The sequence below is a fragment of the Symsagittifera roscoffensis genome, chromosome 1 (genome assembly GCF_963678635.1).
Source record: "Symsagittifera roscoffensis chromosome 1, txSymRosc1.1, whole genome shotgun sequence".
Lineage (NCBI taxonomy): Eukaryota > Metazoa > Xenacoelomorpha > Acoela > Convolutidae > Symsagittifera > Symsagittifera roscoffensis.
The window spans coordinates 75,839,292-75,983,470 of record NC_087062.1 but is presented as its reverse complement, the minus strand read 5'-3'; the positions used below and the strand labels follow the sequence as shown (position 1 = coordinate 75,983,470).

Genomic DNA, 144,179 nt, shown 5'->3' with positions numbered 1-144,179 from the left:
CTCCGCTTACGCGTTAATAGCGCGAATTATCGCGCGTTAATTGTCCCAAATTGGTCAAAATTGCCAAAATGGCAATCTTTAAACCCTCATAACTTTACGAAAAATGATCACAGGTGAAATATCTTTTCAAATTTAGGCTCAGGATAACAATACCTTTTGAATGATAAAAAAAAATTCCATCAAAAATGGCTAGTTAAAAAGTCGAAATTTGTCTGAAGAAAAAAAAACCCACCCCGAGCACAAATATTCCGTTACTTTCGTATCGAAAGTCGGAACAAAAAACACTGACATTGTTGAAAAAATCTCAACTTTCGAATTTTTAAGCTCTTTGAATTTCTAGAAAGATTTATGATTGGCGCTTTTTTGATTAGATTAACCCAGCTTGTGAAAACTGATACAACAGGTAAAGTTTTATTCCACTGAGAATCTGAAAAATTAAATTCCACTTTCGAAACTAGAAATCGTTCACGAATTTTTGCGCCATTTCTACATTCGTATTTGAAGAGAGCTTTTTACGTCACTTTCACAAGATGAAAATCAATTGAACCCAAAAAGTGCATATACAACTAAGAGCATTCATCAATGCATCAATATGTATGAATGCACATCTGTAGTTATTAGAGACTTCTTAGACTTTTTACTGGAAAAAAAAGCAAAAAAAATCAGCATGACCTATATAAGAGTCTTCACTACGTTCATTACTCTTAGTAATGAGCACAAATATTCAGTTACATTTCTTCGAAATTCGGAATAAGAACAGACAATACGGCAAACTTACCAATTTTCAAAGGCGATTCTTCAGACTCGTTTTCATACAGAAGGTTCTCCGGCTTCAAGTCTCTGTGCACAATTCCTTTGTCATGTATATGCTGAAATTAAACCAAAAATTTAATTCGAGATGAAAACACGTTTAGGATTCAGCAGAGAGTGAAAATTGCATTTACAGAGGGTACATATCATTGATGCGTTTCTTAGAAAACTTGAACGCAATTCTTTTTTAATAGAAGGCACAAAAAACAAGAAGACACTTTTCGTAGATTTGACATTTTACGCTATTGTAGGCATCGCAAAATTTTTTTATTCAATCTTCTAATTCCAAAATGTCATTTCAAACACAGAAGTCAAGCTGCACTAAGCAAACAATTAAGCAATAACCGGAGAAAAGGGTTAAGGAATCAAGAAAAAAATAGATACGCCTTAAATGAAAGCAAAACCAACAGACAGTTGGAAAAGAGTCAATGAACGAAAGGAAACAGAAAGAAAACTGACTTATTTTGTAAAAAAAAATTTAAATTTCAAGGTAAAAAATATATGGCCTTACAGCTTCTTGAATTTCAAGAACAATTTTTGATTGAGAGCTTTTTGATAAAATGACTCAATTTGAGAAAACTGGATCGCTGGGAGGGAAACCTGAAAAATAACAAATAAACATCCACGCACGAAATTGGAATTCGAACACGTCTTTCGTGACTTGTACACTTTTGCTGTTCTATAATGGAGTTTGTCTTCCTTTTAAGAAAGGAAATGAACTTGTTTTAAAAATTCAAATTGGAAACTGCAAAAAAAGAGCGTGAACATAATTTAAGACTTTTCCGGGAAAAAAAAACAAAAATCATCACGACCTATATAAAGGTCTTCATTACGTTCATCGACTTTTAATGAGCCCGGAAAAGTACCTTGTAGCAGTGGGTTTCTATCTAGCTACCAACCGCTTCCCAGTAAATCATTTACACGAGACCACTAAGGTCTAACTATAATTATTTACCAATTTGATAGCAAATGTAAATGTAGTGGAACATTCTGTGCTACTTGCACAGCAACCGATTACCTTTTTAAAAATCAGGTCTGTCTCGAGAAGTGGGATAATATTGAAGATTTTACACCAGCATTTATATCATGCAGGCTTTCAACAGAACTAACCTGAAGACCGAGAAGAACCTCCTTGATGCATTCGGCCGCGTCATGCTCAGAGTAGCACGTCTTCTCCACAATTCTAAAAGATAGCTATAGCTACAAAAATCGGCTTTGCAGAACAATAATAATGAGCCCTTGGCTACTTATTTTTTATTAGTGGTAACAAAAATGTTAGCAAACTTGGGCGATACTGAATGTCTTAATCATAAAATGGTGCTTTTTATGTTGATTAGATTTAATTATATTGATTTTGGTCCGAGAACTCTCGGGGAATGGAAAGAAACTATGGGAAAGTTTTCAAGCTAAAATTGATTACCCTGGATAAATCTCGGAGATATCAAAAGTGGCATCAATTAAAGCACTTTGAGTAGTGATTCATATTTAATAAATTTAGCCAACAGTCAGTTGGAAGACTATCAACAAGTTACTCGCCGATAAAATATCATAATCAAAGCTTTTTGCTTTCAGAATCTTATACACAGAGATGAAGCAGAGATTCGCACCTTTTGCGATGCTCTATAAAAAAAAGAATGGCAGAGGTAATCAAAAGTCACCAGTCAAAACGCAATAAACCACCCAAAATTTTCGTACGTCTCAGAAAACTCAAAATTTCGAAATTTTATGTCATCTCCGAAGCACACAAAAATACTTTGACCGATTTTGTTTCTCAAACAACAGAATAAACGGCAACCAAAACAATATAACAAAATTAAACCGATTAAATCTAAAAATCCTTCTATGTGAAACACACAAAACTATGAAACAGTTACCTGCAATATTATAAATATTGAAATATGGTATTCTTCAATTTTTAAACAAGCTAACATAACACAAAAAGTGCGTGCTGATGAAACTAAGCGGAAAATTTAGGCCGATACACCATAGAGCGAAATTTGATTTTAGAAAGCAAAATTTAAGGAGAAACTTTTGGATTTTTCGAAAATATTTTAGCGATATTTCAAAAAATCCATGTGACTTTACCTTGAACCTAGTAACAACAAAGTTTGTCACATCTTAACACAATTAAGACACTAAGTGGCTAGACACCAAATACAAAGCAAAAGACAAAAAATGAACAAAAAGCCATGCAGATAAAGAAATATATTTTCCCGTTCTTTCGTTACTTATAGAAACGTTTCGTAATTAATAAACAAAAACCAAACAAATTTACACCGCTCAAAATTGAGTTTCGAAAACTGTATAGAACGTAAGAAACACAAAAAATAACAAGAAAAATAGCGATTAACAAGAATCCTTGACATTTTCAAACGTTGAAAAACAAAGCATATAATTAATGTTTATTTCTGAGCGCTTTCGCACATTGTGTGCATCATCAGAGAAACTATCATCTGAATAGGTCGTCATTATTGCGAAAAAGTTAACAAAAAACAAAAAAGCAAAACAACTGCACTAGTATATGATTAAATACAAATCTCGCCGATATAAACCGGAACAAAGACTATTTTCTCTTTTGAAAACAATTAAAGCAAAATTTTAAGGAAAGATTATGAGTTTTCCGTTTAATTTTTTCTGATCTGAAAGCAATTGGAGATTTCTAAACCCGAGCCTATTCCTTAAAAACGTTACCGTTGCCAGTAATATAGGCTACACAGCATTTAATCCGACATAGAAAAACAGTTGACAAAAAAACTGATTATAAGACTATATTAAGTAAATTGTACATACACCATGATTTCGATTGCCTTCACCAAAAAAGATACGATGATTAAACCATTCCACAAAATAAACAGCGAGTAAACTTTTGACAAAAAAACAAATTATTGAAAAAAACTGATACTTTTTAAAGAGCGTTCGGTTAGTTGAACTTAAGCTTTTCCAAAAATATTGTCCAATTTGAATCAGTTTAATTTTGATAAAATTGACTAAAATTAATAGAAAAAAAAACATTAAGTAAACAAGCCGAGAAACGAAAGGTCGACATCCAATTAGATGAAAATGAGCCAAAACTTTTTGGAAGAAAAATCTTATTTTCAAGAAATTGCATGTACCGCATACAGAACAAAAACAAAGCCCTACATATGCCATGACACTTGTAAGATGCATGTTATACACGAGTTAGTTACCATTTCTAATTACTTCCTTTAAATTGGCCATTCTGAAAGCAAAATTAGTAACTGGTTGCAATACCATGACAAGGAATACGATAGACACCAGGGGAGGAGCTAGGATTTTTGCCGAGCGGAAAGAATTTTTAAAAATCGAAAATTTTGTCGACCTTTTTAGGCCGACCAGATTGATTTTCCGAACTCTTCCTTCCAAATCATTCTAAAGACCCCATTTGGACCAAATTTCATATGCTGCTGGCAAATTTTTTCTCATTTGAATTTTTATGAAATTGATGAGCATGTCATTGCAGCCTGCACTTGAACGTAACTGCAGCAGTATTTTGTAAACAATGTTGTTTACGTGGAAAACTCTAGTAAAAATAGCCAAAAAATTTTCAGTTTACAAAATGAACAGGTCATGACTGGAATCCCGTCACGACTGACTCCCGAGCTTTGTCGTCTGCGGCATGGGTATTACAGTAACTTCGAAGAAAGCTGATACTTGACAATCGGGCTGCGAGAACTAATACGACAAAAAAGACCGACGCTAGTCCGAAAAGGAACAAAAACTCTTGTTTGCAGAAAAACGGCCGAGATCGAACAACAAACCTTTGCCGTCTGAAGCAGGTGAGTTCCCTTTGGTGGATATTCAATTGACTGTCATATCTTGAAGCCGAAATTACATCAGAATAAAGTGAATTACACCAGAATCACGTAATAATTGCATAACAACAGTGGCAATGTTTTTATGTTGTATAATAATTTTAATTTTCGGCTTCTTGACATGGTTATCTGATTTCCGACTTGTTGGCCATCCACCGTTCCCTCTAAACCAGATGCTCCAGATGGTTGATTGAATTTGAATTTATATAAAGCAAGTAAAACACGTGTAAAATTTTCACGCGCAAATTCTGCGAACAAAGATTTTTACGGGGAAAAGTCTAGTACCCGGTTGCAACACCCTGGCTAATCGCAAGAGTAGACAAATATTGGAAAAAATTAACAAATCTTTTTTTTTTAAAAAAACATTTTTCGATCGGAAGGTTATTTGCTGTTTGCGCAGCAACCGTCTATCCTTGTCACTTTTTAAACTGAATAGGCATACCTATTTCAGCTGAAAATGATTACAAGCATCATCTCAAAAGTTATACTGATTTCACACACTTCGCAAAAATAACGTACCTATCAAAGAGCTCTCCTCCTGATGCGTACTCTAGTAGCAATGCAGCTGCGTCCTCAAACTCCACTATTTGGTACAGCTTTATCTTAACAAACAACTCAACTATTTACCGCAAAAAATACAGCATCGTGAGATTGAGAAATACTCATGACATTGGGGAACGGAAAAGATTTAAACGTCCACTGTTCCGTTTTTATAGTTAGTATTTTTTTTGAGAAATAAATATTGTCTCGTCCTATCAACCAAAAAATTTATTTCAAAGACTTACGACGTTCTGGTGATTGACAGTTAGCAGAATGTCCTTTTCCCGCTTGAAGTTGTCTTTGGATGCCTGAAATACCCAAGTGCTTAGAAACCATCATGGGCAATTAAAGAGTTCTGTTGTTCAAACACAGACTGTGACAATCTTATTAACATAGCCAACAGACAGTTGGAAAAGAGTGATTAAACGCAATTAGACAGAAAAACAATGACTTGTTTTTTTGAAAGCATCTCAACTTCCAAATTTCAGAGAAACCAATAGATGCCTTTAAAGCTCTATGATTTTCTAGAACAATTGATGATTGACACTTTTTCGATAAAATTAAACCAATTTGATAAAACTGGATCAATAGGTAAATTTTTTATTTCACTGGGAAATCTGAAGACTAAATTCGATTTTCGAAACTAGAAATCTATCACGTTTCTCGTGGCCTTTTAACTTTTGGTGTTCGATAGTGGAGTTTGCCTTCCTTTTAACAAGAATGACCTTAAAAAGAAATCAGAAAACAAACCGCGAAAAAGTAAATTTGAGCCTGAACAAATTAAGACTTCCTGAAAAAACAAAAAATGAAATCATTCGTACCTTTATAAGAGTCTGAACTACTACGTTCATCGACTCTTTATCAGCAAAATGCAAAAAGTAAAAGTTACGATGTCTATGACACCAAAGCATCAAGGGTAAGTAATTTAGCACCCGCAAACTTTATCATTGAGGGAGTTAGAAAAACCGTAATATTTTTAGTTCAAATAATGACAGTATTCGTGTTAGTTGGTAACCGCCTCAGAAATTAGTGACCGCAATCAGAAACGAACCGGAATTAAAGGGTCTTCCTGAAACACAATGAAAAGCTCAATACTTCCTAAACAACCACTAGACGCACCTACATTGATTACAAAGGAAAGAAAAGGCAGCACCTGATTAATGTTTTGAATCACTTTCAAAGCATATGTTCTGTTGAGTGCCGCATCTCTGGCCTTGTAGACAACGGCACTGGCGCCCCTTAAAATAAAAAGGACGAATGTCATCATTGCTTTACATTAATGGAACGGCAATTGAAGCTATCAATTTCATTGCCTTCGATAAACTTAAAATGAACTGATCCAAACAACCAATCCAATCGCCTAAATAAACCCGAAGATAACGTCATCTCCTGATTTACTGCACCAAATAGAGTAGACTTCAAAATTGTTTAAAAAAATTGATGTATGCGTGATTTTGCTGAGTAATGTAACCCGATACCTTTTCTAAAAACAAAACTCTGTTAATTTTGCTATTTGCACGAACGATGCCAAATTTCTTCTGAAGGGGGTATTTGGTACATAAACGGTCATAAATAAGATATTTTTAAAGATGCGTAGAAAAATGGGCTATGGAAAGAGATCTTACTTTCCGAGTTCCTCCACAATAGTGATGCCAGGAAGAATGTTCGGCAGAATGTCTTTGATGAATCGATCGCCCATGCTGTCCCAGTAGTCAACTAACCTACATTAACTCTCTGAAAACCACATCATTCACACAACACATACTTAACGTCATAATCTCGAGCACTAAAGAATGCCAACTAAAACATTCATTTAGAAAAAACTTAGCTTTAAATCGTTTAATATGGGCTTCGTTTTCTTTGTAAACGTTATTCCGTTCTGATACATAGTTCACTTTAACTACAACAAACTCATTTCAACTTTTTTGCAACTCTATACTGCGACACTTAGTCCGGTTTACTCCAGTAAAAAAAAAAAACTTTGCAATATATTAGTCAATTACACAAAAAATTTAATTTAGATCACTTTAAAGAATCCGTTAAGAATATGACGCTTATCGGTTCCAAAATTAAAATATTTTTTGATGAGTAGTACCAGTACCTAAGTTTGTACCAATTAGAGTCGAACGAAATGTGCACAAAAAGTTATTTGGAGATGTCCATGCCAGCGTTTACAGTCATTAAATTCAACTTTCGTTTAATACACCTCCGGGCTAAAGATAGTTGCATAATAAGCACAAAATGTGTATCTCTGAAACAAAATATTCATGGGTTCCTAAAAATCCAACAAATTTTATTAAACTTCAAAATAGATGAGATCCGTTGTTTCTACTTTTTATTTTCCTGCGAGCCAAAAGTCGGCATTGTCTTTTGAGCCGTTTTCGAACCAATCCATTGTATCGTTTCCGGAGGAGAGATAGTTAACAATATTGCTCTTCTTGGAATAGAACGGAGCAAAATTGGCATCTTTGACACTGCAGCCGAGAACTGGGCAGCCTTGCTCGGAACTGTAACAAGCACTCTTGTCGGAGCTGCTCTTAGCAAGCCACAAGCTCAAATCCTCTGTTTCCATTCTTGCCTTAGGGGGCAAGGGTCGCTTAGACGAAGACATGAGCCACTCGTTGTATCTGTTCAAACATCGTGAGTCGTCCGCCAGACACTCGTCAAAGTTGGAACACATCTCGTTCGCCTCACAGAAGTTCGACACTGAGCTGCATCGGCTAGTCGCACAGTCAGATAGTGCACTGTAAGAGTTCGCAGTGGGTATTGTTGATCGTTTAGTACTAGCCGGCACTGCTAGCCATTGTCTCCAGTCCGACGAAGGCGAATTACAGCGCGTGGCTGGTTCCTCTGTCAGAAAGCATTTCTGCAAACACCACAAAATAAGAAACCTTTAAACACAGATGCAAAGAGGAGCTTCCATCGCTTTGCGAACCAGAGAGAAATAGATATCACAGAAACTGTGATCATGAAAAAACTGCATACGTCTTTTATAAGTTCTTAAAAACTTAGAAGTTAGATCGATACAAGCATACCAAAATGAGAACAAACTAAACCCAGTTTGAAGGAACTTAAGAAAAATTACACAATACTATCTATAATATACGCAGTTTGATGCGAAAACAAAAAAGACGAAACAATTTCAAATGAAAGACAGTGTTCAATTTTTCACTATTTAGCCTCAAGTTATCAGCTACTTCGAATTCGCTCTAGAATCTGAAACTGCAGTTTGACCAGATCTTTAACTATTCCACCCTTTTTGCATGTACAACTTTTACATAGGCTTAACAATTGAATTATTTCTTTACAGGGGTGGCAATTCGTTACTAGGTACCCTAGGGGGGGATAGTTAAAGAGATCCGTTTGGCATCCTCATAAACTGAAAGCAAAAGCAAAATGCGCGTGCTTTTAAAATACCAACTGCGCATCTACCGGAAAAAGGCAAACAATTAGACAGATATTTTTTTCTTTAAAATTTCCGTGAGACTATTTTGACAGAGATGAAAGAAAACACCGTCGGATATAAAACAATTAACTGGAAATTCTATATTTTTGCACAATAATATAATTTTTTTAGAAACGTTTTTACCAAATAAGCATTAATTGTGGTACCTGATTTTGCGTGGAAAAAAACTATAAAACACCCGAATACAAAGACCCTCCTCAATTTTTAAATGGTCGGAACATAAAAGATGAGTACTTAGTTCTTTGAATTGTTCCCTAAGAATCAAACGATATCCTAAGCATAGGTAAATTAAACCTTTCGTAATTCCATCATATTCTGAACATTAAAATTCAACTATGTAAATTCAAATTCAACTAACGAGTTGCTCATTCAACAAAGTTGCTTTCATTTAACACCAAAAACGCTGAATTTTTCCAACAGTTTCAGAGCTGCTGGTAAACAAAAAAAAAAACGTTTCAAAATGCCTGCTTTGGTCCTTTTAGCAAGGTTTTGACCAAAATGTCTTTTTTACGACGCATGCTCTCCCTCCCTCAAGGTTGAATTGTTGGCGCTGAAAGTGGTATCGTAATTTACTTCCAATGCGGGACCCTTTGGGGAGTAAAATGATCGAATTCTTGAGCCGAAAGAGGTGAGCATCCCCTTCTGGGCGTTTAGCTGGACAAGTTTTTTTGACAAGGTGCAATGCCGAAATTAGCTTTTATGATGATGATTTTTGGTTCTAACAGTTCGAGCTTCTTAATTTGGGGTTTGAAGCAGGATAAGTTATAGCGCCTTAATTACAGCATATTATACCTGCATTTGTTTCTTTAAATGTGGAGTATATTACCAGTGGTATATTTAAAACTCAAGTCGAACCTTACTGTTGATAGTTTATTTCGTGCTTAAAAACAGCAAGAGCTGTTCACCTTAACATAGCGCATGAATTGATGCCAATTTTTTAAAAATGCCAGCCTGATTTTTTAGCATTGGACAAGTTTTAGGGTGCTAAATAACTAGTTGTTTCATGTAACAAGCCTCCTTAAACAATGCTCTAGAATTGACGTGCTTAAGCATAGGATACTGCATCAACAATTGAATGCAAAATGCAGTACCATATAACTGATAGGCCTTGAGTGCAGACAAGCTAATTTGTCGTGGACTCCAAAACAGTCTTCTAAATTATTCCATAGTGGTAACTGGATTTCTCAAAAAGATATTGAAATTCTCAAACTAAAAAAAAAACAAAGGTATTCTAATTTGAAATCATTGTTATAACAAAGTTGTATAATGAGATCAAACGACAAATTGGAATTAAAAATTAGTTTATGGAGCCAAAAATCAGATCTACTCAAAATGACAAGTTTCAAACACTTATTGTTCCGACTTTCGATACGAAAGTAACGGAATATTTGTGCTCGGGGTGGGTTTTTTCTTCAGACAAATTTCGACTTTTGACAAGATTTTTTTATATCATTCAAAAAGTATTGTTGTCTTGAGCGTAAATTTGGAAAGATATTTTACATGTGATCGTTTTTTGTAAAGTTATGTTGGCTTAAAGATAGCCATTATGGCCAATTTGGGACAGTTAACCCGCGATATATTTCGCGCTATTAACGCGTAAGCGGAGAGTTAATCAGTCTTAGAAATCATTCCAAATTGGTTATAAGAAGCTTATTTGTCGTAATTGATTTGTTAAAAGGAGCGAAATCAATCGTTTTGTACTTTATGTGGCGTGTGGGGGGCATTTTGTTTTATTTCATTTAATTCTCAATGATATCACTGCTCCTTAAACATTAAAAGGCAGACGGAACATTCAGTGCTTTGCCCTGATACAAGCAGTCTTGTTTTAAATTTCAAAATTATTGTTAAGAAATTTTTGTTGAAAAAATAACCTTAACTTAGTTTGAGTTTTTTTTCTTCATTTATTGTTTGCTGTTCTATTTTTTGCAGACAACTGTTGTCGATTATGACTAATTTACTAACTTTTTACGCGTGTGTATAGTTTTATCATTACACCACGTACGAAAAACGACCCTAATTTGAAGAACTTTTATATGTATTTTTTATGAATATAGTCCGAACATGTTGTACTACAGCAACCAGCTATCCTTGTTTTCTTTATGAATTGAGTTGGAATTTAATTGCTTTTATACGGCTCAAATCTTGACGCTTACTCTACTTTTAACAATGCGCCAAGTAATATCAATATTGACTCGTAATTTATTAATATTGACGCGTAATGACTCGTTACCAACAAAACGACTTCCTAACAAAGCAGCTTAAAAAATTTGTATAAACATCGAATTGTTTTCATACGTCATCACTACTAAAACGGTCGTTTGCGAAACGAATACCATAAATTTCCGTTTCCCGAAAATGAAGCAATGTATCGAAGAAAGAAGCAGAGTCATAACAGCAGCCGAATGTGCATCTTGGCAGAACAACGTTATCACGCGTATTTCTCGTTGTTTGAATGAAGAGATAGATTGGGTTGGATGGATTAGAATAATAATGTTTGTTTTGTTTTTATGCTCTGTCACAGTTGCATATTTTTTTCCGACTATAGAAAATGGGAAGGAACGTTGCATTCGGGTGTGTCTGTTTTTTTTTAAATTTTTTTGAGTACCGCAAATAATCATGAGCGAATAAATTGAGGCAACATAGTACTTATTCTGTTTCACGCAAAATCAGTTGCCTCAAATTATCATCGGAATGCTTCATTAAATGCTTCCTCGAAAATAAGTTTTTTTTCTGATGTCTTTAAATTTTAGTTGCTTGTTACTTTTTCAGACAAATTTTGTCGATTACGCTTAATTCATTAACTGCCTAGGCTTTCGATCAGTTATCTCATCACAACACGCACAAAGCAAACAATTTCTATCTGAAAAAAAATATATTTATCTTTTCTTTGGTGAATTCTAACTACTTGGTTTCGTATTTGAAATACAAAAGGTATAGTAATCGTCGCTTACCTTGCTCTCAAGTTCAACTAACGTTAACTTGACCGCCTCGTGCAATGGCTTTTTGACTAATAGAAGATCTCACTTTTTTAAAACGCCATTAGTACTCACCAGCTGAGTCAAGTCCTCTATTTCGACGACAGGCGCTGTAGCAGCTGAGGACACAATACTGGGGCTAGCAGTCGGTCTATGGTTGTTACTGTTGTTGTTTTCCACGGCGGGACAATTGAGACGGCAGGCTTCTCTCTTAATCCAAAGCTAAACAGTACAAACACACAAATAGGATTAGCCTTTCTTACCATTCCACTAGGTGTCTGGCAAAAAAGACGACAGCCTGTTAAGACGACAATGATTTCTACTGGCTGTGACTTTAATAAACCAACTGAATAAGCACTATGAGAAACAGGGCACTAATTTTGGCCGCCTAATTTGAAGGATTAGGGCACCTGTTTTTACAAAAAATTTAATCAGTGATAGATAGGTTTCGCAATTTAGTCTTCTTCTCAACTCTTTCGTCTTAACTTTCTGTCGTCTTATTAACCTAGCACTATTCCTATTCTACAAGATGATACGACATTCAATCACTAAGTTCTTGTTGTTTTCAATGTTGGTGTCTGCACGCTACACCAATAAGATATACTGAAAGCCCCTAAAAATAAAAATGTTCAAAAAAGTAAAAGGACAGAAAAGAAAAGAAAGCTATCGAGAGTCAGGAAACAAAGCAGACAGAGTAGATTCCTGTAAATCTCATCGATTCAAGTATTTTTAACTGCTATTGAGCTCATTCTTGAGACACTTGCATCTTACTACGTAGGACGATTCGGACAGAAAAAATTTCGGATAACAACGCAATCATTCAAGTATTGTTTTCAGCCAGCCAAATTGTATTAGAATGATCTGCATTCCATTGCACGTACTGATCTGTACACCACTATAATCACTTCGTGCAATCAACAGTCAAGTCACACAATCAAATTATCAAACATCTGCTTACCTTGTAATCGTTTGGAGTGGTATTAGGTACACAACTGCTAGTCTTCTCCACTTCTGTCAGCGCAAAACTAGATTGTTGATTCTGTTTCTGAACGCATTCGGAATCGCGCAATGTCCATGCTTTCACCAAATCAGACACTTAAAAACATAAAAGCTTAATTTCACTATAAAACTCCAATAACTATTTCAAAGAGGCAGGTCATTAAATTGAGTTGGATTCTAGATACAATCTAGATCTTCACAGAAGCAATGTGGCGCTTCGCAAAAAAAGCATCATACGGCACAAAAACTCTACAAATTCAACAAAATACAAAAAAACTTTAAAAAAAACAAACATTGTCAAACCGTGTAACCAATCGCATATTAATCTGCTTTGCAGGCCAACATATTAACGTTAGACCGTTGACGCCAAATTAATACTAGTTTTCACACAAGCATCCATTGCTGATAAATCTGAGGCAGCAATGAATACGCGTCATTTAAGCTGAGATAGCTGAAATACACATATTTTAACTTATACGCTGCGTATGCACTGTTATTTTCAACGATGGGCATTACATGAACATAGCCAACAGACAGTTGGAAAAAGTCAATGAACGCAAGAAAACAAAAAATACTGGCATCATATTTTTTCTGAAAAAATCCAACTTTCGAATTTACATGAAAAGAAAGATGGCCGTGAAGCTCTTTGAGTTTCTAGAACAATTTATGATTGAAAAATTTTCAATTAAAATAACCCAATTTGAGAAAACTAGATCAATAGATAAAAATCTTGTTCCTCTTAGAAATCTGCAAATTCCGAGTAATTCGAACAGCATGATGCAAAGTAACTAAACCTTGGGTCCGTTTTTTCAGGCACACTGAATAGAAAGGACGAACTAAGGGTATTATACTTACTTATTTGGTCGGTTTTCTTTGCTTGGACCGACGATAGAAGCCATTCGTCGAGATCTTCTTTGTTCACAAACTAAACGTAAAAATTCTAACATTTATTTTCTCATTTTGATAAATCGTGCGAGAGGCAACGATTCGTCACAGGCAGCAATTTGTAAACAGCCAACAGGCAGTAGGAAAAGAGTCAATGATGGTTTATGAAAAATCTCAACTTTCGAAATAGATTGCCTTGAAGCTCGTTGAATTTCTGGAACAAATTAAGATTGACAACTTTTTGATAAAACTAACCCAATTCGAGAAAAATGTATCAATAGATAAAAATTTCGTTTCGCTGCTACATCCGATAATTAAATTCCATTTTTGAAGCTAGAAGTCGATCACGTTTTTCGTGACATAAAACTTTTGCTGTTCGGTAGTGGAATTTGCCTTCCTTTCAAGAAAGGAAATGAATTGAACTTAAAAATATATCAAAAACCAAACCGCGAAAAAGTAAATTTGAGATTGAACACAATTTAAGAAGTTTCCTTAAAAAAATCATCCCGAAATATATAAGAGTCTGAACTAGGTTATTCGACTCTTAACCACAGACAATTCATAACAGTAGATTAAGCGGGGGAAAATCAAACAGTTAAAAAACGGTAAAATATCAACAATTGACTTTTACGAGGGAGTTCTCGAAAAAAGTCAAGTTCAAAAAAAGCTGAAAAAAAATCAAAATTTTGACTTTTCCGAGGGTCATAGCTTTTTATGTTAAATCCACAAATAATAAATATTCCCGTAGCAGACATTTTCGAAGGCTGTAGACAGTGGGGTAAAAACCAATTATGCAGGCACACAGGGCAATATACAGGCACACAGGGCATTATACAGGCACACAGGCGGTATTTTTTTTATTGATTAGCCTTCTTTTGAAAACCGGCAGAGTAGTTTAAGAAAAAAACTAAAATTTAAGCATTAAGTGGAAAAAATCCCAAATCGTCTAAAAAAAATCCGTTTTAACCGAAAAAAATTCAAATTTATACAAACTGAAAAAAAAGGTCCAATGGCGTTACCATCAGTCATCAGGCCGAGTGGAAAAGGAACCTGTTAAGGTTCAACAATAAAGCAGGTTCAACTTAGTATACGAAAATTTGTTTACGAGAAAAAAAGTCGAGATCCCGATTACTCGCAAGTATAGTTACAAGGAAAACCTCTACAGCACAAAAAATGGCACGTGGCAACTAAGCCGACAAAATATAAGCAGGCAGACAGTGCTGCATTTTTTTGAAAACGTTTCATTTGCCCTTTGAAAAAATAGGTCCTAGCCAGATTTGAACCGAGGACTTTTTCGCCCCATGCGTAGCCTTTACCTTTGCCCAAAAACGCCGAAGAGAAGTAGCAGAAAACAAACTTTTTATATGTAAATCCAAGCTATTAAATGATTCGACTAACTTCGTTAAACAACGTGCTGAAAAAAGTCTATATCCACAATTTGACAAAACCGGCTGATCATAAGCATAAAAAATATTGAGTATTTTTCTCCTTGATTGCTGAAGTCAAAACACAACCCACAGAGAGTTGAAAGAGTAAAAAAAAACGAAAATAAAAACAAAAAAAAACGAATTTTCAAGCACAATTTATGATAGACAATTTTTTCATAAAACCAACAAAAATTGAGAAAACTTGATGAATAGGTAACATTTTTATTTCGCTGAGAGATCTGAAAACTTGAACCCACTTTGTACACTATAAGTCAACCGCGTTTTTCGTTGCCTTTACACTTTTGCTGTTCGATAGTGGAGTTTGACTTTCTTTTAACGAACGAAATGAACTTAAGTCGAATGTCAAATCAAGAAAAAATAAATAAATTCGAGCGTGAAATTTTAGGACTTATTTCTGAAAAACAAGTCATCACCTATACTAGAGTCTGCACTACGTTAATTGACTCTTAAAAACATAGCCAACAGACAGTTGGAAAAGAGTCAATGAAAAGAGTCAATGCAATAACATAGAAAAGAATCAGCGCAATAACATAGGAAAAACTGACATGTTTTTTGAAATAACTCAGCTTTCGAATTTCAAAGAAAAAAAAATAGATGCACTGAATGCTCTTTAAATTTCTAGAATAATTTATGATTAGCAATTTTTCGATGAAATTAACCCAATTTGAGAAAACTGGATCAATAGTTAAAAAAATTTTTTTCGCTGGGAAATCTGCAACTTAAATTCCATTTTCGATAGTGGAGTTTTCCTTATTTTTAACAAAGGAAAAGAACTGAACTTAAAGAAAAATCGAAAGCCAAACCGCGAAAAAGTAAATTTGAGCCTGAACTAATGTTAAAACTTTTCCTGAAAAAAAAAGAAAAAAATCATCGCGACCTATCTAAGAGTCTGAAATACGTTCATCGTGTCGTAAACATACTGAACAAACAAATTGATATGACTAGCATTTTAATTAATTTACAAAAATGATCTTTTGAACAAGCGAGCTTGCGTAACTTTTTTACTCGATTGGAGTGAGGATACTGAGTTAGCAGCACAAACAATAAACCAAACTCCGCTGGTGAATTCAATAAGGATCTTAAGTTCCGTAAAATAAAAACAACAATGATTTTGTATTGCTTTTGTGATGATAGGCACTTACGCTTGATCTTCTGTCTTTCGAAATTGTTGAAGCAGTCTCTTCTTCCCAGTCCAAGTCTGATTTGCACAGCCATTTTTCCGACTCCTGAAAACAATTGACAAAAATTGATTTGTTGTCATTTAGATTACAGAAGCAGTCTTGCGTGAATATGCTCACGATTTCATCCAGGGCTGATTTAGTCTCTGTCTGTGAAAGTTTTCCATCTGAACAAAATATGGCAATAATAAGTCAATGGCTTTTAATGAAGCAAGTCAAAAATTTTAAATGAAGGAGTAGTTATAATGGTATTTGTCATCAAAAAAAAATCATCAGGTATATCTATTGCAAGCAAACCACTTACTTTATAAAATTTACATTATTTTGTGCAAATCAGGGAAATCTGAAGATTTCTACTGACGAATTATAAAAGGATGGATATTATTGGCATCAACTTTGCATCTGACGCTTTTAAATCACATTTCTTCGGATGAATAAAATCCATTTTTGAACTTAGATGTTGATCACGCTTTTCGTGACCTTACATTTTTGCTGTTCGATAGCAGAGCTTGCCTTCCTTTTAACAAAAGAAATGAACTTAACTTAAAAAGAAATCAAAATCCAAACCGCGAAAAAGTAAATTTGAGCTTGTTCATTTTTTTTTTAAATCACTAGCTCTCGGAGGTGAAATGAAACATAGAAAAGTGATTCTTTACTTTCGGTTGTGATATCTCCGAACTGGAGCACTGCGTCCCTGACTCTGTCGTAGTTGCTGATGAAGGACGGCATCTCAGTGTCTGAAAACTTGTAGAGAGGTCTAAACACAAAATGCCGCTTATCAAATGAATTTACAGAGACGTCTGTGAGATCGATAAGAGCCACATATTCGATACTATGCACTCAAATGGATAAAAATTGGGTCATCCTTTTAAAATTAGGGCTCAAAGTGAATTTGCAGTCAAAAATTGTGAAGTTAGCGACAGATTAGAGAAAAAAATTTCAAATATTAGACTTCGATTGCATGAATCTCAAAGTACTTGAAATCTGCATGTAAAAAAACTCGAAGAGAGATGAAGAGAGATTTTTTTATTAGCGAATGAAAATTTATTTCCTTTCTCATTTTTGCTGCTCTAAAATATCTAATTTTGACTGTTATTCGAAAAATTCAAACTTCATGTGAACCTTGCTAATATTTCTTGCTACAAAATTTGTAAGTTAGCCGTGATTAGTTTAGACGTATAAATAAACCTGAATTCATAATATCTAGCAAAAGCCTGATTTTGAACCCTAATTTTTAACACAGAACCGAAACTCACTTCGTAAACACAAGCAAAAATAGTTAAAGAGAGCCTATAAAACAAAATAGAAAAACATAGCCAACAGACAGTTGGAAACGTGTCAATGAATTAACGGAAACTGAAAACATAGCCAACAGATGGAAAATTCTAGAACAAAAAAACGAAGTTGATTGAAAACTTTTGACAACTTTTCAACTTTCGATAGAAAAAAACATCACCCTAAAAGTCTTTCAACTTTAAAACTTACTTCTGATTGCCTTTTCTTCGAGTTTAGAGAAAACTCATGTAAAAAATAAATTTTTTATTCCGCTGGGAGTAGATGGATGTCATTCAGATTTTTCGTGACCGTGACAGTTTGTTGTTCGATAGTGGAATTTGCCTCTTGAAAAAGAACTTAGAAAACAATAAAAAGTCATCAAAAATCATCACGAACTATGTAAGTGGACAATCATTTCAATTTTTTTACACTTTAGAGAACTTTTCCATTTTTAAGTTAGAAAAAATACACATCACTTGAGCAATGTATGAACTTCAAAAATCAGTTTTTCTTTCTGAGGCGAAGCAGAGCTTTGCAATACCAAATTGAAGGCAATGTATCGAAGAAAGAAGCAGAAACATTACAGCAGCCGAACTACGATTGCGTACGAGAGAATTAACAAATCGACAAAAATTTAGCACTGGCGAAACGGAGCTTTGCAATACTGGCTATACCAAAAAAATCATTGGGTTACAAGAAAGTGAATAAAAATAAAAATCAAATCTTTTTCTGAAAACTAGAGTTGAAAGAATAACTTTCAAGAAAATTAGAGTTGAAAGAATAACTTTCAATAACTAAAGAAAAATAAGGTGAAATAAGTCAAAAATTACACCTACAAAAACTTCATGCTTGAATCGGATGGTGATGTTGTTTTCAAACCGAAATATTCATTTTTTTTAGGCCGCACAAAATCTTTGATGATGTTCGTAAACAGCATTAGAAAGCATTGCGAATCCTTTACCTAGCGGCAACTAAGGCGACATGTTTTGTGCTTTGAAATTTTTTGAAGTTTTTACTACTCATCCGTACACCAAAACACAAAATGGCAACAAATATCCCATACCCGAAATTAAGGCATAGAAGTCGACTAAGCCGATATATCATACACCGAAACTGTTCAGCCCACAAAAAACTACTAAAATATTCAAAATCAGACTCGAGAAAATTTAATAATTACTGAACTTTAAATCATAATAAAAACTGATAAAATAAAAAAAAAACTGTGCTTCGAAAATTGAGCCGATAGAGAACCGAACCAGATAACACAAATTGCATTTAAAAACGGCAAATGAAACAATTAGGATGATAACCACAAAAATTTTCAGATTGAAAAATTGAAACATTTGAAAAATTAATTACTATCTGCAACCGACTTCACCAAATTATTAACTGAATGATGGTAGTTTAAATTTAATTTTCCAGAAGCAGAGGATATCAGTTTTAAATCTACCATTCCTACTAATGAAACCACTCTGTGAACAAAGTTACTCATGGGAAAATCTAGCTTGGCCCCGTTAGGATAAATAGATAAATTTGTCATTCTACTGAGAATTTCCAAAATTAATCGAGTTAGGATGGAAAACTATAACACAAGCGTTTGCTGGTGTAAAAATTGATTAAAGCTTTAATATCAGTGATGCTCCTAAAGTCAGGCCCTGCACATGCAATTATGTATTTATTGCAAACTTCAGTTTTACATTGATATTTCATAAAGATTCTCACAGGCAATATGTGTTGTCAAAAGCGTCTTCTTTGCACATGGACGCTTCGTCGTCAATCGTCTTCTGAAAACAAACCAATATTCATCTACGAAAGAGCACTTCTTGGTTTCTTCTTAATTTTTGGCAGAATCGGAGTCAATTTCCATTCAATGGAGCTAATGCAAAACATCAGCATATTCATTGAACATTTATCATTTTGAGTTTTTTCAAGCTGCTTTTGCGTACAGAAAGAGCTGCAGGGGGCAAAACAGTGTTGTCCATCGATAAGCAGGTGGATTGGTTATTTTACCTTCTGAGAACGCATGATGGATAACTGGGAGTTGGTTAGCTGGTCCAATTGTTTGAGGAGCCATTTCTCCCTCACATCAAGCAACTGTCGCAACTCCTTGAAGTTCTTTTTGACCCTTGCCTCCTCCTGCAAATGGGCACAATTTAAATATTTTATGATCAGAAGCTCGTCTTTCTTCAGGAGTGATCAATAAAAAAGCATACTAATTAAAATAGCTAACTATACGTCTTCAAAAATTATAGTTTATCAAATAAAATCACAAATTTATCACTGTTTGATCAAATTCACAAATTTATCTTATGTTGATCAAATCCATCCTCATCGACATTCATTTTTGTTCCTTTTCTGTAGTCAAGATTTATGAAAAGAAATAGGTTGATAACTAGCGAAAGTTCACATAAATACATTTCCGATGTAGAAATTAAAAAGTACTTACGGAGTGTTTGTGTTTTGCCAAGTTGCTCAAATTCATGGAAACGCTTTGCGACAAGTTATCTAAATTGCTCTTTTTGACCGGGGTCATTTTTTTTCAAGTAAGAATCTGAAATTGAAGTAACAAAATGATTGTGTTTTTCGTAAGAGCTGAGCGATCAGCAAATATCAAATATCGGAATATTTTGCCGACAACTGTACAAACAAGGTTAAAGGAAGATTAAAGTTCAAGGATGGCTAAAATAAAGCCCGTTTGATAATAAGCGGACAGGTGTATGCTATTTAGCTTCTTTGTTAATACCATTTGCTATTTGATTGCTAAACAAAGCCTCCAAATATCACCATGAACCGAATCAATAGATTTAATTTTTCAATAACCAGAAAAGAACTCAAATTAAATTTTTTACAGACTATTCGAAAGGTAAACATAGCCAATTCAGCCGATGAAGTGATGGCAAAAAACTTCGTCTGCCATCACTAAACACAATGTGATTTAATAAAAAGAATGATACCATACATAAATGCTAGATTTAAAAAAAAATGAGCATGAAATCAAATGAAAAGAAGCAGACAAAAAATCTTATATTTTCTGATACCACTCATCAGGAATTAAATTCATAAAAAGTACACAAAAAGATTGCAAATTAGAGGCAGCTTGAATTCAGTCTTATGAATGTGTTTAAGAATGGGAAGAAAAATAACCGTAACCGTTGATAGAGCAATTTCTATAGCAACCCAAATGGCAATATAATATAGCTCTAAATACCGTCGTACGATTGCGCTTAACACTTTTAAGGTCATACACACACTGATCACTGGACCAAAAACACAGCTTCGTAAAAAAGCAGCAGTTTGAAAGACGCTACTGATCGTAATTACTATAGGAGCGTAACAAATTAACAGCTGTGCAATTTTTTTTTTCGATCAATTGCGCAATTTAAATACAAGTAGCCAGTTGAAGTGAGGGAATAGTCCAATCCCTTGACCGAAAAGCAAACAAAATAAAATCATCAAGACCTTATGTACGAGTCTTCACTTTGTTCATTGATTCTTTAAAAATCAGATGTCAAACCACCGCAATAAATCAGATTTGACAGTGCACTGAAAAGAAGGTAAAAAATCATCACGACCCATGAGTGACAATCATTTAATTCTTTCACACTTCAACATTTTTTGTCATTAAACGACGCGATATGGGTCATCTAAGGTGACATACTATAAGCGGATAATTTTACAAATAGGTGAAGCTTCGCTTCGCAAACACTAGCAAGATCACTACAAAAATCAGCTCTAGAAAGTCCAATAAGAACAAATAGAAACAGGCCTCAAATTACTAAAAAAATAGGCTAGGTGTAGGATTCGATCTGCGACCTACTGCGACTTAGAGATTTCGAGTCTCGCGCACTAATCACTCAGCCACGCACGCTTTAACACCGGCAACAAAACACTAGCCTGAAATCGCAGAGCATAAACCCACATTAAGTATAAAATATGCATTTCGAAAAATTGCAATATATATTGCTATGTAAAAAAAATTTCTGAAATCGAGTTTTCATGATTGTTATGTGTCTAGAAAAAAACAGTTTTTTTGGGTTCATTTGATGAATTAAAAATGCATCAAGTGTGCTAACTCATTACTATTCGAATGTCAAAAAAATCATATCGAAAATCTGTAAAGCTGCCCCAAAGGTCGCACCAATATTTGCGACTTAGGTTAGAAAAAAAGAAGGTTCTTAATAATACGCTAGTGTAATAACGAAAGAAGCAAAAAAAAACAAAATAAATTGAAAAAGGATAGCGAATTACTGTGCAAGTAGCACAGATAGCCTTTAGAAAACTAAGGTTTAGAAAATTTTTGTCCAAATTAGTGTTTTTTTCTGCTGGGTGTGATAAAAAATTCTGACGTAAAAACAAAATTTAGGCATATTAGACAGTCATAGAAATATACGCAATTTGACAAAAAAATTAGCAGAAAAATGACTAGAAAAACAAAAAAAAACTTTTTTTTTCAAGCATTTATATCGTCATTGAAAGAAAAAATGTTGAAGGGTGAAAGAATTAAATGATTGTCACTCATGGGTCGTGATCCAAAAGAATCGAAAGTATAAAGTTGTTATTGTGAATTTTTCCAAAAACTAAGGTTAAAAAAACTCCAAAAAATTAATTTTGCTTGCTTAAAATAATGTTTCAAGGTCTTAAATTAGGCATAGTTCGCTTGCTTTATTCGCTCGAAATAAGACGAAAAGACAAAAATTTTAAACTGGTTTTTCTCGACACTTCAGAAAATTTTGGGGAATTTTTTATTGTGGTTCGAATCACGACTGAAAGGGCTTTAATATGATATATCACTCAACCCAGTCCAAAGATTATTTGTGGTACCTGATTTTGCGTGGAAAACAAAAAGAAAAAAAACTAAAACACACCGGAACACAAAAATTCCCCATTTTCAATGGTCGGAACAAAAACCTGCAATGAACCAAATCGTTGGGCTAGCTTACAACAAACAAAAATAAAATTTGAAATTTATTTGTGCATATAAAAATCAAATATGCTCAAAATATATCTGTTTTTGACGAAATCACAAACTTCACCAAATGATTTTGTTAAAAATACAAAATTTATATTCCGATTTGATAACGCTTGCTAATCGAAACCATAACAAGGACTCTAATGGAAAAAATTCAGGTGCTGCTGCAACTAGGCTATTCCAGTTTCTTTATCGCTTAAACGAAATTTTTTGACGTAGTGAAAAAAAATGGATAGTAATTGAGGCAGAATTTTCATGAACATGGATCTCAGTAAAACAAAACAGATTTTTATAACAATTTATATTTAGCCCATTAAAGCGTTGGCTGCAAAGCCTTTACAAATTTAATCAAGGAAAGACGGCATAATCGCTAAAAACCAATGTATACACTTCCCATAATGGCGCATAGGACAAAGCCGCCCATCAATTTCCATATCAACAAAAGTTAGTTAGTAATTTAACACCGGGTTCAACCATTTCCACATCCACTCTCACAAGCATCTATATCGTATTTACTCAATTAAGTTCAAGTACAAATTATCACACAACAACCATCTCTCAAATAACCTATTTTCGATCGGAGCAACTTTTGGAATACAAACTAATCAAATAACATGACCCCTTGAATGAACCTTGGAGCTAGATGTTTCAAAATCGATCACATTTGCAGCTGCGAAAAATAAGTATTTGATGCAAAAATAACAACTGGATTTTATAAAAGATGCTACACACTGGAAAACTCACGATCAAATTAAATGTGTTTGATCGCGAACCGAAGAATTTTTCCTCTTGGCAGCAAAAATGATCTGTTATTCAATCCACTAGCGTTATTTTCATTTAACCAAAATCAAACCCCCTTCACTTTAAGAATTACGATTTTCCTAAATTCTCAGCAGTTTCCTCAAAGCCCAAAGCCTCTTAACTTGGATAAGATGTGACTTAAATTAAGTGTGAATATCATGATCATCATCATGAGGAGGAAGATGTTCCCTCAGGTGTCCCAGGGGGAACGTTGAGGAACTCCTCCTCTGCGTTGAGAGATTGGGTGTCTTTGAGGAAGGAGAAGCGACGCATTAGTTCCTTCAGAGCGAATTCCCCGTGCACTTTGTTGTCTCGAGTGCGCACATTGATAGTGTTCGAGTCCACCTCTTTCTGGCCACACACTAAACAAAACATAAAGAGACATTAGAACTAAACAATAACTCACCATTTCAAGGCTTTTAAATCAATATTAGCATTTTAAGGCTTTCAAATAGATATTTGCCGAACTCATGAACGAATACCCAATTGATTTCAGATCAAAGGTGTATCGGTTAAACCTTATGATTTCAAGGATTGTTATTTTTAAAAACAGATTAACAGGCTAAACATAACCACAAAGTTGTGAATTAGCAGACAGGAAATAAGAGGGTAGCAACTATGTCGAATAAAATATTTTTTATAAAACTATTTGAACTATTTGAACAAAAACTATTTCGAGACTTTCTGATTTTAGGATTTTTTCTGAAATAAATTAGAAAGAAAAAAATCACCAGCATCTATTTAAGAGTATTAACTACGTTAATGACTCTTAAACAATAGTTAAGTTTTACACACATTGAAGAAAAATACGATCCGGTTGGTACTCGAAACTATATTTAAAAATTTACGAAATTTAACCAATGGTTTGTTTCTTACCAAGGATAAAGTTGAACTGTGCGATCTGCGCATTTCTGATCTTCTTCTGCACCGTGTCCCCTTCCACGTCCGCCTCACACTCGAAGCCGCCTTGCTCGTACAACGTCTTCCTGATCTACACAAAAAATAACAACATCAGTGTCACGACCAGGAACAAAGTTCGATCGAGGGACCACTGAAAAACATTCCTAAGAAATTATCTATATTACTACTCGAAATTAAGTGATAGGGTAGTGGGTTAAAAATATCAAACAGGGTACAAAAAATCAAGAGTTAATAAAACTCAAACAATTATTGAAAAGAGACAGCAAACCATTTTGGGAGCTCATTTGTAACTTTTCGCGACTCACATTTTCCACATAAGGGGCGGCTGAGCTGACCACTGACACCACCATAATCTGTCTGGGAGATAGCCAGAAAGGCCATTTGCCAGCGAACTGCTCAGTCAGTACTGAGATGCACCGCTCGATCGAGCCCAAAATGGCTCTGTGGATGATGACGGGACGCGACAGTCCACTGTCGTGACTAAACAACACAGCAATGATAATCGGCAATAGCTGAAGCTGCGTTGAAAAATCAAGGTATAATTACCAAGGTTTAACCGAGCTGATCATCGGCAAAGCAATAAGCAAGGCAGACGAATATTAAAAAAGTGTTAGAGCCCAAAGAAACGGAAAAGGATTTGGTTCTTATTTGATATTTTTCAGCTTTTCATTGTCAAGGAAAAATAAGGTACAGTTTTTATAAAGCTGGGAAATCTGAAAATTAAATTCCGCTTCGTAACGTTTTTTGAAACCCTTACACTCTTTCTGTTCGATTGAGCATTTGCCGTTCTTTTAACAAAGGAAATCATCTGAAATAAATCAAAACTCGAACCTCTGAAATTCCTGAAAAAAAAACTAACTAAAAATATAATCACGAGCTATCTAAGGATGTTCGCTGTGTTGATTGACTCTGAATTACATAATTAACTTGTTCGATTGCTTTTTAAGAAAACAATTCGCGAAAGAGAAAGAAACTTCGGATAGATGGAAGTTCAAAACATAGTCAACAGAGTATTGGAAATGAGTCAATGAACGCAAGTAAAAAAAACTGACTGTTTTTTAAAAAAAAAATCCGAACTTTCGAATTTCAAAGACAAAATAGATGGCCTTTGAATTTCAAAATAGATGGCCTTTGAATTTCAAGAACAATTAAATTTTGACACTTTTTTGCTACAACTAACAGAATTTGAAAAAAAAACTGGATTGATAAAAAAGTTTATTTCGCAGCAAAATCTGAAAATCAATTTCTAATTTTGAAAGTAGAAGTTGATCAGGTTTTTCTTTACCTTTACAGTTCTAATGTTCGATAGTGGACTTTGCCTTCCTTTTAACAAAGAAAATGAATTCAACTTGAAAAATATTAAAAGTCAACCTTGACAAATTAAATTTGAGCCAAAACAAATCACGACCTATATAAGAGTCTAAACTTAGTCTATCGACTCTTAAAAACGCAATCGCAGAATTGAAAAATTCGAAACACAGTTTTTTTATTTTCAATTTAGACATTTTTCTTTCGATTTATGCTTATTATTATGAAACAGAGGCGAAGCGGAGCTTCACAACACTTGCAACGCAAAAAACACACTGCGCTACAAGATAGTGAATGGAAGTAAAAATATATCGGGAAAATTTGGAAAAAACATTTGAAAAGTTTCATATATTACAGCTACAGAATCTTCATCTTTGTATCGGATGAAGCTCAAAAAGAGCCTTCAAAAATTAAAAATTATTAACCGAGCGGCAACAAAGGCGACAAACTTTGGGTCGAAACCTGCTGAGCCGAAAAAAACTGTTGCCAAAGAAATACTGTGCCCTCGAATTTACGCAATTTAATTTTACTAAGTTGATAGAGACACTGATTAAGTATTTGAAAAAAAAATCAGACTTGGTAAATTTACAAGTTTTTGAACTTTGAGTTATAGTAAAAACTGTTTAAATTGGAACGAAACCCATGTTTTAAATAGGAACCCTTTTAAAACGCCGTTTCCCAATACTAACCCAACCAGATTTTCAAAATGCCGTTTCAAAAAAAAAAACGGAAAATGAACCGCCGACAACCACGAACCCGAAAAATTGAGAAAATTTATTAAGAAAATAAATACAACCTGTAAGGGGCTTCAAATAATTGCTACTTAAAAGTGGTAGTTTTACTTCAAATTTCAAGATATTGAGCATGTCAGTCAGAAAATGAATGAGTCCGTACATATTCTCTCCAACTAATCAACAATACTAACGCAGCAGGCCTGCTCTGACGCTATTTTTCTACTCCAACTGCTTATAACATGTTCATCTTAACCTGCTTGTAACCTGTCGATAGACGTGCCTATTTGATGTGCCTATGACAGCAGTTGGTCTAATTTTTAAGAACTGAGATGAATTGTTAACATACAGTGCTCTTGCTATAGAGAAAAATTGCTCAAATGTTTAAATTTAACGAGCTAACTGTAAAAAATTGTACAATGTCATAAATTGGTTCGAATAATCTAACTTGTTTCCCATTGATCTTCAGAAAAAGCAGGGCACTGTCCAGCGACAGAATGGTCCTTTTATTCGCCCCTCTGGTTCAACGTTGAATTGCATTTGGATCAAGTGTGTTAAATCTTTTTTCTTTCTTGCTTACTTGACGTATTCCAGCTGGAAGTTCTTAGGGAGTTGGAAGTCTAGCTGGATGGTGGCCAGCTGGTGGTCCCTTTTCATGGCGTCCTGAATGTGGATGTCGATCTTGGGCCCATAGAATGCCCCGTCCTCCGGGTTCAGAGTCCACTTCACCTCCCCACCCTCCGCTCCAGCACAATGCGAGTCCAAGGCTTCTTTTAATTGCTATTTAACACAAATGAGGTATGTGACTGCTCATCATTTGTAGAAGTTCACTTTCCCGAAGTAATCGACGGCGGCTTTCCATGAGTAAGAATAGGCAATAAGGCGGCAGATGATAAATTACAGAAGTAGTGTTTTGAAATGAGTATGGCTGATGTAGACCCCGACTTTTCCGAGCATTTATGAAAAACAAATTTAAGCAAGTTTACCTTGTTTACAATCGACAAAATAATTCAGCTGCTGGACTTTCTGAGTTTAAAAGATGACTTACCGCCTCTGCCTCGTCCCAGTCCTTGATTTCGCCCATGTACTTTTTTGGTCTAGTGGACAGAAAAAGTTTGTAGGTGAAGCCGAATTTGGTGTACACGAAAGACATGAAGTCTAAAGCAGCCTCTATCTCTCCTTTCACCTTTAGCATAGAGCAGAAAGTGCAATCTAATGCAGAGTCCAAATTGTGGTTGCTTAGATATACGGAAAATCAATTGATAGGGTTCGCTATATTCAAACATAGCCAACAGACAGTTGGCAAAGAGTCAATGAACGCAAAAAACGACTTAATTTTTTTTATAACTTCAACTTTTCAATTTCAACGTACAAAATGTATGACATTAACCCTATTAGAATTTCAAGAAAAATTTATGATTGAAATTTTCTTTGATTAAATTAAAAAAACACAATTTGAGACAATTAAACGTTTTTTTTTCAAAAAGTTATAAAAAGAGAACAGTTCCTGGAACAAAATTACCTCCACCAATAGAAACTGTACAAAAAGCTTTCAAATTGCTAGGAAAAAAAACGAACCTTTCAGCGCGAACAAAGCCGAAAAAGTCTTAGCAGACATCAAAGTATAAACTAGTCGAAAAACCACAAAAATACAGCTCCCGACTCGAATCGAACATCCGGGATTTGTCGTATCAGGTATGGTGTTACCACTGCGCCAAATGCACATAAACTAGTTGAAAACAAAAAAAAACTACGAAGGTTTTCAATGAACAAGAAAAAAATCAAAGAATAGCAAAAAAAAATCGGCTCGGTTGAAAAAATCTCAACTTTCTAATTTCTAAGAAAAAAAGCCCTTTAAAGTCTTTGAATTTTTAAAAAACAATTTATGATTGGTGCTTTTCCGATAATATTTAACTCAATTTGAGAAAAATGGATCAACAGGTAAAGCTTTTATTCCATTGGAAATCTGAAAATTAAATTCCACTTTAGAAACTAGAAAGTTCACGGTTTTTCCGCGTCATTTCAACGTTCGTATTTGGAGAGTGCTATTTACGTCACTTTCAGCAGATGAATTTCAATGAACTCAAAAATAGCACATACAGTGCTGATTTAAATTAACCGGACGAAACGCGCTTATTATTGTCATTTTCCACATGAATTTTTTTAGGTGACCTGCTCTGGAGTGCAGAATATGTGTGCATCATCCTGCTGAAATCGTCTCACTCGGGTCAGTCCTGTCAAAGCACCTGATAACTCATTGCGGTGTAGCACTCCGAAGTCGGCCATCCTTAGTGGCAGCTCTCTCCATGACCTTTGCAAACATCATGTTTATTCCTACCCAGGAATCGCGCCAATGATAATCTGTAGACCATGTTTGTAATATTCTGTCACAACTTATGCTGAGTTTCCAGTGAAATGTATCAGTCAGTCTAGCTGGATTTGTTGGGTTAATAAGAACAACTTTTCAAAAAGCCGTTTCTTCGACATGCTTTCGCGTATTTTTTGACGCAATGAACCTTAACTTACTAGCGCAAAAGATCTATAATAACCTGGAGCGCATTCCGAACATGACACAGTGGCCTGGACAGTTCATGGGTTTGAGGGCAAACTTCTGCTCTTCCACGTCTATCTGGAACATATCGTCCGCATAGTGCTTCCAGTGCCCACTCGTCATCCACAGTTTGCTGTTGTACATATTTGGTGATATCACTTCTTGGAAACCTCGCTTTCTGTACTCTTTCTAAAACCAAAACTAAGCTCTAAGAAAAATATTAACATAATATTTTAAGTAATTTGCATCTTAATAAATTAGAAAAGCATAAGCATCCATTATTTTTTTCTGTACTTTCTATAACACCAATTCCACTGTAATACACAAATGAAAATTATAATATCAAAAGCTAATGGACAATATAGACAATTCCTTAATCCTAATTTAGGTTCTTCGAGTCTTCAAAAGCTTCCCTTGAAATGACTTTTAGTTATTAAGTTAACATCTTTTGTTTATTAAACTAAAACATCATGCAAGCGTTTAATTTATCTACGACTAATTTTCAAAATATAGCCAACAGACAAAAGTGTCAATAAACTCGAAAACGGAAAACATAGCCAACAGACAGCTGGAAAAGAGTCAAAGAACGTAAGTAAACAGAAAAAAAAACTTGTCTTTGAAAAAACCGCATTTTTCGAACTTAAAGAAAGAAAAACAGATGCCCTTAAAGTTCTTGAATTTTTGGAAAAACTTGATAAGTTTTTGATTGGGACTTTTTTGACAAAATGAACCCAATTTGAGAAAACCGAATCAATAAGTAAAACTTTTAATTCGCAGGGAAATCTGAAAATTAAATTCCACATTCGATAGTAGATTCGATCACGTTTTTCGTGACCTTTAGACTTTTGCTTTTCGATAGTGCAGTTTGCTTCCTTTTAACAAAGAAATTGAAGTGAACTTACAAAGAAATCAAACCACAAAAAAGTAAATTTGAGCCCGAACAAATTTCAAAACTTGGGTCTGAACTACGTCCATCGACTCTTAAAAAAAGGCTATGGAACCCCTCGCAAGCCTTTGCAAACACTAATACCGAACTAGTGCAACAAATAAAACATCAAAAAGTGGTTCAATTATAGCATAGGTAGTACATTCCAATTAGCTGATTTGACTGCTAAAAGAGGCCCATATTGCTCCTCTGACTTAGTAATGTCTGATCAACCTTTTCGTATTTTATTTTAACAAAATATAGCCAACACGCTGTTGTAAAAGTTAAAATTCGCTCAAAAAAGCCCAAATAAATTAATTTTTTATACAATTTTCAACAGTTATAAAGAAAAAACTTATAACCAAAAAACTCATTGCAATCCAAGAATCTTTTATATTGACGTTTTTTTTTATAAAAAGTCACTTAAATTTAAACACAGAGGCAAAGCTATGCTTCGCAAACACTAGCAAGAACACTAAAAAGCAGCATTTTAAAGTCAAATAAGAAAATGTAGAAATAAGCCTCGAATAAGTAAGACTTTGCCACCTAAGGGCTGCGAACCTGCGACCTCGAGAATTGAAGTCTCACTCCTGACCTCTCGGACACGAACGCTTAATCTGCAACACTATTCACAAACAAAGCAGCTGCATTTGCTAACAAATAGCCAATGCCATGCAGCAAAAGTGACACCAAATATAAACAGACACAATTTTGGACTATAGCAAAGTAAAAGATTGGACTATAACAAACTGAGGGCATCCACAATAATCTTGCATGTAATTAATTGGAAAGCATAAAACCACATTATAAATAACTTATGCATTTCAAAAAATTGCGAGATATTGAGATAGAAAATTTCTGAAATCGAGTTTTTCTTATGTTGTTTCAACTTATCAACTTTGTTAACTTATTAATATTCGAATGTCAAAGCACATGCTTTCAAGAAGCCGTTAAGGTGCCTCAAAAATGGCACCAATATTTGCAACTTAGGTTGGAAAAAAAAGAATAGTCTTAGTAAAACAATAACGCTCAATAAAGTTGGCTAGTGTAATAAAAACAATCGACAGATAAATTTCTTATTCAGCTGGAAAATCTTTTAATAAAAATCACCTTTTGAAGCTTAAGCTCCCCAAAATCTTTTTTCATGCCATTTGCTATTTCGAGTCGAGAGTTTGATTCCTTTTTAGCAAATGAATATAAATTGAGCCAAAAACCAAACCGCAAAAAAAAATCAAATTTAAGCGTAGATAACTTACAAGACTTTTTGAGACACTTCGTACATTGACACTTAAACAACTCTACTAGCCATTCTGCACTAACTCTGAGGAAGTCGGCGAGTGTGTTGTAGATGTGAGCTCCCTTTGGGTGAAAGAAGGCACTGCCAGGAGATAATTCGTGGAAAAAGTAGAGCTCCTGTTCCTAAAAGCATCCCAAACTATCAGATTAATAAAACTTGGACCAACTTAGAATGAGGTTGATTTTCTCTCTCAAGTCCAGCAGGTTTTTTTTCCTAACTTAAACTAAATACCCTCGATCCAGCATTCATGCTTGAATCTGGGGTTATTTTTAAATAGCAAGCTAGAAAAGGGTTGAAATGTAGCAAAATCAAAATGACGAATGAAAAAAAATGTAAATTTGAGCATACCGAAGCAAACTTCATCTGCCTCTTCGTATTACTGATAAAAATAATTTTTCGAGCGACTGATCACAAATTCGCTACAATTTTATCTTATACAGCTCACTCACTCTTCCTATCTTCCTGTGGTCCCTTTTGGCGGCCTCTTCAATCATGAACTCATACTCCTTCAGTTGTTGCTTGTCCGGAAACGAGATCCCATACACCCTTTGAAGCGTTTCCATCTCCGCATTGCCCTCCCAGAACGAGGAAGAACTCTATAAAAAACTACATGAAATTGTTATTTACAAAGTTAAATCGTGCCGTGATATAATTATTAAAACATCGCATCAAGACGGTGGCAGATTGTCAATGAGCTCGGAGATCAAAAAAATTATTTGAAAAATAATTAATTTTGGTGTTTTGAAAAATATATATTTCAACTTCATGCTCTTTTAATTTCATGAATATTTCATGGTCAACTGTTTTGTGATGAAACTAAGGTTAATTTTCTTATTCCGCAATATATATCTAAAAGAATTAAACTCAACTTTTGAAATTGAAATTCAATCATCTTTTTTCGCACCATTTTTTTTCATCGAACTTGAACAAATTCGAGCGTAAACAATTCTTTTTGAATCAAACAAACTTCGTTCATCGACAACTGGATCTCAGGTTACAATTTTATGGACTTACAACACCCAAAACGCTACAGCCAGTACCAATTTCATATGAACAAAGCATATATACGTCTGTCGTTTGCAAAAAGAGCCTTCTCACACAAACATGATAGGACAAGCTAGCAGACAGCAACGAAAAGGAAAACCAATACATCGAAAAAAAATTCTTTCCAAAAAATTTCGAAAACCTAGTCCAGATACACCATCGCCAGCATTAAGTAATTATTTGAAACATTTATCGATCAGCTGGCAAATAATGGGTAAATTCCCGTTGAGCCGAAAACAATTGCTGTCATGAAAAACTTTTGAAACTTGAGAAATTCCATCTTTTACGCTCCCCTCCCCTTCGGAAAGACACAAAGGATGAACATTTTTTGTCTTCAAACAAGCAATATTAGGTCACTTAGCCGATAAAACAAAAACTGAAACAATTAAGGCCATATAAAGCTTTCAAGCAAAAAAAAAATAAAAGAAATCAGAATTAGTAGTTAAAAATTACACAAATAAACCAAAAACGCTTTCAATTACAATGAAAATAGCTTGCCTTAGGTATAGCAAATACATGATCTGACATTTCAGCCGTTAAAACATGAGCAGACACACATTGACCGACAATTTTTTTGAAATCCATTATTTCACGTTTTAAAAAACTGGTCCAGGCCAGATTCGAACCGACAACCTTAGCAGTCCCAGGTGTAGTAATCAAGTGTGCCGAAGAAGCTAAGAAATTTTGAAGCGTATATATTAACTATGTTCGCTTCAATACCAGCAAATTCACAAAACTACTGCAATATATTCGCGTACCTGCAATTCATCTACAGGCCAGACACTCGGCGATGTTAAATAAATCCTTTATGATCAACATGGAAAACGATTGGTAGTCTGACTGACCTTTGTGATCTTGAATGCTTTGATGTTGCCCGTGTGTCTCACGTGGGGTCCCCTGCAGAGGTCGATGAGATCCCCACACTTGTACACTGTTGTCTCGTCTTCTTTTATTTTTTGGTTCAAAATGCGACACTTGAACTCGTTGTACTACACGAAAACAGAGCAAAATTTATATACTTAAAAAAATTGCCGGCAGATGAAATCAATATCGAGAGCATTGAACTATTTCAGGTCGAAATTGAAGATGAAAAAACTTTGAAAAACAAAAAATCAACAATTTTATAGGAGAACTACAAGCGTAGCATAGAAGCAAACCTGAGCTTTGCACCAATTGCGATACAAATAAAACGCCAAATTTCAAAAGATATTGCCTCAAATGAGAAGTAAAAAATAAAAAAAAATCTGTTGAAGAAAACGTAGGTAATAAAATCAAGAAAAATCTTATTTCAATTCTTATAGAAATCAATTACCCAAAACATACACAGAGGCAAAGCTGAGCTTCACAACACTTGCGATACAACAATTATAAGATGATGAGTGCACCAAGCGGCTAAAAAAAATCAGCAAACACAGCTTCGAACAATGTTACTATTGAAGAAGGAATTGGAAAAACAATTAATTTTTTTTTAAATGCATTTCTTTCGTGTTTGAATTTAATTAAGTTTTTTAAAGAGGTCCTAGTGGGATTGAATTATGGCAGTCAAATACTGGTGTCATAATCTTATCGACCTGAAAAGTACTACACTCTAAGAAAAAAATCGGTAAATACGCCGTTAGAATTGAAGCCGACACCCAATAAGCTGAAACTTAAGTAAAAAAAAACATTCCACGATAGATATATCAGTGTGCGTATGCAAAGTAGATTAGAGACCGGCTGAAGCTGAAAGTACTCTTTTGATTTTTTCTAAGAACACGTACTGATGTGAAAACGGGGGATATAAGAAATCGAAGCTAGCAAAAATTGCACAACTCACTAGTTGATGGCTCATTTTCAACTAAAAATGAGCCATCAATTACTTTGAAAATTACTGAAATAACAAACTCTTAAAAGTCAAAAAGCGGGGAAAAGGTCCGGTTAAGCAACGTGCGATTATGATTACATATTTTCGCCGCCTCAGATTTGGGAGGGTAGTTTTCGGGAAATTAGGTCGTTTTTTTTTTTAAAAAGGTCAATATTCGAAACTTTGAGATCTCCGATGGCCAGAACTTCTAATTTACAAAAAATTGGGCGTAGCAGCTAATGCAGGAGAGCTTCTCACGACTCGTTCTTTCTATTGAACCAAAAATCTCAGATTTGAGGGTAGTTTTTGAAATAAGTAAAAAGTTTCAAAAACGGAAAAAATCACTTTCCGTTTTTCCGTCAAAACTTTCAACGTTTTTCAAAGATTAAGGCATCGCCGTTTAAGCAGGCGAGCTTTCCACAACCCGTCCTTTCGAGTGACTGAAGAAAACTCAGATTTAGGAGGGTAGTTTTCAAAAAAAAAATATCGGTCAAAAATTCAAAAATTTGACTTTCCGAGGGCCATAACTTTTTATGTCAACAAATTGGTTAGAGCCGCTTATGCAAGGAGGCTCCACATAACCTGTTCTTTCCATTGATCCCATAAACTCAGATTTGGAAGAGTATTTTTCGATTAAAGTCAGAAAACTTGAAAAGACGGTTCAAAAATCAAAGTTTTGACTTTTCCGAGGGCCATTAAGTTTTTGTATAAAAAACTTTGGGTGTAGCCGCCTATGCAGAGTATTTTAAACAACTTTCTCCATCCATTCAACCCAACCTCTTCAGATTTGGGTTGGTAGTTTTCGAGAAAATCAAAAACTCAAAATCCTTGGTCGAAAATTCACCCCTAACACTTTTTAGAAGACTGTAGAATGTAAGGGAAAAAATTTAAGGAACTATGCAGGCACACAGGTGAGTGAGCGGTTGTTCCATTGGTACCAATGTTTTGAAAATCAGCTGAGTAATGTTTGAGAAAAACTAAATTATTTGAAACGTGACAAAACAGTTAAAAAATCGAAACTCGAGGGCCAAAATATTTGAGCGTAAAAAAACTTGGGCGCAGTCGCTTATGCAGGGAAGCTTCTCGCGACTCGTTCTCTTTGATGCAACCAAAATGTGAGAAAATGTTGTAAAAGTATGGATCAACCCCCCCCCCCCCCCCCCGCACGCATTTTTTCGAAGTTTGTAGAAAGTGAAGTAAAAACAAAAAGAGACAGAGGGATAATGCAGGCATACAGGAGAAGGAGAGGACTTGCCAAAAACAAAAAAAGCTAAATCCATACATTTTCATAATACCTGTTTTTATCAAACAGGAACTTGATAATTTGAAAACTAATCCGACAACCATGTAGCCGAAAAAATCATCAGCAGAAAACCATTAGGCACAGTTCTATAAAAAATACATACAAAAAGAGTAGTACCCGGTAGCTAAATTTGAATTTTCAATAAACTGAGCATGTCAGCATAATTGATTCAACTGATTTTGTTAAACTAGTTGTTAACTAGAAAAAAACAAGTCTATATTCCGATTTGATAAGGCTTGCTAATCGCAAGCGTAAAAGATTCGGGCTACACAATCACTTCTCTCATAACAAGATGGAAACGATCAAAAACTGGACCATACTATCTAAAATTTCCAAAATGAATGCAAAAAGTTTGCTTTAAATCATCACACTAAACAACCTGTATTTTCTAGAAGAAAGTTTATCCGTTGCAGAAAAGACCCTATTAATTGATTGCTCAAAACAAAATAAACTTTTTTTAAAAAAAATTTTCAAAAAATGAATGCAAAAGTTTCAAAGAATTGCCACAGAAAACAACTTGCCAAAAACCTAAGAACATAGCCAACAGACAGCTGGAAGAGAGTCAATAAACGCAAGTAATCAAAAAACACTAGTTGTTTTGAAGAAACCTCAACTTTCGAAAATCTAACAAAAAAATAGATGGAATTAAAACTATTTAAATTTCTATAAAGATTTATGATCAACATTTAATGAAATTAACCCAATTTGAGAAAATTGGATCAATAAGTAAAATTGAAAAAAAAACATCACGACCTGGGTAACAGTCTGAATTACGTTTTCAGACTGGGTAACAGTCTGAAAAATAACCCAATTGTATCAAACTTAGCACATATGAAAAGTTGATTAAAAAATTGCACCAAAAATGACTCCCGTTAAAGAAATAAAAATAATGAAAATGCATTTTTTAAAATTCAATCGGAACAAAAACACATTCTTGACTATCGTTCGATTTTTTTGTGGAAATTGATGAATTTTTTCGAAAAATATGCGGTGAAATTGTTTAAATATCAAACAAACCACAAAATAAAAAAACTAAACCCATGCATTTTCAGTACAAAAAATTAGATACCATGAATCCGAAAAAACTGAGAATTTAATACTGAAAAAACTGAGAATTTAATACTGAAAATTCTGTTTTTATAACAGAATGTTTTGGCGTGTAAAAAAACCGTGAACTCAAGAAAAAAAGGTATTTAAGAACTTCAATAAACAGTTATGAGATCATTGAAAAAAGTGAGCATTAAAGACGACAAATTTGATCAAAAAACCGTTGAATAAACAGTTTACAACTGTACGTTTGATTGAGCTGACGTCCGAGAATTCATTCAGCGTTCTTACCTCATAAAAAAACATCCCAATAAGCGATGCAAGGGCTTGTAAAAAAGCGGAAAACAATAAGACAAAAAAATCGAGAGCGTCGAAGTCAAAAAACAAAAAAATTAGGATATTTCATTTTTTGAGTTTGAACTGCGACTTTATTGGAAAATAACTATCAAGGACGCAGAGTGGCATAATCAACCAATAAGCACAGGTAGGTCGCAATTAATTCTTGCATGTAACTGCTGAAAGCTGTGCACAAAGTTCATAAGGGGAAATGTCTAGTACCCGGTAGCAACACATTTGCTATCGCAAGTGTAATAAGAATAGCCGGTTGTTGTGCAAGAAGCACAATGTTCCGACCACATTCATAAAAAAACTACACGAACAATTTTTTTCTTCTTCAAACTAGTGTTGTTTTTTGTGCGATGAGAGAACTATACAAACGAGTAAAAAGTTAATGAATTAGGCATAATCGGCAACATTTGTCCTCGAAATTGAAAGACGAAATATGAATTAACACTTTAAAAAACGAACTTGGCAACAAACTTTGCAAAATAAATTTTGCAAGTAAAATTGCACATGAGTTTTTTGTGAACACATTTATTGCCAGAAGCGCTCAAAAAATCTTCCAAAACAAAATCAAGTTTTCTTAGCCTAAAAAATCAATTTTTATGAAACGAACTTAACCTTATCGTCTTACTCGCTCTTAATTAGAAACACCCAAAAATAGAAAGATATCTTGTAGGAAAGATAATGAAAAGCCATAGAAAGATGAAAAAATATATATAAAAATTCTTTAAATATTCGGAATCTGTGGTGCTTCGAGCAGTTGCTATATCATTACACTAAGTTATTTGATACTTCACAATAAACAAAGCTCAATTTCGTACAGATTTTCTTAGATCAATTGTTCACTGTAATACGCATAATTATAAGCGAATGAAACTCATTTTCGCATGAAAACACAGCCAAAAGACAATAGGAAAACTGTTAATTAGCTAAAGGAACGAAAAACTAATTCTAATAATTTTTAAAGAAGAAATATATTGCCTTGGATCTCTTTGTTTATCAACGTGAAAAAATATATTACCTTGACACTTTCTAGTCACAGAAGCAAAACAGAGGTTTGCGCCACTTGCCATAAAATAAAAAAAAGAACGGCAGCTAAGGCAAAACAAAATTGGACAAAAGCCAGATTAATAAAAAAAACAATTATTTCTCTCGAAGGCCGTTGAATTTGAAGAAAAATACTGAGAAACACAATTGCCAGTTTGAAATAAGTATTGAAAAACAACATCATCAAATGGTAACTGAGCAGACAACACTTGGGTAGACGACAAATTAAGCAAAAACTTACTAAAAAATCTTTTGAATAATCTGATATGCCAAGTTTTCATCCAAGAGCACAAACGCAATTTTTTAAAAAAATAGCCCTCCAAACTACAAATTATGAGCCATCTAAACAGTATCAACATCAGCCATTGATTTGATAACAATTCGAAAGGAATGATCATTAAAATTCAGAAATACTCAAAAACAATCTTTTGCTGGGAATTTCAATCATCATACAGGCATGCCAACTGATTCAATTTCTTTAATTATGCAAGTTGTTAACATTATTAAAAAGGTCTTTATTCCGATTTGATAACGCTTTTTTTGGAACAAAAATGATCCTTCTTTCTCGCGCCATATGTACTTTTGTTAACGGAAGCGTAATTTGTTATCTATAAATGAAATATGCATTCAAAATTTAATGCACCAAAAGATTATTTTCCAGGTTTATCACAAGCTACAACCAACAGATTTTTTCGCTACAAAAAGACAAAAAAGAGGACAATATACGCCTCAAACTATCAGGCCAAAAAAAAAGAAAAAATCAAAAAAAAAACGAAAAAAATTGTTATCATGAAAAACTCAACTTCAATTCTATTAAGAAATTTAGCATTTTGCGCGATAAGAGGTGAGCATTAAAAGAATGTTTCCTTTCAAACAACTCAAAAAATAGGCAGAAATCATTCGGCAGAATACAGCTTTTAAACGAAAAAATATTTATAACATAGCCAACTGACAGTTAGAAAAGGGTAATGAACGCAAGAAAACTGAAAAAAATAAGTTGTCTTTTCAAAAATCTTCAACTTTTGAATTTTTTCGAGGAAAAAATAGATGACCTCAAAGCTCTTTGGATTTGTAGAACAATTTATGATGGACACTTTTTGTTAAAATTAACCCAATTTGAGAAAACTAGACCAATAGGTAACACTTTTAGGTAAACATTTCACTGAGAAATCTGATAATTAATTCCCATTTTTGAAATAAGAAGTCGATCACGTTTTTCGTGACCTTTACAATTTTGCTGTTCGATAGTAAAATTTGCCTTCGTTTTAAAAATCGAAATGAACTGAACTTGAAAAGAAATCACAAACCGAAAAATCAAAATTGAGCGTGAACAAATTTTAAGAATGTTTCCTGAAAAAAAAGTCAAAAAAAAACACCAAGACCTATATAAGAGTACTCCCTACTTTCATTACTCATTAGCAAAAAAACCATCAAGACCCACATGAAAGTACTCACTACGTTCATGACTCTTTCTCATTCGCTACATGTGTTTGAAATTTGAATTCATTCTGAACTAAGATACCAATTGATTCAAGTGATTGTGTTAAACAAGTTGTTAACCCGAAAAAAGTCTATATTGCAGTTTGATAACGCTTGCTAATCGCAAGCGTAATAATACACTAAGCTGACGCTAGTGTAATTATGCTGGGAAATCTCAATACTAAAATCCACTCTGGAAATTAGACGTCGATCGTTCTTCGTGACCTTTACACTTTAGTATACTGTAGTTTGCCAAACACTGAAAACGATCTGAAGTAGATCAAAAATCACAGCGCAAAAAAATCACACCTTTTAAGATTCTTCACAACGTTCATCGAAACAGGATAACATGGCTACACGGATGCTTTAAGAAAATTCCACATTACTAGAGCTGCACATTTTTAGTTCATCAGACAAATCATCGTATTGAAATTATTTTAGAGAAACTAAGAGAAGGCCTAATGCTGAAAATTTCTTACACCGAACATTTCCAGTAGATCTTTCTTCTTCATCGTCAGTCTCTCGAATGGTTGCTTGGCCTTAATAATTTCCTTCATTAGAGTCTCTATGGCCGCGTAGTCCTTCTGACTCACAGTTCTTTCTGGCGAGTGCATGTCGTAATAGAAGCCACTCTCGATAGGTGGTCCATAACACAGGTGGCCTCCAAAGTGAAGTTCTAACGCCTCACCCAGGATGTGAGCCGTTGAGTGCCAATAAACCTATAAAAATAACAAGGATTGCTGGTTTCTTTAGTTTTTCAAGTTAAAAGAGTGATTGAATTAGATAATAAGCTGCTAAAAGAGGTACTATTTGCCAAAAAACACTATGTAATAATTTGCAGTAGAATTAGATAGGGAATAAATTCTCGTTCATTCCTCCGGGTGATTTAAAAAACAGAAAATTTCAAACCAGTTATTCTTGATACTGCTCAAGCTTTTTGCAAGTTTATTTAGAAATCCGTTTAACGACCGGAGTAATTTTATTATTACTTATCACTTGAACTCAACTGCTTCTTTCCTTTGACACCTGATTTTAATTTAAGACACCCTGGGTTAAAACTTTTTCTTACTCCGTGAGTGATTGAACGAAAAAAAACTATGAAATAGTCGCACCATGTAAAAACTTTATGTGATCTAAGCATTTAAGCTTTAGCGCCTTTTTAAGAGTAATAATAATAAAAATTGTGGTTTCTACGATTCGCAGAGGATCTATGCAAGACTATCCAGCCTGTCTACGCATATTCCGTTTCTTTTATTTCTTCACATTCAAAATAACTTTTTTTTTCAAAAATCTACACCAAGACTTTCTTCATGGCAGATTGGATTATCACATTGAAAAAAATAGCTGCGAACCTTACATCTGCCGGCCATTGTTAAAAGATATTACCGTCCTGATGTTTTAAAACACACCGAAAAATTAGCTTTGTTTTGAATCTTTTTGAATCAGTATTTAAAACGGTTTTGAAAATCTTTCCTCTTAACCGTGCCAACCCTGTATAGCGATAAACGTTGCATTCAAGTCTAAGAAAATAAACATAGCAAATAGACAACTGGAACTGGAAAAGTGTCAATCAACAAGGAAACCAAATATCTATTTGTTGAAACTAAATTGCGATACAAAATTGAATAACCTTTAATAAAATCAATTGAAAAGAAAAATCAAAAACTGAAAAAAAACAGAAATAGTCCAAAAGGCCGGAAAAAAAAACAGAAATAGTCCAAAAGGCCGGAAAAAACTGCCCCATAAAAACTTTTTAAGGAGCTTTCAAAATACTGCAAAGAAGTTGCATTTTCAAAAACGTCCTTCTGTGGGAACTAAGCCAGCAAAATAAGCAGACGAACTAAAATCTAGATTAGCAAAAAATCCGCGACAGGAATCAAACTACCTGGCTTTATCGTCAAGCATGGGTGTTACAGCAACTTAAAAGAAGCTTATTCTTCGGAAAACATCGGGCTAAGGCAACTAAGCCGACAAAAATAACAAGACGGACGATAGTCCGAAAGCACGAAAACTGAAGTTTGCAAGAAAAAACTGGTTCCGGCCGAATTCAAATCACAGGCCTTTGGCGTCTCAAGCAGATATGTTATCTTTACGCCATTGAGTTACGATATTTAATGAGTTTGAATTTATAATGAAGGAAGCATTGAGGTAGTGAGTGTTTACACACAGAGGCGAAGCTGAGCTTCGCACAACTTGTGAAAGAAAACAAGAAAGCATCAAAGTCGAAAAAAATGGAAAAATTCGAAAAAACTAGATCTAGCAATTAGGCTAGTTTCAAATCAAAAACGAGCCAAGACAATAAAACGTGGAACTAGCATCGAAAGAAAGGTTATCAAGCTGTAACCAAGCCGGAAATACCTTAGCAGGAACCCTTTAGGCCGAAAAATAAATAATTTAAAAACTATCACACTCTCCAACAAGTCACACTCTCCAAACTATCACACTCTCCTCACAGTCCCCCACACTCTCCAACAAACAAACAAACACGCACCCAAATTTTAGTCATACGTCAAATAAAAAAATATGCGGCCAATGTGCCGATATAATGTTGGCCGAAAGCTATTATGTCGAAACAAAAAAAAATTAAACAAACGAAGTCGAAAAAAATGAAGACTACTAAAAAGTTTTAAAAAAACCCATAATCCTCAAAACACAAACACAGCTCGTGAAACGACGCAATATGAGGCGACTAAGCCGATGTAATATAGGCCAAAACCTATCAAGTCGAAAAACAAAGAAAAGAAAAAAATATAAAAAGACTAAGTTTTTAAGACTAATAATAAGTTACTCAGTCCTCCTCACCCTCAAAACACTGACACGCACACACAAACTTTTTTCGCCCATCGGAAGTAGCAATATGCGGCCATTAAATCGATATAATGCAGGCCGAAACTTATCAGGCCGAAAACAAAAACGAAAAAGCCAAAAAAATGTGAAATTAAAATGTGAAAAAACGAGAACTTCTAAGATTTCTAAGATTTTTAGCAATCCAAAAGGTGAGCAAAAAAATTATGTTTTCCCGGAAACTACTTGAAATTAGGCCAATAAGCCGATATAAAATAAGGCGAAGCCTATTAAGCCGAAAAAGGAACAAAAAATAATAAAAGACGGCTATTGACAAAAAAAATTTGACCATGCTGAACATTTGCAACCGAGAGGGGTGTGATTTGCAAAGAGGACGGACGAAGAGGTGAAGTAGTCCACAAGTGGGTCCTGTGGACAAATTTGATTACGGGAAAAAAGTCTAGTGCCCGATTGCAATACCCCTGCTTATCGCAAGGGTAAAAAACGTACGGTTTAAATTTAAACTCGCTGGTTTTCAAAAGCATAAGAAGAAAGCATATTTAGGACTGAATGTTCACAAAAACGGGATTTTTTGCGCCTTTTGAACTTTTTCATTTGAGTGCGCAATTGAAGTACTCAAGAACCAAACCGCCAAAAAAATTTGAGTGCAAAAAATTTTTAGTTTAGGTTTATTCTTGAGAAAACGCAATATACACAGAACCTGAATAAAGGTCCTGAACTTGCTCAAGAACACTTGAAAACAAAGATATTGAAGAGAGCAAAAGACCAACTTCACAAAAGCTAGTTAATGGGATGAACTTATGGTTCATTATTAAAACTCTGTTCAAATTGGCATATGAATCGTTTTATTTAATTTTGACTGATCGAATTTCTAGCATTTTAAAATAAAAAAAACCGCGATTAGAAATTTGGAAAAATTTCAATGAATTCGAGAAGACAAAAAGGAGACGGTTTGACGTTGTTGACATTTTTTGAACTTCGGTAAAAAAAAATGTATCACGTTAAACAAAAAGCTGTTCAAAATCCAAGTTTTTCATGTTTGCAACTTGCTACATAAACCAATGAGAGAACCTCTAGTCAAAAAATTTGTTTTTATGCCGCTGACATCTCCAATCTTGAAACTAAATGACATCCACGATTATTGGGCCATTTGAGTTTAAAATAAAAAAACATCAGAAGTCAAACAAAAAGCAAAAAAAAAAAGAAATCAATTTCTGAAATTTTTTTTTAAACATGCTGTTAAACCATAACAAATTTATTTACCAATAAAAAATATTTACTCTTGCCACTGTACACAAACTCTTACACAGAGGCGAAGTTGCACTTCGCATACACAAGCAAAAAATATGACCGTCTACAAAACTTCGTGAGTAGCGCACGCCAACTATGTGTCTACATAATTGCTAAGTGACGCAAGCCAACAAAGATGTATTAGCAGTCAATTTGAGAAAAAAAATACCAATTAACACTCCTCAAGTTATAGAGCGGACGCTCTTATTTTTTTCCGGGTCCCCTTCCCATTCATGATACCTTGAAGCTAAAAAAACTATTTGTAATAATATAGCATGTGTTACTGTCCTAAGCATTGACTGTACTTAATAGCTAGCCATTAATCCAAATGAACACTTTCGAACTGAACACATTTTGTCGCCACAATATTTGTTACTTAGTTTGGAAAAAAAGAGATATCATACTATCACACAAGCTTTGCTTGTGTAAATAGAATTATTTCGAGAAACAAATTGGAATAAAAAATTATCCAAGAGGAGAAACAAAATTGACACCAAAACTATTTTCAGGTTCTCGTTCTCAATCATGAATGCAAAAAGGTCAATAATGAAATTTGATGAGTATTAGTTGCTTAGTTGAAAAGAGTATTAGCTGGGAAATAAATTGGAAAAAAATTCAGCCAAAAAACGAACCAAATTGACTCAAAAATTGTTCAGGCCTTCAATCATGAATGCAAAAGATTGAATTTACCACTGAAACAAAAATGAGGGAGCGGTAAGTAAGTAAGAGTAAGACGACGTAACAACGTAACCTTCACAAACCTCCCAACGAGTAACCGATTGCAACATTTTTGAACTCGCAAAATAGAAAAAACAGATACTAAGGGATTCAGCCTAAGGAGTCTTTTGCCTTTAAATGTTCAACGTGGTGACCTGCCTTTTATTACTTCTGACATTAAATGAAACTAGGAGAAAAAAATTATCACCTTAAAAAGCTGTTCGAAATCCAAACTTTTCATGATTGACACTTCCTACATAAACCAATGAGAGAACCTCTGGTCACAAAATTTGTTTTAATGCCGCTGAAAACTCCAATCTTGAAACTAAATGACATCCACGATTATTGCGCCATTTGAGCTTAAAATAAAAAACACAAAAAGTCAAACAAAAAAGCGAGAAAAAAATGTTTTGTTTTTTAAATGAACAGAAATTAACAAATTTATTTGCCAATAAAATATTTACTCGTGCAACTGAACACAAACTTTTACACAGGCGAAGTTGCACTTCGCATACAAGCAAAAAATATGACCGATAACGCTACTGGGAAAAACTGAATGAGTAAAACTTTCAGTCTAAAAAACATCTTAAGTAACGCATGCCAATTGTGTGTCTACATAAGTGCTAAGTGACGCACGCCAACTAAGATGTATTAGCAGTCAACTTCAAAAAAAAACAATTAACCCGCCTCAACTTATAGAGCGGACGCATTTTAACTAGTATACGAAAAAGTTCATAAAAAACATCACAGGTTCAAACCCTTTTACTTTGTTGCGGTTCTTTACGCTACAGATCCATGATAACTTGAGACTAAAGCTCTATTTGTAACATAATAGTCAGTGTTAATTTCCTAAGCATTGGTTGCACTTATTAGCTAGTTATTGATCAAAATGAACACTTTCTAAATGAACACATTTTGTCGCAACAATATTTGCGTCGCAACAATATTTGATAAAACTATTATTTGGGAAACAAATTAGAAAAAAAATCAGCAATAAAGAACCAAAATTAACTCAAGAATGCAAAAAAAATAAAGTATCGAAATTACCACAAAAACAAAATTAAGGAAGCGGTAAGTAAGTAAGACGACCTAACAACGTAACCTTCACAGACTTCCCAACGAGTAACCGATTGTAATACTATTGTACTCGTACGAGTGAAAAACCTAATACTAGGGGATTCAGACTAAGGAGCAAGAGTATTTTGCCTTAAAATTTTAATCGTGGTGACTTGCCTTATATTACTTACACCTACACGCATAATTTTTTCTCAGATATCAAAGAGCAAAAAGAAAAGATCCATCATATGCTGGTAAATTCAAACAAACTTTGCGTTAAAACGTGCGACAAACACTGAACTGATGATAAAATGCTTCGAAGGCTAGTTGGTGTAAAAAAGCAGGTGGTAAAAAGGATTCAACGTTTCTGTTGAATAAAGGGTTTGTCGGAAAAGTCTTCTGATTGTAAAACTCTACAAAGAGGGAAATTAAATAAGATAGCAGCCATTACTAATGCTTTCACGTACCTGCTTGGCTTCAGGGTGATCAAATTTTAGTATTTCCAGACTCTCAACATTTGATTCTAAAGGTCTCTCAAGGTCCCAGAGTTCTCCATTGACCTTAGCAATAACTGCATTCTGTGCCAACCCTTGACTAAAACCATTACACTTTTGGAAAAAGAAAACGTTCTGCCAGAAAACTTCGCATATCGAAAGTGCAATAACTTTGGCTAATATCAACTGCTACAAATTTGAAATTATCTTGCTCCAACTCGAATGAAAAGATTGAATGAACATTAAAAAACTCAAACATCAAATCACCTTATAGACTGTGCAATTTCAAATGGAGTAGTTTTCCAAGCAACGCCGCTTTTAATCGAACCATCAAGTAATGTTATTTCAATGGCTTTCTCTTCTTTGGCACGTTCTAAAAAATAACAATATTGTGTTTCCACGTCCACAAATTTAAAACAGCTGAAAAAACAAAACATACCAATTATTTGATTTGACGTCTCTTCGACAAGGGTTTTAAATAACACTTCGCGTTTTTGAATGAACTCAGGAGTGGGCACTAACTAAAAAAATGGAACAAAGTCTATTACAAAATGAAATCGGAATCTGAAAAACTATGAGATACCACTTACCTTCAAAGGGTGTTTGTTTTCAATATCACCTGACGCGCTCTGAAGTAGTTAGGAAACCAAAATTTTCACTTGCAAAAACTTCAAGAAAGCCAAATTTTTCCAATTTCTACGAATTAGAATACAGATACTGCTACCTACTTTTTTCCAACACATATAGAAAGTTGCAAAAAGTTCGGACAAACAGAAATAATTAAAACGAGCAATCTGCCGACTTAAAGCTATTTTTCTGCAAATTCTAATTTTAGGTGACATTGAGACATGCTTCGTCTGAAAAATTAGCTTTTGCTTGCAAAAATTGCCTGAAAAAAAGGTAACTTGCTTTTATAATTATTTTTGTCTGTCCGAACTTTTTGCTACTAATTATATAGATAGTGCTAATTTGTAGGCAACATGATTTTGCTACATTGGCTTTTTGATAAATTGGTTTTTGGCTACTAATTATATAGATAATGCTAAATTGTTGGCAATATGATCAACGAATTTAAATGAATTTAATTTACCTAAAAACTGCCCATTTTGATACCCCCATTTAAGCCACCCAAATGAATTTGCCACCCATTTAAGCACTTAAAAAAACATATGAAATGGTCAATCAAACCTAAAACAACCATTTCTTGACCGATAAGCTGCTCAGGGTCACCGATATTGACAACTAGAATAAACGCCACGTAAACGCTTACCATTTTCTTTAACGCCGTTTTGGCTATGTTGCTCCTGAATTGCAAATATCGGCTGACTTTGAGATTCGACCTGATGGAATGATATAGCATTTAATCCATTTTGTTTAATCGTGCTAAGCAATCTGAAAAATATTCGAACAGTTATTTCGAACCAAACGCTCGATATGGTTTTTTTGTTAAGGTTGTCGAAGACAAGAACTATGAACGCAAATAAAAACAACCTTCATAAAATTGAGTCAAAAGGGAGCTTGGCACTAGTTGCGGTACGTCACAAACAGTGCACGGCGATAGAGAAACTGGACAAGAGTGAGATTTAACTCCAATTAAAATCGTTTTGAGACAGAATGTGTAACAGTCGCCTACTTCAGTCACATATGAGGCTTAAGAAAAATAGGCCCTATAACCATTGGCTCAAGATTCAGGGACACTATCTGTAACATTCGTCTACTGTAGTCACACATGAGGCTTAAGAAAAATAGGCCCTATAACCATTGGCTCAAGAGCCAGGGACACTATCTCTTGTGTTTTTCTACCTCAAATCAGTCGGAGCCAATTCGGTTCGCTTCTGACATGAGACTACGACCCGTTACAGCTTAAAGGCTACTACCAAAATATCCCACCACTCTAGAAATAAGAACGTCCCCATACTTAGGTCTCTAGATACCCAAAATACATGAACGCCGTTAAAAACCGGGTCGGAACAATCCGTTAAGTTACTTTCTTTTAGACAATGGAACTTTGATCCATTTCAGATGGATCAACCTAAAACTCGCCTTACCTCAACATAACAATCATAAAACACACTCTAGAAATTTAAATTGAGTACTCACATCGTAGCACGCTCAAGAACTGGGAGTAATTAAGTCGGTAATCAACTCGAGAATTAAATAACGTAACTAAATGAGTTTAATGTTTATCAGTTTCAATAACAGGACCAAGTTTGAACTCTAGAGTATAGTTTCTCGTGAACCATTGGGACATTCAAGCTGTCCACCTTTCCATCGAAGGTTCACTCTAGTCCAGTTCGAATAACAATCCAGTCCAGTGATAATAGTCCAGTTCTCGGGAATACGCTTCTTTCTGTTTCAGATAGGACAGCTCTACTCTAGTTTTATTATGACGGAAATTGCGAATAGCAATTTCCTATTGTTTTATCTGGCAACTTTCCCGCGATTGTTACTCGATCGTTCTGATTTCTCTTTTCGGTTTTCAGTTATCGCGAGAAAATCGTGCATGACAGGCTCCATTCGAATTTTTGAAAAATAAAATTCACTCCAAATTTAAGTGTTCTTGCTTTTCTCAAGGTCAAACTTCCAAATATGACCGACTGGCACATACTCCCCGGACTCAAGATCGATGTCCTCATCGCGTACTGTCGTCTGCCAGTGAGTCCCAGAAAACCGAGTGTTGCTCAAGGTACAGTGCCAGTGGTCATTTACAGAAGTTTGCAGCAGACTTAAGCTTATCTACACCCCAAAATTCACGGCCATGTAAAATTTTCACACTATCGCTAAACAGCAATCAAAATCTGCATACACCTGCACCCTTGAATTCTCGCTTTTCAAGCCAATTATTTAAAATTTCTTTTGTCCCATTCAATCAGGAAATTGTCATGCAGCATTTTGATTTATATAGTAAATATAGCATATTAATAACAATATCTGATTCGTTAAAATTTCTTTTTCGTGAACCCAGGTTTCATCCGGATTCACACTCAAGCCCCCCTTACCTCTCAAGACTCAAGATCTCTTCGAACCATCCGCTCATTTCGCACTCTTCGCTTTGGAGGTGCCATACACTGAAGTACTAGATACGGCAAACTGTCTCAACAGTTCTTCTTCATCATCGGAGCTAATCACGATCTCCTCCCAAGCCTTCAGCTGCTCGTAGGATCGCATCCATTCTCTTTGCTCTTGCAACCTCTTTGCTTGGTTGGGTAGTGCCTTCACCCTAGATTCCCGGTTCAAACAAAAGGAGTTGTGCAGGCTCAGGCTCACGTTCTTCGCCAAGTCCTCCTCTAGTATCGATTCCCTCGCTTTGGTATTGTCTCTAGACATTTTACCCACTCTCTTCCATCCTGTCGTGATCGCACTTTGATGGGTTAACAGGGGTCTCTTGAAAGCTTCCGGCCCAATTTCGGCCTGGAACTGTCGATACTCCTTTTGATGCTTTCTCATGTGATCTTTTGTTGTCATGTATAACCAAGACGTCAGTGTCGCTCGAAACCATGGAAAGTACCTCAAGCGGCTCCATACGTGTCTGACTTCCATTGGTATGGCGAATACTTTGCATGCAGTCTCAAACAACTCGAGTTTCCTGCTGTAGTCTATCGCATATATTGACTCAGCCGTTGGCGTCTTCGCTTCCCGATACTTCGTTATATTCTCTTCTATCCATCTCAGAGCCAGCATCGTACTCACTACTAAGAGTGTCACCTTCTGCCGGTGATCCGGTAGTCCGATCGACCGAATTTCTTCCATATCCCACACCAGGCAGAGGTTCTTGTGATCTGGATACCACACCGTTTGTGCCAAACAGTGGCATGGGCATTCTCCATGGGTGATCTCAATGCTCCCGAGGTTACGCTCCCCCGAGGCTTCCAAGAGAGGCTCAAGCTCCATCATTTTCTCATGCATCGTGTCGTTCTCTTCCATGTTTGGAGCACCCCCGCAGGTTTTCCGATCACGTTTTGTCTCTCGTGATCGCTTGTGTTCTCATTTTCCAACCTCAAAAGCTCTTCTCCCCAGATTTCACTCAAGTCATCTCTCAACTCTTTCGGTAATGTCCCTCTGATTTTCCTCAACAACTTGTGCGAGTGATGCGATACCCGAGCCAACCTCACAAACTTGGGCACTGAGAAGGCCTTGTCCACCAACACTCTCTGGCTGGATGCTTCCACCATCGCCATGTGCAGTGGATAGTGGCTTCCGCACAAATTGGCCATCATTGACCCTATCAGGGATTTTGCGTTCAATGGCAGGCCATAAGCATCGCTCATGGGAAACCCCATTTCCGCCTCGAGACCTACCTTCCAGCTCCAGATGTGCTTTTGAGTCACCTGCAACACCCCAGGACATGATTCCACGCTCAACGCAGTCACTAAATGGTGTTCAGACTCTAGCCTCTGCAGTGACTGCAGACTACACATTCTCGAGAAGAATCCGAGAGCTGTCGCTATGTTCACCGTAGTTCTCGCGTAACACTCCGCCACTATTTGCTTTTCACTTTTCTCCCTTTCCGTGATGTCTTCAAACCAAGTAACCAGATCTTCTTTTTGAAAGGACAGTATTCTGACACATGATCGTCCATCGCAGGTGTGCTCTCCACTCCCACACGTCGAATCCAGACAGCTACCCGGCTCCATCTTCTTTGCTGACCCGAGATTGTTCGTCTTTTCGCCTGACTCCTTCATCTGAGGTGAGATCAGTTTGTGCACCACACTCAACTTTGCCAAATCTTCATCTTCCGTTGGTGCCAACCTCACCCGCTCGGTGGTCTCCTCGATCAGACTCGCGTGGGGATGTGGGCACCAGGAGGGTCTTAGTAACTTCCATAGCACTCCCAAGTTCGTGATCAACAAGCCATTGCCATCACCCATGTTCACTTCAACTCTCTTGTTCGAGCGCGGTATGCTCACCACCTCCGGTGTTTTCTCAAGAATCAGGCCCAGGCTCGGCCTCTCTTTCTCCACCGCGTCTATTTCCACTATTTTTTCTGTCCAAAACTTCAGCAGCTCCGCTACCTCGTGATTCCTGTGAGCGCCTCCAGTTTCTGAGTCTAAGAAGGGGTTGTAGGCTATCCCCATCACTCCCGACACGTATTGGTATTCCCCCTTCTCACTGAGTCTCGAGTACTGCTCTGGCTAGGCCAGGTTACGGTGAACATCATGCTCTTCTTCGAACTTCTTATTGTAAAACCTCCGTACCTCGTCCAGCTTTCTGTGGTTCTCTAGGGATAGTCTGGAACCATCTTCCTTTTCTATTCCAGTACTCTGATATACGTTTAAGTTGATCGTTGAGACTCTCTTTTCCACGGTTTTACTTCCGCTTGCTCTTTGGTAGCACGCCAAGATGGTGCTATCAGACATCATTGACATTATCCATCTCAAGAAACATGTGTCATCCTTCCTCCTAGCCAGGCTCAAGCCTGAATTATCCCTGGCCACGTGTTGCATCAGTGCTTGATACACTTCTAGCTTCTTGCTTCCCAACTTCAACCTGTCATACGAGGTCAGTGTCTCCAACTCTATTCCCACCAGACTCCAGGTGAACATCAATTGTCCCGCGGTTCTAACGAAGGGATTCGCCATCAATGGCGGTGCTGATGAGGATGTCCTCATTGCCTCTTCAAAATGATCCTTCAACAAGTTCTGCCAGGACCTCTTCAGCTGGTTCGCCAATTCTATCTTGTTAACCTCAGCCTTTTGCTGGGTGGTCCAATAGCGTCGTTTGCGAGCTACTACACTGTCCAACTTCTTCAAGCAGTCTTCCATTTCCTTCAATGTCTCGAGGGCCACCCACCATGGCCGGGAGGTGTTCCTCGTCTTGTTCCTCTCCAGTGGATCACTCGTCACTTGCTTCCCCGTGGCCTGGTGTCCCTTCGAGACCCATTCCTTGCCGACATCCACTTCCCATGTCTGCCCGTTCGTTGAACCTCTCTTCACGTTTATCTTCTGGGGCTTGAAGTCTTCCTCCGATGTCGAACTGGTGGAAGCCTCTATTTCCCTATCTATTTCGAGTGGTCTTCTGAGCTCCGTGTTGCTCTTGTATGCCGCCGTCTTGCATCGCGCCAAAACCATGGGCGCCGTCTCTCTCAAGTTCCCTTCTGAGACAGCATCCACTGAAGGACTACTCAATCCCTCTACTTCTCTCTTCCTCTTGCGAGTCTTCACATCTCTGCTTGAGGGTGTTGTGGTTATCATCACTGATTCGACCTCTCTGTCTACCTCCGACCCTTCCAACTCTTGCCTCCCCCCTGCTCGAGCCTTAAGGATATTAGTACTTTTAATCATATTACTAGTCCCAACCTTATCCCCTTTTATATCATCAACTATTTTATCTACAGCTTTTTGTTTCAGAGTAGAGCTGTCTTCACATTTTTCGTCTCTAGTCTTTGATCGTGACTTCCTCAGCTCTATCAGCTTGTTCAGCAGCTCCTTTCTCGCCTTCTCATCCAGGCCCGTCCCCATCAGAAGCGGTTCTCCAAATCTTACGACTGTGTCCCACAGTTCCTCCTTGAATTTGTCCAGCGTCGTCTCGCTGCCCACTTGTTGATTGAATTCCTTCAAGAACTTTTGCCAAGCGTCGTCCTCCAGCGTCCTTAGGAACATGTCTTTATTTCCTTCGAATGTATTCTTTTCCCTTTCCTCCGAACTCAAGAGTATCATCCCCATATTGGAAGTCTCGCTCACCAATGGCAATTCCAGATTCTTCCGGGGAGACGGGGTCAGAGGTGGAGTGATAGTATCTGCCCAATTCTCCTCGCTCAAGTCTTTCAACAGCTCTTGAGTGGTGAGCTCCTCCCCTGATGGTCTTGGTTCAGGCGTATTCCCCACTTCCATGTCCTCGCCGGCTTCGCTGAGAGTTTCATCCATACTCTCTTCTTCTGACTCAGCTCTTCTTCTCTCGAGGATTCTTTTGAACCGGTCTTCCACGGGTCCACTCCTCCTGTCTTCAGGTGTATCTACTGACAGTGGTGATGGTGTTGCCGGGTCCAATCTCTTGTACTCCGTCAGGGCCACATACAGTTGACCTGCTGCATCCAGTTCTTTTCCCTCCTGTCTCATTTCCACCTGTTCTAAGCCATAGGGTGCCCTATACTTTCGTGTCGCGAATTTCATGTCGTCCGCCAATGCAACATGCCCCTCCATCATGATCATCCTGCCATCATCCCATATTGGTAGAATGTTCTCAAGTCCCTCCTGCTCAAGAGCTCTCAAGACCTTTCGCACCTCATATCCGGGGGGCTGCGAGCCTCTCATCTTTTTTGCTTGCGTCGTCCACGAATTTATCTTCGCCTCACTAGTGTGGAAATAAACCGCCGCCGTGTAGCCAACAAACAGGGGGTCCCAGCCATCAGTGAAGTCTTTCTGCATTTCCTCCGTTGTCATCCTCGCAATTATGGATGGAACTACTAAGGGACTGTTCATCCCCAAGGTCATCCTCCTGACTATCGGGAACTCAGGCATGGTGGCTGGCAGGATTTCTTTCTCCATTATGGCCTCCAGCTCCCTCCTAACCAGTGCAAAGCTGTCCTTCCAAGCAGGAATCCTCAAGATCTCCCGTCCGTCTGCTGTCAGTGGGTTCAAGTTCCAGAACTTGGGATATGTCTCGATGGGGCCCTCACGTTTGCCTCCCATTCTACATTGCAGCTGTCCCCTGAAGTTGTACACTATCAACTCGGCATCTTTCACTTTTCCAAAGAGTACCGTAATGATCATTTGTGCCCTGAGCACCTCCTGCTGACACCAATTGAGCGCCGTCCCATCCAGTATGCTGATAAGACTCAAGTGCGTTACAGAGTAACGATACGTTGTCACCAGGGGATCTGGAAATGCGTACGTCACTGCTGGACCGTAAATGCAGGTTACCACCTCCTCTAGACCCCGGATTATCCCCATCGGGTCCGACCTCATTGCCAGGCACAGGTCCGTCAACAGAGGCATACCTCCATTCATCTTCTTCCACTCCTCTCTCGATTTTGGGTTCTTCTCTTCACCCGTCATGTGCCGATTCTGCATCATGAGGTTTTGCACTAACAGCGTCTTCAATTCCGCGGCACACTTGTAGGAGTAGGTTTCGATTTTCGAGTGGACCTTCCCCATTGACAGGGGCTCCCCATATTCCATCAATCGATGAAACGACAACAATTCCCCATGGGTCAAGAGTACTAGTGCCAGATACCCATCAACCCGAAGTGTCTCTACTCCTCGACTAAACATGTACGCTGGGACCATGTTGAACAAGTATTTGGGGTAGACCAGATATAAAGCCAAGAGCAGGCTGATGGACATGCCCAGTATCTCCTGCACGAAGGCTCCAAAGATAGTCGCTGTGGTGCCGAACATTCCTGCCATAAATTCTTTCCCCCAGCAAGGACTCAAGAACTTAAGAATCTCATGATCCCTTCTAGTCCTCAGCTTACCCTCGGCGTGCTCTCTCCAGAACCCTCCAATCGTCACTTCATTGGCGGCCGAGACAAATCTAGCCACCGTCATCTCTCTTCCTTCGGCCAGCTCCAGTTGTTTCTCCAGAAAACTCCAGACTTGTTTCCTCCCTCGTCTTATTCGTGGCGTTCTCCAGCCTTGGTGTCAAAAATGGCCACCAGCCATTCTCTTGCGTCAGACGATATGCCATCGACTCTAATTGTTTCTCCGTGTCGGCCACATTCTTTCTCTCGTTGCTCGGACCTCTAGACTTGCCGGTGGAACCTGTGATCTTCACCTCCATGCTCCGAAACCACAAGCTGGCCGTCAATTGGTTTATCGCCGGGTGATCGTCCCCGATGACTGGGCTGAACTTGAGTTGCCTGGCAAAGTTCGATATCTCTAGCAAGAGCACCTCGTCCAAAACGATCAGGATGTCGGCTAAGCCATAAAAGCCCCTCAGTGCATGAGATAAGTCCGCCCATGCCGCTGCCAATTCTGACTTGCGGAGCCTCAGGTTCGATGGCTCCAATTCCCGATTGGGGGCTGCCATTAGAATTCGCCATTCGTTTCCCTCTGCTATCAGGATCAAGACCGCGTACACGAATTGTAGCGCGGGTGGCATATTCGAGTATCCAGGGGATGTAGTGAACACCACCTTCGCCTTGGAGCCGAATCTAGAGACAACATTCTCTTGCACCTCATTCATCGCCGCAAACAACGTCTGAATGGCTTCCCATATCTTCCTCGGTGTTGGTTCATTGCCCTTCAGCTGCTCAAGAAGTCCCGCCGCGTGCAGATGATCATTCATCCCTGCAAACAATAGCAGCTCAGGCTCACAGGGCATCTCCGACTTTATTGCCACCACTAGAGTTAACATCTGGTTTAGTTCGGCTCCTGGCAAAGAGTATATCAGAGTCTCCGGCCAAAACAGCTTAGGAGACGTTCCTTCGAAATCTGATCCCGCCACAATGACTACCCTTGCAGCAGCTGGATCTGCTCTATCGTAAACTGCCAAAGTATTGGCGAGCTGGGTGCTCCCACAGGGCTTCGCGTACCTGGGATCTTCCGCCAATTTCGAGCCTTCGTACGCGGCATCTGGCAATTCCATTTCCCCGGATTCAGCAGCTTGTCCACCACCCTCAATTGTGCCGGGTCGCCAATCTGATCCTGGCGATGCTCGTTCGGTGTTTGTGGGTTCTGTTATGAGTCCAGGACTCCCCAGCAGCTTGAGAGGTCTATAGTTGATGGGTCCCATGATCGCTTTCGTGGGAAGTCCGGTCCAGTCCGCGGTCTCCATCAGTTTTGCTCTCGATAAGTGCGTCTCATGAGCCTTCAACCAGTCCACGCAATGATGTCTGCTCAAGTCTTCGTGCGACACTCGTTCAATACCCAGAGTCTCCGCCAATTCTCGCCTGCATTCCAAACCTTCTAGGTCCAGCCCTTTCACCTTCTCTGGATATCTTAAGCGAGCGGTCTCCATAGGCCTCTCCACCCGCTTGCTCTCTGCCACTACCACTGAGGATATTACCGAACCTGGAGGCGTTGATGACGTCACCTCCTCAGACTCCATTGGCGTGGCACTCGGCAATCTGGCCTGGTTGCTCCTTGAGCTGTCTCTAGTGTCGACCCTCGGTCCCAAACGACTAGACAAGGCCCTCGAGGCAAGGAATGGTGGGTTCGGAGGTGGCCCCAATGTGAATTGGGCCGTCTCTAGCAGATCCGCCTCTAGCGCATTTATGTGTCCTTGAAAGACGTCATTCAGCCACTCTGCTCCCCTCGGTCTGTCGAAGTGGATTCCATCACTGGAGGTGTCTTCAGGGAATCCCGCTTGCTCCATGCGCTCCGCCACGTCCAACAATCTGATGGGGAGCACACTCTTCCGGTGGATTTCTCGGATCACCCCGTTTAGGTTCCGCACCTTCTCGTTCATTTCCAAGGCGTGCTGATCGAACTTCATGTTATAAGGGACAGTACATACTGTCAACAGGATGGGATCCATCTGGATCCTCAGCTCCTCAAGAAGGCAGCTCATCTTGTCGTGCAGCCTCGTTACTTTCCTCGCTTCTCCCCTTGATACATCATTCATTCCAATCATCAGGGTCACAGTGTATACTTTCGTCATCCCTAGCATCTCAAGCGTTGCCAATATCTGTGGCGTGGCAGCTCCAGCGAAACTCAAGATTCCTGTCTGCCAGTGCGATTGGATCCGGGTCAACACCCGCACTAGGCTGTCCCCTATAATTAGGTGGACCGCGCCTTCTGGCACACGGGGTGGCGCAAGATATTCCACCCAGGCTGCATCATGAAAGCAATCCCTCCTGGCCTTCTGTTCCGCATTCCAATCCAGCCGATTGTGCCTGTGGTACCTCTTTTCGGTGTTCTTCTTATAACTCGAGATCATGACGCTCCTGACCGGCTGTTCCCTCCACGTTGGAGGAAGCTCCGCCCTTGCCGAACTTTCACGACTTCTCTGCCGCAATCTCTCGCTCAGCTCCTTCAGACGCGATGAGCTGCCGCTCACCTGACTGCCGCTCGAGGTTGAGGTTGGGGTATATCCCGGCAGTACCACATCCATCAGCGGGCGTATGGGTTGCGTTTCTAAGCTACGCAAGGAGGACGTTGCTTCATTCGGTATCCAGACTTCCAACCCTTCACTCATGTGTTCTCGAGCCTCGCGGTCAAGGTTGAACCGTCCTCTTGCCCTGGGGGCTTCATCCACTTCCATGCGTGACTCTGGCCTCGAGCTGGTAACCACTCGCTCCTTTGGCCTGGCTCCCTTCTGTGCATCAAGTTCACGTTGTCGCTGTTCTATTCTCTCCATCTCCGACTTCAGTTGCTCACAATTCGCGGCATTCTCCCGCACCCTTAGCTCCTGCTGATTTTCAGCCCGCAGCATCTCAAGCAACCTCAGAGTCTGATCTCGTTCGTTGACCGCCTGGTCCCTTTCCAGCTGAGCCTTTTCCCGATCCAGCTTTGCCTGATCCCGATCGAGGTTCGCCTTGTTCCTTTCCCTCTGCGTCTTCTCGAGCTCTTTCTTTAGAACACCAAGATCCGGATATGCCTCAGTCGTCTGTTGCGCTCGCGTCATCGACGGCACCTTACTCGAGCTCTGGCCTGTCGATCTTGCTGATGGCCTGGTTGGTAGTGGGAATTCTCCTGCGCCATATTCGGTATTATTACTCAGGCCAGGATTCCTTGCCAAGTCAAAGCCCCTTACTCCTCCATCCACATTCCAAGACAACCATCTGGTTTGTTCCTGATTTGATATTCCCTCGGTGGTGTAGCCGACCATCAAGACAGCCTCCGTCGCAGACTCCCTGCACTCACCCTGTTCTTCCAACTGGAGGATGGCATTCAGCATTACCGCCATTCTCTCGTCTATTTGGGTATAATCCAGGTCCCTCAGGCGTCTGTACAGCTCATCGAGAGTAGGCTTCTTCAGGGCCGCGGGCATGGATTTCCAGAACCTGTCTGCCATTCTCTGTGACTTCAGGATGTATTCAAGTTTTAACCAGCTCAAGAATTACCTTACCGACTCAAGAATTACCCAGCTCAAGAATTCTCTAGAAATGTTCCCTTCCAAATACTTGCTGCAGGTGACGATTATCGCGAGTTCAATCAAGATTTCCCTTTCTGTCTCTCGCTTGAGTATAGTTGGATTTTCAACTTTGTTTTTCAAACTTGATCTGAAAACAGAAACCATATTAAGACTTAACATGTCATGTTCCTAACCTAGAAACCCCCCTTTTACCAGTATGGTTAAAATCTTATCATTTTCATTCCACTTAAAACAATTCAATTGGAATTTCCTTAAAAACATGCAGATTCATTTTATGTTTTAGCACCATTAATTCTTCTAAAATTCAATTGTCATGCCAATCGCGTCTTAAGATCCCTTTACCTGTGCCGCTCCCCAGTACCTAACTCAAGACTCCTCCCTGACGCCCAACTCGAGACCCCCGTGTGCCCAACTCAGGCGATGCTCAAGTAGTTTTTCTTGTGAAGATACACCATTATCTCAGTTTCCGCGAAGACTACGAGTAGGATAGCGTACAATTCCCTTGAGCTCAATTTGCCCCTGTTTGGGTCATACACCGGCATTGAGACCTCCGTTATTCCTCTTTCAATCATGAAGTCTCGTAGTCTTGTTAGTGCCAACATCACGTGTTCGGGATCAATTGTGTTCCTGTCATTGACCCTCGTCACTAGGAAGCACAGATATTTGCCCGGGACTTGTGCTACTGATGGTGGAAGCGCTGCCATCCCTCCCAGTCCTGGTCTCTGTCTGAATAGAAACTCCACGTTCTGGTACTCTCTTTTGAAGTCAGCTTCCAATCTTGATTTGAAACTCATGTCCGCCGTGATGCAGATCGCGCTAGTCCTGTTTGACAGGATGAAGTCGCTATCCGTTATCATGATGTTTTCCGAGTACTCATTGGGTATTTCAAATTTCGTTTTGAAATTCCGACCTATGGTAGGCTCTGGCTCTTCTTCTTCCAGTTCCAATTCGCTTGTTTCTCTCACTTCCTTGAGCTTCTTTATCATCAAATTTTCGGTGTGGGTAAGTCCTACCCCCACTCCCCGGACAAAAATATTCATCGACGTCCCCGTCGATGTTGTCGGGTCTGAATTGTCCGGAGAAATGTCCAGTGGCCTGTCTGTTGCTGTCCATCCGAAAATAGGGTCCTCTGCCTTCATATAATTTGCCGATGACACGTCGACTTGTTGAATGCTTTGTCCTTCGTGGCTCTCGTCTTTGACATCGCGCATCCACTCTAGTATCCTCAAGTTCGTGTTCTCCCTCCTCTCTATCTCACTCTGTTCGAGATCCGTGTCCAATTCTGGTGTCGAGTAGTCTTCCTGCGGATAGTGTCCACCATTGTCAATGACCTGCCATTCCTCTTCGGCTTCCAGTTCGCCTGCACTCAGTAGTTCCTCGCCCAATTTGTCTGGCTGTATCTTATCGATCAAGAAGTCATCCCCGTATCTGTTGTACTTCATGCCGGTCCGTTTACGATTGCCAGTCCTGGTTTCCGGTGGTATTGGTCGATCTGGCTCCATCCACTTCGGCACCTCATCTTGCTCCGGGTCGTTCCAGTCTTCTTCTACAAACGATCCTGCTTCAGACTCCACCTCTATCTTTTCATTGTCGTCCAAGCTCAAGTACTCATTACCATCATTTTTCTCTCTGGTGCCTTTTTCATTCACTTCACACGCTGGCTCTACCACCAGGTACTCGAGACCCTCCATGTCCTTTGGTATGAACCAGTCCTCCGGGGACGGGACGTGAGGCTTCAGATTTTCATAATGTGCTGCTCGCCCAGTACTCAAGCGGCAGAACCGTCCTTGTTGATGAACTTCGTTATCATGAATGGTCCCCTCCACTTCTTGAGTAGTTTTTTTGTTCCCTTGGGCGGTATGACATTTTGGAAGACCCACACGTATTGGCCCACTTCATATGGCTTTGCTTGTAATATTTTTTCGTCATATTTTCTGCGTTGCCTCATTTGCGCTTGCGCCGTGTTCCTCCTGCATAGCTCGTTTAACTCTTGTTGTCTTTTAATTGCTTCTTTCACGTATGCCTGAGGCGACGTCCTTTTCCCCTCGTATTCCGGGTAAAAGAATGTCAGAGGCATTGCTCTCTCCCTGCCCGTCAACATCATGAAGGGACTGATGCCCGTCGTTGAGTGCTGTGTACTGTTGTAGGCCCCTACTACCTGTGGCAGGTATTTATCCCAGTCCGTCATGTATCTTGAGCAGTACACCCTTAACATGTTGAGCAGTGTCCTGTTCTGTCTCTCTACCAACCCGTTGGTCTGTGGATGGTAGGTTGTCGAGTGTGCTTGAGCAATGTGCGATCTCCTCATCAATTCTTTTGTCAAGTCCCCCACAAAAGCTTTGCCGTTGTCCGACTGGAAAGTCATCGGACAACCATACCGCGATATCCAATTCGTTATCAGATGATCACATGTCTCCTCGGCCGAGGCTGTCTGGAACGGAACCGCTTCCGCCAACTTTGTGAAGTGATCTATTATAACCAGTATCTGGTTATATCCCGACTCCGTCATGCAGATTCTTTTGATGGTCTAGCTGCACCACTTCATTGAACTCTGAGCTCTCGACGGACTTGAGGGGAAACTTCATCTTCCTTGGGTCTTTTACCTGGAGGCATGCCAGGCAGGCATTCACCCATCTCTCGCAAGCTTTTCTCATTCCTGGCCAATCAAACCTGTGAAGTATCCTTTGTTGTACTTTATCTATCCCCTGGTGCCCCATCTGGTCGTGCGATCTGAAAAGCACCTCCGTTTGATACAATTTTGGTAGTATGATGAGGTTGTGTTTGTGTAATATCTTCTCCTCATCTTTCCTCTTGCATGCTACCACCCCATCAGCTGTGTGGTAGAGTAAGTCTTTCTTTTCTTTGTAGAACTGGCTCAAGATCTTATAGCTGTCTTCCTCGAGTTCCCCCTTCTCCTTGACCCCCGACTGGATCCATTTGGAGAGGTTACTGGTCACTTTGTCATTCTTTTGGGCTCTTATTAGGTCTGACAGCCTATATCTCGCCTTGACATGCTCCTTTAGCGCCATGATCTGTCCATTCATCTCACCAGGGTTGTGGATGTCATCACTCAGCTTCACGCATATCATCCTTTTCACAATTTTCATATCATCTTCTGGCACCAGATTCGTTCTGACGTTTGAGTTGCATGATAATTCCCTGAATGGCTTCCTTGAAACCGCAATTTTCTCAAGTTCTTCACCACCTCGTATCTCCTGTATGTCCAGATTGTACGTTCCTGAAGATGGATCCGTCTGTAACTCCCTGTCGTGGTGCCTTGTCTTCTCTTCCGCCAATATCATGCACAGACTGTCTTGGTTTTCGCTGCTCTCATCCGAGTCTTCATCCCATTCATCACGCTCCCCGGACAATTTTCCTTCTCCGGTTTCTTCTTCCGTGAACATGGAGCACTCCCCGGACTCTTGACCTAGTCCCACGTGTTCAGTATCTTCTTTGAACGTCCCTTTCTTTTTCCTAACCTTGGTCTGCTCCAGAATGTTTTCGGGGATTTTGTCAACTAGTGACCGCACGACATCTTTGCTGTCAGTGACGCTTCCTCTTGAGGAGTCAGTATTGTTCACTGTTTCTTTTCTCCGAAGTATAGTAACTTCCGGTTCCTCTTGACCCTTCTCTTGGATCACGGGCTTATCATCTGATAGTTTCTCGAGCAACCTCATTAAGTCATCATCTATCCGTGCAGTTCCTGCTTCTACCTGGTTAAGATCATAGCCTTTTGCCTTGAGCGTCTCCCTCACGATTTTCGACTTCAGTATTATCTCTATCGGAATCCTTCTGTTCTTCTTCAAGATGGTCTTTTCTGGAGGTTCTTGAGGTAATTCAAGATGATCTTCAATCGGTTTGCCTGATTTGTCCAGCCATCTCGTGAGTGGAAGACTGTCGTACGTTTCCTTGTCCATGAAGGAGAAGCCATCTTTGATTTCAGGTCTGTCTGCCTCTCTTTGCTCTTGTCTCTCATAGAACTCCGTCTTCTTACTCAAGCTGTCGGCATTCTGATGTTTATCTCGTGTTCTATGCTCAATTATCATGTTGTATCCGTCCAGGCGAACTATCCAACTCCCATTGTAACTTTGGTCCATTGAGTACGTTTTCAGCCAGCTCAGTGCTCGATTGTCGACTCGCAACTTGAATGGCTCACTGCCCAGGTATGCCTTGTATTTCTCGACAAAGGTAACCACCGCGAACATCTCTGCTTTCGGTGCTCCGTACTTCATTTCCGTGTCACTCAGGACTTTGCTCCCGTACGCTATTGGTCTCAAGACTGTCTTCCCATTCCATTCTTGTTCTTGATGGAGAATTCCAGAAATCGCGACTACCGACGCATCCGTGTCCAGCACGTACATCCCGTTCTCAGTCGGCATACCCAGTATTGGTGCCTCCTATAGCTCTTTCTTTATTCTCTGGAATGACTCTTCTGCTGCGTTGTTCCACGTGAACTTCTTGCCCTTGTGTCTCATTAATTGTTGCATCGGGTATACCTTGTCCGCATAGCCTTTGATGAACTCTCTATAATAGTTAGCGAAACCCAGGAAGCTCATCAACTGGTGTTCTGTCTTCGGTGATTTCCAGGTTAGGATTGCTTCCACGGCGTCCGGATCAGGTCTGATGCCGTGCTTGTCTACCATCCTGCCCAAGTATTTTATTGAGTCCTTGAGTATCTCGCACTTTGATGGTTTACACTTTAGCCCCGACCTTTTCATGCATGCAAACACTTCGTCAAGTCTCTCAATGTGGTCTTCCAGTGTGGGCGTCGCTATTACCACGTCATCCACGTAGCACATTACCAGATTGCCATACTTCTTCGTCACGCCTATCAGCGCGTGTGCCATCAACCGCTGAAACGTTGCTGTGGCATTGCAAAGTCCAAACGGCATCCGTTTCCATTGAAACAGACCCAACTCGCAGGCAAACCTTGTCTTGTCCCTGTCCTGCTTCCTTAGTGGTACCTGCCAAAAGGCCGAGCCTAAATCAAGAGTCGTAAAAAATTTTGCATCACCTAACTTCGAGAGGCTCTCATCAATCCTAGGTATGGGATAGGCATCCTTCACCGTGACGGAGTTCAGGTATCGAAAGTCACAACAAAACCTCAACTGGTCGCCTTTCTTTTTGGCCATCACTACTCCACACGCCCACGGTGACTTGGATGGTTCTATCATGTCATACTCTAGTAGCGTCTCGATTTCTTTTCTACACGCCTCCGATTTGTGTGGGGTCATGCGCCTCGCCCCTCCCTGTGCGGTACCGCGTTCTCCTCAAGTTCTATTTCATGCTCAACAAAATTACAACACCCGATATCCGCTTTATGCCTCGAAAAAACTTCTTCGTTCCGCTCTAGTACGTCCTTGATGGCTTCGAGCTGTTCATCTTTCAGTTTGCCCCTCAAATGTTCAATCTCCGGCAGAACCGGTTTATCAGTTTGCATTTCATCTAGTGTGGGCCGCTCTGGAAAGTTCGAACAGCTCGACAGCCCATCGTCCGTCTCTGACTTAAGTGATTTAACAAGACCTGAAGAATCTTTTATTTTCTGCAATCGTCTCAAGATACAAATTTTGTCCCTATGATTGGGACAATCAACAACTTCATTTTGTTTTGAGTTCTCAGTTGTTTCATATCGGGTTTTAACCGGTAAAGCGTATCCCAGTTTCCTCCCTCTCTGTATCGTGATCGGTATATCAGGAGTATTCAACAAGACACTGACGCAGAGGCCGCTCTTCGTTATCGAGAAGGATCTTCCTAAAACAGCAGCATTTTGACTATTAGGATTCGGAACTATACACACTTGTTTGTTGTCACTTAGTTCATTGTAATTTTTCATCCTCAAGCCTACGATTGCTGCTTCATTCGCCTTTAGCCTCACCCTCCTACTTAAGAATACCGGTGCTTTGGTTTCATTTGCCATTATTAAATTTACCGGTTTGATTGCGTACCTCCTATCCGGGTTCCGTATCCTGAACATTGCGTTATTTAGATCAATCGTTACGTCGAAATTCCTGATGAAGTCTCTGCCCAAAATGAATTGGTCAGATTCATCTAGGTTTTCTACCACGTGAAAGCTCATCCACAGGTTACGTTCCCCCAAATTGAGGGCTATTATCGGCGTCCTGCCCAGCACCCGAAGGGCCCCTTTGTTTGCAGCTGACAGCCGTATTCTCGAGTCTATCAAATCACCTTTGTCAAAGCCCATCCGTTCCCAAGTTTCGATTGGTATGACGCTCAAGACTGCTCCCGTATCAAGTAACCCACGTAACTGAGTCTTTTTGCCACTTATGTCTAGCATGTGCCCTGTCACATCTGCCTCCGTCCCGATGTGCATCGCATCTTCTTCAAGCATGGCGCAGTGTCCAATCGATCTCACTTTCAACTCTTCTTTCCCTACGTAGATTTGCCCAATTAGGTCTTCGTCACATGTTATCATTGTCTTGGTATAGATGTTGATTCCATCTATATTTAGCATCACCTCGTGTGGACCATAAGCTTCACTATACCTGTTATCAACAGGTACCGACTTGCTGCCCCCTCTCGTGAGTAGTGCTCTCAACGCTCTAGAAGTCGTTTGTGGGCTTATACAACTCAAGTAATCTGCGTACACGTCAATGTGCATTATTGTCTGGTCGCTCGGTTCGCTCAAGTTTCTGGTTACCTCGTGGCCGCCCACTGTGATTATCGACATTATTCTAGCCCCGATTTTCGATATGCCGAATGGCTTTCCCGTCACCATTTTTACAGTGTTACAATTCCCGGTCTTTGTCGAGCCCGGTACAGCCTCTGGTGTTGGCTTTGATCCAGTTAATGCTTCGTTGAAATTCTGTCTTTCGATCTCCAGCTTTAGTCGTTGCTCTATTTCTTTCGCAACCAGATCCTGTTTCACTTTGTTAATTGCTTCCGTCGCCGCTTTCTCATAATTTATCTCTAGAGAGTTCCCGGCTGCGGATTCTATCGCACCGTTAACATGTGTTACAGCTTTCACTGTTTTCGTCGGCAATTCCGTGCTTGGTGCTTCTAAGTTCCTATATTCAAACTCGTTTTGTCTATTCCGCTGATTCTGCACCGCCACTAATGCCAACTTATGTTTGGGGTGACTCTGGTCCTTGACCGCTTCCCAGAACAAGGGACAATCCATTCTGAAGTGCCCTTCTTGGTTACAGAAGAAGCACCTCGCGCCTATCTTGATGATTAAGCCACTATAGTACTCGTGTTCCTCCATCTGGCTCATGTCCTCCTCATCCGGTGCGTATCCTAGATTCTTCATGCCTTGTTTGTATGTTGTGCAGTCAGCCACGTGGTGATCCGCCGACCCGCAGTTCGCGCATGATCTGCGCTTGTCCATATCATCTCTAGGCTTGTACCATGACGACCTCTGAGGTTGGCTTCCCCCTTGCGTCTTCCTGTTTTCTGAATATGAGTATTTCTTGGGCTTCATTAGCATGTATTCCCTTGATTTCTGTCTCATTTCTTCTGGGGTCGGTGCGCTGTCTTTCGACAATGTGTAGTATGTTGCTAACATTGTTCTTAAGTCATCACTTTTTACCCCGTCAATGAACTTCGAGGCAATGCTAAAGTTTCTTCTGTTTGTCGACTCCTCTGGGTCACTCCTTCTTCTCAAGCTCTCAAGGTCATCTAGGAACCGATCAATTGACTCATCGTCCCTCTGCCTTCTCTTTTCAAATCGCATCATCGCTTGGTGACCCTTCATGCCGTCCGCGGTATCGCGTTATTCTTCTTCCTTTGCAACCACGCATTTTAATGCCGTGCCTTCCAAGTTGCTGAGTATGACTGTGCATGCTTGTCTTTCATCACTTAAGTTATCTTGCTCTAGGTGTAATCTCATCACTTCCACCCAAGTGTCAATGCATCCATCGGAGTCGTCTTTGAATTCTTTTGGCTTCTTGAAAGTTTTTCTTGATTTTCCGTCTCTCCTATCGCTCGAGTCAGTGTTCCTCGAGGCGAAGGCCTCTAGAGTCCTGTTCATCATCTCCCAAGGGCTTGCCCACGTCATGGCATCCGGACCTGCGTTGCTGTTAGCTGTTGAGTCCCCCGGACCACTCATTGTGTTTGATGTTCCATTTTTCATGATTGTTTTTGCAGCCGTTGGTGCTGTGCTTACCGCATCCCGGGTTAAAGGCAACGGCGTCGATTGCCGTTTGTTCCTTTGTGGTTCTACAAAGTCAACTCTGGTGCCTTGCGTGCGATCCGCTGCCGGTCTTTCTTGTGAGGTAGAATTTCTCAAGATTGCATCCAATTTCGCCTGTATTGCACACGAACTTTCGGCCTGATTCCTGTTCATTGTGTCTATTCTCTTTTCCAGGCTACCTAATTGGCTATGACATCATCATATCGGTTTTTCAACTGTTGCATATCTTTTTTGATGTTCTTATCTCGTTCTTCATTGGTGGCATCTACCTTGTCCGACATCTGCTGGAGTCTCTCGTCTGTCGCCTTAGCCAGGTTAAAATCACTATCCAGATACTCGTGTTTGTTGTATTTCAACTCTTTCCTTATTAAGTCTCTATCTTCCTCACTGTACTTTAGTTTCTTGTCGATCTGATTTAGTTTTGTCATCAGGTCGCCAAGCTCAAGAGTAGCTGTTTCATGATCAGCCGTTGTCTTGTTTTCGGCTGTCGCTTCCTTTCTGGCTTGTTCTTCCTTTAGGTCGGCTTCTGTCGCCTTCGTGCTTACTGTCCCAAATGTTCGTGCTCTTTCAGTTTTTGATTCTTCGGCCGTGTTGTCTTTCGATTTCATTCCGACCATCATCGCCAACTTTTCTGTAAAAGATGTCTTCTTTACTTGAGAGTCGTCTTTCACCGTTTCTCGGGTATTGCCTGTTGTGTCTTCCAACGCGTCTATCGGTGAAAACTCCACGGTTTTTGGATTTTGATCTTCCATATGGGGCATCGGTGTGGATTCCGTTGTCTTCTTCTCCACTTCATCTACGCTCTGGTCTGGTGTCTCTAGATCGATTTCAATTGTGGGCTCCACCTGTTTGTCTTTAGCACCTTCTCGCGTCTTGTTCTCGGTACTACTCTCGTGCTGACCATGCTAACTGAAAAGTTATCTTTTGTTTTGCTTTGGCCCATTGATGTCGTTCCGTGCAGCGACGAGTTATATTTCGTGTTTGATCCACTTGACCTTTTTTCGAGCACCGGTACCCTACTCCGTCTCATTATTTCTATTTACAATTGCTCTTATTTACAATATTATTATATACACAATTCTATTCTAAGAATAAAATCTATTATGAAAAAAAAATTTTTAAAAGGAAATATACAACGTGATAAAAACCTTGTTCCCAGTTCTCTTTCAAAACCTTTCGAAAAACTTCTTTATTTGTGGTCTCAACCGTACCGGGTTCCGACTAGTATTGTTCTGTTTTAATTCTGTCTTAAAACATTTATCGTAATTTTACTTCAATTTTTATACCGTCCCAAGACTTCCAGTTACCGTCCCTACTCTTCTTTGTACCGTCCCAGGCTTCTTTCTACTGTCCCAAGACTGTTCGGTACTGTCCCAGTACTTTCCGTCAGTGTCCCAAGACCCCTGTCCTGAGAGTACTATCCCAGGACACTGTCCCAAGAGTACTGCCCCAAGGTTAGTGTCCCAAGACTACTGTCCCAAGACTAGTGTCCCAAGGCTAGTGTACCAAGACTACTGTCCCAAGACTACTGTCCCAAGGCTAGTGTCCCAAGACTACTGTCCCAAGGCTACTGTCCCAAGGCTAGTGTCCCAAGGCTACTGTCCCAAGACTAGTGTCCCAAGGCTAGTGTCCCACGACCACTGTCCCAAGACTACTGTCCCAAGGCTAGTGTCCCAAGACCACTGTCCCAAGGCTAGTGTCCCAAGGCTAGTGTCCCAAGACCACTGTCTCAAGACCACTGTCCCAAGACCACTATCCCAAGACCACTGTCCCAAGGCTAGTGTCCCAAGACCACTGTCCCAAGACCACTGTCCCAAGACCACTGTCCCAAGACCCCTGTCCCAAGACCATTGTCCCAAGACCACTGTCCCAAGACCACTGTTCCAAGGCTAGTGTCCCAAGACTACTGTCCCAAGACCACTGTCCCAAGGCTAGTGTCCCAAGACCACTGTCCCAAGACCACTGTCCCAAGACCACTGTCCCACTGTCCCAAGACCACTGTCCCAAGACCACTGTCCCAATACTTCTTTGGCGCTGTCCCAAGACTTCTTTGGCTGATTCACTGTACCTTGTACCACCACTCAAGCTCTAGTAAAATTTTCCCAAAAACCCTCTCTTAAAGGCCAAATGCTGACCCCTTTTTTTTTTTTAGTTACCTCCTTTTCAATGTTCCAAGCAACCTGAAATCAAAACCTGTGCGCAGGTATCTTGTGATCACCTGTTCGTGTAAAAACTAAACACCAATCCTCACCAAAATGCAACAAAAAATCTAAGCCAGAAAAAGCAATAAAAACAGAGAGATGAACCCACCTAAAATTCAAAGGTGACAAATGTCTACCTTCTGTCGAAAAAAAAAATGTCTGGTACCTAATTGCCACGCGTTTTCCTCCCCCCAACTAATAATCTTATTGGGTATCACCAGAATTGTCTATGTCCGTTCCCCCCTACCAATCCGACCAGGGTACCTGCCTTAACTCGAGTTTAAATTTCGATATCCACCTATTATTACCAACGCGTGTTAATGACTAATGTAACTAAATCAACGATGTCGATTAATTAGTTACTCTAGTTTCCCCCTTTTTACAATTTGCAACCGCCAACCTCTAACCTAACCAGCCCCCTTCTAACCTCCCCCTTTTTAGCCCCCCTTCTTAAGCTTAAAATTACCTTAAGCGCCGGGTGCTAAACCTCTCAAGAGAAAACCGTAGACCTGTCTCCAGGCCTGCTTAAGTAAAAACGTTCCTCAAAACCGGGGGATTTCGCTTATCCAATTTTACACTTATCTCCTATAATGTAATGTTGATTATAACGATACCCGTTCTGCCCAACTTGAGAACTCGAGAACTGCCAAATCCTTCTTGGCTACTTTCCCACTCGACTGGTCACCTCTTCCAGTCCAGTCTCCTATTGGTTCAGCTCAAGTGCTCCTGAACCACTTTCCCACTCGGCTGGTCACCTCTTCCAGTCAAGTCTCCTATTGGTTCAGCTCAAGTGCTCCTGAACCACTTTCCCACTCGGCTGGTCACCTCTTCCAGTCAAGTCTCCTTGTTGTCTAGCTAAGTTCCAAGCTATCTGAAAACCCTTGACAACGCCCCACACTCGGGCACTTTATTGAGGTTACTGGGTTAAATTGCTAGGTTGATCGAAACGATCGAACTTGTAAAACAGTATGGGTATACTATTTAATTAATATCAAGGTTTGATCCAACTAATCTGGTGTCAAAGTCACTGTCTTTTTTCGTTTTATGGTGTTTGTTCCTTTTTCTATTCTTTTTTGGTTTTTGTTTCGCTTTTTGTCTTTTTGCTCGTGTTTTTGTCCCCCTAGTTGCCCCCCTTTACTCGGTTAGCTAAGCCTCGTTCGGAGAGCGTACCAGGAAGCTTTCTCGAGTTTTCTTAAAAAGCTATCACGGTACAACCGGAAGGCGTGCACGTTCCTGCCGAACCGTACCACCGGTACTCTAGAATGGGCATGCAGCCCGAAGCTGTCTCAAGTGGGTTCGACTCCGTAGTCTTGATGTCGTAAACACCCAGGAGCGCCATAAAAACACTATGTAACATTCGTCTACTGTAGTCACACATGAGGCTTAAGAAAAATAGGCCCTATAACCATTGGCTCAAGAGTCAGGGACACTATCTCTTGTGTTTTTCTACCTCAAATCAGTCGGAGCCAATTCGGTTCGCTTGTGACATGAGACTACGACCCGTTACAGCTTAAAGGCTACTACCAAAATATCCCCCACTCTAGAAATAGGAACGTCCCCATACTTAGGTCTCTAGATACTCAAAATACATGAACGCCGTTAAAAACCGGGTCGGAACAATCCGTTAAGTTACTTTCTTTTAGACAGTGGAACTTTGATCCATTTCAGATGGATCAACCTAAAACTCGCCTTACCTCAACAAAACAATCATAAAACACACTCTAGAAATTTAAATTGAGTACTCACATGTAGCACGCTCAAGAACTGGGAGTAATTAAGTCGGTAATCAACTCGAGAATTAAATAACGTAACTAAATGAGATAATGTTTATCAGTTTCAATAACAGGACCAAGTTTAAATTCTAGAGTATAGTTTCTCGTGAACCATTGGGACACTCAAGCTGTCCACCTTTCCATCGAAGGTTCACTCTAGTCCAGTTCGAATAACAATCCAGTCCAGTGATAATAGTCCAGTTCTCGGGAATACGCTTCTTTCTGTTTCAGATAGGACAGCTCTACTCTAGTTTTATTGTGACGGAAATTGCGAATAGCAATTTCCTATTGTTTTATCTGGCAACTTTCCAGCGATTGTTACTCGATCGTTCTGATTTCTCTTTTTCGGTTTTCAGTTATCGCGAGAAAATCGTGCATGACAGGCTCAATTCGAATTTTTGAAAAACAAAATTTCACTCCAAAATTAAATGCTCTTGCTTTTCTCAAGGTCAAACTTCCAAACATGACCGACTGGCACAATCTCTTGTGTTTTTCTACCTCAAGAACGGTCGGAGCCAATTCGGTTCGCTTGCGACATGAGACTAGATTCCGTTACAGCTTAAAGGCTACTACCAAAATATCCCCCCACTCTAGAAAATAAGAACGTCCCCATACTTAGGTCTCAAAATACCCAAAATACGCGAACGCCGTTAAAAACAGGGTCGGAACAATCCGTTAAGTTACTTTTTATTGGACAGTGGAACTTTGATCCATTTCAGATGGATCAACCTAAAACTCGCCTTATCTCAACATAACAATCATAAAACACACTCGAGAAATTTAAATTAGGGACTCACATGTTGATGCACTCGAGTACAAGGAGTAATTAAATTGGTAAGCAACTCAAGAATTAGGTAATATAACTAAATAAGTTTGATACTGGTCAGTTTTGGTAACAGAAGTAAGTTCTGGCTCTAGAATTTGAGTTTTGGTATGAACCATTGGGACACTCAAGCTGTCCACCTTTCCATTGAAGGTTCACTCTAGTTTGTTCCGAATAGTCGCTCTTTCTTCTATTTATCGTCTCTCCTCCTATTTCGGGATAAGACAGCTCTACTCGTGTCCTATTTTATATCTGGAAATTGCGAATAGCAATTTCCCGCTGTTTTTCTTGAGTAATTTCCCGCAATTGTTGAGTAATTTCCCGCAATTGTTGAGTAATTTCCCGCACTTCTTGAGTAATTTTCCGCAATTGTAAATTCGGATGTTCTGATTTTTCACTTTTTGTTTTCAGTTGGTACGAGAAAACTGAGCATGACAGGCTCCATTCGAAATTTTGAAAATTAAAATTTCACTCCAAAATTACGTATTTTTGTGTCTCTCAAGGTCAAACTTCCAGACATGACCGACTGGCACAATGTAACCATTTCGAAGATAGGCATAACGGCGTTTTGGCGAAAAAAAAGAATATTTTCATCTGGCGACACTGAGATCCCACCATGTGCTTGCAAAAGCTATGTAAGCTCCATTCCGCTGACGACCTTTAAGTCCCTCTTGGCTACTTTCCCACTCGACTGGTCACCTCTTCCAGTCCAGTCTCCTATTGGTTCAGCTCAAGTGCTCCTGAACCACTTTCCCACTCGGCTGGTCACCTCTTCCAGTCAAGTCTCCTATTGGTTCAGCTCAAGTGCTCCTGAACCACTTTCCCACTCGGCTGGTCACCTCTTCCAGTCAAGTCTCCTTGTTGTCCAGCTAAGTTCCAAGCTATCTAAAAACCCTTGACAACGCCCCACACTCGGGCACTTTATTGAGGTTACTGGGTTAAATTGCTAGGTTGATCGAAACGATCGAACTTGTAAAACAGTATGGGTATACTATTTAATTAATATCAAGGTTTGATCCAACTAATCTGGTGTCAAAGTCACTGTCTTTTTTCGTTTTATGGTGTTTGTTCCTTTTTCTATTCTTTTTTGGTTTTTGTTTCGCTTTTTGTCTTTTTGCTCGTGTTTTTGTCCCCCTAGTTGCCCCCCTTTACTCGGTTAGCTAAGCCTCGTTCGGAGAGCGTACCAGGAAGCTTTCTCGAGTTTTCTTAAAAAGCTATCACGGTACAACCGGAAGGCGTGCACGTTCCTGCCGAACCGTACCACCGGTACTCTAGAATGGGCATGCAGCCCGAAGCTGTCTCAAGTGGGTTCGACTCCGTAGTCTTGATGTCGTAAACACCCAGGAGCGCCATAAAAACACTATGTAACATTCGTCTACTGTAGTCACACATGAGGCTTAAGAAAAATAGGCCCTATAACCATTGGCTCAAGAGTCAGGGACACTATCTCTTGTGTTTTTCTACCTCAAATCAGTCGGAGCCAATTCGGTTCGCTTGTGACATGAGACTACGACCCGTTACAGCTTAAAGGCTACTACCAAAATATCCCCCACTCTAGAAATAGGAACGTCCCCATACTTAGGTCTCTAGATACTCAAAATACATGAACGCCGTTAAAAACCGGGTCGGAACAATCCGTTAAGTTACTTTCTTTTAGACAGTGGAACTTTGATCCATTTCAGATGGATCAACCTAAAACTCGCCTTACCTCAACAAAACAATCATAAAACACACTCTAGAAATTTAAATTGAGTACTCACATGTAGCACGCTCAAGAACTGGGAGTAATTAAGTCGGTAATCAACTCGAGAATTAAATAACGTAACTAAATGAGATAATGTTTATCAGTTTCAATAACAGGACCAAGTTTAAATTCTAGAGTATAGTTTCTCGTGAACCATTGGGACACTCAAGCTGTCCACCTTTCCATCGAAGGTTCACTCTAGTCCAGTTCGAATAACAATCCAGTCCAGTGATAATAGTCCAGTTCTCGGGAATACGCTTCTTTCTGTTTCAGATAGGACAGCTCTACTCTAGTTTTATTGTGACGGAAATTGCGAATAGCAATTTCCTATTGTTTTATCTGGCAACTTTCCAGCGATTGTTACTCGATCGTTCTGATTTCTCTTTTTCGGTTTTCAGTTATCGCGAGAAAATCGTGCATGACAGGCTCAATTCGAATTTTTGAAAAACAAAATTTCACTCCAAAATTAAATGCTCTTGCTTTTCTCAAGGTCAAACTTCCAAACATGACCGACTGGCACAATCTCTTGTGTTTTTCTACCTCAAGAACGGTCGGAGCCAATTCGGTTCGCTTGCGACATGAGACTAGATTCCGTTACAGCTTAAAGGCTACTACCAAAATATCCCCCCACTCTAGAAAATAAGAACGTCCCCATACTTAGGTCTCAAAATACCCAAAATACGCGAACGCCGTTAAAAACAGGGTCGGAACAATCCGTTAAGTTACTTTTTATTGGACAGTGGAACTTTGATCCATTTCAGATGGATCAACCTAAAACTCGCCTTATCTCAACATAACAATCATAAAACACACTCGAGAAATTTAAATTAGGGACTCACATGTTGATGCACTCGAGTACAAGGAGTAATTAAATTGGTAAGCAACTCAAGAATTAGGTAATATAACTAAATAAGTTTGATACTGGTCAGTTTTGGTAACAGAAGTAAGTTCTGGCTCTAGAATTTGAGTTTTGGTATGAACCATTGGGACACTCAAGCTGTCCACCTTTCCATTGAAGGTTCACTCTAGTTTGTTCCGAATAGTCGCTCTTTCTTCTATTTATCGTCTCTCCTCCTATTTCGGGATAAGACAGCTCTACTCGTGTCCTATTTTATATCTGGAAATTGCGAATAGCAATTTCCCGCTGTTTTTCTTGAGTAATTTCCCGCAATTGTTGAGTAATTTCCCGCAATTGTTGAGTAATTTCCCGCACTTCTTGAGTAATTTTCCGCAATTGTAAATTCGGATGTTCTGATTTTTCACTTTTTGTTTTCAGTTGGTACGAGAAAACTGAGCATGACAGGCTCCATTCGAAATTTTGAAAATTAAAATTTCACTCCAAAATTACGTATTTTTGTGTCTCTCAAGGTCAAACTTCCAGACATGACCGACTGGCACAATGTAACCATTTCGAAGATAGGCATAACGGCGTTTTGGCGAAAAAAAAGAATATTTTCATCTGGCGACACTGAGATCCCACCATGTGCTTGCAAAAGCTATGTAAGCTCCATTCCGCTGACGACCTTTAAGTGTGCTAACGCGTTTGTTGACCCTTGAAATAACTACAAACAACTGACAAGTCATGATGATAAAAACTTAAGAAACTGAAGCATCCTAAGTTTACAATTTCCGGGCATAAATTACATATTTGTTTCAATGTCGATGTTGGTTAAACCTATTAACGCGTTAACCACCCTGATCAGCTAACGCTGTGACATTCGACCAGAACGACCAAAAATGAATATCAGCAAAAAAACTTTATTCAATCAATTCGACGAGAAAATTGACCGTTCAGAGGGATTAAGGTTGTTAATCTTCTGATTGGATGAATCCTGAAGGATTACATTGAATCCAAGTAATTAACTTTAAAATTTCGATTCGGGCTTGCATGACACGTGACTATTTTATTTTCGGCAAAATTGGAAAAAAGCGCAAAAATCAGAACCGCGATTTTCGCTTGTAGAAGAGAGATTTAGGCACGATGAGCGAGATCAGAACGAAACCCAGAAAAGTTAACAGAAACGACCATTGAGAAGTGTTCCGAGTTGTAATGATTGTGCTGTACAGTCGTTACGTGAAGAATTGAACGAATCAGGAAGGCTGAATCAGAAGACAGCAACCCTTCCTTGTCGTGAAGAAGGCGTTTCTTCAAGGATTTAGAAACCGAAAGCGACTGGAGTCACATTCCTGAACTGTTATTTTAATAACTTTTAGCTTCCGGAGATGCAACTCCGCTGATAGTCTTTAAGCCATAACAACTTTGCCGAACCGATGTTATGAGGACCATTTTGAACTGCCTTTGCTAGAGATGGTTGAACGCACGTGAAGCTCTAGCTTGAATCTAGCCAGTCGTTATAGGATATAAATTTACTTTCCGTCATTATGTGCTTCCCGAGCGGTGTTTTATGGCGCTCCTGGGTGTTATTCATAGATCCAAGTCTGCCAGCTTAATAACGCAAGGTTCCGCTCCGAGCGGATGCTCAAACCAAGATTTTTAATTGAAAGCGGGAAAGGGTGGTCCGAAACACGAAAACCTTCCTGATTCCCTGATTTACTTTTTAAACTAAGTAACTTTTAAAAAATCAGTATCGTGAAGTGTGGTGAGATTCAAGGTCCCATTGTTCCTTGAGCGGTAAAAACCCAAAAACAATTAATCATATTTAAAAAAAAACAGTATTTTACCAAGAGAAAACCAAAAAAGAAAACAAAAAATACCCGAAAAAAAGAGTAGAAAAAATTAACTTTGTAGAGATTACCTTCCCAGACTAGAAGCGATCCGATTTTCCTGTATGTTGCTGTTGGATATATTCAATTATATACCATTTGATCGTAACGATCAACTTATTGTGCTTTTCTTGTTCCTGTATTGTAGGGTTATTTGAATGTTTAAGCACGTTACTGCTAAGTGTCAATCACTCCGGAGGGGTCGAGTGATTGCAGATGAAGACAAATCCATCAGAGCGAAGATCAGCAGCAAGGGCCACAAGGACAACAACAATCGACTAATGGGTATGGTTAAACATTTTTGCATCGTTTTTGGTACAGAAAGTACGATATCGATGTGTGGGGGACACGAAACTGACTGCACTGAAGTGACCTTTCACCGAGTTGCAAAATTCCGAGTTAAGCACCTTAGTTCGGATATTGAACGGACGCGGGGAAGGGGGGGTATAATATTATTAGTATTACTACATATACTACTGATATTGAAATTTATATCACGCTCTGCAAACAATCAGACCATCAACAGGCCAAGCGTTATGGTCAAATCAATGAAATTTTGATCCCCCACAATTTATTTTTGAGATATTTTGATTTTTGAATACGGTAACTAGCGCCAGTTCAGTGAATTACATCGTTATTCAACTATCATAACTGGGAAAACCATTTGGACTTAGGCTCGGTATCGTTGGAAGAAACTAATTATCGCATTTCGATTTTTCGCGATTTTTGAGACCTTAAAATCCTTAAAATCTGATGAAAGGGTGGTAAAAATCTTGCAAGGCTGTTTTAAAGTTAAATCTAAATCAACTCAGTCACCCATCCCATTTAGAAAATGATGCAAAATAAGGAGCTTATTTTGCATCCTGGGGGTCCAATTTTTTGATGGAACCTTGCCTTATTCATCAAACGCAAAGACTAAAACGTTAAGGTCTGTACGCGGAGGTGTCTTGACTTTCGGGTCAAGAAAAATTGAGTGTATCCGGAATGGCCATTTTTATCAATCCGGAAGTGTCTCCATTTTGCCGATCCGGAGGGTTCCTTTTTTAGTCAATCCGGAAGGGTCCGTTTTTGCCAATCCGGAAAATTCCTAAATCGCCGATCCGGAAGGGTCTAAATTTTTCGTGCGTAGCCGGAGGGGTCTAATTTCACCTATCCAGAGGGGTGCTGATTTAGTCAATCCGGAATGGTCCCTGTTTTGCCGATCTGGATGGGTCTAGTTGTTTTGTTTATATCCGGAGTGTTTCTCTTTATGAACCTAGAAGGGTCATAATAATTGACCTTCCTCGTCAGTAAACGCCAGCGCCGATCAAGAAGGTTTAAAAAACAATCCTCAACCGAACGGAACAACGAAGTTAAATTCGGAACAGCGCTAATAAACCATGTGACGCTAGAAATACATTTGAAAAAGATTATTGTATTAGGTCAAATAAGTAGACTGATAGGGACAAGAAACCTGTGACTGCAGCACTTGTGACTTCTCTTTAAAAAAAACAAAAGCGATCGAGTAATATCAAAACAAATGCGTGTCTAATCAGTGCGGCAAGGAACGGGAAATATTTTTTCTTTGAAGACTAGTTCGACTATCATTTCGACCCAGAGCACAAAGAAAATTTTTTTTTCATCTTCTTTATTTTATTTTATTTACTTTATTTTTACTTTATTTTATTTACTTTGTTTTATTTACTTTACTTTATTTTTTTCAACAACCCATTAGCCATTGCTGTCTATAAGTTAAACATAAGCTGTACTGACACAAATTAACCAGATTGGTGGTCACTCGGCAGTTCACATATCATAACTGGGGAAACCATTTAGATTTAGACTCGATATCGTTGGAATAACATACGCATTTTGATTTTTCTTGTTTTTTGAGACCCGAAAAGCCCCAAGAAGAAGAATGTTTTTCAAAAATTTTTATGTTTTTACGATATGAATTATTGTTCGACTAACGTACACTAGTGAATCGTCAGATTTTATAACCCGGTTACCTAGGCTTTTCCAGCTCAGACAGAAATTGGACTTAGCGTGTTTGATTTAGCGGATTCACTAATCCGGAGGGGTCCAAATTACGCTGTTTCCAGCAAATTTTTCAGCCGAAACGTTTTTTAGTGGGTTATCTTTGCGCTGAAATGGTAAGTTTGAGGCCTAGTGAGCTCAAATCAACAATAGTTAACCCTAAAGGACGAAAATTGCGAAAAAAAATTTAGACAGAACCTGTATAGCATCATAAATTTGAAATTAAACCGAAAGATGTTTTGCGTAATAATTCAAGAACCACTGCACGGATTTGCTTCTCTTTATTACCATTAGATCATGAACTTAATAATTTTAAACGTAGCTTAATTGTTTTTTGCAAAAAAAAATGAATGTTGAAATTTTTTTTTTTAAATTTCAGCAAAAACGCCCGTTTTAGAAGGTAGACCCTTCCCGGTTTATAATTTTTTTTTCGAAAGTCTATAAAATCTGATGAAAGGGTGATAACAATCATGCAATGTTAATTTAAAGTTGTTCTAGCAGACTAGGAAGGGTCAGGAAGACTAGATTTAAAAGAAAACATCAAAATTAAGTCAGCTAAGACACCCATCCGAGTTAGTAGAAGGTGCAAAATAAGGGGCTTATTTTGCATCCTGAGGCTCCAATTTTTGAGCTAACCATGCCTTATTTATCGAACACAAAGATTAAGACAATAAGGTCTGTACGCGGAGGGGTCTTGACTTTCGGGTAAAAAAAAATCGAGTGTATCCGGAATGGCCATTTTTATCAATCCGGAAGTGTCTCCATTTTGCCGATCCGGAGGGTTCCTTATTTAGTCAACCCGGAAGGGTCTGTTTTTGCCTATCCGGAAGGGTCCCAATTCGCCGATCCGGAAGGGTCTAAATTTTTCGTGCGTAGCCGGAGGCGTCTAATTTCACCTATCCGGTGGGGTCCTGATTTAGTCAATCTGAATGGTCCCTCTTTTGCCGAGCCGGAGGGATCACTTTTTGTCTATCCGGAAGGGTCCCATTTCGCCGATCCGGAAGGGTCTAGTTACTTCGTGCGTACCCGGAGGGGTCCTATTTTATCAACCTATAATTGTCATAATAATCGTCAGTTCCTCGTCAGTTAACGCCAGCGCGGATCCAGAAGGGTTAAAAAACAAACCTTCACCGAACGGAACAACGAAGTTAAATTCGAAACAGCGCTAATAAACCATGTGACGCTAAAAAAACATTTGAAAAATATTAGGATATTATGTCAAGTAAGTAGACCGATAGGAACAAGAAACTTGTGACTGCACTTGTGACTTCTCTTTAAAAAAAACAAAAGCGATCGAGTAATATCAAAACAAATGCGTGTCTAATCAGTGCGGCAAGGAACGGGAAATATTTTTTCTTTGAAGACTAGTTCGACTATCATTTCGACCCAGAGCACAAAGAAAATTTTTTTTTCATCTTCTTTATTTTATTTTATTTACTTTATTTTTACTTTATTTTATTTACTTTGTTTTATTTACTTTACTTTATTTTTTTCAACAACCCATTAGCCATTGCTGTCTATAAGTTAAACATAAGCTGTACTGACACAAATTAACCAGATTGGTGGTCACTCGGCAGTTCACATATCATAACTGGGGAAACCATTTAGATTTAGACTCGATATCGTTGGAATAACATACGCATTTTGATTTTTCTTGTTTTTTGAGACCCGAAAAGCCCCAAGAAGAAGAATGTTTTTCAAAAAATTTTATGTTTTTACGATATGAATTATTGTTCGACTAACGTACACTAGTGAATCGTCAGATTTTATAACCCGGTTACCTAGGCTTTTCCAGCTCAGACAGAAATTGGACTTAGCGTGTTTGATTTAGCGGATTCACCAATCCGGAGGGGTCCAAATTACGCTGTTTCCAGCAAATTTTTCAGCCGAAACGTTTTTTAGTGGGTTATCTTTGCGCTGAAATGGTAAGTTTGAGGCCTAGTGAGCTCAAATCAGCAATAGTTAACCCTAAAGGACGAAAATTGCGAAAAAAAATTTAGACAGAACCTATATAGCATCATAAATTTGAAATTAAACCGAAAGATGTTTTGCGTAATAATTCAAGAACCACTGCACGGATTTGCTTCTCTTTATTACCATTAGATCATGAACTTAATAATTTTAAACGTAGCTTAATTGTTTTTTGCAAAAAAAAATGAATGTTGAAATTTTTTTTTTTAAATTTCAGCAAAAACGCCCGTTTTAGAAGGTAGACCCTTCCCGGTTTATAATTGTTTTTTCGAAAGTCTATAAAATCTGATGAAAGGGTGATAACAATCATGCAATGTTAATTTAAAGTTGTTCTAGCAGACTAGGAAGGGTCAGGAAGACTAGATTTAAAAGAAAACATCAAAATTAAGTCAGCTAAGACACCCATCCGAGTTAGTAGAAGGTGCAAAATAAGGGGCTTATTTTGCATCCTGAGGCTCCAATTTTTGAGCTAACCATGCCTTATTTATCGAACACAAAGATTAAGACAATAAGGTCTGTACGCGGAGGGGTCTTGACTTTCGGGTCAAAAAAAATCGAGTGTATCCGGAATGGCCATTTTTATCAATCCGGAAGTGTCTCCATTTTGCCGATCCGGAGGGTTCCTTATTTAGTCAACCCGGAAGGGTCTGTTTTTGCCTATCCGGAAGGGTCCCAATTCGCCGATCCGGAAGGGTCTAAATTTTTCGTGCGTAGCCGGAGGCGTCTAATTTCACCTATCCGGTGGGGTCCTGATTTAGTCAATCTGAATGGTCCCTCTTTTGCCGAGCCGGAGGGATCACTTTTTGTCTATCCGGAAGGGTCCCATTTCGCCGATCCGGAAGGGTCTAGTTACTTCGTGCGTACCCGGAGGGGTCCTATTTTATCAACCTATAATGGTCATAATTATCGTCAGTTCCTCGTCAGTTAACGCCAGCGCGGATCCAGAAGGGTTAAAAAACAAACCTTCACCGAACGGAACAACGAAGTTAAATTCGAAACAGCGCTAATAAACCATGTGACGCTAAAAAAACATTTGAAAAATATTAGGATATTATGTCAAGTAAGTAGACTGATAGGAACAAGAAACTTGTGACTGCACTTGTGACTTGTCTTTAAGTAAAACGAAACCGATCGAGTAAGATCAAAACAAACTGGAACCCGTAGTTTCGCGACAATAATTCAATCATCAAAAGAAAAACTCTATTGAAACACTTAATATAGGAATCCGAAAAAAATTCTAAAAGAGGAGAGGTTGCCTTGATAACATTAGTATGTCTAGCTCGGGCAATGTGGAGGCAGATAAGTAGCATAGAACTCGGTGGGTGCAATAGACGCTCACCTTGCTAAAAATTAATTGCCTTCAAGTTTTGTCTTTTGTCTTCAGTGCGGCACTGAACGGGAAATGTTTTTTCTTTGAAGACTAGTTCGACAATCAGTTCGACCCGAAGCACATATATATATTTTTTCTTTATATCATTTTATCTAAATTGGATACATTTTTTCTATTTTATCCCACAGAGCTTGCTAATTTTGAGTTCAAATGACATCATAATTTTGTGCTTTTATTTTATTCAACAACCCATTAGCCATTGCTGTCTATAAATAAGCATACGCTGTATTGACATAAGTTAATCAGATTGGTGTTCACTCGGCAATTTAACTTTAGAAAGTTATTGTGTTATGCTAGTTTTGTCTATTATATAGTTCAGGACAATAAATGATTAAGATTGAATGAGCAAGATTAGAACACTTAAAACTTAGAATGAGTTTGAAGTCAAAAATACCAGAGTTAAGTGATAGCTCTATGAAAATTATTCCGAAACAAAAAAAGGACCTCAATGGATGATCCTTTTGTCATGAAAAATAAGAAAGCTCAAAGCAAAGGAGAAAGAATACTTTTAGAACCAACGGTAGCAACGAAAAGCCAAAAGGCATCTGACTGTAACAAGAAATCACCGCTAACAGAAGTGGAGATCCACCATAGTCCGATTAACGTGGCATGCCCTGAAGAACGAGGAACCGACGCAGCTAGGGAAGGCAGGTTGACCAGTGAATCAACTCCGGTCGAATAGGAACACGATCTCCCGAGGTCAACCGGAATATTACACAGAGAAGAGATGTTGGAACTGTCCGACATCTCAGTCGAAAGAATTAAGATTGAGAGTTCACTGATGGACTTCACCACGATGAAAGAGTACCTGATAAACAGAAGTCACCTCCTTCATTTACGGAAAAAGGTAAAGAGCACAATAAGCAGCACCTTGGACAACATTTTCCCATTCTCGATGGGAACTGGAACCGATGGCGAGGATGATCAGCCATCAGGATCGGATACGACAGATGAAGAAGAGGAACGTCACGAATCGCAGTTGAGTGATGACAGCCACATTCAAGGAGATAATTTACCCGAAGTGAACGGAGCAGATATTCCTGAATACCATTGAGCAATTCGAATGATCAACACAGCGGCTGATGACATGCAGGAGCCCGGTCAATTTTTAGGAAGAATGTCTGAAGGGAGCCGTGAAGGGATCACCACGACCTCAGCAAAGGGATGACGTTGGCAGAAATAGAAGCCCAGGACCAGGAACCCATATCGAAGTGCGGGGCTCGAACGTCAACGAGTACCAAATTCCTAGTCACCAAAGGGATAACGCCACCTTTAGTGACACCCCTGACTGGCGATGGAGCGATGGTAGATCAGGCCTTCGAGAAGACTATGGAAAAGATGAGTGAACAAGAGAGCACAGTTCCTATCGAACGCGGGAACCTCATACAAGAAATGCGAGATTCAAGGCAAGAAAGCAGTTGAAACAAGAAAAGAATGAATCTTCAGCCGAACAGAGAGAAAAATGTCTGAAAGAAGACATCACAGTCTTAAAAAATTGACAGGATGTAGTCGTCGGCAACCTGGAAAGTAGATTGAAATCAATGATGGAAAGACGAACGCAAGCTATTCTGGATAGGCTGGATGATCTGGTGCCTTTAAGTAGCCAGCGGAGGCAAAGTGGAGTTGACCCGAAGGAACCGAGCAGAGAAGCAACCCGAGAGACCGAAGCAAACTTTGGTGAACCTATTGCTGGAAAAAGAACGGATGCACCAGTAACAGGCAGAAGAGGCTCGTCTCAATACACCATGGGAACCGAGAAACTGACAAGTTCAGCAAACGGTCACAGAGGAGGTTTGTCCCGACACGCACCCAGCATGGGCAGTCGGCCAATGCGAGACTCCCAAGCAATGGGACGAGGCAGCATTTCTGCGGGGAATCATTCGAATCAGCGAAGACCCAGTCAAGGGAGTCCTAGCAACAGATTTGCTTCAGTACCACAGATGAGTGACCATCCAGATAATTATGAGCCCTTGCATCGATCCCTGGAGAAGTTTATAACGAGACTGTCAAGGACGAACGAGCGCAGTGAAGGGTCATAGAGAGTATTCAAAAGCCGAGATGCTACAAAGACGAGTCGGACGGCTGCAAGGACACCTTGATAGAGGTGATGAAATTGCATTTCGAAGAAGAGGATCTGACTGAGAGACAGGAATGCAGCGTGCTCACCAGGAACCTAGAAGGGACAACCCTGAATTGTGTGACGGCGAACAAGCAGTATCAGAGAGACACTGCGGAGAAGATATTCGAGATACTATTATATCGATTCGCCTCAGGGGTCCAGGAACACAAAGCTATGATGCGCTTTGAGAAACGAATACAGCGAGAGGAAAAGAGTTTAGAAAAATTCTGAGATGATTTGGAAATGTTAAGGCGACGGAGTCAACCCGACGAGTCAAATAGTTGAATGAATCTGGCCGTTGCATCAAAGTTCATTCAAAGGTCAGGAACGATGAACTAAGGACAATGCTGGCCACTCTTTACTTTCCACAAATGCTCCGACACATCAAATAATTTCTCCTCCTGAAACCACCGAGAGGGTCGAGCTACTACAAGAGAAACCACGGAAAGCTTAAAAGTGGAGGGGCAAACAAGGGAACAATTGGTATAAGCCCAGGGTCGACATGGAAAAGAGACGCCCTTGTACACATTGCAGTTCCACGGATCACCATGAGTCAGCCTGTCTTATATACAAGCAGGGCATGAAAGCAATCGGCCTCTGCCTGGAAGACAAGGATGCGTATTTATGACTTTTTTTGAATTGTTCGACGAGAAAATTGACCGTATAGAGGGATTAAGATTTTGATCAAATACTTGGATGAATCCGGAAGGATAATTTCGAATCCAAGTAATTATTTTTAATTTTACCATTCGGCCATGCATGCGACGTGACCATTTTATTTCCGCCAAACTGGAAAAAAGCGCAAAAATTAGAACCGCGATTTTCGCTAGTAGAAGAGAGATTAACCACGATGAGCGAGATCAAAACGAAACGCAGTAACGTTAACAGAAACGACAATTGAGAAGAACCCATCCGATTTGTAGTAATTGTGCAGTTAAAATTGTTACCGGAAGAATTGAATGAATCAAGAAGGCTGAAGGTGAAGACAGTAACCCTTCCTAGTTGTGAACAAGGCATTTCTTCAAGAATATTGAAGAAACCGGAAGGAACTGGAGTCACTCTCCTGAACTCCTATTTAAGGAATTTTTAGCTTCCGAAGATGCCCTAAGCTTAAATAATTTTATTAATTTTCAGTTTCAGGCTAGGAGAAGCTAGAAGTTAAGGAAAGGGTCGATCCATCCCCGATGTATAGGGTGATGTTCTCAACTGTACAAAAACAATCGTAATATAGTAATATAAAAACGATGTTGTATCTACCCCGTTTTTAGGAGTGACCAAAAGTTGGTAAATTAAACAGCAATAAGTTTAGGTGGAGCTTTTCCTTTTTGAGATGCTGTCTGTGTGTGATTGCATAAATGAAAACACTGGACACACCGGTTTCGATCCAGCGGGGAAGAAAATTTCTTTACGCTTTGCCGGTGAAGACAGATTATGAGGAGGTACCGAACACGAAGAAACATCAAGTTAAGAACTGCGCTTATCATGCGAACAAAGACTTGGTTTAAAGGGAATTAATGAATTGAAATTAAACAGGATTATTGAACTGAAATCTTTTTTAAAAAATTTTCCATGAATTCCGGGACAGATGATCGACTGTCACGTTTTTCAAATTTCCCAGAACGACCCTCGTAAAATGAATTAGCAGTAGACAAGCGGGTGCTACCGGGGATAGAAGACTTAAAAGGGAAAAAAGGAGATATGGCAATTTATATTTTAAGGGAGATTTTAGAAAGGAACGCTGATGTCATTTCGAATTTTGCTGTTGTATCTTATTTGAGCATGAGATAGAGTTAGAAGATGAATCGGTCCCTTTTAGGGAAGGAGCAAGACGGATGAAACCACACAAATCCGAAGCGTGCAAAGTCGAGACCGAGATGTTGCTTTAATACGATATGGTAGAACCCTCGAGCTCACATTGGGCTTGTGGAGTGGTCATGGCAAAGTAGAAGGGGGGCAGCTGATATTTAGCTGTGACTTCAGGTACCTCAATGCCGTGACCATAAAATATGCATACCCGATAACGCGAATAGATAACAGTATTTCCAAACTTGAAAGATGAAACTTAAGCCGAAACAGGCAGTCGCAGCGACTTTTAGGACGAGAAACCTGAACGCGTTAAGTGAGATTAAGCAGGCATATTTGGTCCCCGATCTCAAAAATCAAATAGCAATAAATTTAGGCCGGAGCTTTTCGTTTTTGAGATGCCGCGTGAGATCTACCTTCTGTCTATAGGGAGAAGACCGGTTCTGCGTGCGAGCTGGGTTTGCACCAATGTAAGAGGGTGCCCTTTGGTTTGTGCAACTCCACGGTAACTTTTTAACTATTCAAGGCGCTAGCTTTGACAAGCGTAACCTAAAAATATGGCAACCTCATCATCTATTACGTGGATGACGTGCTAAAAGCGACTACCACCTTGGAAGGTCATCTAGACAGATTAGAAGAAGTTTTTAATTGCTTGAAAAGAGCGGGTTTGAAATGTAAGCCATCGAAATGTGAAATTCTCAGAGACTCGATAAAGTATCTTGGCAGTATGGTAGATAAACATGGAGTGAGACTGGACCCAGTCGCGGTGGAGGCCGTGTTGACGCGGAAAGCTCCAAAGAATTGCATACAGCTGATGAGCTCTGGGGTTCGCAAACTAATACCGAGAGCTCATGAAAGGGTACACCGATAAGGTCTATCCCATGCAGCAGCTGACGCGCAACAAGAGAAAGATGTCCCAATGGAACGAGCAAGCACAGTCTTCGTTCGAGAACGTAAAGAGAGAACTATGCAAGGCGCCAGATCTGGGCATGCCTACTGAGAAGGGCATGTACATCTTGGATACGGACGCATCAGTGGTGGCCGTTTCCGGGATTTTACGTAACGAGCAGGAATGGAATGGGCAGACAGTTCCTCGTCCCATCGCTTATGGAAGTAAGGCGATGAGTGACACTGAGAAGAAATATGGTGCACCTAAGGCAGAGATGATCGAAAGATTCATGTTTGTAGAAAACTATCGCGCTTTTTTGGGGAGCGGTCCATTCAAGTTAAGAGTGAACAACCGTGCCCTATCCTGACTGAAGGATTACTCAATAGATCAGAGCTACATTGGTCAATGGGTAGTTGGATTAGACGGATCTCACTTCAAAATTTATCACCGTTTGCGTGACAAGCACCAGAACTCTGATAGTCTCAGCAAAAAGACATAGTTTTTTGAGCAACTTGAGGACAAGCAGGCCCATAAAGCTGAACTTACGGAGGAATTCTCTTTCCTAGACAATGAGGCCTTGCCTCTGACGACACGGCTGGATAAATCAGGCCACCGGGACAATCCGAGCTGCCGCTCGAAAAGCAGAGACCAAGATCCTTTCGAAGGAGCTGAACATCAACAGCCTGCCGTTGCTTGATAAGACAATTCAAAACACGCCGCAGGTGATGCGGACTCTCGCTGAGCTGGTGGAAATGGAGGTAGAAAGAGATGATCCTGAATGAACTGCAGCCATAAACTCACTGACAGTCAAAGAGAAAAAACGAATCAAACCCTCCAGGCGTCAGCACCGAGAGAATGTGCAGGATTGCAGGATGATTGCTCAGCAACTAGTCTCCTCGATCCTTCAGATGGTGCTGATTATTACATTTTACGGATGCAAGCCAAGGGTAACGAATACTACAAAGCAGACGTTCACCTTTGTAACAAATTTCCAACCCTCTGTAGAAATGGCGTCTGTAGGATCGGGAGAGGAAACTTTGCCCGGGAGTCAGTCAACGAGCAGGATGATAGCAACTACGAGCAGAGACCCATAGATATGCCATTGTCCGAGGAGTCAAGAAGTATGCGTCAGTGAGGAGCACCGAGCTTCGGCGACGAGACTCAGTCTTTTGAGAATTCAATAGCTGAATCACCGTTGAAAGCATCAGAAGTTGAAACCTATTCGGATCGGAGCTAAATGAGGTTTCAGAGCTGGCCCTTCATACATTATTGGTGGAATTGAAGGCAAGGGACTTGGATCGGGAGTTTCAACTAGATCCAGAAGGGGATCGTTTTATACCTTCTAGTGAGCTGGTCCAAGGCAATGCAGCAGATGACCAGGAGATGATAGCGGTGTCAAAATGCGCAGTGAGTCTGTTACTTCAAAAAGAATTTGTGAGAATTGATCTTGAACCATTTGAGCAAGAGATGCAACCTCTAGCGAAGATATGGCGCGTGAAGATGGAAGACGATGCAATCAACCTGGGGAGCTCAGTAGTCATCTTAGGGTGATGAAGACATATTTGAAGGCCAGATATAGGCTCTCAGACCTGCTGAAGGTACATTGAAATGATCGCATGATCAGTAGTCTGAAAGTATGGATCGAGAATGGGGCCCGGCACAAAGGAGAAATTGGGGAGGACAGTTACCGTATCTTAAGACAGTACTTAAAGCAGAACATCTGGACTTCAATGAAGATGGAATCGTAGCCTACAAAAGGAGAGACGGAGACAAAAATTTTTATAAAATAATGCGATTTTGTTGCCACAACTCTATCAGACGGAAGCTTTATTTGGATTACAAGAACAAATGAGGCATCAAGGGATAGATAAGGTTTACCATAGAATCCTTAAGCGTTTTGAATGGTCTGGAGTAAAAAAAGCATGTGAAAAATGGAGGAAAGCCTGTCTGTCAAGTCAAAAGTAGTAAAAGACCCAAGAAAGCTGAAGTTCCCATTGCAGTCAACAGTCTTCAGAGTTCAACGGGTTGGTGCGGATTCACCACCAGAAGATATGCACGACGGACAGCGGTTACAATCAAGTGTTCGTGATGATTGATCAGGCCACGAACTATGCGGTAGCTGTTCTCTGCATAACGGCCTCAGCAGAGGAGACTTGTGATCACTTGTCAACACATGGTTTGCCAGACATGGGTGCCCTATGACGTTCCAATCGGAAAATGGGCGAATTCAAAAAAGAGCTGATGCGACGGTCACAGGTGGCAAAGGCTCTTTCGACTACGTACCAACCCCAGACGATTGGCCTAAGGAGTGACAGATTCATACGTTAGTCTCAATGTTAAGGGTGTATTGTTCTCGATACATGAAGGAATGGGACAGATATCTGCCACTAGTGATGGGAGCCTACAATAGTACACAACACTCCACCATAGGCATCAGCCCGCACATGATGTTGACGGGACTCAAGATGACTTTGCAACTGACAATTTTCTACCCTTAGTATGAAGGCAAGAGGACATCACCACAGGTAAATGTTAGAGACGTGATTAGACATTAGCAAGAACTAAATGATCTGTGCAGACGCAATACTCATAAAGCTCAGGCGAGACAAAAGCGGAGGTTCAATAAGAGAACGGCGGGAGTCAAGGCCTACTCAGTGAGATTATATTTATGGGTCTTCCAGAACGTTATACCGCCTAAGAGCACGAAGAAGCTGTTGGAGAAGGTGAGAGCTTAATTCATGATTACAAAGGTAAATCAGGAGGGACGTTTTTACAATTTAAGCACGAGTCGAACCGCGCACTTTGAGCACATCAAACCCCATAACGCCTCATCGGCAGACTGGTTCATTACTTGATGATGGACCCAGCCTGTGAGGTCAATGAAAAAGGTATGAGGGAAGGAGAATCTAGAAGAAGGAGTCAGTTTACCGTTGGATCTGGATCCAAATGACGTGATTGGAGCTGACGACGAAACCTTAACCTACGCAGAGGAGGACTGGTATGATCCAGAGCAGAGTGAAATAACGAAGAACATGGAGCCTTTCACCATGCAGAAGCGACAAAAAGCAGAGAGTTACCTGCTAAGAAATACAATCCATACGGAGATGATTCGTGGTAGACAGAAAAAGAAGGTATTAGTAGAACTGATGGGTCTAGAGGAGATAGTTGCGTCGAAGAAGCGGACATCGCCGTTGATAAGAAGAAGTGGGTGGAAGACTGATCCAAATCTGGAGTGGAAGTCGATGACGAGCTCCAACAATCTTACCAGCCAGAGCTCACCAATTTGCGGGTCTTTGAGAGGTTTAATGAGATAACGACGGGACCTAAAGAGACCAGTCTAAGAATGCAAGACGTGGATTGCGGGTGTCTGAAATATCTGAGGAGTCATAAACCGGATTCCTCATGGGCTGCCCGGATGGTGATCGAAGGGGATAGGCGATCGAAGGGGACAGGAGTGAATGGGCGATCGAGCAATGGGCGATGGATATTTTTTTTGCGGGGAGTGGGGGTAGCACTTAACCACACTGAAAAAATATCATTTGAAAAAAAATGAAAAATGCAAGAAGAAAAAAGGATTTAAAGGCAGTAATGCATGAAGGCCCGTAAAATCATATATAGGTAGAGTAGTAGAGTAGGAGAATATTCAGGCAAGATATTAGCAGAATATTCAGGAACTCACCGACAGTAATTTCATACTCACAGAAAGAACATGCGCGATAGCAATAATAGCGGACATGAGTTTTAGGACAGCATTAGCAGCTGATTTTAGGAGAAAGTTTGAGAACAGAGAAATTTTTGGAAACAATGGCCAGGAGTAGGGGGAGTAGCTGCACTGCCGCCAGCGGCTTCACAAATACCGAGAAAATACTTGTGATTTTTGGTGACCAGAGCGACAGAAAAGCAACCTGTGGACCCTGGAAATTTGTTTTGTTCACTAACTAGGTTGAGGGATTTCTTAGTAGTGAGAGGAGTGAAAGAGGGAGGTTGCATCCACTGAAATTGTACAACGATACATGTGATCTTTTCAGATTCGAACGTTGAAGTGTACTTGCACAAAAAATACTAGTTGAGCATAGGTTGATTGCAACCTGCATGACCTAAACACGATGCATAACTTGATAACCAGAGCCTCTAGGAGCAATCGAGAGAAGACTGTCGAGTTTTCTGGTTGGGGACCGAGAGACTGGGTGGAGCCTGGTAGCTGTCTGGAGCAAACCTGTGGGTTTAAAGGCCACATGTGTGCAGGTCTCGATTGCCTGAAGCTATTGTCGAAACAGCATGAACAATTAGGGTTTTTTTTCGGAAAAACTTTGTGATGAAAACAAAGACGGAAACGGAATTAGTTGCGGATTTTCATGGAGGAAGAGAGGTGAATCTAGTGAAAGCAATAAGATTCTACAGCATGTTTGGTTGCGTAGAGTCATTTTTGGGTCTAGAGCAGTGGCATAAGATGGTCTCATACATCAGTGTAGAAGAGTTTCCTGGTTTGTTGCAAACCAAGCAGAAATACATTGGAAGATGGAGGGAACAGACTGAAGTGAAAACGATCTTGAAACAAAGTGAGGCGTATCAAAGACCGTTAGCTATTAGACATGTGGTGGGTTCTTACGTGACTCCACTGTGTAAGGGCCGATACCCAGAAAAGTTTGTGTCAGTGGAAAGAAAAGCGCGAGGGTTGTAATCTTGATGAACAAAGCCTCTGGGAGCAATCGAGAGAAGACTGGTGAGTTTTCTGGTTGGGGATCGAGAGAACTGGTGGAGCCTGGTAGCTGTCTGGAGCAAACCTGTGGGTTAAAAGGCCACATGTGTGCAGGTCTCGATTGCCTGAAACTATTGTCGAAACAGCATGAACAATTAGGGTTTTTGTTCGGAAAAACTTTGTGATGAAAACAAAGACGGCAACGGAATTAGTTGCGGATTGTCATTGAGGAAGAGAGGTGAATCTAGTGAAAGCACTAGGATTCTACAGCATTTTTGGTTGCCTAGAATCATTTTTGGGTCCAGAGCAGTAGCATGAGATGGTTTCATACATTAGTGTAGAAGAGGTTCCGGGTGTGTTACAAACCAAGCAGAAATACATTGGAAGATGGAGGGAAGTGATTGAAGTGAAAACGATCTTGAAACATTGTGAGGCGCGTCAAAGACCGTCAGGTGTTCGACATGTGATGGGTTCTAACGTGGCTCCACTCTGCAGGAGCCGATACCCAGTAAACTTCGTGGCAGTGGATGTGAAAAGCACGAGGATTGTAGTCGATCAAAACTTTTCCGAGCCAAAATGAGTGAGACTTGCAAGAATGTCAGAAAAATAATTGCCCTGTAAGGTGTTTGCTGCAGTTCCCGAAAGAACTAAGAACGAATGAGAGTCGATACTTGGAAAGAAGTTCATGGGATACGCTGGTGGGAAAGACAAAAGCTAAAAGGTTCAGCAGCCACGAATTACAACGCAATTGACGAAAGTAATGAAATCCACCGTGTAAAGACGGAAGTGGAACCGCTGCTAAAAGCATCGGGACATCGAAATTATAGGCGCATGATGCTGACGCATGATGAGTTCCCGTGCCACTGTTTGATGCAAACATGGTGGTATCCTGCGCGTAGTAATCTGGTGTTGATCTGAGACGCTGGAGAGCTGCTCTCCATGGGTTAACCAGTTATATCACAGACGATAACAATAATCATTGTCGAAGTGAAGATGGCGATTAGGTGGCTGAAAGCTCATGTAGAAGAGAAAAATAGACAGGAAGCGTCGACCAAAGAATAATTGCAAGAACTCAAATGTCTGAAAGACTTAGATCTTTTTGAGACAATGTGTAAAAACCTGAATATTTCGATAGAAATGAAAAAATAATGGGCTAGGAGACGACTGATGCCATGGTTTAGAGCCAACATTACTGCATGGTTGTACGAGTATGCTGAAAAGCATTTTTCGAAACACAGCAGAGTGTACGGTTCGTTCCAACTGGACATAGGAGCTTGCAAGCGAACTTTCGTCATTCATCAAAATGCCGAGACCACCGCTGTGAAAAGAACAATGAGGACGATTGGTTGTGATGGAAAAGGACGAGAAAACTTGTTGAAGAAGGCCTCGAAAGGAATGAGACGCTGTTTATGAGTCTTTTCAAATCAGATATTTTTAAACATTTTTAATGAACGGTAAGAGAGTGTCGTCTAGGTATGTCTATCGAAATGTAACTTTGAATTTTAGATCCAGATTGACCGTTTTTTTTTTACTCATCAAAAATAAATTTGCGAAACAGATTATCAAAATCAAATCATACAAAATGAATAGCTTTGACGTGAATGAGTTGATGGTCCACGCAGAGGCCTACGTAGGACAGGTGATAGATCCGTAGGTAGTCATGTAGCTGGCCGCCTTAACAAACATCTTGGGGCATTGCAACCATGGGGACCGCCTCGCAGAAGTCTTATTGATGGTCGCATATGGACAACACGGAGTACTATACCTCCCAAACATGAGAGTAAAAAGGTGGAGAAACGGGGCATTAACAGGCAGTGGTGGCTTGGCGAACGAGCGTGGATTGGGAAGTTCAAGGTCCTACCAATCAGATGAGTTGCCTCTCCTGACCAAGTCTAGGCCTGGGTTGCGAAGAGTGCATCCCGGAAACGATTAGCGAGACTGCTTCGTCTAGCTCACAACTGAGAGCAGCTATGCCAACGAAACGGGTGAGAGTAGAAGAAGAAGTCCAATTGAACTAGACGATGCAGGAGATTAGTGAGAAAGGAGATCAGTTAGAGATGATCAAAGAAGAATTGGCTCGGACGCAGCAGGATAGGGACATGTGGAGAAAAATTTTGGAAGAGGCGAACAGGAGACAACGAGAAGAAAAAGCTCGGCTGAAGAGAGAGCACAAAAAACGTTCGGATTGCCTCAAACAACTTGATCTTGAGAAGCCTGAGAGGGACGTCCCTCGAAGAAACCAACCCGTAGAGTTACTGACACCCAGAGAACCAAGTCAGACAACTGAAATGCAAGTGACGTCAGGTTCTGGAAGACTGATGACCCCGAACCCGAGCGATGATAGAGGGGACCATGAGAGAGCTAGTTGAAACAGCTTGTCAACTCGTGGCCAACATGCAGACGCCATGTTCCGGGGTGACTGCACCCTATGGAAGAATCGATGATGCCGGAAGAGTGATATTTTCTGAGGAAGTGAATCAGGCAGTTGAAAGGAAGCCATGCCAGCCGAGTGGAATTGGAAACGGCTCCGGCAGGCAGATAAGGAAATTGCCACCAAAAAACAATCCCAACTATCCAGGGTGATAGCCGTGCCAAAGAACAGCCAGATCTTGAACGCTTTTACCGATTCAGACTCGGGCGCATGTTTTGATGATTCTTTTTGAAACCCGGCACTGAACTAGCAGCAAACACCACCCGGCACTTCATCTGTTGAGGATATTGCTGAGTCAGAGGAACTCATGAATCATTGCCGTGATGGCTTTCAGTAGTACAAGATGGTTTAGTTATTAAATTTAGGAAAAACTCCCAGCGTAATGATCTTGATAAGCACTAATAACGTGTCCAGAGGCCTAGACTTGGAAGAAGCCAGATGGGAGAACATATTGGTCTACGTATTGACTGCAATATGGCAGAAGTTCAATGTACGGTTTTGACATCTGCACCATTCCAATGGGCACGAGGTTACACCTGGCTGCTACGCGCAGACAAATTGAGAGGTCTGTGAGATGGAATAACATAGTCCGTAACCTGGCAAGCCGTATTGCGGGAAGACTGGTCTTAATGGATCTGGAGTACGAGTGGAGAGCACTGAACCAATCAAGATTCATTGTCGATGGCATTCACTTCGACACAGTCGAAGGACAGGCCTGGATGAACCGCGTGTTCCAGGAGTGATTGGATGAAATGGAAACTGAATTGTCTGACACAGTGGTGTATTATGTGTGGATCGAGCAGGGGTCATGCAAGCCATCTCCATTTTGTGCCTCTTAGCTTGGAGAAGCGTTTGGAACAGTCCCGGCGGTATCACAAAGCGTGAGGAGCTCACATGATCCGGAGAAACGTTCGGATGTAATGAAACGGCTAAGTGAAAATCCTAGAGCGGAACATCAGATAGACCACGGATCCTTAATAAGACAAGTCCAAGGCCTTCTGCTTGGCATATCTTAAAACAAGACGTCATGAAGTTGAACGTGAAGACTGTTAGTTTTGCTGAAGACGCGAGGCGAATGTTGGACGGTGTGACTCTGTCTGTCAATGGACTGTAGTCGACTGGCTGAAATTAGCTCGACCACAGCATTAAGGCTGGCTGATCATGAAGGATTGCCCTTAAATAGCACGATGGGTCCAATCAATGCAAGGACGCTGCAAGACGTGAAAAAAAATCATGATGAGAAGCGTAAAGATGATAGACGTGAAAGGTTCACCAACAAGGAAGCTCACAATGGACAGCATGTCCAAATGTTAAAACAAGTGAGAACTCCACCTGCTCATGTTAGAGAAGAAAGGACGTACCCCAAGCTTGTAGAGCAAGAAGGTGACAAAGGGCGCTATGGAGACTTGGAATTCAACCTCGGCGAGTCCATCTTCTCGGCATACGACAAAACGAAAATGAGAAAGGCGAAAATTATGATAATAGCCGATTCGGACTATATCGACACGTCAAAGTCGTGGACTTGATGCAATCCCTTTCCATGGCCAGACAGAGATGAATCCGATAACGATCATTTTTGCGGGCATAAACGATCACCTGCACAGCAGAGGTCTCCTGAGCAGACTCAGGGATTCAGCAACGGCAGAAGCTGCTGTGAGGCCAGCGATAAAGAACATCATGTAATCCGTGGGAGAGGTAATTGATATGTTGAAGGATGGAAGCTCTTAAAAGATATCTCCACGAGCCGTTTTTTTTTGTCACCTGAATATGCACAACTACCTGAAGAATTGAAAATCGTGTATGCGATGGTTCCGCTCCTTGCTGAAGGAATGAACGACGTTATAGAACCCACTCCAAATAGAGAACTGGACCAAGGAAGTCCCAGACTAATTAGGGAACTGCTTGCCGTGCTGTTTGATATCTCTAATGCGATCCGAGGCTTGATGCCTCACATCCGCTACACATGATTGTATTGGATGAAATGCTGGAATTGAAGCTGTACAATTTCAACCGAGGAGTAAAAATGAAGCCTGAAATAATCAATGACCACAAGATAATCGTCGACATGTCGAACGATCTTTGGTTCCGAAATGACGAGATTGATGAAGAAAGATCTACGAGAGTGAACGCTGAACAGAAGGATGCTCAACTGGAAGCGTTGACTCTGCGGAAAAAAACTGGAAATAAACTAGTGGCTGGATCTGGCTCCTCGGACTGGCGCGCTGGGAGCGGATGCGTTCGAGCGAGGACCATCGATGATTGGAAGGATTCTTCAATACTTGCTAGAATATCTGGATCAGGCGAAATTGAGAGGGGACAAGGCCACGAGTTCATGGAGAGAATCAAAAGAAAGACTTTGGAAATTTTGTGGACTGAAAACGTGCAAGGAAAGGATAAAGGATGGTCATGTCAGGACTGATAGTATGCTAGAAGGATTTGAAGCAGGATTGACCGCTTGCTTCCTGGCTAAGCTATATCCTGAGCTGTGCCGCTACATGATCATGGAAACTGTCTGAGCAACTACCCAATTGACCATTGTATTTAACTTGGCATCACTTGTGACCTTTGGAGCTGATAATTTCTAAAAAAAAAGACCTGTGGTATTGCTCACGGAAAGTTTACAAAATCTCCGCCTGGATGATCTTTTGACGTTGATTGCGATGACCTACGTCAAGTTTGGAGAGTTCATTACCCTAACGAGTTACCCTGAGCAAATGAGGAAGAACTTCACGAAATTCGAACCCTAGAGTGCGACGGCCTCTTGTACAAAGATGAGGGACTTGAGACATACCTTGATACAGTTCCTTTTGCAGTAGAATCGCTTCGGCACTGGAGAAGAAGAGGCGATTCAGAAAGAAGAGGTTGTGCGACGTCATGCAGGAGGACCGATCCTCTGGTACTGATAAGGGGGTCAGTGAATTCTTGGCTGTCGTAAATGGAGGAGCAGTGACGTTTGGGTTTCCTGACCCTAGGGTACGAGCTTACAGATGGTCGGTGCAGCACTTGAGTCTCATCTCTGTTTGAAGCATTCTTAAGGGGTGTGCTCAGAATGTTTTGCGGGAAGCAATGAGTTAACATTGGCTATTCGGGAAAATCATTGAGCCCGAATTGAATGCCATCAATTTCAACAATCACTTCCGTGACCGAATGGGGAAAGTGGAAAGAAAACACGTAGAGATCTACCCCAAACTTTGAAACCTGAGACCTTATGACAAAACCAAAGGGAAATGTCCAGGATTCCAAGGTTGCTGACAGCATACCAGAAGCTGAGAAAAGAGACGGAAGATTGGAAAGACTACCGGAGGAAATATCGGAAAACTCTCTGATCAGAAGAATGTTAATCGGAGCAGAGTCCGTAGTGCAAACTCCAAGGATGAGAACAACTGAGACTAATGAAAACATTCTCCGCGTCGATGGATCCGTGCTTTATAGGCAGAATTGCTGCCGTGGTGCAACAGACACAGTTTGCGTATGTTGAAGAATCGACTTGAGGGAGGATGCCACGCCCACGCCTAGGTGGTTCGAAGAAGAATGCGCAAAATGAAATGTCTCCCCATTGGCTATGAGAGAAAAAGCGAAAATGTAGGAGGCTGCAGTGATGGTCATGCATGTCAGACTGGAAATGGTAGCCCTTGAAAGTTTGTAGAGTAGAGACGCTCTAGCACCTTTGGGCTGTGAAAAAGTCGGGAAAACCCATCAAGAAATGCAAGATGTGGCAGCCGGTGAATTGTTAGTACCGAGATTTACTGAAAAAGAAGCAGAAGAGGATCAGCAAGGATCTCAGGATCACAACCAAACAATGACAGAGCGCCTGAGGAGGATGATGAAGAGGAAGAAACAAAGGATCAGGATCTATCGGCGAAAGAAGATGAGGATAGAGAGTGGGAAAGGCGTCGAGTCTGGACTTCGTTTTCTTGGATGAACTCGAACAGACAGATACAGTGGCTGACATGACAGATCCAGCGGAAGAAGGAGCTTCTACACTGGAACCTCCCGAGGCTTTTATGGATGCGATTCATGACACACCGGAGAGCTGCTCTCCTGCTAATGACCTAGCAGTCACGAGTACAAGAATGTTGATGGACTCACTGCGCAGGCGAAAGAATAAAAGCACGGCGAGAGTACCTTTCTTGGGGATACTCCCTGAAAACGAATGAGAAGTGCATCACCGTCATCATGAAAATTGAACCGGATATAGAATGACCCGAGTCGCGTTTATGGAAGAGGTCTGCATAGTAGTGCGACTCTCTGGGACCCAACCGATGCTGAAAACGGTACTGAATAGGATTTGATGCACCAAATATTACAAAAGCTGGATGATTGTAAAGGAAGGCTGAGCGAGTTGTTGATTAACTCCGTGACTGATGAAAGCGACACCAACTCTCTAATCAAGCCTGCTTACCAGGAAAATAGTGACGAGATTGTGGATCTATCCAGGACGAGAAAAAGAACAATGTGCTCCAAGATGTTGACAGAAACGATTAACGATATAAAGATCAAATTGGGCTGCAATTCCATGGAGAGAAAAACAGGAAAAGCGAAGATGGCCTGGTGCAAGGCGATGGTAGATCGCAGGGCATCTCCAAGGGCACAGACTTGCCAGCTGTATCGCCCATTTTATTGGCAGAACTAAGGTCAGCCAGTTATAAAGTGTAAAGGAGTGACCGCACTCCTACAGGAGCAACGCCAGAAATGGGAATCCTGAGCGAGTGTGGTGATAGTACCTTGAGGGACTTCAAGCCATCAAGGATGAATCACGGAGAGGAAAGCGTCGTAGGTGAGATGATTCCGGTCAAACGCAGTCGATTGACGGTGTCAGATACAGTCAGAATAGACGAGCTCGCTGGTAGCTTTTTCGAAATGATGGAGTTCAGAAAATCAGCGAGAGTACATCCGATTGCTGTATTAGGTAAAGGTGCGGTAAGATACTATCTGGAAGGCATCATCACGACTATAAAGCAGATGTCTTACGGAAAATTAGCTTGCTCGGAAATGCACGCCGAGCCAGTGGATCAGCTTTTGAGTTTACCGTGTAGGGCAGTTTTGCTTCGTCATTTTGATAAAGGTATGTGAACGACGCCTGAAGTTCATGCTCTGATAGCAATACCAAATATGAGGACGGAAGTGCAGCTTAAGTTAACCTGGTGCTTAGCAGGACTGACCAGGGAGGAGTATTACTCGGAGGAGAGAAAGATGAAAACATGCTATTGACGACGGCATTGAGAGATCTGATGACGAAGAAAGGGCGGCAATGGCAAGATACGCTCTCTGTTTTATCAGGTTTTTGTTTAAGCAAATGTCGGCACCAGCGCTGACCAGCTGCGCAAAGAGACTAGAAGTTGACCGCGAGCCAAAAAATATTTTTTGCTACTGCAAGCACTCGCAGATATACACCACAGAAAACCACTGCGAGTAAACATGAAGGAGCCAGAAGAGTTAGAAACTTTGAGAAAAGTTGAAGAAATAAAGAACTAACAAAGAGCTTAGATTCTCCAAAGAATCTATGAGACCGCTGGTCAGATCCAGTGAACAACGTAGACTTGTTAGAAAGATGTCGTACCACTATATGTTGGGAATAATTGAAATGGCTTATAAACCTTTCATTAATGACAACATACGTGACTGCTACTTTGATTATGAGCAAGTGGTGTTAATTAGATTCTAGATGTTCAGAACATCAACTATTAAGAAAATGCAATTCAAGTCAACGTAGCAATAGTACTAGAATAAAAGGTGACTGCACTTTCTATGACAAAATCTGACAGCCGTGTAGATTGTGTTGAGATTCTAAGAATGATCCTGATGACAGTTTGGTAGTTAAGAAACGTTCCTCGTGCCCAAGCCCCAAGGCTGATGTGATATTGCGAGCGATGCAAAATGCTGAGAGATAATCAAATGCTCATTGCAACCGGCGTGACCTAAACACGATGCTTAACTTGATAAGCGAAGCCTCTAGGATCAATCGAGAGAAGACTGTCGAGTTTTCTGTTTGGCGACCGGTAGACTGGGTGGAACCTAAAAGCTGTCTGGCGCGAACCAGTGGGTTAGAGGGTCACATGTGTGCAGGTCTCGATTGCCTGAAACTCTTGTCGAAACATCATAAACAATAAACAATTAGGGGTTTTATGTCGTTCGGAAACGTTGTGATGAAAACAAAGACGGAAACGGAAGTATTTGCGGATTGTCATAGAGGAAGAGAGGTGAATCTAGTGAAAGCAATAGGATTCTACAGCATGTTAGGTTGCGTAGAGTAATTTTTGGGTCTAGAGCAGTAGCATGAGATGGTCCCATACATAAGGGTAGAAGAGTTTCCGGGTGTGGTGCAAGCCAAGCAGAAATACATTGAAAGATGGATGGAAGCGATCGAAGTAAAAATGAAATTAAATCAAAGTGAGGCGTATCAGTGACCGTCAGGCATTCGACTTGTGGTGGGTTCTAACTTGGCTCCACTGTGTAAGAGCTAATACCCAGTACACTTTGTGGCAGTAGACGTAAAAAGCTCGAAGATTGTAGTCGATCAACACTTCTCTGAGCCAAAATGAGTGAGACTTGCAAGAATGTCAGAAAAATCTTATGTGTTGCTCTATAAGGTGTTTGCTGCAGTTGCTGAAAGAACTAAGAATTACTTAGAGTCGATACTTGGAAAGAAGCTCTGGGGATATGCTGGTGGGAACTTCAGTGATTTTGAAAGTCAAAAGCTAAAAGGATCAGTAGCCACGAAGAACAACAGCCACGAGTTCCCGTACCACTGTTTGTTGCAAACATGATGATATCCCGCGCGTAGTAATCTGGTGTTGATCTGAGACGCTGGAGAGCTGCTCTCTATGGGTTTAGAAGTTTCATCCCAGAAAATAACGATAATCAATGTCGCAGTGATGATGACATTTAGATGGCTGGAAGCTCATGTAGGAGAGAACAATTGACAGGAAGCGTCGACCACAGAATAATTGAGGGAACTCAACTGTCTGAATGATTTAGATAGTTTTGAGACAATGTGTAAAAACTTGAATAATCCGACGGAAATGAAAAAAATTATGGGCCAGGAGACGACTGATGCCATGATTTAGAGTCAACATGACTGCATGGTTGTACGAGCATGCTAAAAAGCATATTTCGAAACACAACAGAGTGTACAGTTCGTTCCAACTGGACATAGGAGCTTGCAAGCGAGCTTTCGTCACTCAACGAAATGCCGTGACTACCGCTGTGCAAAGAACAATGGGGACAATTGATTGTAGTGGAAGAGGATGAGAAGACTTATTCAAAGAAGATCTCAAAAGAATTGAGACTTTGTGCCTTCACAATAGCTTCTGCAGGAACAGAGAGACCGCTGTGGATCCACTACTCTGTTGCAAGCAAAGGGGGAAGAGCAAAGGTATTGAAGGACTAATTCAAGCGGAAGAATGACAACTGATGTGTGGGTGGACACAGAAATTGAGAGTGAGGAGTCAATGACGCAAGGAGAAAGGATGAAAAATTGAAAGAAACAGCCGAAGACAAGCAAGCAACAAAGAAGTAATTAGAATTTAGAAGATAAAAGACGAAATAAAGCAGAAGTGCAAATTAGTGAAAAATTTTAAAGCGAAGAGCGATGTAGTACGATGTCAATTTTAGCACGTAGTGAATCAGTATAACGTGATTAAAGTTTTTTTGATGCTTTTTGTAAAGTTTGTTTGATGGCACTGTACCATTTTGATTAGTTACTCTCAGTTCATTGCGGAAATTGACCGGGGTTGTCCGGGGAGTATGTGACATTCAACCAGAATGACGAAATTGGCATAGCAGCAAACGAAGCTTTGTTTGAGCAGTTCGACGATAAAATTGGCCGTTTAGGGGGATTAAAATTGTTAATCATCTGATTGGATGAATCTGAATGATTACATTGAATCGAACTAAATATTTTCCCATTTTCGATTCGTGCTTGCATGACACGGGACCATTTTATTTTCGCAAAAACTGAAAAACAGATCAAAAATCAGAACCGCGGTTTTTATTAGTAGAAGAGAGATTCACGACGACGAGCGAGATTGGAACGAAACGCAGTAATGTTAAAAAAACGACCATTAAGAAGAAGCCTTTCGAGTTGAATTGATTGTGCTGTGGCAAACGTTACCCGACGAATTGGCCAAATCAGGAAGGCTGAAGGTGAAGACAGCAACCCTTCCCGTTTGTGAAGAAGGCATTTCATCTAGGATATTGAAGAAACCGGAAAGGTCTCGAGTCACAATGCTGAACTGTTAATTTTTTATTATTTAGCCTCCGGAGATGTCCTGAGTTTAAATTATATTATCTGTTTTTAGTTTCAGGCTATGAGAAGCTAGAAGTTAAGGAAAGGGTTGATCTATCTCCGATGTATAGGGTGATTTTCTCTACTGTAAAAAAACAATCGTAATATAGTAATATAAAAATGATGTTGTATCTACCCCGTTTTTAGCAGTGACCTAGTGGTTTATAGATACTGAGACCCATCCATGAAATCAAGGCGCAGTGCATATTATCGGTGGCTGGATACCAGGTGAATAGAAATCTCAAAGAACCAGCGGATGTACCATCACTACTCGACATCTGTACGGACTATCTGAGTCAGTTAGAACCAAGGACCGAACTCAGAGCAGTGCGAGCCATATTGGTCACAGGCTGATCCCGCTCCACGAAGCTCCCTGGGCGTTACCTGGAGGTCTTCGGATTTAATATCAATTAATGTTAAATTGGCGCAACTCTGGCTTTAGCCTAATTGTTGTGATAAAATTATTAAAAAATTTCAGAAGACAATGTCGAGTTCAAGGGGCCGCTGTGGTGGCTCCATTTCCTCCAGCACCAACGGAGGTGCCTGCGCCTAGTGTACGAAAAAATCAAATGACCAATTTGGTAAGTGGATCAATTGCGAAAACTGTGCTTGCTGGTTTCATGATTCTTGCTCTACCATTCCTCATAGCGTATTTGACATTATCTCTGCCATTGACAACTTATTTTATCTATGCGCGGAATGTATCAAACCTGCAGAATCAAAACTCTCATCTTCCACCAATTTGGAAAATTTGCAGGCTTAACTCAAATAATAAATGAAAGAAGCCATTAAAGTCAGTATAGATGTAAATGTTACTCAACCATCTACTGAAGGAGCTGACATTCGCCTTCAGAATGCAAATCGTTCCTTGGACCACGAGAGAACAGTAGTTAAAGAAATACGAACAAATGGAATGAACGAAAATATCTCGGCTAACTTCGCTACCCGACTTGAACGTGGCTTTTCTGAAGTCAAAAATTAATGGAATACTTGGGAGAACCAACAGACCAAATAGACAACTTCAGTCGTCTCGGAGAACACAAAGCTACAAACACGTCACCAAGAACCGTTCTTGTACAATTTTCTAGCATTTGGAATGTCCGCAAGGTCTTGGCCAAAACTCCAAAGTTCAAAGACTACACGATACCATTGTTTATCTCCCAAGTCCCTAACACCAACTGAACAAGCAACTGAAAACAATATTTTGATCAAGAGGCGAGAGTTGATAGACCTGGAAGCTAATAGAAAAGACGGCAAGCTGTTCAATAGTGGTATTGATGTACCTAGTTGTGACTAAATCAGTTTAGTATCGTCTATATTAATGCACAAAGTGTGATCTCCCTAACTCGATGACTGAATATTCTGGACTACCTCTCTCTGACTACTCCTGATTTAATATGTGTTACTGGAACTTGGCTAGAAAAGACGATTGACGATTCCAATTTATGTGGCTTTTTGTGGCGATCTGTCGGTCAGATCGCTCGCAGGGTCAACTTGGGGGCCAACTTGTTTCTACCAGTTATACCATGTTTAAAGTGGCTGCTTTAACTGATGTCCCGATTTTGGACTTTGATTATGCTACGGGGTGTCTTTTCCAGCTTGATACTTTCATTCTTCTTGTGGTGGTGATATATTTTCCTACAATTGGTAGTCGGTATCGACCTCACATATATCTTCTAGCTAATTGTGTCCGGACGTATTCTTCTAAAAGCATTCATTGAAAGTCACATACCTCTGAAAAATTACGATATTTGTAATAATGGTGAATTCAACTTGCCGCATTCAAACTGGAGTTCCAGAAATTCTCCTAACGCAGATGACACCAGTCTTATGTCAATGACAACTGAGAATTCTTTAATTCAACTTGTCAATTCCTCTACACATAAGGACGGTAACATCCTCGATTTATGCTTCGTCACCAACGATTACCTTTACAGCGTTGAAGTTGACCACGTTGCCATACGTTCTGACCATTTTCCATTACATATTACACTCGATGTCCCAATGATCTACAATGATGATCATCATGTGGCACAAACCAATAATTCTACAGCTAACATTCCATCACTTACTACCTTTGATACAGCACTTGTCAGCAGTGGCTAAAACATCAGATGCATTGTACTTCTATCAATGGTATGCGGGTAATAGTATGTCCATTATTTTTTTTTCGACAAGAAAACGTCCAAAAAGATCTTTATATCCGCTTTTACTACTCATCGCATACAATACATTGTTTTAACAAGCTAAATGCCCTCAAGTGTCGAGAAAACTTGGATCCCAATTCAACCTTTTATAGACGCATTTTGCAGAAGCAAGCTGATGCTCAAAAGCCAATTGGGTTGGACAAATTTCTATCTATTTCCTGAATGAAATTTACAACAACTACTGAGGCTTACAAGCTCCTGAAATCTATAAGTGGCTCCAATTTTTTTCCTTCTATTTTATCAGGGATAGCTGAAACGGCTACTTCTGATGCACCGAGAGCTGAACTATTCAACTATTATTTTTGCTCTGTTTACCAGCAAAAACTACGTTTAGACGCCCCTATTTGTGTTCATGAACCAGATGTTGTACTCGTAGACGTCAGCTTTACTGTTGAGGACGTCCAATTAGCTCTATCACAGGTACCAGATACCAGTTCACAGTCCTCTGATGATATCACAGGCAAAGTTCTTCGTTATGGCTCCAAGTAATTAGCACCTTTCGTTTACATGCTTTTTATGATCGAATTGACGTCATGCGAATGGCCTAAAGTAAGGAAGTGTGCATTGGTCAACTCTAATCTTAGGTCAAGGTGGGGTGGGTCAGTCAATTATTACAGACCTATTAGTATATTACCACGTTTATCATTGGTTCTGGAGAGAATGCTGCTTAAACACATTTGTTTCAAAATCAGACACAAGCTTGTAGACTGTCAACACGATGTTTGCCGCAGAAGATCTTCGATAACCCAGTCACTTGCGTACTATGACCACCTTTACGGTATGAAGGACATGAATTAGGATGCTGCATATGTTTACTTTGATTTTTCAAAGGCATTCGATAGAGTGCCTTATTATTTTATTGAAAAAATTTTTGCATTGGGTTTTTGCGCATCTTTCATCAAATTACTCACATCTTACATCTTACTTAGATGATAGAACTCAGTGCGTTAAAATCAATACTAAAGTACTCAAGTCACAAGGCAGTATAGTATTTTGGGACCTTCATTGTTTGCCATTTACATAAACGATTTAACTGATGACATAGTTTTCGGCGATTGCTTTTGTTTGCAGACAAAAAAAAAAACGTTGTGTGCTTCATTGCAACTGAATTATGCTCTTCAAGCAGAAGTACCACTTTCAAAAATTGGGCAGGTCAAAACCTCATGAATTTCGATACCGCAAAGTGTCAGGTGATAAGGTTTTCTAACAACCCAGCATCGCCACTCACCTAACACTGAATTCTGAACCTATCACAGAAATAGATTAAATAAGAGATTTGGGCGTGTGCATAGAAGAATCTTTAAACTAACAAATTTGTTGATAAAAAACTTGAGGAAACGTACTGGGCATTCTTCATGACCAAACGGAACATTCCATTCACGTGTCCTGTTTTTACAAACTTAAGTATCTATCAAGCCTGCGTACTGTCCGTTGTCACATACGCGTCAAAATTATGGTCTCCGAATATACTTTCCATCAGAAAAATTGAACAAATCCAGGAAAAGGCGCTGAAATGTATCATCGGCGCGCATGGCAGAACTTAAAAAGAAAACCTTATAAACCTGGGTGTTATTCCAGTTGTTTATCTTTTCATTTATTAAGATTTATATTTTTTCAACGGGTTGATGAATGGAAAGTATGATCTGGACCCATTTGAAAATGGCTGTCTGTCCCTACCGACAAGATTTTAATTGCGATCTGAGAACAAGGTTAATTTAGTCTACTCAACACTTTATTGCAAAAAGTCATCAGAAAGATCATTTTTGCCCCCGTTGTCAAGTCATACAATAACATATCAGCGAAATTGGTTTTGGATGCCTTCCCAAACTGTTTTTCATACAAAAGTAATTTGAAGCAGTTTTATCTCCAACAAACACGAAACATATACTCCGATGATGTTAGAACATGGCTTAAAAATAATTGAAAACCCAAGCAATTCTACTATATTCATTGTTTATTTATTCCCTAACAGGATAATTGAAGTCTTTTAATGTTGTTTGCTGATAGTTTTTAAGACGTAACAACTTGCGTACCCGATGTTTATGGGGATCATTTTTTCACTGGCTTTGATATAGACTGTTAAAAGCACGTAAAACTCTATCTTGAAGCTAGCCAGTCATTATAGGATATAGTTTTACTTTCCATCGTTAGGTACTTTCTGGGCAAATGTTACACTACTTCAGGAAACTAGAGCATGACATGGTCAGTTCGAATTTTTCAAAAATACCATTTGACCCAAAGTGCAGAATATGTTCGACTGGCATAGGCGTGCTGTACTATCTCGCCACACTTAAGCATTTTCCACGTGTTGTTTTTACACGGTTTGTAAATAAATTTTTCAAAACTACGCTTGTAACAGTCGCCTACTTCGGTCACACATGAGGTTAAGAAAAATAGGCCCTATAATGATTGGCTCAATTCGAATTTTTGAAAAATTAAATTTCCTGCCAAAATTACGTAGTTCGTATTCCTCAAGGTCAAACTTCCAAACATGACCGACTGGCACATACTCCCCGGACTCAAGATCAATGTCCTCATCGTGTGTTGCCGCCTGCCAGTGAGTCCCCTATAGCAATTTCCCACTGATTTTTCTAGCAACTTTCCCGCGATTGTCACTCGATCGTTCTGACTTCTCTTTTCTGATTTTCAGTTATCGCGAGAAAATCGTGCATGACAGGTTCCATTCGAAATTTTGAAAAATTAAATTTCACTCCAAAATTAAGTGCTTTTTGCTTCTCTCAAGGTCAAACTTCCAAATATGACCGACTGGCACATACTCCCCGGACTCGAGATCGATGTCCTCATCGCGTGCTGTCTTCTGCCAGTGAGTCCCAGAAAACCGAGTGTTACTCAAGATACAGTGCCAGTGGTCATTTATAGAAGTTTGCAGCAGACTTAAGTTTATCTACACCCCAAAACTCACCACTATATAAAACTGTCACACTATCGCTGAACAGCAATCAAAATTTTCATATGCCTGCGTCTTAAATATCCTCTTTTGAAGCTTATGATTAGAATTTCTTTTGTCCTATCCAATCAGGAAATTGTCAGGCAACATTTTGATTTATATAATAACTATAGCCTATTAGTAACAATACTTTGTTTCGTTAAAATTTCTTTTTCTTGACCTCGGATTTCATCCGAGTTCACACTCGAGCCCCTTCCTTTCCCTCTCAAGACTCAAGGAACCCACATTGAGCTCCCTGCTCACTTCGTATTCCTAGCCTTCGAAGTGCTAGGACCTGATGAATTTGACACCGTGATCTGCCTTAGTAGTGCTTTCTCATCATCGGAGCTGATCAAAATTTCTTCCCATGCTCTCAATTGTTCGAAGGATCGCATCCACTCCTTCTGCTCCTAAACCTCGTTGCCTGATTTGGTAAACCTTTCGTTTTCAATTCCCTGTTCAAGCAAAAGGAATTGTCCAGGCTCAAGCTCGCGTTCTTCGCCAAGTCTTCCTCCAGTATCGACTCTCTTGCTTTGGTATTATCTCTACACACCCTACCGACTCTTTTCCAACCTGTTGTGATCGCATTTCGGTGGGTCAGCAGAGGTCTCTTGAAGGCTTCCGGACCTATTTCCGCCAGGAACTGTCGATATTCCTTTTGGTATTTCGTCATGAGATCCTTCGTCGCAATGTACAACCAAGATGTCAACGTCGCTCGAAACCATGGAAAGAACCTCACGCGGCTCCATACGTGCCTGACTATTTTGGTATGGCGAAAACCTTGCATACAGTCTCAAACAACTCAAGTCTCCTGCTGTAATCTATAGCGTATATCGATTCCGCCGTTGGTGTCTTCGACTCCCTATACTTCGTTACATTTTCTTCGATCCATCGTAACGACAACATCGTACTTAGTACCAAGATGGTCACCTTCTGCTGATGATCGGGTAACCCGATTGACCGAATTTCTTCTACATCCCACACTAAACAAAGGTTTGTATGCTCCGGGTACCACACTGTGTGTGCCAAGCAGTGGCATGGGCATTCCCCATGTGTAATTTCTATGCTTCGGAGATTGCGTTCTCCCGAGGCTTCCAGCAGAGGCTCCAGTTCCATCATTTTCTCGTGCATCATATCATTCTCCTCCGGCGCTGGGAAACTACTCATCGGCTTCCCGATGGCCTTCTGTCTCTCAAAATCACTCCTGTTTTCGTCTCCTAAGCTCAAGAATTCTTCTCCCCAGATCTCACTCAAGTCATCTCTTTGTGCCCTTGGCACCGTTCCCAGGATCTTCCTCAACAGTCTGTGTGAATGATGCGACATTCTAGCCAGCCGTACGCACTTGGGTACCGAGAAGGCCTTATCCACTAGTATCCTTTGGCTGGATACCTCCACCATTGCCATGTGCAACGGACAATGGCTCCCACATACATTGGTCATTACTGATCCCACCAAGGACTCTGCATTTACAGGCAGGCCCCAAGCTTCGCTCACTGGAAATCCCATCTCCACCTCTAGACCAATTTTCCACCCTCTGATGTGTTTCTGGGTGGTTTGCAACGCCCCTGGCCACGACTCCACGCTCAGCGCCGTCACCAAATGGTGTTCAGACTCCAGCATCTCCAGTGATTGCAGACTACACATTCTAGAGAAGACCCCCAGGCGCCGTTGCTATATTCACTGTAGTGTTCGTATAGCACTCAGCCATTATCTGCACCTCGCTCTTCTCTCTTTCTGTTATGTCACCAAACCAAGTGACTAGGTCTTCTCCCTGAAAATATTGTATTCTGACAAATGATCGTCCATCACAGGTGTGCCCTCCGCCTCTACACGTCAAGTCAAGACAGCTACCAGGTTCCAACTTCTTTACTGATCCCAGCTTACTCGTTGCTTCGCCCGACTCTTTACTCTGTGGTAGGATCAATTTGTGTATCACGTCCAACGTTCCCAGATCCTCATCTTTTGTTGGTGTTAGCCTCACTCGTCCGTGTTTTCTTCAATCAAGCTCGCATGGGGATGTGGACACCAGGAAGGTCTCAGCAATTTCCAAACCGTTCCCAAAATCGTAGTCATCATGCCATTTCCATTTCCCATTCCCAATTCTACTCTTTTGCTCGAGCGCGGCACGCTTATCACCCTTGGTGTCGCCTCGAGTAGCAGGCCTAGGCTCGGTTTCTCCCTTTCCATTGAATCGATTACGATTATCTTCTCCGTCCAAAATTTCAAAAGAAAAGCCACCTCATGAATCCTGTAAGCGCTCGCGGCTTCTGAGTTCAAGAACGCTATTGTACGCTATTCCCATCACTCCAGACACGTATTGATACTCTCCCTTTTTATTGGTTCGCGCGTAACCCTCAGCCAAAGCTAAGTTGCGATGCACATCATGCTCCTCTTCAAATTTCTTGTTGTGGAATCTTCGTATCTCATCAAGTTTTCCATGATTCTCTGGGGATTGCCTCGAGTCATCCTCCTTCTCGATCCCCGTACTCTGGTACACGTACAGTATGACGGTGGAGACTCTTCTCTCCATGGTTTTGCTCCCCATGGCCTTCTGATGACACGCTTGGACAGTGCTATTGGTTATTACGCATGACATTATCCATCTCAAGAAACAAGTGGCATCTTTTGTTCTCGCCAGACTCAGACCGGAGTTATCTCTCGCGACGTGTTGTACCAGCATCTGATAGACTTCTAGGTTTTTATAGCCGAATTTCAATTTGTCACATGAATTCAAGATCTCCATTTCTATTCCCACTAGCCTCCACGCGAACATCAGTTGTCCCGCGGTTCTGACGAAGGGATTCGCCATCAGAGGCAATGCTGATGAAGGTGTTCTCATCGCCTCCCCAAAATAATCCCGCAACAGGCTCTGCCAAGTTCGCTTTAGCTGACTTCCCAATTCTAACTTGTTGACTTCGGCTTTCTGTTGAGGAGCCCAATTGCGACACCTTGCGGGACACCCCTTGATCAAGCTTCTTCAGACAGTCCTCCAATTCCTTCATGGTCTCTAGGGCCACCCACCAAGGTCGAGCCGTATTCCTTGTCGCATTCTTCTCAAGAGGGTCGTTGGACACTTGTTTGCCAATAGCTTGATGTTCGCTCGAGATCCTCTTGATGTTCTGAGGTTTGAAGTCTTCCTCCGTTAACAGACTTGTCGAGACCTCTATCTCTTTCACTATATCGGTTAGCCTCCTTGGTTCGGAGCTACTCTTGTAGGCTGCCGTCCTCCACCGCGCTAAGATCATGGGGGCAGTCTCCCTCAAATTCTTCTCCGAGACAGCATCCACCGACGGGCTGCTCAACTCCTCCATCTCCCGCTTCCTTCTTCGAGACTTCATACCTTTGCTTGGGGTGTCGTCACTATCATCACAGATTCGATCTCTTCGTCCCGGTCCGACCCTTCCATCTCTTGCCCCCCCCCCCCCTGCTCGAGCTTTAAGGATATCAGTACTCTTAATCATATTACTAGTCTTAATCATATCATCCCCTTCAACTTTAATTAATTTATCATCAGTCTTTTTCTTCAGAGTAGAGCCGTCTTTACATTTATCATCTTTGGTCTTCTGTCGCGTCTCCCCCAACTTGACCATCCTGCTCAGCAACTCCTTTCTTGCCTTTTCATCCAGTCCGGTGCCCATCAACACCGGTTCCCCAAACTTGACCACCGTGTTCGACAGTTCTTCCTTGAAGTTATCTAGCGTGGTCTCGCTCTTCGTCTCATGATTAAATTCACTCAAGAAATCCCGCCAAGCCTTCTCATTCAGAGTCCCCAGAAACATACTCTTGTTCTCTTCAAACGCATCTTTTGCCTCTCTTCTGCACTCAAGAGTATCGTCCCCATGTTGGAAGTCTCACTTGTCAATGGTACTTCCAGGTTCTTACGAGGTGATGATGTCAGAGGTGGCGTGGCAGTAATCGCCCAATCGTCTCCGCTCAGGTCCTGCAGTAGCTCCTGGGCGGTAAAATCCACCTCAGCTGGTTTCGGCTCATTTGTAATCCCCACTTCCTTTTCCTCTCCTGTTTCACTGAGAGTTTCGTCCCTGCTCTCTTCTCCCGACTCGGCTTGCTCCTCTCAATTATCTTCCTAAATCTGTCTTCTACGGGGCCACTTTTCTCGTCCCCAGGAGTGCCCACTGAGAGGGGTGAGGGTGTCGCGTGGTCTTCCTTCTTATATTCCGTCAGAGCCACACATAACGAGCCTGCCGCATCCAGCTCTCTCCCTTCTTGCCTCATTTCCACCTGTTCCAATCCGTAAGGCGCCCGATACTTCCCTGTGGCAAACTTCATATCGTCCTTCAGCGCGATGTGCCCCTCTTCTACGATCATCCTGCCATCATCCCATATCGGTGATTCGTTCTCCAAACTCGCCTGATTGAGCGTTCTCAAGATCTCCCGCACCTCGAATTTCGGAGGCATTGAGCCTCTCATTTGCTTGAGCAGGTGTGGAAATAGATGTGGAACCGCCGTATATCCAATGAACAAGGGGTCCCAGCCATCGATGAACTCCACTTGCTGTCTCTCTACCGTAGCTCTTGCGAACAGGGATGGGACTACCAGGGAGCTATTCATCCCCAGGGTCATTCTCCTGACTGTTGAAAACTCAGGAATGGTTGCGGGTAAGATTTCCTTCTCTAGTGTCGCCTCCAGTTCCTTTTTTACTAACTCGAAGCTCTTTTTCCACGCGGGGATTCTCAGGATCTCTTGTCCGTTCGCCGTCAGGGGGTTCAGGTTCCAAAACTTGGGATACGTCTCAATGGGGCCTTTAACGTTTTCCCCCCATCCTGCACTGCAGTTGCCCCGGAAGTTAAACACCACCAACTCGGGATCTTTCACCTTCCCGAAGATCACTGTATTACTCATCCGCGCCCTTAGCACCTCTTGTTGATACCAGTTCAGCGCCGTCCAACATTCTTGTGCATGATGAATGCACTGATGAATGGCGGTATGCAGCCACTAGAGGGTCCGGGAAGGCGTACCTCACCGCTGGTCCGTAAATGCAAGTCACGACTTCCTCTATTCCCCTGATCACTCCCACTGGGTCAGACCTCATCGCCAGGCATAGATCGGTCAGTAGAGGGATACCACCATTCGCCTCCCTCCATTCCTCTCTCGTCCTCGGGTTCTTCTCTTCACCGGTCATGTGTCGGTTTTGCATCAGAAGATACTCCACCAGTAACGTGTTCAGTTCCGCCGCACACTTGTACGAGTAAGTGTCTACACTCGAGCGGGCCTTTCCCATCGACAGGGGTTCCCCATATTTCATCAACCGATGAAATGACACCAATTCGCCATGTGTCAGGAGCACCAGTGCTAGGTACCCATCAATCCGAAGTGTCTCTACACCCCAAATGAACATGTATGCTGGACCCACGTTAAACAGGTACCTCGGGTAAACTAAGTGTAGGGCTAGCAAGAGGCTTATTGGCATGCTCAACAGTTCTTGTACAAAGGCCCCGAAAATGGTCTCTTTCGCACAAAACACTCCACCCATGTTTTTCTTCTCCCAACAAGGACTCAAGAAGTTCAGGATCTCATTATCTTTCCTCGTCCTCAGCTCACCTTTTGCATGTTCCCTCCAGAATCCTCGAATGGCGACTTCGTTCGCTGCCGTGACGAACCTAGCCACCGTCATCTCCCTACTCCTGGCTACCTCCATTTGTTCCTCAGGAAACTCCCAGATCTGCTTCACGAGAGGTGGGGCACTCTCCCTTGTCTTGCCAGTAGCATTCTCTAGTCTGGGTGTTAGAAACGGCCACCTGCCTCTCTCTTGTGTTAGTCGATACACCATCGACTCCAGTTGCTTTTCAGTCGCAGCCACATTCTTCTTTTCGTTGCTTAGTCCCCTCGATTTGCTCGTGGAGCTCGTGATGGTCACGTCCATGCCTCGGAACCATAAGCAGGCTGTCAGGTGATTTATTATTGGGTGGTCATCCCCTATTGTCGGACTGAACTTCAGCTGCTAGGCGAGATTCGAGATCTCAAGTAAGAGGACCTCATTCAGTACAATGAGTATGTCTGCCAATTCATAAAATCCCTTCAAAGCATGGTTCTGACTTCCGAAGTCTCAAGTTGGTGGGTTCCAGCTCTCGATTGGGAGATGCCATCAGGATCCGCCATGCGTTCCCTTCGGCTATTAGAATCAAAATGGCATACACAAACTGCAGAGCAGGGGGCATGCTCTCTTATCCGGGGGACGTCGTGAATACCACTTTCGTCTTGGGTCCAAATCGCGAACTGACGTTTTCCTGTACCTCGTTCAACGCGGCAAACAACGTCTGGATAGCCTGCCATATTTTTTTTGGCTTAGTTTTATCCCCTTTCAGCTGCTCTTGAAGCCCAGCCGCATGCAGGTGATTGTTCATTCCCGCGAGCAGCAGCAGCTCGGGTTCGCAGGGCATCTCTCACTTTATCGCCACCACCAAGGTCAACATCTGGTTCAATTCTGCACCTGGCAGCGAGTATACCAGAGTTTCTGGCCAGAACAACTTGTGAGACGTTCCTTCGAAGTCCGACACCGTCACGATGATCACTCTCGCGACTGCTGGATCCGCTCTATCATATACTGCCAGTGCTTTGGCCAATTGGACATTGCCACATGGTTTTCCTTATCTTGGGTCGTCTTCCAATTTCGCACCATCATTAGCGGCGTCTGGCAGTTCCATCTCTTTTGGATCCAGTAGCTTGTCTACCACCCTCAACTGCGCAGGAGTTGCCAATCTGATTCTGGCGATACTTGTTCTGTGCTTACGGGGCTCCGCTATGAGTCCCGGACTCCCCAGCAAATTTAGAGGTCTGTAATTTATCGGTCCCATGACTGATCTCATGGGAATCCCAGTCAGATCAGCCGTCTCCATCATTCTTGCTCCTGAGAAATCCGTTTCGCGGGCCTTTAGCCAGTCTACGCACTGGTGCCGACTCAAATCCTCGTGTGACACATGCTTGAGCCCCAGGACTTCTGCCAACTCCTGTTTGCACTCCAGATCCTCCAGGTCCAACTCCTTTTCTTTCTCCAGATATCGCGTCCGGCTTGCCTCCGCTGTATTCTCCACTCTCTTATCCTCTACCACTATCACTGAGGACACCACTGAACTCTGGGGCGTTGATGACTCCGCTTCTTCAGCTTCCATTGGCTTGGAACCCGGTAATTTAGTCCGGCTGCTTCTCGAGCTGTCTCTTGAGTCGACTCTCGCTCCCAGACGACTGGACAGGGGTCTTGTGTCAAGGAAAGGGGGATTTGGGGGTGGACCGAATGTGAATCGGGGCGTCTCTAGCAGGTATGCCTTCAACTCATTTATGTGCCTCTGGAAGACGTCGTTCAACCACTCCACGCCCCTAGGCCTGTCGAAGTGGATTCCATCTGAGGACCCATCCTCTGGGAAAGACCGCTCCATCTGGTCGGCTACGTCCAACAATCTGACGGGGAGGACACTCCTTTGATGTATCTGCCTGATTATCTCGTTCAGGCCCCGCACTTTCTCGTTCATTTCCATCGCGTGTTGGCCGGCCTTCATGTTGTAAGTGATGGTGCAAACTTTGAGTATGGCGGGATCCATCTGAATCCGCAACTCCTCCAGGATGCAGCTCCTTTTATCATGTAGCCTCATGACTTTCCTTAATTCCCCTCTGGACACATCAATAGTCCCCATCATTAGAGTCACTGTGTACATTTTTGCCATCCCTACCATCTCGAGTGATGCCAACATCTGCGGCGTTGCGGCTCCAGAGAATCTCAAGACTCCAGTCTGCCAGTGAGACTGGATTCGGGTCGGCACCCGTACCAGGCTGTCCCCTACAATCAGGTGAACTGCACCCTCCGGTATTCCCGGCTGTGTGTAGTATTCAGCCCAAGACGTGTCATGAAAACAATCCCTTCTCGCCCGCTGCGCCGCGTTCCAATCCATGCGGTTGTGCCTGTGGTATCTGCCCTCCGTGTTTTTCTTATAGCTTGCGATCACCACGCTCCTGACCGGTTGCTCTCTCCAAGTCGGGGGTACCTCCGCTCTAGCTGGACTTTCACTACTTATCAGCTGTAGCCTCTCATGTAACTCCTTAAGACGCGACGAGCTCTCGCTCACCTGACTGCTGCTCGGGGTTGAGCTCGGGGTGTATCCCGGCAGTGCAACGTCTATCAATGGGCGTATCGGTTGCGTCTCCGAACCGCGCAGGGAGGACGCTGATTCGGTTGGTATCCATACTTCCAGCGCCTCGTTTATGTGTTCTTGAGCCGCGCGGTCTAAGTTTAATCGTCCCTTCGACCTGGGAGCCTCATCCACCTCCATACGCGACTCCGGCCTTGAGCTTGCAACAGCTCGCTCCGTCATCCTGGTCTCCTTTTCCTTTTGTTGGTCGAGCTCTCGTTGTCGCCGCTGGATCCTTTCAAGTTCCGACTTCAACTGCTCGCAATTCGCCGCGTTCTCTCGCACCCTCTGTTCTTGCTGGTGTTCTGCTCTCAACATATCAAGGTCACGACGCCCTGGTCCCTCTCAAGGATCGCCTGGTCCCTCTCCAGGTTCGCCTGATTTCTCTCGAGCTTCGCGCTATCCCGGTCAAGATTCGCTTTGTTCTTATCCCTCTGCGCCCTCTCAAATTCCCTCTTCAAGTTGCTGAGGTCTGGTCGGCAATGGGAATTCTCCCACGCCGTACTCATTGTTGTTGCTTAAGCCAGGATTCCTCGCCAAGTCTAATCCTCTCACCCCTCCATCCACATTCCAGGATAGCCACCTGGTCTGTTCCTGATTAGATATGCCTTCTCTGGTGTAGCCGACCATCAAGACAGCTTCGGTCGCGGACTCCCTGCACTCATCTTGCTCCTCTAATTGCAGGATGGCGTTCAACGTCACTGCCATCCTCTCGTCCACTTGGGTGTAGTCCAAGTCCCTCAAACGTCTGTACAACTCATCGAGCGTAGGCCTCTTTAGCGCCGCAGGCATCGAATTCCAAAATCGATCTGCCATTTTTACAATTTCTAGATTGACTCGCGCACTAACCAACTTGAGAATTACCGTACCAACTTGAGAATTACCGTACCAACTTGAGAATTACCGTACCAATTTGAGTACTTGAGAATTATCTCTTCCGAACGTTGCTGATCGTGAACTTTGTTCAAGACCTTCTATTCTCTTTCCAATGAGTTTGTTTGGGTCGTCAATTCGATTTAATCAAATCAATTTGAAAGTAAAATCCAATTTTTAGACTGAGGTGTTTTGTTCCTAACCTAAACCCCCCCCCATTGTTGTAGTTAAAACCTTATCCCTCCATTTGTTTTAATTAAATAATTCAATTGGAAGTTTTTTAAGAGCATGAAGATTCATTTAATGTTTTACCACTGTCACTCTTTAAATTATAATTTTCATGCCAATTACGCTAAAATCGATCTACCTGCTCCGAGGTCCCCATGTACCCATACTCGAGATCCCCTTGTACCCCCCAACTCAAGACCTCCCGTAGCTCAGGCGATGCTCAAGTAGTCTTTCTTGTGTAGGTGTACCATTATCTCCGTTTCTGCGAAGACCACGTGTAGGATGGCATATAACTCCCTTGGGCTCAGCTTGCCCCTGTTTGGATCATACACCGGCAATGAGACCTCCGTTATTCCTCTTTCAATCATGAAGTCTCGTAGTCTTGTTAGTGCTAACATCACGTGCTCAGGATCTATCGTGTTCCTTTCATTGACCCTCGTCACTAGAAAGCACAGGTACTTGCCCGGGACTTGTGCCACTGATGGGGGAAGCGCAGCCATTCCTCCCAGCCCCGGCCTCTACCTGAATAGAAACTCCACGTTCTGGTATTCTCTCTTGAAGTCGGCCTGCAGTCTCGATTTGAGGCTCATGTCCGCCGTTATACAGATCGCGCTAGTCCTGTCTGACAGAATGAAGTCGCTGTCCGTTATCAGGATGTTCTCCGAGTATTCATTGGGGATTTCAAGTTTCGTTTTGAAATTTCGTCCTATGGTAGGCTCGGCCTCTTCCTCGCCCAGTTCTAGCCCGTTGGTCTCTCTCCCTGAGTTTCTTTATCATCAAATTTTCGGTGTGGGTAAGTCCTATCCCAACTCCCCGGACAACAATGTTTATCGACGTCCCCATCGATGATGCTGGGTCTAAATTATCTGGTGGTATTTCGAGCGGCCTGTCGGTTGCCGTCCAACCGAAGAGGGGATCTTCCCTTTTCACGTGTTGTTTCGCTGACATGTCGACCTGCTGGATGCTTTGCCCTTCATCTCCTTTGCTCTTGACATCACGCATCCACTCTAGTATTCTCACGTTTGTGCTCTCCTTCCTCTTTATCTCGCTCTGCTCCAGATCTGTTTCTTGTTTTGGCGTGGAGTAGTCTTCCTTCGGGCAGTGTTCGCTGTCGTTGATGATTTGCCATTCATCGTCTGCCACCAATTCGCCCACACTCAGTAACTCGCCGCCCAATTCATCAGGCCGTATCTTGTCAATCAAGAAGTCATCCCCGTACCTATTGTACCTCATGCCTGTCCGCTTATGATTACCGCTCCTGGTTCCTGCCGTTACCGGCAAGTCTGGTTCCGTCCACTTTGGCACCACGTACTGCTCCAGATCGTTCCAACCTTCTTCCACAAAGGATTCTACCTCAGAATCCGCTTCTATCTTTTCATTATCATCCAAACTCAAGTCCTCGTTGCCATCATTTTTCTCTCTGGTGCCCTTTTCGTTCACCTCGCAAGCTGGTTCCACCAATAGGTACTCGAGTCCCTCCATATTCTGTGGTACGCACCAGTCTTCTGGGGATGGGACATGAGTTTTCAAGTTTTCATAATGCGCTGCACGCCCCGTACTCAAGCGGTAAAACCGTCCTTGCTGGTGCACTTCCGTTATCATGAACAGTCCTCTCCATTTCTTAAGTAGTTTCTTTGTACCTTTGGGAGGTATAACATTTTGGATGACCCAAACGTATTGGCCCACTGCATATGGTTTCGCTTGCAGTATTTTCTCATCGTATTTCTTCTGCTGTCTCATTTGCGCTTGCGCTGTGTTTCTCCTGCAGAGCTCGTTCAGTTCCTGCTGTCTCTTGACCGCTTCTTTCACAAAGGCTTGAGGCGACGTCTTTTCCCTTCGTACTCCGGGTAAAAGAATGTTAGAGGCATTAATCTTTCCTTGCCCGTCAACATCATGAAGGGACTGATTCCTGTTGTTGAGTGTTGCGTACTGTTGTACGCCCCTACCACCTGCGGCAGATATTTATCCCAATATGTCATGTACCTTGAGCAGTATACCCTCAGCATGTTCACCAACGTTCTATTCTGCCTCTCTACTAACCCGTTGGTCTGGGGAGGGTAGGTCATTGAGTGCGTTTGAGCTATGTGAGACCTCTTCATCAATTCTTTCGTCAGGTCCCCCACAAAGGCTTGCCGTTGGTCCGAAGGTCCGACTGAAATGTCATGGAACAGCCATACCGTGATATCCAATGTGTTCTCAGGTGGTCACAAGTCTCCTCTGCCGAGGCTGTCTGACACGGCACCGCTTCTGCCAGCTTTGTGAAGTGATCTATTATGACTAGTATCTGGTTATATCCCGACTCTGTCATACAGATCTTTTGGTGGTCTATTTGCACGACTTCGTTGAATTCCCAGCTCTCAACGGACTTGAGTGGGAACTTCATCTTCCTTGGGTCTTTCACTTGCAGGCATGCCAGGAATGTATTTACCCATCTCTCGCAAGCTTTCCTTAATCCTGGCCAAACAAACCTGTGAAGAATTCTCTGTTGCACCTTGTCTATCGCCTGGTGCCCCATTTGATCGTGCGATCTGAATAACACTTCGGTCTGATATCACTGTGGCAATATGATGAGGTTATGCTCGTGTAATATCTTCTCCTCATCCTTTCTCTTGCACGCTACCACCCCGTCAGCTGTTTGATAGAGTAAATGTTTTCTTTCCTTGTAGAACTGGCTCAAGATCTTGTAGCTGTCTTCTTCCAGGTCCCCCTTCTCTTTGGACCCCGTTCGGATCCATTTGGAGAGGTTAATTGTCATCTTGTCATTCTTTTGGGCCCTCATTAGATCCGACAGCTTATATCTCGACTTGACATGTTCCTTAAGTGCCATTATCTGACCATTCATTTCCAAAGGGTTGAGGATGTCATCTTTCAGTTTTACGCACACTATCCTTTTCATGATCTTTCTATCGTCTTCTGGCACCAGATTTGTTCTGACATTCGAGTTCCATGATAGTTCCCTGAACGGTTTCCTCGATACCGCAATTTTCTCAAGTTCTTCACCTCCGCGCACTTCTTACTTATCCATGTTGTATGTTCCTGATGAGGGATCCATCTGCAGCTCCCTGTTGCGCTGTCTCATCTTCTCTTCCGCCAGTATCATGCACAGACTATCTTGGTCGTCGCTGCTGCCCTCCGAATCTTCATCCCATTCTTCACACTCCCCGGACAATTTTTCTTCTCCAGCATCTTCTTCCTCTGTGGGCCACTCCCCGGACTCTTGACCTATTCCAAAGTGTTCAGCTTCCTCCTTAAACGCCACTTTCTTTTTCCTAACCCGAGTCCGCTCGAGTATGTCATCAGGAATTTTGTCAACCAGTGACTGCACGACTTCTTTCCCATCAGGATTACTCTCTTCTAAGGAGTTTTCGCTGCCAACTGTCTCACTCCTTCCGGTATCGTGACTTCCGTTTCCTCCTTACCCTTTCCTTTGATCACGGGTTTATCATTTGCCAGTTTCTCGAGTAATCTCATCAAGTCCTCGTCTATCTGTGCTTCTCACGTTTCTACCTGGTTGAGATCATAGCCTTTCGCCTTGAGCGTCTCCCTCACAGTTTTTGACTTGAGCATTATCCCTATCGGCATCCCTCGGGTCTTCTTCAAGATTGTTTTCTCTGGAGGCTCTTTTAGTAATTCGGAGTGATCTTCTATCGGTTCGCCTGACTTGTCGAGCCATCTCGTGAGTGGAAGACTATCATACGTTTCCTTATCCATGAAGGACAAGCCCTCTTTTATTTCTGGCCTTTTCGCCTCCCTCTGTTCCTGTCTCGTAGAACTCCGTCTTCTTACTCAAGCTATCGACATTTTGATGTTTGTCTCTTGTTCTGTGCTCAATTATCATGTTGTACCCGTCCAGGCCAACTATCCACCTCCCAATGTAGCTCTGGTCCATTGAGTACGTCTTCAGCCAGCTGAGTGCCCTGTTGTCGACTCGCAGCTTGAATGGCTCACTGCCTAGGTATGCTCTATATTTCTCGACAAAGGTAACCACCCCGAACATCTCTGCTTTCGGGAGCCCCGTACTTCATTTCCGTATCACTCACGACTTTACTCCCGTACGCTATCGGTTTCAAGACTGTCTTCTCATTCCATTCCTGTTTTTGATGGAGAATGCCAGAAATCGCGACTACCGACGCATCCGTATCCAGCACGTACATCCCTTTCTCCGTTGGCATCCCTAACACCGGTGCCTCGCACAACTATTTTTTTATCCTCTGGAATGATTCTTCAGCTGCGTTGTTCCACGTGTCTTCTTGTCTTTGTGTCTCTTTAATTGTTGCATCGGGTATACCTTATCCGCGTAGCCTTTGATGAATTCCCTGTAATAGTTCGCAAAACCCAGGAAGCTCAACAAATGGTGTTCCATTTTTGGCGATTTCCAAGTTAGAACTGCCTCTACTGCATCTCGATCTGGTCTGATGCCGTGCCTGTCCACCCTCCTCCCCAAGTATTTTATCGAATCCTTGAGTATCTCGCACTTTGATGGTTTGCACTTTAGCCCCGACCTCTTCATGCATGCAAATACCTCGCCCAGTCGCTCGATGTGATCTTCCAGTGTAGGCGTCGCTATTACCACGTCATCCACGTAGCACATTACCAGATTGCCATACTTCTTTGTAACACCTATCAATGCATGTGCCATCAACCGATGAAATGTAGCCTTGGCATTGCAAAGACCAAACGACATCCGTTTCCATTGAAACAGCCCCAACTCGCAGGCAAACCCTGTTTTGTCCCTGCCCTGCTTCCTCAACGGGACCTGCCAAAAGCCGAACCTAAACCAAGAGTCGTAAAAAATTTTGCATCACCAAACTTCGAGAGGCTCTCATCAATCCTAGGTATGAGATATGCATCCTTCACCGTGACAGAGTTGAGATAACGAAAGTCACAAAAAAACCTCAATTGGTCGCCTTTCTTTTTGGCCATCACTACTCCACAGGCCCACGGTGATTTGGATGGTTCTATCATATCATACTCTAGTAGTGTCTCTATCTCTTTCCTACACGCATCCGATTTGTGTGGGGTCGTGCGCCTCGCCCCCTCCCTGTGCGGTACCGCAGACTCCTCTAGCTCTACTTCATGTTCAACAAAATTTTAACATCCAATGTCTGCCTTATGTCTCGAAAAAACTTCCTCGTTCCGCTCTAGTACGTCCTTGATGGCCTCGAGCTGTTCATCCGTTACCTTACCCCTTAAATGCTCTATTTCAGGTAAAACTGGTTTATCCATTTCCATTTCCTCTAGTGTTAGTCTTTCTGGGAAATTTGAACAACTCGATAGTCCATCATCTGTCTCTGACTTAAGTCACTTCACAAGACATGATGAACCTTTTATTTTATTCAATCGTCTCAAGATACAAATCTTGTCCCTGTGATTGGGAAATTCAAGTTCTTCATTCTCTTTTACATTTTCAGTCATTTCATATCAAGTTTTCACGGGTAAGGCATATCTCAACTTCCTTCCCCTCTGGATGGATTGTTATGAATATGTCAAGAGTATTCAATAAGACACTGACGCAGAGACCGCTCTTGGTTATCGAGAAGGATCTTCCTAAAAAAGCAGCACTCTGACTGTTTGGATTGGGGACTATGCATACTTGCTTGCTATCACTTAATTCAATATAGTTTTTCATCCGTAAGCCTGTAATTGCCGCTTTGTTTGCCTTCAGCCTTACCCTTCTATTCAAGAACACCGGCGCTTTATTTTCATTTGCCATTATCAGATTTACCGGTTTAATTACGTAGTTCCTATCCGGGTTTCGAACCCTGAACATGGCAATGTTTAGATCAATCGTTACGTCGAAGTTCCTGATGAAGTCTCTGCCTAAAATGAACTGGTCAGACTCTTCTAGGTTCTCGACCACAAGAAAGCTCATCCACAGGTTGCGTTCCCCTAGATTGAGGGCTATTATTGGTGTTGTGCCTAGTACCCGCAGCGCCCCTCTGTTCGCAGCTGATAGCTGTATTCTTGAGTCTATCAAGTCATCTTTGTCGAAACCCGTTCGTTCCCAAGTTTCGATTGGTATAACACTCAAGACCGCTCCCGTATCAAGCAACCCACGTAACTGAGTCTTCTTGCCACTTATGTCAAGCACATGTGCTGATAGGTCTGCCTCCGTCCCGATGTGCATTGCATCATCTTCCAGCATGGCGCAGTGTCCAATCGATCTCACTTTTAGTTCTTCTTTGCCCACGTAGATCTGCCCCGCTAGATCTTTATCACATGTTATCAAGGTTTTCGTATAGATGTTTATCCCATCTATATTTAGCATCACCTCATGCGGGCCATAAGCTTCGGTATATCTGTTCTCAACACGGACTGACTTGCTGCCACCTCTTGTGAGTAGCGCCCTCAAGGCTCTAGAAGTCGTCTGTGGGCTTATCGCACTCAAGTAATCTGCGTACACATCAATGTGCATTATTGTGTGGTCGCTGGGTTCGCTCAAGTTCCTTGTTACTTCATGGCCGCCCACAGTGATTTTTGACATTATCCTGGCTCCGATCTTTGTTATACCGAATAGCTTTCCCGTCACCATTTTCAGAGTGTTGCAATTTCCACTCTTTTTCGACCCTGCTACGGCTTCTGGCACTGACCAACCTAACGTCTCGTTTAACTTCTGCTTTTCGATATCCTGTTTCAATCGTTGCTCTATTTCCTTCGTTGCTAGGTCCTGTTTCACTTTGTTAATAGCCTCTGCCGCCACTTTCTCATAATTTATCTCTAGGGCCTTCCTGGCCGTGGCCTCTATTGCACTGTTGACTTGCCTTACAGCTTTCACCGTCTTCGTTGGCAGTGTTGCACTCGGTGCTTCCAATTTTTTTTGTTTCAAACTCATTCTATCTGTTTCTCAGGTTCTGCACCGCCGCTAACGCCAACTTATGCTTGGGGCGACTCTGGTTTTTGACTGCCTCCCAAAACAAAGGACAGTCCATCCTGAAGTGCCCCTCTTGATTGCAGAAGAAACATATCGCACCTATCTTGATGATCAAGCCACTATAGAACTCGTGTTCTTCCATCTGGCTCATATCTTCCTCATTGGGGTGCATATCCCAGACTCTTCATGCCCTGTTTGTATATTGTGCAGTCCGCCACGTGATGATCAGCTGACCCGCAGTTTGCGCATGATCTACGTTTGTCCATGTCATCTCTAGGCTTATACCTTGACGACCTTTGTGGTTGACTTCCCCTTGCATGTTCCTGTTATCCGAATATGAGTATTTCTTGGGTTTCATTAGCATGTACTCTCTTGACTTTTGTCTCATCTCTTCTGGAGTCGGTGCGCTATCTTTCGACAGTGTATAGTACGTTGCTAACATTGTTCTCAAGTCGTCACTTTTCACCCCATCAATGAACTTTGAGGCGATGCTAAAGTTCCTTCTGTTTGATGACTCCTCAGGATAACTCCATCGTCTCAAGCTCTCGTGAACTAGGAACCGATCAATTGAGTCATCGTTCCTTTGCCTTCTCTTTTCAAATCGCATCATCGCTTGGTGACCCTTCATGCCTGACCCGAATCGATTCAACAATACATCGAAGATTTTGTCCGCAGTGTCGCGCTCCTCTTCCTTTTTTGCAACTACGCATTTCAACGCCGTGCCTTCTAAGTTGCTGAGTATCGCTGTGCAGGCTTGTCTCTCGTCGTTCAAGTTGTCTTGTTCCAAATGTAATCTCATGACTTCTACCCAAGTATCAATGCATCCGTCTGAATCATCTTTGAGTTCTTTCGGCTTCTTGAAAGTTTTCCTGGATTTGCCACCTCCTCTGTCGCTCGAGTCAGTGTTCCTCGTGGCGAAGGTCTCCAGTGTCCTGTTCATCATCTCCCAGGTGCTCGCCCATGTCATGGCGTCCGGTCCCACGTTATTGTAGGTCGTGGAATCACCTGGACCACTCGTCGTATTTGCGGTTCCACTTTTCATAATTTTCTTGCCCCCCCCCCCCCCCGGTGCTGTGCTCGCCGCACCCCGGGGTAGTGGTAACGGTGTTGAATCCCATTTGTTCCGTTTTGGTTCCACAAAATCAACTCTGTTACCTTGCGTATGATCCGTTACCAGCCTGTCTCGTGATGTACAGTTTCTCAAGATGGCATCTAGTTTTGCCTGTATGGCACATGAACTCTCAGCCTGGTCCCTTCTCATTGTGTCCATTTTTGTTTCCAGACTCCCCAACTGGCTCTTCACAGCGTCATACTGTTGCTTCATTTCTTACATGTCTTTTTTGATGTTCTTATCTCGCTCTCCATCAGTGGCCTCTGCCTTGTCTGACATCTGCTGAAGCTTTTCCTCTGTCGCCCTCGCCAGATTGAAATAGTTGTCCAGGTACTCGTGTTTGTTGTATCTTAATTCTTTCTTTATCTTCTCTCTATCCTCCTCGCTGTGCTTTAGTTTCTTGTCGATCTGATCTAGCTTTGCCATCAAATCGCCCAGTTGAAGAGGAGTTGTTGTTTCATGGTCAGGTTTTGCCCTATTGCTGGCTGCTGCCCCCTGTTTAACCTGGTCATCGTCTTAGTTGGCATCTGTTGTTATCGTGGAAACTGTTCCAAATGTTTTGCCTTTCTCGGCTTTCGGTTCTTCCGCCACTACGTCTCTCGACTTCATTCCAACCATCATCGCTATCCTCTCTGTGAATGACGTTCTTTTTGCTTGAGACTCGTCCTTTACTGTTTATGGCGTGTTGCCCGTCATATCCTCCACAGTGTCTATCGGTGACAATTCCATCGACTTTTGATTTTGTTCCTCTACATTCGGCATCGGTGTACACTCCGTTGTCTTCTTATCCACCTCATCAACACTCTGGTTTGGTGTTTCTAGGTCAATTTCAATGGCGGGTTCCGTTTGTTTCCCCTCCGCGCCCTCTTTTTTCTTGTTCTCTTTTGAACTTCTTGTGTTGACCATGCTCACTGAAAAGTTCTTCCTTGTTATTATTGGGCCAACCGTTGTCACTTTTCGTTGCGACGACTTATGTTTTGTCTTTGACTCCGTAGCTTTTTTTTTAGCTATCGGTACCCTGCTCCGTCTCATGATTTTTATTACAAAATTTCAAGGATAAAATTTCTGATAATCAACATAACAACCAAAAAACAACGTTCCAATTCCCTTTTAAGATTTATAAAAACTTTACTATTCGTGATCCCAACAGAATTGGATATATCGTGATTTAACGTTCCGGCTGATCCTATCGCTTTTAATTTAGTTAATTCTACCTCTCTTAAGACCCTTTAGTACCGACACACCACTTTTTTGTACCGTCCCAAGACTCTCCGGTACTGTCCCGACACTTCTATGTACTGTCCGAAGACTTGCTGGTGCTGTCCCCAGACTGCCCTGTCCCAAGACTGCTTGTCCCAAGACTGCCTGTCCCACGACTGCCTGTCCCAAGACTACTGTCTGTCCCAAGACTGCCTGTCCCAAGACTGCCTGTCCCAAGACTGCCTGTCCCAAGACTGCCTGTCCCAAGACTGCCTGTCCCAAGACTGCCTGTCCCAAGACTGCCTGTCCCAAGACTGCCTGTCCCAAGACTGCCTGTCCCAAGACTGCCTGTCCCAAGACTGCCTGTCCCAAGATTGCCTGTCCCAAGACTGCCTGTCCCAAGACTGCCTGTCCCAAGACTGCTTTGTACCACTGTACCTTGTACCACCACTTGAGCTCTAGTAAAAATTTTCCCAAAAAACCCAACCTTACTGACCAAAAGTTAGAATTACCAACCCCCTTGTTTTTATTTCTTTTGAATATTTTGATGCAAGTTGAAATCCAACTTGTTCGAGGTGTCTTGTGATCACCTGTTTATCCAAAACCGATTAAAACCTTTTTACCAAAAGCGTCAAAATCTGAACAGAGAAAAAAATATAATGATAAAAGCAAAGAAATAAACCCACCTAAAATTCAAAGGTGACTTGTGTCAACCCTTTATCTGAACAACAACCAAAAAAAAAGTCTGGTACCTGATTGCCACGCGTTCTCCTCCCCCTTGCTAGCGATCTTATGGGGTATCACAAAAACTGTCTATGTCTGTTCCTCCCTCCCGATCCAACCAGGGTACCTACCTTAATTCGATGTTAAATTTGGATATCCGCTTCTTATAATCAACGCATGTAAGAATCTAATGTAACTAGATTGACGATGCCGATCAATTAGTTACTCTAATATGTCCACCCTTTTTACACTTCAAAACCACCACCCTCTAATCTAACCAGCCCCCTTCTAACATCCCCCCTCTTTAGTCCCCCTCTTAAGCCGAAAATTACCTTAAGCGCCGGGTGCTAAACCTTTCGAGAGAAAACCGTAGAACCTGTTTCCAGGCCTGCTTGACTAAAAACGTTCCTCAAAACAGTAGGGTTCCGCTTATCCACTTTTAGACTTATCTCCTATAATGTAATGCGGATTTTAACGATATCCGTTTGGCCAACTTGAGAACACCCCCGTCCTCTCTTGTTGCTCTGATTCCATGCTGTTTGTTTCCTTGACTTGTCCTGCACCTGATCACCAGCACCACTTTCCCACTTGGCTGGTCACCTGTTCCAGTCAAGTCTCCTAATGATCCAGCTAAGTCCCTGTGAACCACTTTCCCACTCGACTGGTCACCTGTTCCAGTCAAGTCTCCTAATGGTCCAGCTAAGTCCCTGTGAACCACTTTCCCACTCGACCGGTCACCTGTTCCAGTCGCGTCTCCTAATGGTCTAGCTAAGTTGCAAGCTATCTGAAAACCCTTCACAACGCCCCACACTCGGGCACATTTTCAGATTGCTGAAATGATTGAAACGATGGGTCTTATAAAAAACAGTATGGGTATACTATTTGATTAATATAAAATTTTGATCCAACTAATTAGGTGTCAAAGTCACTGTCATTTTTTGTTTTATAGTTTTTTTTTCCTTTTTCTGTTCTTTTTCGGTTTTTGTTTCGCTTTTTGTCTTTTGCTTGTTTTTGTGTCCCCCTAGTTACCCCCCCCCCTTACTCGTTCAGCTAAGCCTCGTTCGGAGAGCGTACCAGGAAGTTTTCTCGAGTTTTCTTAAAAAGCTATCAAGGTACAACCGGAAGGTTTACACGTTCCCGCTGAACCGTACCACCGGTACTCTAGAATGGGCATATGGCCCGGAGCTGCGTCAAGTGGGTTCGCCTCCGTAGTCATGATGTCTTAAAAACACCCAGGAGCGCCAAAAAAACATTATGTAACAGTCGCCTACTTCGGTCACACATGAGGTTCAAAAAAAATAGGCCCTATAACTATTGGCTCAATAGTCAGGGGCACTATCTCTTGTGTTTTTGTAACTCAAATCAGTCGGAGCCACTTCTGTTCGCTCGCGACATGTGACTAAAAACCCGTTACAGCTTATAGGCCCATAAGAAAATACCCCCCACTCAAAAAAATAAGAACGTCCCCATACTTAGGTCTCAAAATACCCAAAATACACGAACGCCGTTGAAAACAGAGTCGGAACAATCCGCACAGTTATCTTTTATTAGACAGTGGAACTTTGATCCGTTTCAGATTGTAACATTCGTCTACTGCAGTCACACATGAGGCTTAAGAAAAATAGGCCCTATAACCATTGGCTCAAGAGTCAGGGACACTATCTCTTGTGTTTTTGTACCTCAAATCAGTCGGAGCCAATTCGGTTCGCTTGTGACATGAGACTACGACCCGTTACAGCTTAAAGGCTACTACTAAAATATCCCCCCACTCTAGAATTAGAAACGTCCCCATACTTAGGTCTCTAGATACCCAAAATACATGAACGCCGTTAAAAACCGGGTTGTAACAATCCGTTAAGTTACTTTTTATCAGACAGTGGAACTTCGATCCATTTCAGATGGATCAACCTAAAACTCGCCTTACCTCAACATAACAATTATAAAACACACTCTAGAAATTTAAATTAGTACTCACATTGTAGCACGCTCAAGAACCAGGAAGTAAATAAGTCGGTGAGCAACTCAAGAATCAATAAAGTAACTAAAATGAGTTTAATGTTAGTCAGTTTTAATAACAAGAACAAGTTTTCACTCTAGACTGTAAGTTCTCGTGAACCATTGGGACACTCTAGCTGTCCACCTTTCCACCGAAGGTTCACTCTAGTCCAGTTTAGAATAATACTCCAATCACAACAATCCAGTTCGTGGGAATGCGCTCGTCTCTGTTTTAGATGGGACAGCTCTACTCTCGATTATTATTGCTACTGAAATTGCGAATAGCAATTTCCCACTGATTTTTCTAGCAACTTTCCCGCGATTGTCACTCGATCGTTCTGACTTCTCTTTTCTGATTTTCAGTTATCGCGAGAAAATCGTGCATGACAGGTTCCATTCGAAATTTTGAAAAATTAAATTTCACTCCAAAATTAAGTGCTTTTTGCTTCTCTCAAGGTCAAACTCCCAAATATGACCGTCTGGCACATACTCCCCGGACTCGAGATCGATGTCCTCATCGCGTGCTGTCTTCTGCCAGTGAGTCCCAGAAAACCGAGTGTTACTCAAGATACAGTGCCAGTGGTCATTTACAGAAGTTTGCAGCAGACTTAAGCTTATCTACACCCCAAAATTCACAGCCATGTAAAATTTTCACACTATCGCTAAACAGCAATCAAAATCTGCACACACCTGCACCCTTGAATTCTCGCTTTTCAAGCCAATTTAAAATTTCTTTTGTCCCATTCAATTAGGAAATTGTCATGCAGCATTTTCGTTTATATATTAGATATAGCATATTAATAACAATATCTTGTTTTGTTAAAATTTCTTTTTCGTGAACCCAGGTTTCACCCGGATCCACGCTCAAGCCCCCTTTCCCTCTCAAGACTCAAGATCCATTCGAGCCACCTGCTCATCTCGCACTCTTCGCCTTGGAGGTACTGCACCCTGAAGTACTAGATACGGCAAACTGTCTCAACAGTTCCTCTTCATCATCGGAGCTAATCACAATCTCCTCCCAAGCCTTCAGCTGCTCGTAGGATCGCATCCATTCTCTTTGCTCTTGCAACCTCTTTGCTTGGTTGGGTAGTGCCTTCACCCTAGATTCCCGGTTCAAACAAAAGGAGTTGTGCAGGCTCAAGCTCACGTTCTTCGCCAGGTCCTCCTCTAGTATCGATTCCCTCGCCTTGGTATTGTCTCTAGACATTTTACCCACTCGCTTCCATCCTGTCGTGATTGCATTACGATGGGTTAACAGGGGTCTCTTGAAAGCTTCCGGCCCAATCTCGGCCTGGAACTGTCGATACTCCTTTTGATGTTTTCTCATGTGATCTTTCGTTGTCATGTACAACCAGGACGTCAGCGTCGCCCGAAACCATGGGAAGTACCTCAAACGGCTCCAGACATGTCTGACTTCCGTTGGTATGGCGAATACCTTGCACGCAGTCTCAAACAACTCGAGTCTCCTACTGTAGTCTATCGCGTATATTGACTCAGCCGTTGGCGTCCCCGCTTCCCGATACTTCGTTATATTCTCTTCTATCCATCTCAGAGCCAACATCGTACTCACTACCAAGATCGTCACCTTCTGTCGGTGATCCGGTAGTCCGATCGACCGGATTTCTTCCATATCCCATACCAGGCAAAGGTTCTTGTGATCTGGATACCACACCGTTTGCGCCAAACAGTGGCATGGGCATTCTCCATGGGTGATCTCAATGCTCCTGAGGTTACGCTCCCCCGAGGCTTCCAAGAGAGGCTCAAGCTCCATCATTTTCTCATGTATCGTGTCGTTATCTTCCAGGTTTGGAGCACTTCCCACAGGTTTTCCGATCACGTTTGGTCTCTCGTGATCGCTTGTGTTCTCTCTCTCCAACTTCAAAAGTTCTTCTCCCCAGATTTCACTCAAGTCATCTCTCAATTCTTTTGGTACTGTCCCTCTGATTTTTCTCAACAACTTGTGCGAGTGATGCGATATCCGAGCCAACCTCACGCACTTGGGCACTGAGAAGGCCTTGTCCACCAGTACTCTCTGGCTGGATGCTTCCACCATCACCATGTGCAGTGGGTAGTGACTTCCACACAAGTTGGCCATCATTGACCCTATCAGCGATTTCGCGTTCAATGGCAAGCCAGAAGCTTCGCTCATGGGAAATCCCATTTCCGCCTCGAGACCAACCTTCCAGCTCCGGATGTGTTTTTGAGTCACCTGCAACACCCCGGGCCATGATTCTACGCTCAACGCCGTCACTAAATGATGTTCAGATTCTAGTCTTTCCAGTGACTGCAGACTACACATTCTCGAGAAGAATCCGAGAGCTGTCGCTATATTCACCGTGGTTCTCGCGTAACACTCCGCTACTATTTGCACTTCACTTTTCTCCCTTTCTGTTATGTCTTCGAACCAAGTGACCAGGTCTTCTTTTTGAAATGACAGTATTCTAACGCATGACCGTCCATCGCAGGTGTGCTCTCCGTTTCCACACGTCGAATCCAGACAGCTACCCGGCTCCAATTTCTTTGCTGACCCGGGATTACTCGTCTTTTCGCCTGACTCTTGCATCTGAGGTGAAATTAGCTTATGCAGCACACTCAACTTTGCCAGATCTTCATCTTCCGTTGTTGCTAACCTCACTCGCTCGGTGGTTTCCTCGATCAGACTCGCGTGGGGATGTGGACACCAGGAGGGTCTTAATAGCTTCCATACCACTCCCAAGTTCGTGGTTAATAAGCCATTTCCATCGCCCATGTTCACTTCAACTCTCTTGTTTGAACGCGGTATGCTCACCACCTCTGGTGTTTTCTCAAGAATCAGACCCAGGCTCGGCCCCTCTTTTTCCACCGCGTCTATTCCCATTATTCTTTCTGTCCAAAACTTCAGTAGCTCCGCTACCTCATGGTTCCTGTGGGCGCCTCCAGCTTCCGAGTCTAAGAAGGGGTTGTAGGCCATTCCCATCACTCCAGACACATATTGGTATTCCCCCTTCTCGCTGAGCCTCGAGTACTGCTTTGACGAGGCCAGGTTACGGTGAACATCATGTTCTTCTTCGAACTTCTTATTATAAAACCTCCGTACCTCGTCTAGCTTCCTATGGTTCTCTAGGGATAGTCTGGAACCCTCTTCCTTTTCTATTCCTGTGCTCTGATACACGTTCAAGATGACCGTTGAGACTCTTTTTTCCATGGTTTTGCTTACGCTTGCTCTCTGTTGGCATGCTAGGATGGTGCTATCAGACATCATCGACATTATCCATCTCAAGAAACACGTGGCATCCTTTCTTCTAGCCAGGCTCAAGCCTGAATTATCCCTGGCTACGTGTTGCATCAGTGCCTGATACACATCTAGCTTCTTGCTTCCCAACTTCAGCCTGTCATACGAGGTCAGCGTTTCCAACTCTATCCCCACCAGACTCCAAGTGAACATTAATTGTCCTGCAGTTCTAACGAAGGGATTCGCCATTAATGGTGGTGCTGATGAGGGTGTCCTCATTGATTCTTCAAAATGATCCTTCAACAAACTCTGCCAGGACCTCTTCAGATGATTTGCCATTTCTATTCTACTAACCTCGGCCTTTTGCTGGGTGGCCCAATTGCGTCGCTTGCGAGCTACTCCACTGTCCAACTTCTTCCAGCAGTCCTCCATTTCTTTCAATGTTTCAAGGGCCACCCACCACGTCCGGGAGGTGTTCCTCGTCTTGTTCCTCTCCAATGGATCACTTGTCACTCGCTTGCCCGTGGCCTGGTGTGCCTTCGAGATCCATTCTTTGCCGACATCTACTTCCCATGTCTGTCCGTTCGTTGAACCTCTCTTCACGTTTATCTTCTGAGGCTTGAAGTCTTCCTCCGATGTCGAACTGGTGGAAACCTCTATTTCCCTCTCTACTTCAAGTGGTCTTCTGAGCTCCGAGCTGCTCTTGTATGCCGCCGTCTTGCATCGAGCCAAAATCATGGGCGCCGTCTCTCTCAAGTTTCCTTCCGAAACAGCATCCACTGAAGGACTACCCAATCCTTCCACTTCTCTCTTCCTCTTGCGAGTCTTCACATCTCTACTTGAGGGTGTTGTGGCTACCATCACTGATTCGACCTCTCCATCCACCCCTTCCAACTCTTGCCTCCCCCCTGCTCGAGCCTTAAGGATATTAGTACTTTTAATCATATTACTAGTCCCAACCTTATCCCTTTTTATATCATCAACCATTTTATCTACAGTTTTTTGTCTCCGAGTAGAGCTGTCCTCACATTTTTCTTCTCTAGTCTTCGATCGTGAATTCCTCAGCTCTACCAGCTTGCTCAGTAGCTCTTTTCTCGCCTTCTCATCCAGGCCCGTTCCTATCAGAAGCGGTTCTCCAAATCTTACGACTGTGTCCCACAGTTCCTCCTTGAATTTGTCCAGCGTCGTCTCGCTGCCCACTTCTTGATTGAATTCTTCCAAGAACTCCTGCCAAGCATCGTCCTTCAGGGATCCCAGGAATATGTCCCTGTTCCCTTCGAAAGTGTTCTTTTCCCTTTCCTCCGAGCTCAAGAGTATCATCCCCATATTGAAGGTCTCACTTGCCAATGGCAATTCCAGATTCTTCCGGGGGGACGGATTCAGGGGTGGGGTGGCAGTATCTGCCCAATTCTCCTCGCTCAAGTCTTTCAACAGCTCTTGAGTGGTGAGCTCCTCCCCTGATGGCCCTGGTTCAGGCGTATTCCCCACTTCCATGTCTTCACCGGCTTCACTGAGAGTTTCATCCATACTCTCTTCTTCTGACTCATGTCTCCTTCTCTCGAGAATTTTCTTAAATCGGTCCTCGACGGGTCCACTCCTCTTGTCTCCAGGCGTGTCCACTGACAGTGGTGATGGTGTCGTAGGATCCAGCTTTTTGTATTCCGTCAGTGCTACATGCAGTTGACCTGCTGCATCTAGTTCTGTTCCCTCCTGTCTGATTTCCACCTGTTCCAAGCCATAGGGTGCCTTATATTTTCTCGTGGCAAATTTCATGTCGTCCACCAATGCGACGTGCCCCTCCATCACGATCATCCTGCCATCATCCCATATGGGTAGCATGTTCTCAAGTCCCTCCTTCTCTAGAGTTCTCAAGACCTTCCGCACCTCATATCCGGGGGGCTGCGAACCTCTACTCTTTTTCGCTTGCGTCGTCCACGAATTTACCTTCGTCTCGCTGGTATGGAAGTAGACCGCCGCCGTGTAGCCGATGAACAGGGGGTCCCAGCCATCCGTGAAATGCTTCTGTATTTCCTCCGTCGTCATCTTCGCCATTATGGAGGGAACTACCAAGGGACTGTTCATTCCCAAGGTCATCCTCCTGACTATCGGGAACTCAGGCATGGTGGCTGGGAGGATTTCTTTCTCCATTATGGCCTCCAGCTCCCTCTTAACTAGTGCAAAGCACTCCTTCCAGGCGGGGATCCTCAAGACTTCTCTTCCGTCGGCCGTCAATGGGTTCAAGTTCCAAAACTTGGGATACATTTCAATGGGGCCCTCTCGCTTGCCTCCCATTCTACATTGCATTTGTCCCCTGAAGTTGCACACTATCAGCTCGGCATCTTTCACTTTTCCAAAGAGTACCGTGTTGCTCATACGCGCTCTGAGCACCTCTTGTTGACACCAATTTAGCGCCGTCCCATCCAGTATACTGATGAGACTCAAGTGCGTCACCGAGTGACGATACGTTGTCACCAGGGGATCTGGGAACGCGTACGTCACTGCTGGACCATAAATGCAGGTCACCACCTCCTCTAGACCCCGGATTATCCCCATTGGGTCCGACCTCATTGCCAGGCATAGGTCCGTCAACAGAGGCATCCCTCTGTTCGCCTTCTTCTCCCGTCATGTGCCGTCATCCCCTTCTTCTCCCGTCATCTTCACCCGTCATGTGCCGATTTTGCATCATGAGGTATTGTACTAGCAACGTCTTCAACCCTGCGGCACACTTGTAGGAGCTGGTTTCAATGCTCGTGTGGACTCTCCCCATAGACAGAGGCTCTCCATATTCCATTAATCGATGAAACGACACCAATTCCCCATGGGTCAAGAGTACTAGTGCCAGGTACCCATCAACTCGAAGTGTCTCCACTCCTCGACTAAACATGTATGCTGGGCCCATGTTGAACAAGTATCTGGGGTAGACCAAATACAGGGCCAAGAGCAGGCTGATGGGCATGCCCAGTATCTCCTGCACGAAGGCTCCAAAGATGGTCGCCGTGGTACCGAATATTCCTGCCAAGAATTCCTTCTCCCAGCAAGGACTCAAGAACTTGAGAATCTCGTAATCCCTCCTAGTCTTCAATTCGCCTTTGGCGTGCTCTCTCCAGAACCCTCCAATCGTCACTTCATTGGCGGCCGAGACAAATCTAGCCACCGTCATGTCTCTTGTTTCGGCCAGCTCCAGTTGTTTCTCCAGAAAACTCCAGACTTGTTTCACGAGGGGTGGTGCTTCCTCCCTCGTCTTGTTCGTGGCGTTCTCCAGCCTTGGTGTCAAAAATGGCCACCAGCCATTCTCTTGAGTCAAGCGATATTTCATCGATTCCAATTGCTTTTCCGTCTCGGCCACATTTCTTCTCTCGTTACTGGGACCTCTAGACTTGCTGGTGGAGTTTGTGATCTTCACATCCATACTCCGAAACCACAAGCTGGCCGTTAATTTGCTTATTGCCGGGTGATCGTCCCCGATGACTGGGCTGAACTTGAGTTGCCTGGCAAAGTTCGATATCTCTAGCAAGAGCACCTCGTCTAATACGATCAGGATGTCGGCTAGTCCATAAAAGCCCCTCAGTGCATGAGATATGTCCGCCCATGCCGCCGCCAATTCTGACTTGCGAAGCTTCAGGTTCGATGGCTCCAACTCCCGATTGGGGGCTGCCATTAGAATCCGCCATTCATTCCCTTCTGCTATCAGGATCAAGACCGCGTACACGAACTGTAGGGCGGGTGGCATACTCGCGTATCCAGGGGATGTGGTAAACACCACCTTCGTCTTGGACCCAAATCTCGAGACAACACTCTCTTGCACTTCATTCATCGCCGCAAACAATGCCTGAATGGCTTCCCATATCTTCCTCGATGTCGGAATTTCATCGCCCTTTAGTTGCTCAAGAAGTCCCATCGCGTGCAGGTGATCATTCATTCCTGCAAACAATAGCAGCTCAGGTTCACAGGGCATCTCCGACTTTATTGCCACCACCAGAGTTAACATCTGATTTAATTCAGCTCCTGGCAAAGAGTATATCAGAGTCTCCGGCCAGAACAACTTGGGAGACGTTCCTTCGAAGTCTGATCCCGCCACAATGACTACTCTCGCAGCAGCTGGATCTGCTCTATCATAAACTGCCAGGGTCTTGGCCAGCTGGGTACTCCCACAGGGCTTCCCGTACCTGGGATCTTCCGCCAATTTCGAGCCTTCGTAAGCGGCATCTGGCAATCCCGTTCCCCCCGGATTGAGCAGCTTGTCTACCACCTTCAACTGTGCCGGGGTCGCCAACCTGATCCTGGCGATGCTCGTTCGGTGTTTGGGAGGTTCTGCTATGGGTCCAGGACTCCCCAACAGCTTGAGAGGTCTGTAATTGATGGGTCCCATGATCGCTTTTGTGGGAATTCCAGTCAGATCCGCGGTCTCCATCAATTTCGTTCTCGAGAAGTGCGCCTCATGAGCTTTCAACCAGTCCACGCAGTGATGCCTGTTTAAATCCTCGTGCGACACTCGTTCAATCCCCAGGGTCTCCGCCAATTCTCGCCTGCATTCCAAACCCTCCAGGTCCAGCCCTTTCACCTTCTCAGGATATCTCAAGCGAGCGGTCTCCATAGACCTCTTTTCCCGTTTGCTCTCTGCCACTACCACTGAGGATATCGCCGAGCCTGGAGGTGTTGATGACGTCACCTCCTCAGACTCCATCGGCGTGGCACTCTGCAATCTGGTCTGGCTGCTCCTTGAACTGTCTCTAGTGTCAACTCTCGGTCCCAAGCGACCAGACAAGGCCCTTGAGGCAAGGAATGGTGGGTTCGGAGGTGGTCCCAATGTGAATTGGGCTGTCTCTAGCAGATCCGCCTCTAGCGCGTTTATGTGTTCTTGGAAGACGTCGTTTAGCCACTCTGCTCCCCTTGGTCTATCGTAATGGATTCCATCATTGGAGGTGTCTTCAGGGAATCCCTCTTTCTCCATGCGCTCTGCCACGTCCAACAGTCTGACAGGGAGCACACTCTTCCGGTGGATGTCTCGTATCACCTTGTTTAGGTTCCGCACCTTCTCGTTCATCTCCAAGGCGTGCTGATCAAATATCATGTTGTAGGGGACAGTACATACCGTCAACAGGATGGGGTCCATCTGAATCCTCAGTTCCTCAAGAAGGCAGCTCACCGTATCGTGCAGCCTTGTTATTTTCCTCGCTTCTCCCCTTGATACATCGTTGGTCCCGACCATCAGGGTCACCGTGTATACTTTGGTCATCCCCAGCATGTCAAGCGTTGCCAACATCTGTGGCGTGGCAGCTCCAGCGAAACTCAAGATTCCTGTCTGCCAGTGCGATCGGATCCGGGTCAACACCCGCACCAGGCTGTCCCCTACGATTAGGTGAACCGCACCTTCTGGTACCCGGGGTGGCGCCAAGTACTGCACCCAGGCCGCATCATGAAAGCAGTCTCTCCTAGCTTTCTGCTCCGCACTCCAGTCCAGCCGATTGTGCCTGTGGTACCTCCCCTCTGTATTCTTCTTATAACTCGAGATCACGACACTCCTAACCGGCTGTTCCCTCCACGTCGGGGGAAGCTCCGGTCTTGCCGAACTCTCACGACTCTTTTGTCGCAATCTCTCGCCCAGTTCTTTCAGACGCGATGAGCCGCCGCTCACCTGACTGTCACTCGAGGTCGAGGTTGGGGTATATCCCGGCAGCTCCACATCCATCAGTGGGCGTATGGGTTGCGTCTCTAGGCTACGCAAGGAAGACGTTGCGTCATTCGGTATCCAGACTTCCAACCCTTCACTCATGTGTTCTCGGGCCTCGCGGTCAAGGTTGAACCGTGTTCTTGCTCTGGGGGCTTCATCCACCTCCATACGTGACTCTGGCCTCGAGCTGGTGACCACTCGCTCCTTCGGCCTGGCTCCCTTCTGTGCATCAAGCTCGCGTTGTCGTTGTTCTATTCTGTCCAACTCCGACCTCAGTTGATCACGATTTGCGGCGTTCTCCCGCACCCTTAGCTCCTGTTGATGTTCAGCTTTTTGCATCTCAAGCAACCTCAGAGCCTGGTCTCGCTCGTTGACCGCCTGGTCCCTTTCCAGCTGAACCTTCTCCCGATCCAGCTTTGCCTGATCCCGATCGAGGTTCGCCTTATTCCTTTCCTTCTGCGTCTTCTCGAGCTCTTTCTTTAGAACACCTAGATCCGGATATGCCTCGGTTGTCTGTTGCGTTCGTGACATCGATGGCACCCTACTCGAGCTCTGGCTTGTGGATCTTACTGTTGGCCTAGTCGATAGTGGGAATTCCCCTGCGCCATATTCGGTATTGTTATTCAGGCCAGTATTCCTTGCCAAGTCAAAACCCCTTACTCCTCCATCCACATTCCAAGACAACCATCTGGTCTGTTCTTGGTTCGATATTCCCTCGGTGGTGTAGCCGATCATCAAGACAGCCTCCGTCGCAGACTCCCTGCATTCACCCTGGTCTTCCAACTGGAGGATGGCATTCAGCATTATCGCCATTCTCTCGTCTATTTGGGTATAATCCAGGTCCCTCAGGCGTCTGTACAGCTCATCAAGAGTAGGCTTCTTCAGGGCCGCGGGCATGGATTTCCAGAATCTGTCTGCCATTCTCTGTGACTTCGGGATGTATACAGGTATGTGTTAACCAGCTCAAGAATTACCTTACCGGCTCAAGAATTACCTTACCGACTCAAGTATTAACCAACTCAAGAATTTTCTCGAAATGTTCCCTTGCAAATACTTGCTGTAAGTGCCGATTATTGCGAGTTCGATCAAGGTTTCTCTCTCTGTTTCTCGCTTGAGTATAGTTGGACTTTCAACTTTGTTTTTCAAACTTGATCTGAAAACAGAAAGCATATTGAAACCTGACATGTCATGTTCCTAACCTAGGGACCCCCCTTTTACCAGTATGGTTAAAATCTTATCATTCTCATATCACTTAAAACAATTCAATTGGAATTTCCTTAAAAGCATGCAGATTCATTTTATGTTTTAGCACCGTTAACTCTTTTTTAAAATTCAATTGTCATGCCAATCATATCTTAAGATCCCTTTACCTGCGCCGCACCCCAGTACCTAACTCAAGACTCCTCCCTCACACCCGACTCGATACCCCCATGTACCCGACTCAGGCGATGCTCAAGTAGTACTTCTTATGAAGATACACCATTATCTCAGTTTCTGCAAAGACCACATGTAGGATACCGTACAATTCCCTCGGGCTCAGTTTGCCCCTGTTTGGGTCATACATCGGCATTGAGACCTCTGTTATCCCTCTTTCAATCATGAAGTCTCGTAATATTGTTAGTGCCAATATCACGTGTTCGGGATCGATTGTGTTCCTGTCATTGACCCTCGTTACTAGGAAGCACAGATATTTGCCCGGGACTTGTGCCACTGACGGTGGAAGCGCTGCCATCCCTCCCAGTCCTGGTCTCTGTCTGAACAGAAACTCTACATTCTGGTACTCTCTTTTGAAGTCAGCTTCCAATCTTGATTTGAAACTCATGTCCGCCGTGATGCAGATCGCGCTGGTCCTGTTTGACAGGATGAAGTCGCTATCCGTTATCATGATGTTCTCCGAGTATTCATTGGGTATTTCGAATTTCGTTTTGAAATTCCGACCTATAGTAGGCTCTGGCTCTTCTTCCTCCAGTCCCAATTCGCTCGTTTCTCTCACTTCCTTGAGCTTCTTTATCATCAAATTTTTGGTGTGGGTAAGTCCTACCCCCACTCCCCGGACAAAAATATTTATCGACGTCCCCGTCGATGTTGTCGGGTCTGAATTGTCCTGAGGAATGTCCAGTGGCCTGTCTGTTGCCGTCCATCCGAAAAGAGGGTCCTCTGTCTTCATGTAATTTGCTGCTGATACATCGACTTGCTGAATGCTTTGTCCTTCGCGGCTCTCGTCTTTGACATCACGCATCCACTCTAGAATCCTCAAGTTCGTGTTCTCCCTCCTCTCTATCTCACTCTGTTCGAGATCCGTTTCTACTTCTGGCGTCGAGTAATCATCCTGCGGATAATGACCACCATCATCAATGACCTGCCATTCCTCTCCGGCTTCCAGTTCGCCTGCCTTCAGTAATTCCTCGCCCAAATTGTCTGGCTGTATCCTATCGATCAAGAAGTCATCCCCGTACCTGTTGTACCTCATGCCGGTGAGTTTACGATTTCCAGCCCTGGTTTCCGGTGGTGTTGGTCGATCCGGCTCCATCCACTTCGGCACCTCGTCTTGCTCCGGGTCGTTCCAGTCTTCTTCTACAAATGATCCTGCATCAGACCCCACTCCTATCTTTTCATTGTCGTCCAAACTCAAGTTCTCATTACCATCATTTTTCTCTCGAGTACCTTTCTCATTCACTTCACACGCTGGCTCTACCACCAGGTACTCAAGACCCTCCATGTCCTTCGGTATGCACCAATCCTCTGGGGACGGGACGTGAGGCTTCAGATTTTCATAATGTGCCGCTCGCCCAGTACTCAAGCGATAGAACCGTCCTTGTTGATGAACCTCCGTTATCATGAATGGTCCCCTCCACTTCTTGAGTAGTTTCTTTGTTCCCTTGGGCGGTATTACATTTTGGAAGACCCACACGTATTGGCCCACTTCATATGGCTTTGCTCTTAATATTTTTTCGTCGTATTTCCTGCGTTGCCTCATTTGCGCTTGCGCCGTGTTCCTCCTGCATAGCTCGTTCAACTCCTGTTGTCTTTTGATCGCTTCTTTCACGTATGCCTGAGGCGACGTCCTTTTCCCCTCGTATTCCGGGTAAAAGAATGTCAGAGGCATTGCTCTCTCCCTGCCCGTCAACATCATGAAAAGACTGATGCCCGTAGTTGAGTGCTGTGTACTGTTGTAGGCTCCTACTACCTGTGGCAGGTATTTGTCCCAGTCCGTCATGTATCTTGAGCAGTACACCCTTAACATGTTGACCAGTGTCCTGTTTTGTCTCTCTACCAACCCATTGGTCTGCGGATGATAGGTCGTCGAGTGTGCTTGAGCAATGTGCGATCTCTTCATCAATTCTTTTGTCAAGTCCCCCACAAAAGCTTTGCCGTTGTCCGACTGGAAAGTAATTGGACAACCATACCGCGATATCCAATGCGTTATCAGATGATCACATGTCTCTTCGGCCGAGGCTGTCTGGCACGGAACCGCTTCCGCCAACTTTGTGAAGTGATCTATTATAACCAGCATCTGGTTGTATCCCGACTCTGTCATGCAGATTTTTTGATGGTCTAACTGCACCACTTCATTGAACTCCAAGCTCTCAACGGACTTGAGGGGAAACTTCATCTTCCTTGGCTCTTTTACCTGGAGACATGCCAGGCAGGCATTCACCCATCTCTCGCAAGCTTTTCTCATTCCTGGCCAATCAAATCTGTGAAGTATCCTTTGTTGTACTTTGTCTATCCCCTGGTGACCCATCTGGTCGTGTGATCTGAAAAGCACCTCTGTCTGGTACAATTGTGGTAGTATGATGAGGTTGTGTTTGTGTAATATCTTTTCCTCATCTCTCCTCTTGCACGCTACCACTCCATCAGCTGTGTGATAAAGTAAGTCTTTCTTTTCTTTGTAGAACTGGCTCAAGATCTTGTAGCTGTCTTCCTCAAGTTCCCCCTTCTCCTTGACCCCCGACTGGATCCATTTGGAGAGGTTATTTGTCATTTTGTCATTCTTCTGGGCTCTTATTAGGTCTGACAGCCTATATCTTGCCTTGACATGCTCCTTTAGCGCCATGATCTGTCCATTCATCTCACCAGGGTTGTGGATGTCATCACTCAGTTTCACGCATATCATCCTTTTCACGATTTTCATATCATCTTCTGGCACCAGATTCGTTCTGATGTTTGAGTTGCATGATAGTTCCCTGAATGGTTTCCTTGCGACCGCAATTTTCTCAAGTTCCTCACCACCTCGCATCTCCTGTATGTCCATGTTGTATGTTCCTGAAGATGGATCCGTCTGTAACTCCCTGTCGTGGTGCCTTGTCTTCTCTTCCGCCAGTATCATGCACAGACTGTCTTGGTTTTCGCTGCACTCATCCGAGTCTTCATCCCATCCTTCACGCTCCCCGGACAGTTTTCCTTCTCCGGTTCCTTCTTCCGTGAACCTGGAACACTCCCCAGACTCTTGACCTAGTCCCAGGTGTTCAGTATCTTCCTTGAACGTCACTTTCTTTTTCCTAACCTTGGTCTGCTCCAGAATGTCTTCGGGGATTTTGTCAACTAGTGACCGCACGACATCTTTGCTGTCATTGACGCTTCCTCTTGATGAGTCAGTATCGTTCACTGTCTCTTTTCTCCGAAGTATAGTGAATTCCGGTTTCTCTTGACCCTTCTCCTGGATCACGGGCTTATCATCTGATAGTTTCTCGAGCAACCTCATTAAGTCATCATCTATCTGTGCAGTTCCTGCTTCCACCTGGTTGAGATCATAGCCTTTTGCCTTGAGCGTCTCCTTCACGATCTTCGACTTGAGTATAATCTGAATCGGAATCCTCTTGCTCTTCCTCAAGATGGTCTTCTCTGGAGGCTCTTTAGGCAATTCAGGATGATCTTCTATCGGTTTGCCTGACTTGTCCAGCCATCTCGTGAGTGGAAGACTGTCGTACGTTTCCTTGTCCATGAATGAGAAGCCATCTTTGATTTCAGGTCTGTCTGCTTCTCTTTGCTCTTGTCTCTCATAGAACTCCGTCTTCTTACTCAAGCTGTCGGCATTCTGATGTTTATCTCGCGTTCTATGCTCAATTATCATGTTGTATCCGTCCAGGCGAACTATCCACCTCCCAATGTAACTTTGGTCCATTGAGTACGTTTTCAGCCAGCTCAGTGCTCTGTTGTCGACTCGCAACTTGAATGGCTCACTGCCCAGGTATGCCCTGTATTTCTCGACAAAGGTAACCACCGCGAACATCTCAGCTTTCGGTGCTCCGTACTTCATTTCCGTGTCACTCAGGACTTTGCTCCCGTACGCTATTGGTCTCAAGACTGTCTTCCCATTCCATTCTTGTTCTTGGTGGAGGATCCCAGAAATCGCGACTACCGACGCATCCGTGTCCAGCACGTACATCCCTTTCTCAGTCGGCATACCCAGTACTGGTGCCTCACATAGCTCTTTCTTTATCCTCTGGAATGACTCTTCTGCTGCGTTGTTCCACGTGAACTTCTTGCCCTTGTGTCTCATTAATTGTTGCATCGGGTATACCTTGTCTGCATAGCCTTTGATGAACTCTCTATAATAGTTAGCGAAACCCAGGAAGCTCATCAACTGGTGCTCTGTCTTCGGTGATTTCCAGGTCAGGACTGCTTCCACGGCGTCCGTATCAGGTCTGATGCCGTGCTTGTCTACCATCCTGCCCAAGTATTTTATTGAGTCCTTGAGTATCTCGCACTTTGATGGTTTGCATTTTAGCCCCGACCTCTTCATGCATGCAAACACTTCGTCTAGTCTCTCAATGTGGTCTTCCAGTGTTGGCGTCGCTATTACCACGTCATCCACGTAGCACATTACCAGGTTGCCATACTTCTTCGTTACGCCTATCAGCGCGTGTGCCATCAACCGCTGAAACGTGGCTGTGGCATTGCAAAGTCCAAACGGCATCCGTTTCCATTGAAACAGACCCAACTCGCAGGCAAACCCTGTCTTGTCCCTGTCCTGCTTCCTCAGTGGTACTTGCCAAAAGGTCGAGCCTAAATCAAGAGTCGTAAAAAATTTTGCATCACCTAACTTCGAGAGGCTCTCATCAATCCTAGGTATGGGAAAGGCATCCTTCACCGTGACGGAGTTCAGGTATCGAAAGTCACAACAAAACCTCAACTGGTCGCCTTTCTTTTTGGCCATCACTACTCTACACGCCCACGGTGACTTGGATGGTTCTATCATGTCATACTCTAGTAACGTCTCGATCTCTTTTCTACACGCGTCCGATTTGTGTGGGGTCATGCGCCTCGCCCCCTCCCTGTGTGGTACCGCGTTTTCCTCAAGTTCTATTTCATGCTCAACGAAATTACAACACCCGATATCCGCCTTATGCCTCGACAAAACTTCCTCGTTCCGCTCTAGTACGTCCTTGATGGCTTCGAGCTGTTCATCTTTCAGTTTGCCCCTCAAATGTTCAATCTCCGGCAGGACCGGTTTTTCATTTTGCATTTCATCTAGTGTGGGTCGCTCTGGAAAGTTCGAACAGCTCGAAAGACCATCATCCGTTTCTGACTTAAGTGATTTAATAAGACCTGAAGAATCTTTTATTTTCTGCAATCGTCTCAAGATACAAATTTTGTCCCTGTGATTGGGGCAATCAACAACTTCATTTTGTTTTGAGTTCTCAATTGTTTCATATCGAGTTTTAACCGGTAAAGCATATCCCAGTTTCCTCCCTCTCTGTATCGTGATCGGTATATCAAGGGTATTCAACAAGACACTGACGCAGAGGCCGCTCTTCGTTATCGAAAATGATCTTCCTAAAACAGCAGCACTTTGACTATTAGGATTCGGAACTATGCACACTTGCTTGTTGTCACTTAGTTCATTGTAATTTTTCATCCTCAAACTTACGATTGCCGCTTCATTAGCTTTTAGCCTCACCCTCCTACTCAAGAATACCAGTGCTTTGTTTTCATTTGCCATTATTAAATTTACCGGTTTGATTGCGTACCTCCTATCCGGGTTCCGTATCCTGAACATTGCGTTATTTAGATCAATCGTTACGTCGAAATTCCTGATGAATTCTCTGCCCAAAATGAATTGGTCAGATTCATCTAGGTTTTCTACCACGATAAAGCTCATCCACAGGTTACGTTCCCCCAAATTGAGGGCTATTATCGGCGTCCTGCCCAGCACCCGAAGGGCCCCTTTGTTTGCAGCCGACAGCCGTATTCTCGAGTCTATCAAGTCACCTTTGTCAAAGCCCATCCTCTCCCAAGTTTCGATTGGTATGACGCTCAAGACTGCTTCCGTGTCAAGCAACCCACGCAACTGAGTCTTTTTGCCACTTATATCCAGCACGTGCCCTGTCACATCTGCCTCCGTCCCGATGTGCATTGCATCTTCTTCAAGCATGGCGCAGTGTCCAATCGATCTCACTTTCAATTCTTCTTTCCCTACGTAGATTTGTCCAATTAGGTCTTCGTCACATGTTATCATCGTCTTGGTATAGATGTTAATCCCATCTATATTTAGCATCACCTCGTGTGGACCATAAGCTTCAGTATATCTGCTATCAACACGTAGCGACTTGCTGCCCCCTCTCATGAGTAGTGCTCTCAAGGCTCTAGAAGTCGTTTGAGGGCTTATACAGCTCATGTAATCTGCGTACACATCAATGTGCATTATCGTCTGGTCGCTCGGTTCGCTCAAGTTTCTGGTTACCTCGTGGCCGCCCACTGTGATTATCGACATTATTCTAGCCCCAATTTTCGATATGCCGAATGGCTTTCCTGTCACCATTTTTACAGTGTTACAATTCCCCGTCTTTGTTGAGCCCGGTACAGCCTCTGGTGTTTGGTTCGATGCGGTTAATGCTTCGTTGAAATTCTGTCTTTCGATCTCCAGCTTTAGTCGTTGCTCTATTTCTTTCGCAGCCAGATCCTGTTTTACTTTGGCAATTGCTTCCGTCGCCGCTTTCTCATAGTTTATCTCTAGCGAGTTCCCAGCCGCGGACTCTATCGCACCATTAACATGTGTTACAGCTTTCACTGTTTTCGTCGGCAATTCCGTGCTTGGTGCTCCTAAGTTCCTAGATTCAAACTCGTTTTGTCTATTCCGCTGATTCTGCACTGCCGCTAATGCAAACTTATGTTTGGGGTGACTCTGGTCCTTGACCGCTTCCCAGAACAAGGGACAATCCATTCTGAAGTGCCCCTCCTGGTTACAGAAGAAGCATCTTGCGCCTATCTTGATGATTAAGCCACTATAGTACTCGTGTTCCTCCATCTGGCTCATGTCCTCCTCATCTGGTGCATATCCTAGACTCTTCATGCCTTGTTTGTATTTTGTGCAGTCAGCCACGTGGTGATCCGCCGACCCGCAGTTCGCGCATGATCTGCGCTTGTCCATGTCGTCTCTAGGCTTGTACCATGACGACCTCTGGGGTTGACTTCCCCCTTGCGTGTTCCTGTTTTCTGTATATGAGTATTTCTTGGGTTTCATCAGCATGTATTCCCTTGATTTCTGTCTCATTTCTTCTGGGGTTGGTGCGCTGTCTTTCGACAATGTGTAGTATGTTGCTAACATTGTCCTTAACTCGTCACTTTTTACCCCATCGATAAACTTCGAGGCAATGCTAAAGTTTCTTCTGTTTGTCGACTCCTCTG

General features: G+C 42.0%; 1 protein-coding gene across 1 annotated transcript; it reads right to left on the bottom strand.

The window, feature by feature from the left end:
* Nucleotides 1-22,664: 22,664 nt before the first annotated feature.
* On the bottom strand, nt 22,665-142,098 carry LOC134848912 (threonine--tRNA ligase 1, cytoplasmic-like). Its single transcript, XM_063866468.1, has 17 exons — nt 142,089-142,098; nt 46,650-46,773; nt 45,970-46,008; nt 45,819-45,900; nt 45,647-45,752; nt 45,353-45,479; nt 39,497-39,736; nt 32,802-32,945; nt 31,362-31,508; nt 30,936-31,034; nt 28,689-28,879; nt 28,312-28,450; nt 27,188-27,325; nt 26,720-26,919; nt 24,406-24,580; nt 24,056-24,170; nt 22,665-23,541 (listed from the first exon to the last, which is right to left on the bottom strand). Exons 2-17 carry the CDS (start codon nt 46,737-46,739, stop codon nt 23,348-23,350), a joined length of 2,226 nt encoding a protein of 741 aa, XP_063722538.1. The 5' UTR covers nt 46,740-46,773; nt 142,089-142,098; the 3' UTR covers nt 22,665-23,347.
* Between the last annotated feature and the right edge of the window lie 2,081 nt (nt 142,099-144,179).

Bases quoted from the DNA above. Each gene is read 5' to 3' on its own strand.
- LOC134848912 (XM_063866468.1), bottom strand. From the start codon at position 46,739: ATGCTATATCATTCCATCAGGTCGAATCTCAAAGTCAGCCGATATTTG. The intron at 45,901-45,969 runs GTAAGTGGTATC...CCATTTTTTTAG, and splicing joins AAAACAAACACCCTTTGAAG to TTAGTGCCCACTCCTGAGTT. The intron at 24,171-24,405 runs GTGAGTCGCGAA...TTTTTTGTGTAG, and splicing joins CCGCCCCTTATGTGGAAAAT to ATCAGGAAGACGTTGTACGA.